The sequence below is a fragment of the Coregonus clupeaformis genome, chromosome 14 (assembly GCF_020615455.1).
Source record: "Coregonus clupeaformis isolate EN_2021a chromosome 14, ASM2061545v1, whole genome shotgun sequence".
Classification (NCBI taxonomy): domain Eukaryota; kingdom Metazoa; phylum Chordata; class Actinopteri; order Salmoniformes; family Salmonidae; genus Coregonus; species Coregonus clupeaformis.
In genome coordinates this window covers 33,215,434-33,359,612 of record NC_059205.1, presented here as the reverse complement: position 1 = coordinate 33,359,612, position 144,179 = coordinate 33,215,434, and the positions used below count along the sequence as shown (strand labels likewise).

The following is a 144,179-nucleotide window of genomic DNA, read 5'->3' as shown; positions in this document are numbered from 1 at the left end:
TCTGTGCATTCAGATTATTGTTTTTGTTCAACTCTCCTTTGTTCTCCAGAAAACATGCACTTTTTTTTCTTCTTTTTTTAAAGTTTAAATTCAAGGCCCATGTACAATGGTTCACAGTGCACTTTTTGCATAGACAATTATGCAACCACTTTAGTTCTTCAGCAATGTTCATGCAATGTTGCACATGTTTACATTAGAAATAAGTTGTAATTAATTCAAATTCTTAGTCTCATTTAATGTATTTAATGTTTCCTAAGTCGTAGACGACTATGTTTGTTACTACGCTGTACCACAGCGCCGATAAAGGACAATATCCATCCGGACCTTTGCCACCTAAGAAATTTGTGTCACTGGACCTTCTCAAATAGTAGTTGAGTACCCCTGGCCTATAGGCTGTAGCCTATGAAGTGCATGCTTGGAGAAGCACGGAGCAAAGTTATAATGCTAAGATAGCTGCAGGGATGGTGTAAATAAAACTAGGCGGCATTACATACTGCAATGGATATTCCAACCCTGAGCCCCGGTCTGCTCTGCTCATGCTGATCAAAAACGTGTTTGTGTGCTGCTTAACCAATGGCTGTGCTGTGTAGGGCTATGGTGGCAGTTCAGGAGGAGAGTCAAAGGTTTCTTCCGTAAATAATTTTTGATTAGGCCTAGTCCAAAAAATGCACTATCTTGCGCAGACTAGCCTATAGCCTATGTTCTGTGATGTTTGAGAAGGAGAGCGTGAAGATGAGAAGGAGGACCAGAGGTCAACTTTCATAGCTTGCTACTACTATAATTTATGTGTCTTGCACATTAAGTATTTATCAGAGTTATTGACCTCACAATAAGCAGATTTTAGTAACTTACATTGTGGTACTGAAACTTGAAGCAGCAGCTGCGTCACAATCAATTGGAAATCGACAGCTCATGGTGCTGAAATTAGGCAAATTTGAGTGGGTATAATTCTTTTCAACCGTCTTCATTTTAATTACTTTGACTTTATTAACAACTAGAGGCCGTTGTGTTGGAGCCTATTTATTCCTATTTAAGGAATAAGAGGTAGGCCTACCTGTTTGACAGAAAAAATTAGGCTATAGGCTGCTATATCCATAGATTTGTCAGTCACCATGCACTCTTTAAATAGCCTACCTCCGTGTCAGTGAAGGGCTGTTAAGTTAAAACCAACACTCGAATTGAGGGAGTATAAGAGGGTATGCCATAGGCCTACCTTTTACTAAAGAAAACGACAAAAAGCACAGGCCTACCCCTTGTTAGCTTAAGATTTTGTAGAAATTAAAACGGATCCAATCATATAAAGTGATCTATATCAGCGCTTTGGTCCACAATGCTTTATGCTAGAAACAAGCTATAAAATACAGTTGAAGTCGGAAGTTTACATACACCTTAGCCAAATACATTTAAACTCAGTTCTTCACAATTCCTGACATTTAATCCTAGTAAAAATTCCCTGTCTTAGGTCAGTTAGGATCACCACTTTATTTTAAGAACTTGAAATGTCAGAATAATACTAGAGAGAATGATTTATTTCAGCTTTTATTTCTTTCATCACATTCCCAGTGGGTCAGAAGTTTTTGGCCCATTCCTCCTGACACAGAGCTGGTGTAACTGAGTCAGGTTTGTAGGCCTCCTTGCTCGCATACGCCTTCTCAGTTCTGCCCACACATTTTCTATAGGTTTGAGGTCAGGGCTTTGTGATGGCCACTCCAAAACCTTGACTTTGTTGTCCTAAAGCCATTTTGCCACAACTTTGGAAGTATGCTTGGGGTCATTGTCCATTTGGAAGACCCTTGAGATGTTCCTTCAATATATCCACATAATTTTCCTTCCTCATGATGCCATCTATTTTGTGAAGTGCACCAGTCCCTCCTGCAGCAAAGCACCACAGCATGATGCTGCCACCCCCGTGCTTCAGGGTTGGGATGGTGTTCTTCGGCTTGCAAGTGTCCCCCTTTTTCCTCCAAACATAACGATGGTCATTATGGGCAAACAGTTCTATTTTTGTTTAATCAAACCAGAGGACATTTCTCCAAAAAGTACAATCTTTGTCCCCATGTGCAGTTGCAAACCATAGTCTGGCTTTTTTATGGCGGTTTTGGAGCAGTGGCTTCTTCCTTGCTGAGCGGCCTTTCAGGTTATGTCGATATAGGACTCGTTTTACTGTGGATATAGATACTTTTGTACCTGATTCCTACAGCATCTTCACAAGGTCCTTTGCTGTTGTTCTGGGATTGATTTGCACTTTTCGCACCAAAGTACATTCATCTCTAGGAGACAGAACGCGTCTCATTCCTGAGCGGTATGTTGGCTGCGTGGTCCAATGGTGTTTATACTTGTGTACTATTGTTTGTACAGATGAACGTGGTACCTTCAGGCATTTGGAAATTGCTCCCAAGGATGAACCAGACTTGTGGAGGTCTACAATTTCTTTTCTGATGTCTTGGCTGATTTCTTTTGATTTTCCCATGATGTCAAGCAAAGAGGCACTGAGTTTGAAGGTAGGCCTTGAAATACATCCACAGGTACACCTCCAGTTGACTCAAATGATGTAAATTAGCCTATCAGAAGCTTCTAAAGCCATGACATCATTTTCTGGAATTTTCCAAGCTGTTTAAAGGCACAGTCAGTTTAGTGTATGTAAACTTCTGACCCACTGGAATTGTGATACAGTGAATTATAAGTGAAATAATCTGTCTTTAAACGTTTGTTGGAAAAATTACTTGTGTCATGCACAAGGTAGATGTCCTAACTGACTTGCCAAAACGAGTTTGAATGACTCCAACCTAAGTGTATGTAAACTTCCGACTTCAACTGTACCTGGGAAAGACATTTTAGTTTTAAAATTAAATAAACAATAAATAAACCGCAATTCACGAATGCATTCAATTGTTTTTAGTCTACTGTAATAAAGGCTTTATATATTATATATTTTTAGTTAGAACAGACTCTCTGGTACACTTATTTATTTAGTGTTGTTTACTCTGTTCCAGATGGTCAGAAAAATATATACATATACATTCCTTTTTCTTGATCTCCAGTAGTTTCCACAACTAAGTCAAATGTCTTCCACAGCTCTGAATTCCCCTCTCCCTCCTGAGCAACCAGTAAACATTTGCCTGTTTCGAGTTTCTTTTTCACGAGTTTGTTATAACCAATTTATTGATGTGATTATGATATGCTATAGGTCAGGCCCTATTGGTCACATGCATGCAATGCTTACATGTTTCAGGTAAAGAGAGCAGTCATAAACAAGTAAGAAACTAAAATGGCTGAAATTATGTTGCAGCTTCAGCATGGATAGCGTAATAAACACTTGCTGTGCTGCTTTTTTGCTGCAGTAGGGAGGAGAGCGAGACAACGTGTGCCAGTCACACAGGCACTCGCTGTCATTTTTTTAACACAGTGTGACCATTGGGCTCTTTCTTGAGTAATTTGTGTGTCTTAATTATTTAATCAAACATTGTGCTTAAAGCATCAGACAAGCTTAGTGCATATGTAGTTTGTCTATACATGGAAAAATAAGTATAAACATTTTGACCAATCCATTGGTCTAAAGAACAGGATGACTCTTGGTCGACAGCCCTAATGGATACAGATATGTTTGAATGCCCAGTCATGTTCATATCATCTCAGACATTAATTACTGCAGTTTTAGACCATCCATATAACATACTATATGCCAGTGAATCTGAATCACATGTACTCAGAAATGTAATTCCTCTGCTGGAGGTGTAAAATATAAAAGGGGACATATTTGTATATGTTATGGTCTTGTGAATACTGATTGAATTCTGGCAAAGAGTATGTTATTTTATCTCAGCATGTCTACAGATTCTCCCTTGTCCCTGTTTTTCAAATAAAATAAAATAAAATTGTATTGGTCACATACACATATTTAGCAGATGTTATTGCGGGTGTAGCGAAATGCTTGTGTTCCTAGCTCCAACTGTGCAGTAGTATCTAACAATTCACAACAATACACAAATCTAAAAGTAAAAAAATGGAATTAAGAAATATACAAATATTAGGACGAGCAATATCGGAGTGGCATTGACTAAAATACAGTAGAATAGAATACAGTATATACATATGAGATGAGTAAAGCAGTGTGTAAACATTATTAAAGTGACATTATTAAAGTGACTAGTGTTCCATTATTAAAGTTGCCAGTGATTCCATGTCTATGTACAGTATATACAGTTGAAGTCGGAAGTTTACATACACTTAAGTTGGAGTCATTAAAACTCATTTTTCAACCACTCCACAAATTTCTTGTTAACAAACTATAGTTTTGGCAAGTTGGTAAGGACATCTACTTTGTGCATGACACAAGTAATTTTTTCAACAATTGTTTACAGACAGATTATTCCACTTATAATTCACTGTATCACAATTCCAGTGGGTCAGAAGATTACATACACTAAATTGACTGTGCCTTTAAACAGCTTGGAAAATTCCAGAAAATGATGTCATGGCTTTAGAAGTGTCAAGTGTCAATGTGCAGCGGTAGGACGGAGTCAGGCGCAGGACACAGAACTGAGTAAACAACGTACTTTACTCGAAAAATAAACAACACTAATTTCCACGCAGGGAAAACACACCAGCTCACATAAGTCTTAGACACAAAACAAAGAACAAACACGCACAAAAACATGTGGGAACCAGAGGGTTAAATTGGGAAATAATATAATGTAATGGGAACCAGGTGTTTATAATCAAGACAAAACAAATGGAAAAAGAAACGTAGATCGGTGGCAGCTAGAAAGCCAGTGACAACGACCACCGAACGCCGCCTGAACAAGTAGAGGCACCAACTTCGGCGGAAGTCGTGACAAGAAGCTTCTGATAGGCTAATTTACATCATTTGAGTCAATTGGAGGTGTACCTGTGGCTGTATTTCAAGACCTACCTTCAAACTCAGTGCCTCTTTGCTTGACATCATGGGAAAATCAAAAGAAATCAGCCAAGACTTCAGAAAAAAATGTGTAGACCTCCACAAGTCTGGTTCATCCTTGGAAGCAATTTCCAAACGCCTGAAGGTACCACGTTCATCTGTACAAACAATAGTACGCAAGTATAAACATCATGGGACCACGCAGCCGTCATAACTCTCAGGAAGGAGACGCATTCTGTCTCCTAGAGATGAACGTACTTTGGTGCGAAAAGTGCAAATCAATCCCAGAACAACAGCAAAGGACCTTGTGAACTGAGAGGCAGCTCAGCAAGGAAGAAGCCACTGCTCCAAAACCACCATAAAAAAGCCAGACTACGGTTTGCAACTGCACATGGAGACAAAGATTGTATTTTTTGTAGAAATGTCCTCTGGTCTGATGAAACAAAAATAGAACTGTTTGGCCATAATGACCATCATTATGTTTGGAGGAAAAAGGGGTCCGCTTGCAAGCCGAAGAACACCATCCCAACCGTGAAGTACGGGGGTGGCAGCATCATGCTGTGGGGGTGCTTTGCTGCAGGAGGGACTGGTGCACTTCACAAAATAGATGGAATCATGAGGAAGGGAAATTATGTGGATATTTTGAAGCAACATCTCAAGACATCAGTCAGGAAGGTAAAGCTTGGTCGCAGATGGGTCTTCCAAATGGACAATGACCCCAAGCATACTTCCAAAGTTGTGGAAAAATGGCTTAAGGACAACAAAGTCAAGGTATTGGAGTGGCCATCACAAAGCCCTGACCTCAATCCTATAGAAAGTTTGTGGGCAGAACTGAAAAAGCGTGTTCGAGCAAGGAGGCCTACAAACCTGACTCAGTTACACCAGCTCTGTCAGGAGGAATGGGCCAAAATTCACCCAACTTATTGTGGAAGGCTACCTGAAATGTTTGACCCAAATTAAACAATTTAAAGGCAATGCTACCAAATACTATTTGAGTGTATGTAAACTTCTGACCCACTGGGAATGTGATGAAATAAATAAAAGCTGAAATAAATCATTCTCTCTACAATTATTCAGACATTTCACATTCATAAAATAAAGTGGTGATCCTAACTGACCTAAGACATGGCATTTTTACTAGGATTAAATGTCAGGAATTGTGAAAAACTGAGTTTAAATGTGTTTGGCTAAGGTGTATGTAAACTTCCGACTTGAACTGTAAAGTAACATAAAATGGTTTACTAGAGATCTGATGAAGTAACAATAGAAAAAATAATAATAATATAAAATGTTACACCCACACGTAGACGTACGTAAGTGGTGTTAAAAGTATTCTGAGAAATGTTCAGAGTGGTCCCTTTATGGATCATTTGAGTTATGATAAGGTTAAAGCATTGTATGTGACTTGACTTACCCCTAACCAATAAAACTATAAATAGAACTAACTAAACTTAAGTCTACAATTTATTGTACTCCTGATGGTGTTTTCGTTGATATCCCAAATGATGCGATATTAAACCAATGAGTAAGCAGGCAAATTGAACCACTCCCCCAGGAGGAGTGGGGGTCTGACACTGCCTCCCAGTCTATTTTGTCTCAGGTGCCAGAAACCTTATGGAAAGAACATTCCAATGACAGTGGACTGATTTGACCGATGTATTTGATAAATTTTGCACATTACATATGAATCTTAAAATAATAGACATTTAATAAGTGTGAAGCAGAAAGTGAATATCCAACAGAAATGTGAAATAAATATATAGAGTAACATTGTTAGGGTAGACTAAAATGAAAACAATGTCTTCCAATATGTAGAAAGTTATAATGTTTGTTTTGTTTTAAACCTTGCAATAGGGGGAAAAGCAGAACGTTGTTGGAGTGTGATCCGTATGTATTAGCAGTAGTGATCGAGGTCTTCCTATTGGGAAGGGAATCCTAGTTGAAGGAAACAGATATGGAGACTATTGAAAGTAACAACGTGAATGGTAATTGGCTTTCAGATAGCACTCCAATAATTCAATATCTTAGTAATTTGAAGAAGTAAGACTGAGGGATTGAGCATTGGGACTGATATTAAATTAGAGGCCGCTCACTCTTCAAGGCCTGGTCCACTGCTCTGGTGTTTAAGTAATCTGTTGTTTGGGTTAGAGATAAGTTTCCTGTGGAACAATAGATAGCCGCCAGTACACACTGAGCTCAAACAGGCTGTAAGAGACATAGTGGGGAAATTTGGGACAGAGGTATGAATAATTGAATAAGACACGTTTTTGACAATTTATTACTCAATTCTATAGTTTGGGTACCACCAGGGATTTAAGTAAGAAGGTAATGTTATCTAAAACAATAATTTGTTTCCATTACCTGGAACTGTGTCCAGTGATTTAAGTAAGTAATGTTATCTAAAAAAAAACAATAATCTGTTTCCATTACGTATGAAGTAGATCCAAGTAAATGTTTTAGTACTGAATATTGAGCTGATAAGCCAGCACCAACCTTTTGAAGGTCCTAGCAGATTTGTTAAACAACAGGTTTTATATTTTGACTAAGTTTATGTCCCAGGGACAGTTTGTACAGAATTGTAGGTCAACGCAACAGGTCAAAATGACAATTATTACAAGAGAGGAGCTCTGGGATTGTTTACTTTAGAAGGTGCCTATTCAGCTTGACGGGACACGGTATCATCTGATGTGTCTGAAGTATAATTCTATATATGACTGATGGAACGTCCGCTACCAGGTTTATTTTTCATGTTTATCAATGATTCTGTATCTCTCCCTTTGAAATGCTTCCTAAGGCAAGTGCCTTAAGAGAGCAGTTAAAGGTACCTGGAGCCAGCTGTTAAGGGAGCTCCCAAATTAAGTAAGGCCTGGCCATTTTGTTTGTTTTTACCTTACAATTTTTACTATATACACGCCAGCACCCACACACAACACACCTGTTAATTAATATTTGTTAGTGGTTAATACTCTGATTTATTGTGTGGGGTCTTTTTATTTTGGTTTTAGGATGCTGTACACAAACAACCTGGCCAAGATAAAGCAAAGCAGTGTGATAAAAACAACAACAACACAGAGTTACACATGGGATAAAACAAAACATACAGTCAATAACACAATAGAAAATCTATATACAGTGTGTGCAAATGTAATAAGTTATGGAGGTAAGGCAATAAATAGGCCATAGTGCAAAATAATTACAATTTAGTATTAACACTGGAGTGATAGATGTGCAGAAGAAGATGTGCAAATAGAGATACTGGGGTGCAAATGAGCAAAATAAACAACAATATGGGGATGAGGTAGTTGGGTGGGCTAATTACAGATGGGCTGTGTACAGGTGCAGTGATCGATAAGCTGCTCTGACAACTGATGCTTAAAGTTAGTGAGGGAGATAAGTGTCTACAGCTTCAGAGATTTTTGCAATTTGTTCCAGTCATTAGCAGCAGAGAACTGGAAGGAATGGCAGCCAAAGGAGGTGTTGACTTTGGGGATGACCAGTGAGATATACTTGTGCAATCATTAGCGATGAATGTTGTACTTTTGTCCCAGATCACTCTTCTAATATGACTGATCTCACCGAATACATTGCCACTGTTGCTAAGAATAATTCCCCACAACCAGAGTGGACGCTTGCAACTTGGTTGGAATCCCTGTTTGGAAGTTGGGGATCCCAAATTGCCAAATGGGCTGCAGCGTGTGTTTTGTTCTTAGTTTGTCTAAATTGTGTTATTTAACATGCTGTGTATGTGTGTGTATTTTTGATAAATTCACTTCCGTTAATAGAAGTATAACCTTTATTATGTTGATAGTTTTACCATACTTAGGAGTATAGAATATTATGATATAGAAGCTAAAATCTAAATGCTTAGATTAACATGTAATGATTATTATCACACAAGTGATAAGAGGATGGAATGTGATGGACATTTTATGTTTGTGCTTTTCTAATAACCAATTTCTGTGTTCTGTTTGTGCTTTTCTATAAACCAATTTCTGTGTTCATGCAAGTGACTGATTGAACGAATCCTCACTATCAGTATCTGCAATTTGGCAGTATGCCCAGAACCTTGTTTAGAGAAAGGGATATCTCTGTTTCAAGGTCTCAGCTTAGAGAGAAGAAGCCTCGTGAGGTATTGGTCTGTCACATGCATGACCCAGTATTGGTCGTCACATGAATGAAGCAAACATTAATTATGAATGATGAATAAGCTAAATCATGCAAATATAACTTGTCAGTATATAAGGGAACTAACGGGACTGCCCCGTTAGAGCTCCTAATCTACACATGTACTTGATCCATTAAGTTTGTTGGAACCGCTCCAGCGTGCTGACAATAAACAATGATTAATTTAAGATTGACTTCGAGTGCCCCTGTGCAAGAATTTCTACAACAATAACAAAAGTTTCTCAATACTTTGTTATATACCCTTTGTTGGCAATGACACAGGTCAAACGTTTTCTGTAAGTCTTCACAAGGTTTTCACACACTGTTGCTGGTATTTTGGCCCATTCCTCCATGCAGATCTCCTCTAGAGCAGTGATGTTTTGGGGCTGTCGCTGGGCAACACGGACTTTCAACTCCCTCCAAAGATTTTCTATGGGGTTGAGATCTGGAGACTGGCTAGGCCACTCCAGGACCTTGAAATGCTTCTTACGAAGCCACTCCTTCGTTGCCCGGGCGGTGTGTTTGGGATCATTGTCATGCTGAAAGACCCAGCCACGTTTCATCTTCAATGCCCTTGCTGATGGAAGGAGGTTTTCACTCAAAATCTCACGATACATGGCCCCATTCATTCTTTCCTTTACACGGATCAGTCGTCCTGGTCCCTTTGCAGAAAAACAGCCCCATAGCATGATGTTTCCACCCCCATGCTTCACAGTAGGTATGGTGTTCTTTGGATGCAACTCAGCATTCTTTGTCCTCCAAACACGACGAGTTGAGTTTTTACCAAAAAGTTATATTTTGGTTTCATCTGACCATATGACATTCTCCCAATCCTCTTCTGGATCATCCAAATGCACTCTAGCAAACTTCAGACGGGCCTGGACATGTACTGGCTTAAGCAGGGGGACACGTCTGGCACTGCAGGATTTGAGTCCCTGGCGTCGTAGTGTGTTACTGATGGTAGGCTTTGTTACTTTGGTCCCAGCTCTCTGCAGGTCATTCACTAGGTCCCCCCGTGTTGTTCTGGGATTTTTGCTCACCGTTCTTGTGATCATTTTGACCCCATGGGATGAGATCTTGCGTGGAGCCCCAGATCGAGGGACATTATCAGTGGTCTTGTATGTCTTCCATTTCCTAATAATTGCTCCCACAGTTGATTTCTTCAAACCAAGCTGCTTACCTATTGCATATTCAGTCTTCCCAGCCTGGTGCAGGTCTACAATTTTGTTTCTGGTGTCCTTTGACAGCTCTTTGGTCTTGGCCATAGTGGAGTTTGGAGTGTGACTGTTTGAGGTTGTGGACAGGTGTCTTTTATACTGATAACAAGTTCAAACAGGTGCCATTAATACAGGTAACGAGTGGAGGACAGAGGAGTCTCTTAAAGAAGAAGTTACAGGTCTGTGAGAGCCAGAAATCTTGCTTGTTTGTAGGTGACCAAATACTTATTTTCCACCATAATTTGCAAATAAATTCATAAAAAATCCTACAATGTGATTTTCTGGATTTTTTTTTCTCAATTTGTCTGTCATAGTTGACGTGTACCTATGATGAAAATTACAGGCCTCTCTCATCTTTTTAAGTGGGAGAACTTGCACAATTGGTGGCTGACTAAATACTTTTTTTCCCCACTGTATGTCATATATCAGTTTACATCATATCATATGTTTAGATATATCTACCATTGATCTTGAGGTAAATGTGTATTTTTAAAGCTGTGTATTTTGTTGGTTTCATGGTCAACAGTAGTGTGTATTAATGATAGCGCTATGTGTCCTGATTAAGTCTCTAATGGCCAGTAATAGATCTCAAGCTGCGGCAGGTAATATCAAATAAATTATTGATCCCTTGGCCTTGCATGCGATTGATGTCTCAGTCACAGGGTTGCCTCCTTATTGACGTGTTTTTATTGAGGCCTTTAAAACACCTCGGTAGCCAAAATACAGTATGGGAAACGTCATGTAATTATATTTTTCCATTTCAAAACAGTGATGGTTCTGTATTGGATTGAGGCAGGAATGAATCCTGCATGATGTGTGAGCGTTCAACTTCATTTTACATCAAAGCATATTTTATACAGACTGTTGAGATTGTGGTGTAGGCCTATAGCTAGTAAACTGGTATCTTAATTTAGTTAGAGGACCACTTTGATTTCTCATCTAGGCTATTGCGTATAAATATAATTATATAAGAAATAAAACACACAATTGTTTTGAAATATTAGTACGTTAACTTTAGAACATTAAGCTTAACCGTATTGTAGATTTCATTGAACATATAAGTATTTTTTTCAAGCATATATTTGCATTTTATTCATTTAGCAGACACTCTTATCCAGAGCCACTAGGGTTAAGTGCCTTAGTCAAGGGACTCTGGAGCAGTGGAATCGCGTTCTCTGCAGTGATGAATCACGCTTGCCAGGAGAACGCTACCTGCCCCAATGCATAGTATCAACTGTAAAGTTTGGTGGAGGAGGAATAATGGTCTGGGACTTTTTTTCATCTTTCGGGCTAGACCCCTTAGTTCCAGTGAAGGGAAATCTTAACGTTACAGCATACAATTATATTCTAGACGATTCTATGCTTCCAACTTTGTGAAAACAGTTTGGGAAAGGCCCTTTCCTGTTTCAGCAATACAATGCCCCCGTGCATTTGTCAAGATCGGTGTTGAAGAACTTAACTGGCCTGCACAGAGCCCTGACCTCAACCCCATCGAACACCTTTGGGATGAAATGGAACGTCGACTGTGAGCCAGGACTAATCGCTGAACATCAGTGCCCGACGTCACTAATGCTCTTGTGGCTGAATGGAAGCAAGTCCCTGCAGAAATGTTCCAACATCTAGTGGAAAGCCTTCCCAGAAGTGTGGAGGCTGTTATAGCAGCAAAGGGGGACCAACTCCATATTAATGCCCATGATTTTTGAATGAGATGTTCGACAAGCAGGTGTCCATATACTTTTGGTAATGTAGTGTATCTCCTTTGTACGGAGGTCCAGAGAGGACATATGAATAAACAATAATATTCCATCATTATGACGAGATCATAAATTAATTATCTCATGATCACACCATAACAGAAGTTGTTTTGTCGAGATCATGAGATAAACTCTATGAATCGGAGTGGACGTTGATGGTAGTGTTATGTATGGTACGTCGTACTGTACGTTGTTATGGTTTATGACAGTGTGCTGCTTTATGGATAAATGGGTTGTCAGAATGAGTGGCACGTCATTAAACGAGAGAGTGATGTACAATGTGAAACTGTACAGATGTGCGTTCTTCTACAGCTAGGTTAGATATAACATTGGCGACGAAGATGGCTGAATTCAGCTTACCACCGCCAGCACCATTCCTCGCCGTGCCTGGTGAACCTCCAGTCCCGTGGAATAACTGGCTTGAAAGTTTTAACACTTATCTCGAAGCTATGGACTTTTCTACAATCTCCGACAAGCGGAGGACAGCACTGCTCCGTCACTGCCTCGGTACAGAGGGACAGAGGATTTTCAGAGCACTTGGATCAGCTCCTACATTCACCGCTGCAGTCAGCCTCCTACGGAACCACTTCGCCGGGAAAGAGCGAGTGCTCCTCCGACGCTACCGGCTACGGAAAAGACACCAACGGCCGGGTGAGTCCATTCAAAGCTACGTGGCTAATCTGAGGGATTTGGCTAGCTCTTGTAACTACGGGACACTTCAGGACGAGATCATCAGGGATCAGTTGATAGAGGGGACGTTATGTGAAAAGACAAGGGAGATACTGCTTTTGGAATCTGATCATTTACAACTTGATGGAGCTAATAAAATAGCACTCCAGGTTGAAGCGGCTTTGGAATGCTCTACTATGCTAACAGACAGCTCTGCAGCATACACTCGGCCCCCATCCATTCTCACACAGCAGCTTCAGCCCGAGCAGGCGCACTACAATGATCACGCGCTGCGCACGCCCTCCCACGTCGATAGCTGCATGGACACAGACACCGGCATGCCCGTGCAGGAGGCAAACAGACAAACAAACAGATGTAGCTGTGGCAACTGTGGGGCTAGCTCTCACAATTCAAGGGCTTCAAACTGCCAAGCCTGTGGGAAAATATGCAAGAACTGTTCAAAATACAATCACTTTGCAAAAGTGTGTCGTTCTGCCCCAGCTACTAGCTCCACCCAGAACAGGCCCTTATTTTCAACTCACTCTCAACATGAACACACTGAAATCTGAACCGTCTCCACCAACCATGTGTCATTCAAGACATGCACTGTGCAGCTGGGCAAGGTGTGTTTGCCTTTGCTACTGGATACTGGCGCTGCGATGTGGTTGCTCAACCTTGCCACTTACTACAAGTTTTTCAGTCACCTACCACTCCAACAGCCCTCCACTGCCCTGTGTGGGTATGCTAGATCCAATATAGACATTGCAGGCACCCTCCAGGTCCCAGTACATTACGGCGCCAAGCATCTGCCATCATTCACATCTCACGTTGCAAAGCGGGGTGCCAACATTCTGGGCCTCGACCTCTTCACAGGCTTGGGATTGACACTGAGATGACAGTGGGTCAGCAATCCACCAAGTTACCTGCACATGGCAACAGAACTGGCCAACTCTGTTTGATGGACTGGGCTGCCTCACAGCCTTTACTCACAGGCCCCTAGTGAACCCGGACATGATCCCAGGCATTCCCTTTGCACTGTGTGATGACGTCACAAAAGATCTCCAGTCACAGTTGGAGGCAGGCATCATTGAGCCAGTCAACGCTGCCCCCTGGATTTCAAACTTAGTCATTGCAACCAAAAAGTCAGGTGGAATCCGGACCTGTGTGGATCTCCATGCTGTGAACAAGGCCGTTGTCCCGGATAAGTACCCCTTGCCTACAGCTGAGGAGCTGACAGCACAATTTCATGGCTCCACGATCTTCACAAAGCTCGACCTGCGTCAGGGTTATCTTCAGGTACCCCTCCATGCAGCTAGCAGAGTCCTCACGGCCTTTGTCACACATGCTGGCGTGTTCAGATATACACACATGCCTTTTGGACTTAGCTCCGCCCCCTTTTGCCTCCAGAAGGGGATGAGCACCATCCTCGCTGGAATACCTGGGGTGGCGGTCTATCTGGACGACATCGTGGTCCACTGCCCATGACCTCCACATCCATGATTATCAACTTCACAGAGTATTCAGTGCTCTACTGCTGAACAACCTGACCCTGAACGGTGAAAAGTTTACCTTTGCAGCTCCAGCCGTCGAGTTTGTGGGGTTCCGCTTGTCGGCCAAAGGCATTGCCCCACTCATGACGAACATTGAAGCCGTCCACCGGATCCCGGAACCAACCTCAGCCTCTCAGGTGGCCTCATTCTTGGGCATGACAGCCTACTACCTCCGGTTTCTGCCCCACTACTCTCAGACCACAGTAACCCTTCGCCAGCTCCACAAGAAGGACGAGCCATGGGCCTGGACGGCAGCCTGCTCAGATGCGGTCCGCACACTGAAGAGCCAGCTCACCACAGCCCCAGTCTTGGCTCACTTTGACCCCGTCTGCCCCACCAGTGTCACATGTGACGCCTCAGCTGGAGCACTTGGAGCTGTCCTCTCACAGCTGCAGAATGGCGTGGAGAGGCCCATCACCTTCTCCTCAAGGGCCCTGAGCCCCAATGAACAACGGTACTCTGTGGGCGAACGAGAAGCAATGGCCTGTGTCTGGGCGTGCGAAAGGTGGCACCTCTACCTGTATGACCGGCTGTTCAAGCTCCGAACCGACCACCAGTCCCTCACGACGCTCCTGTCGGCATCAGGAACTGGCCACAAGCCACTTCGGCTGCACAGATGGGCCGACCGCCTTAGACAGTATGACTATCAGCTGAAGTTCACTCCGGGGAGGGATAACGTGGGGGCAGACCTCCTCTCACGCTCCTTTGACGCTCCTACTCCGACCGTCTTGCCAGACGACAACGAAACAGAGCTCGTACAAATGCTCTACGCTCCCCTTCAGACAGTCGTTTCACTGGAGGAGCTGAAGCAAGCATCGGAACAGGATCCCACACTGTCTACCCTGCGCACCTACATACACTCTGGATGGCCAGCACATGTGCCGGAAGAGCTGGCGACTTTCGCCAGGGTGAAGCACGAACCTTCTTGCTGGGAAGAAGTCTGTGTCTTTCGAGGGTTTTGCACTGTGGTCCCAAGTGGCCTGCGTGTAAGTGTTCTATCCATGGCTCACGAAGGTCACTTGGGCATAGTGAAGGTCAAACAGCGATGTCGAGACCTTGTGTGGTGGCCAAGCATCGACCACGACATTGAAGTCCTGGTCAGGGATTGTGCTGCATGCCTCCTCAGTGGGACAACAGGACAGTCCGCCCCACCCCCCCTGCAGCCTCTCGCATGGCCATCCCACCCCTGGGAGCACATCCAGCTGGACATCTGTGGCGAGATCCATGGACACGCTGTCCCTCACCATCAGCGCTTCCTGGTGGTGGCGTATGACCTCCACTCTAAGTGGCCAGAAGTGGTTCCTGTCGGAACTGTCACAGCAAAGGCCATCGTGGACATCCTAGACAGCCTGTTCACAAGGTGGGGCCTACCCCTCACCCTCACCACGGACAATGGGCCCCAGCTAACCTCTGCCGAGTTCTCCTCATATCTAAGCAAAAAGGGAATCAAACACATCCGCACAGCCTACTACAACCCACAAGCTAACGGAGGGGTGGAACGCTTCAACCAAACGCTGACGAACGGCATCAGAGCGCACCTGGTCCAGGGGTGCATGTTCCAAACTGATTTGAATCAAATGCTAATGCACTACAGAGCAAGCAAACACACAACAACACAGGTCTCCCCGGCATCTCTCATGCTAGGTCGTGAGATGGAACTGCCACTGGACAGACTCAGAACACAGAGAGTAGCAGAACCGGCAACTAGGCGCACCCAAGAAAAGCAGGCAGTGACCAGGCACCAAAGAGCAATGAAACAGCATTTCGACAAGGCACACAGGGTCAAGAAGTCTATCATCCAAGTGTCCGACTGGGTCCGAGCCCAACAGCCTCAGCGGTGCAACAAAATGGCCTCATTCTGGTCGGACCCCTTGCAGGTCAGTCGACAACTGGGGCCCGCCACCTTCATGATGAGCAATGGATCACGCTGGCACGCCAGCCGCCTCAGAAAAGTCCCTGCCCCTAAAGGAATACGAATGCCCACAAAACGGACATACAGGCCAGAGACGCCACCTGATGGACCACCTCCACCACTACCACCCGAGCCCCAGCCTCTGTGGGCTCCCCAAGGGCCAGAGCCACAAGCAGTGGTGGTTGAAGAAAGGCCTATGCAGGCACGAACTCGCCCTGCTCATCTGGGGGACTACTTAACCTCTTTTCATTCTTAGGCTCCGTTAGGTGTCTTAGTCAACCTCCAGGTTAATGGACTGAACTGGCTAGTTTGGAGAGTCGTTGTTTACCTCTTCTGTTTAAGGGTTATTGTTTATTTCTTACAGGTATCACTCTAGGTTTTTGCCCTACTGACAGTTTTATATATGGTACCAGTCCCTGGTTTTGGAAAGGGGGGGAAATGTTATGTATGAAACAACGTGCTGTATGTCGTACTGTACATTGTTATGGTTTACGACAGTGTGCTGCTTTACGGATGAATGGGTTGTCAGAATGAGTGGCACATGTCATTAAACGAGAGAGTAATTTACAATGTGAAACTGTGCAGATGTGCGTTCTTCTACAGCTAGGTTAGATATAACAGATAGATTGACAGTATGGCTGAGGCGCCAGAGCCCACGGTGGATCAGCGCATATATTTTTATTGATTGCTACACTAAGGGATGGTACATTTCATGCTAACATCATGCTTTCATTTGTGTTTGGAGCTCATCAGTTTATAAATTAGAATATTAGCAAGCTAAATGTCCCTTACCTTGAGCTAACAGCTCTTCAGGCATCTACAGTGAAGGAAAAAAGTATTTGATCCCCTGCTGATTTTGTACGTTTGCCCACTGACAAAGATATGGTCAGTCTATAATTTTAATGGTAGGTTTATTTGAACAGTGAGAGACAGAATAACAACAAAAAAATCCAGAAAAACGCATGTCAAAAATGTTATAAATTGATTTGCATTTTAATGAGGGAAATAAGTATTTGACCCCTCTGCAAAACATTAGTACTTGGTGGCAAACACAGAGGTCAGACGTTTCTTGTAGTTGGCCACCAGGTTTGCACACATCTCAGGAAGGATTTTGTCCCACTCCTCTTTGCAGATCTTCTCCAAGTCATTAAGGTTTCGAGCCTGACGTTTGGCAACTCGAACCTTCAGCTCCCTCCACAGATTTTCTATGGGATTAAGGTCTGGAGACTGGCTAGGCAACTCCAGGACCTTAATGTGCTACTTCTTGAGCCACTCCTTTGTTCCCTTGGCCGTGTTTTTTGTGTCATTGTCATGCTGGAATACCCATCCACGACCCATGTTCAATGCCCTGGTTGAGGGAAGGAGGTTCTCACACAAGATTTGACGGTACATGGCGCTGTCCATTGTCTCTTTGATGCGGTGAAGTTGTCCTGTCCCCTTAGCAGAAAAACACCCCCAAAGCACAATGTTTCCACCTCCATGTTTGACGGTGGGGATGGTGTTCTTGGGGTCATAGGCAGCATTCCTCCTCCTCCAAACACGGCGAGTTGAGTTAATGCCAAAGAGCTCGATTTTGGTCTCATCTGACCACAACACTTTCACCCAGTTCTCCTCTGAATCATTCAGATGTTCATTGACAAACTTCAGACGGGCCTATATATGTGCTTTCTTGAGCAGGGGGACCTTGTGGGTGCTGCAGGATTTCAGTCCTTCACGGCGTAGTGTGTTACCAATTATTTTCTTGGTGACTATGGTCCCAGCTGCCTTGAGATCATTGACAAGATCCTCCCGTGTAGTTCTGGGCTGATTCCTCACCGTTCTCATGATCATTGCAACTCCACAAGGTGAGATCTTGCATGGAGCCCCAGGCCGAGGGAGATTGACAGTTATTTTATGTTTCTTCCATTTGCGAATAATCGCACCAACTGTTGTCACCTTCTCACCAAGCTGCTTGGCGATGGTCTTGTAGCCCATTCCAGCCTTGTGTAGGTCTACAATCTTGTCCCTGACATCCTTGGAGAGCTCTTTGGTCTTGGCCATGGTGGAGAGTTTGGAATCTGATTGATTGATTGCTTCTGTGGACAGATGTCTTTTATACAGGTAACAAACTGAGATTAGGAGCACTCCCTTTAAGAGTGTGCTCCTAATCTCAGCTCGTTACATGTATAAAAGACACCTGGGAGCCAGAAATCTTTCTGATTGAGAGGGGGTTAAATACTTATTTCCCTCATTAAAATGCAAATCTATTTATAACATTTTTGACATGCGTTTTTCTGGATTTTATTGTTGTTATTCTGTCTCTCACTGTTCAAATAAACCTACCATTAAAATGATAGACTGATCATTTCTTTGTCAGTGGGCAAACATACAAAATCAGCAGGGGATCAAATACTTTTTTACCTCACTGTATGCCCTCGTGGGGGCATTTAAGCCCTGAACGATGCCACCCCGAAGACCACAGCCAATCGCATGCAAGCAACAACGCAGCTAAATTGGCTAGTCTTGTGAACAAGCGAGCAAACTAGATAGCTAGGTAGTCTTGTTAGCTAGCTAGCTAGCTTGTTATCTGTGCTGGTTGTTAGCTTGCATAACTGATATGTGTATACTGTATTTGTAAGCTCCATTCCTGTCAGGCTGATCAGATTACATTTCAGCCTCAGAGCTTGATCGATTCAATAGCAGCCTCAGAGGCTGATAAGTCAGAATTGTGCCTTGTAGGCTGTTTTATAGGTATAGCTCCTTTCAGGCAGATTAGAAGTCAGTGCATTATGAATATGATCAAGAGTGGGTGCGCTCTATTCCTGGCAGGCAGATCAGTTTCAATAGCAGCCTCAAAGGCTAGCCTTACATATGAAACAGCCTACAAGGCAGCATCCTGACTTATTAGCCTCTGAGGCTGAAATTGAATCTGATCAGCCTGTCAGGAATGGAGATCACCTACCTTAAATTTAAATATTATCCACAAAACATGAAGTGTCCCTTATAATTATACACATATCAGTTATGGAAGCTAACAACCAGCACAGATAACAAGCTAGCTAGCTAACAAGACTACCTAGCTACTAGTTAGCTCACAAGACTAGTCAAGTTAGTTGCATTGTTCCTTACATGCGATTGGCTGTGGTCTTGGGGGTGGCACGCAGCCTGAGAGACTGAGCTGCCTGTCGTTCAGGGCTTAAATGCCCCACAAAGACATTGCAATCAATGCAGCGGCAGCCACAGGGCTCCTTGAGGTGGTTATCGTGCATGGTTCATCTGAACAAATGAATGGATGATGAGTGGAACTTTTGATTAATCTCATGATCTTGACAAAATAACTTTTGTTATGTAGTGATCATGAGATAAGTCGTGATCTCGACATAAGGAGGGATTTTCTTTATTTATTAAGAAATAATGCAAATGAACCAAGGTGTCCAAGTTAGCGTGGCAACAAGCTCCGGTGCACCCCCCTACTGAAATTCCCCCTTAAATGTGTGACATTATTTATTCATATAACTTTCAACTTCAAAAGGAGATGGCTTGTAAAGTTCCAGCTGCAGAGAGTGTTGTCGACACTTGCAATGAGCCACACTGCATTTGAAGCTGCTCTGCACTTAGAATTGAGGGTAAAAGGTCAAACTAAGGGAAAAAGGCATTTGTAAAAACTATGGCCTAGAGAAAGATTAGTCCGCCAAGGGTGAAAACTAATTTAATATCATCCAGCCACCGTGGAAATCTGTTTTTACACATCATGATCACCGGGGAAACATCAGATCAGCATGAAATACGAGTTTTAGCGGTTTATTGAGTCAGGCCACTGTCTGTCCATCTTGGCACCGCCTCAGTCATTCCCTGTTCTATTATGTACACTGTATGATGACAATTCAGTTTATACTTTGGAGCTGAGTTTGACAATTCAACTAAAGCAGTTATCCTACAAGTATAACATATCTGTATTGAAAGAAAAGTATGAAACCCAACTTGTCATGAACACCCACAAATCAAAGTAGTCATCTAGTATTACACCCATAACCAGGTTTGTTATGCTGCTTCAATACGCACCGCAATGTCTATTTTCTATGATACTACACATTCATAGCATGACCATGGTTGAATGGAACTCGGCCAGTTCTTTGGACTGTGGTGGTGAGTTTTGTTCCTGTGTGGCTTTCAGCTTGTCACTCTACCACACAGCGATCCATATGAATGGCTGACTACAATAGATCCAGCAGACAGGAAAGCCGACCCAGTGGCCTCTTTTCTCTCCGTAGCTAGAGACAATAATACAAGAGTCCCATTGTATAATCAGCAGCACATTGATCCATGGACGTCTAGCCTGTAGCAAATGTATTAGCCTCCCAACACAGTCTCACACTTGACAGGACAAGACTATAATGAACACTTTGAAAAATACTTTTCTCATCGAGACAGAGAGAGATTTTTCTTCAGCCATTGTATGGATGTAGCCAGAAGGAAATAAAACTTTAATGATGCAATGTTGATGGAATGTCAACTGTTTCATTGCACATATAAATTCACACTTTAATGAAGCGATTTCCTGTTTTTCAATCATGTAGTGCACAACATAGTGTAGTAACAACATTCCAGTGACTGCATTGGAAAACAAACAAACAGTTGGCTCATAATGTTAATATTTTACACGATTGTTCATTCAATACTGTTACTGTTACTTGGCCATCTTGTCCTTTTTAGGCCACAAACAGGACAAAAGGCTATTTTCTATATTTTCGTGAAAAAATAAGAATTTTATGCAAGAGGGTCATAAAAAGACCTGATCCACTTTCTGCATGAAAGTCTCCATGCATGCATTTATGTGTGTATGTCTGTGTCTTATGATTACATGTTCTATTTGAAACATGTCGACCATTCATGCAAAAATACCCACAGCAGGGATGAGAAATACTCCTAGTCGGTCTTCGCAGAAAGTGACATTGAATTAATGTTGAAATAGCTACACACAAGCCGAAAATCACATGCTCAGGCTGATATGCATCTTATGAAAGAAATATCGTTCATTATTTTCATCTCAGTGCACCCCCTTCCGTGACCACAGTGACACGGTTGTGCGCTGAATAATAATAATACTGAGGATGGGACCTGATAAATGAGAGCTGATAAACCAACAACATAGCAGGCACAGAGAGAGAGGCAGAACAGCTCTGTTGGAACAGAAGAGAGGGCAGGCCATTCTGTTGCTGTTCTGTAGATATCTGTGTGGAAACAATCAAGGCTGTAGATTGTAGATCAAGGATGGCTGTTGTTTGTTTGATCACTGTTCTATAGTCTTTGACTCTAATGGAACAGGTCTCTTTCTCTCTTTCTCTCTTTGTGGATTATTATTATACTCCATGGGTTTAGCACTCACAGCCATTGGTCCTATGACTCATATTAGCGCTGTAACAAACCAATAGGACAATGTGGAAATGGATGAAACTTCATATGAATGAGTAGATACACACAAATTAAAGCATTTGTCTATCTTCTTATTTTGTACTCTATTATTCCATTGGGCTAGAATCCTCAGCTCTTTTCACACAGCTACCAGTCTTCTGATGACTCATATAGAATTAACAATGAAAAATCTAGGGCTATGGGATTGACACCTCATAAACGAATGGGTAGATACAGAGACAAATTAAAGAATATACATGTATCTAACCCTCCGCGTTAGCTCTAAACAGTGAGCTATAACACACTTGCTTATTCATTTTATGGCGTCGGCAGGGCGTGGGATGTGTAAGAAATTTGCTCTCCGCTTGTGGGGCCTGGATTTTATGTCAATAGTTCTGGAAGCATCCATCTTCTCGGGTCCACCTAAGGTCACAAGCTGCATCGTTTAGCAGCTGGTTTGCATCTGATTCCCCATGCTGAGGCCGGGACCCACAACACTGTGACTATGGCTGTGACACTTGTTCTGCCATCCAGACAGACATAGAGCCAAAGCTAGAGTCAGGGTCTCTCTCTCTCTCTCTCTCTCTCTCTCTCTCTCTCTCTCTCTCCCTCTCTCTCTCTTACAGCCGAGCTAGGAAGGTCAAGGGGGTTTGGAATGTTGTTTTATTGGCTTATACAATGTTGGGGAGATTAGTAATGCACCCATCCAATCCACCAATATTATGTTGTTGTTGTCAGCTTTAATATTGCAGATAGATTGTAACTTCCATCAATGTAATTGTCTGCATCACTTCCAGTCCCCCATATGTTTTTTTTTCTCGCAAATATATATATATATATATATATATATATATATATATATATATATATACACTACCATTCAAACGTTTGGGGTCAATTAGAAATGTCCTTGCTTTCCATGAAAACATACATTAAATGAGTTTTAATAGGAAATATAGCTAAATTAATAGGAAATGTAGTCATTGACAAGGTTTGAAATAATGATTTTTAATTGAAATAATAATTGTGTCCTTCAAACTTTGCTTTCGTCAAAGAATCCTCCATTTGCAGCAATTACAGCCTTGCAGACCTTTGGCATTCTAGTTGTCAATTTGTTGAGGTAATCTGAAGAGATTTCACCCCATGCTTCCTGAAGCACCTCCCACAAGTTGGATTGGCTTGATGGGCACTTCTTACGTACCATACGGTCAAGTTGCTCCCACAACAGCTCAATAGGGTTGAGATCCGGTGACTGTGCTGGCCACTCCATTATAGACAGAATACCAGCTGACTGCTTCTTCCCTAAATAGTTATTGCATAGTTTGGAGCTGTGCTTTGGGTCATTGTCCTGTTGTAGGAGGAAATTGGCTCCAATCAAGCGCCGTCCACAGGGTATGGCATGACGTTGCAAAATGGAGTGAAAGCCTTCCTTCGTCAAGATCCCTTTTACCCTGTACAAATCTCCCACTTTACCACCACCAAAGCACCCCCAGACCATCACATTGCCTCCACCATGCTGGACAGATGGCATCAAGCACTCCTCCAGCATCTTTTCATTTGGTCTGCGTCTCACAAATGTTCTTCTTTGTGATCCAAACACCTCAAACTTTGATTCGTCTGTCCATAACACCTTTTTCCAATATTCCTGTGTTCTTTTACCCATCTTAATCTTTTATTTTTATTGGCCAGTCTGAGATATGGATTTTTCTTTGCAACTCTGCCTAGAAGGTCAGCATCCCGGAGTCGCCTCTTCACTGTTGACGTTGAGACGGTGTTTTGCGGGTTTTGCGGGTACTATTTAATGAAGCTGCCGGTTGAGGACCTGTGAAGCGTCTGTTTCTCAAACTAGACAATCTAAGGTATTTGTCCGTTTGCTCAGTTGTGCAGCGGGGCCTCCCACTCCTCTTTCTATTCTGGTTAGACCCAGTTTGCGCTGTTCTGTGAAGGGAGTAGTACACAGGGTTGTACGAGATCTTCAGTTTCTTGGCAATTTCTCGCATGGAATAGCCTTAATTTCTCAGAACAAGAATAGACTGACGAGATTCAGAAGAAAGTTATTTGTTTCTGGCCATTTTGAGCCTGTAATCGAACCCACAATTGCTAATGCTCCAGATACTCAACTAGTCTCAAGAAGGCCAGTTTTATTGCTTCTTTAATCAGCACAACAGTTTCCAGCTGTGCTAACATAATTGCAAAAGGGTTTTCTAATGATCAATTAGCCTTTTAAAATGATAACTTGGATTAGCAAACACAACGTGCCATTGGAACACAGGACTGATGGTTGCTGATAATGGGCCTCTGCACGCCGTTTCCAGCTACAATAGCCATTTACAACATTAATAATGTCTACACTGTATTTCTGATCAATTTGATGTTATTTTAATGGACATTTTTTTTTTTTTTCTTTCGAAAACAAGGACATTTCTAAGTGACCCCAAATTTTTGAATGTTAGTGTACATACAAAATATATTTACCTTTATTACTTTCCAACCCCACCACCCCTTCCCTAATTGGAGTAAACTAGTGAACAACAACGCTTAGTCCTCTACTTCCAGCTTATACATACTATATACATTTTATGGACAATAATTAAATGTGTTTGTTTTTACTCCAGAACTTCCTCTACCCTCAACCCCTCCGATCATCTTCATGATGTCCATCTACATGCCATATCTTTCTAACTGTGCTCTTTCACAATTAACTTAACTTATAAACAAATCCCTTGACATGTAACAATGTACATGTAGATATTGTATCTAATACGCAAAGACAACATGGTGAATAGTGCTGGCAGATCTTCTCTGTCGTATTCATAAATGAAAAAGAGCTATTTATTTGCATGAAGCCAGGTTTTAGTCAGGATTTAACTACAGCTCGAAATATTAGCAAACAAACAACTATATATTTATGGTGTTGTGCGTCTTTGATTTGTCCTTTTCATGTCTGCACAACATTTCAGACGTTCAAGACATCACTGTCATCCAACTTAATGTTAATTGTTTATCTACATATGTATGTACATTTAACGATATTGCTATTTTTATCCATTTAATGTCAGCTAAGATGCGCAAATGAACATTTCCTTCATATACAGTTAATTTGCTCTGAGGTTTTTGGCATGTACATTAACAAAGAAGCAAATGCAGAACATACATTACCCAACTGCATTGCCAAAACATTACCCATAGCTGTTCCCTATTTCTGAAAATTAGATTTCCCTCAAACAAATCCCTACTACCTAACTCTTACATTATGTGTCACTAACCCCGTTTACAACTGGTGCTAACCTACATCCTTTGTCCTGATCTTGTCCACAATTTGATTGTGCCCACATTTTAAGACAGGTATATACGATTAAAAGAGTCATCGTTATCTGATTGTGATCCTCCTGACCCCCTCCGGAGGTAGTCAGGGACCCATTGTATCTGGATATCAATCAAGTGTAAACAGATTTGGATGGTTAAGCCATTTAAATAATCATTATACTGGTCTCTAAAATCATTGACAGGTAGGACCATTGACTTAAATGGCAACAATAATTGTCTTAAAATAAATGAATATTATTTTGAAAGAATATCTGTAAAAGAATCTGCGTACAGGGAGGCACCACGAAATCTGGTCACAATGCGGACACAGTGGACGGATAAGAGACTTTTAGTACCATGTGTAGATGCGACAAGTCTCAATCAGATAGTGATTGGATCATATTGATCAAATCTCAAAACCCACATGTTAGCACAAGGTGTAAACCAGGCTACTCACTCTAACTCAATATGATCACATACAAAATAACCAGAATAATATCCTATTTGTTGCATGGTCAATTGGATTTAGCTTGACTACAAGGCATGGCCCAGTTATAATGCTCCCATGGCTGTACCAGTATACTACAGTATGTTGGAGGGAGTGCCAATGGAAGCAGTGAAGGAGCAGCCTTCACATGTCTCTGGCTCTCTGGTTGAGATTGCACTGCATTCCTCTGGGGATCATTCGTGTTGTGAAATTGAAGTGCCGCATCGGAATATACATTATTATTTCCCTCCCTCCCTCCTGTGGGGGTTAAACAATGAACACGATCTGTACATCAAGACGATGGGCGGAAGAGGAGGTGTGCCTGTAGATGAGAGGAGCGATGGAGAAGACATCCTCAACGGTTTCCTGTACTGGTACATTTACAGCACAGCAGTTAAAAGGTGAAACTGTCTAAGAAGGGGGAAACTGTCTAAAGCACATTTGGGTGGGGGTTGTACCATGTACCTCTACTGTAACATATGGAACAGAAAATGACACTATGCACCTTCACTAATGGTATGAGAGGAGGAGCAAGCTGATTTAAAGCAGAAAGCTTATATCATATCAATAGACCAAGCCTCTTTCATTAGCCTACTAGCTCATCAAAGCGACTAGCTAGCCAAAGTGTGTCAGTCTGCTTTTGGCAACAGCCTCCATTGTTTGACAAAGCCCCGAGCATAAGAAAACTATTTTCATTAGCCCAGTGAGTCAGCATCAACCACATCCGTTCCTGCGGGGGCCAGACCATACTTAGCACAGCGGTGGGGAAAGGAGCTCTGAGCTGGCATACTTTAGAGGTTAAATCTGAATGTTAACACACACAAAAGGAACCACATGAAAACCCCAACCTGACATCTGAGATTGAAAACCTCAATGTTAAATGAAGTGACCTACTGTATGGTGAACCAAATCCGACTCAGCTCTAGCTATGAACTTTACCCCTACTTCCTAGGCAGTGGTGGAAAAAGTACCCAATTGTCATACTTGAGTAAAAGTAAAGATACCTTAGTAGAAAATGACTCCAGTAAAAGTGAAAGTCACCCAGTAAAATCCTGCTTGAGTAAAAGTCTAAAAGTATTTAGTTTTAAATACACTTAAGTATCAAAAGTAAATGTAATTGCTAAAATATACTTAAGTATCAAAAGTAAAAGTATAAGTCATTTCAAATTCCTTATATTAAGCAAACCAGACGGCACCATTTTCTTGTTTTTTATTTATTTACGGATAGTTAGGGGCACGTTCCAACACTCAGACGTCATTTACAAACGAAGCATGTGTTTAGTGAGTCCACCACATCAGAGGCAGTAGGGATGACCAGGGATGTTCTCGTGATAAGTGTGGGAATTAGACCATTTTCCTGTCCTGCTAAGCATTCAAAGTGCAACAAGTACTTTTGGGTCAGGAAAAATGTATGGAGTAAAAAGTACATAATTTTCTTTAGGAATGTAGTGAAGTAAAAGTAAAAGTTGTCAAAAATATTAATAATAAAGTACAGATACCCACAAAAACTACTTAAGTAGTACATTCAAGTATTTTTACTTAAGTACTTTACACCACTGTTCCTAGGGAATTGAAAATAACCCACTGGGCACACCACGTCATTTCAATGTGGACAATTGGGTAATATTCGGTTGAGACTTTGATCAATGAGATTACAACCTATATTCACCCACTCAAAAAGACAGCCAAATGTTAGTTGAATTCCCAATGTGTTATCGTCATGCTTTCAACCATCTAAAAGCACAACCAAATTCTAATGACAAAACATTATCCGATTTTTGGTTTAGTTGTCACCCAAATGTCCATTTAAAAGTACAGTAAAGTTCAAATGGGAATATAATGTCAGATATTTTATTTATTTATACAACAGATTAATGTGTTACTTATCACTGTCCTTAATCTAATAGCAGAACCAAATGACCTGGATTGCAATTGAGATTACATTAAAAGTACACAAGGATCTCCAGAGGGTGGTGCGGTCTGCCCAACGTATTACCGGGGGCAAACTACCCGCCCTCCAGGACACCTACAGCACCCGATGTCACAGGAAGGCCAAAAAGATCATCAAGGACATCAACCACCCGAGCCACTGCCTGTTCACCCCGCTATCATCCAGAAGGCGAGGTCAGTACAGGTGCATCAAAGCTGGGACCAAGAGACTGAAAAACAGCTTCTATCTCAAGGCCATCAGACTATTAAACAGCCATCACTAGCACATTAGAGGCTGCTGCCTATAGACATATACTAGAAATCACTGACCACTTTAAGAAATGGAACACTAGCCACTTTTATAATGTTTACATATCTTGCATTACTCATCTCATATGTATATACTGTATTCTATACTATTCTACTGTATTTAGTCCATGCCGCTCTGACATCGCTCGTCCATATATGTATATATTCTTAATTCATTCCTTACTTAGATTTGTGTGTATTGGGTATATGTTGTGAAATTGTTAGATATTACTTGTTAGATATTACTGCACTGTCGGAGCTAGAAGCACAAGCATTTCGCTACACCCGCAATAACATCTGCTAAACATGTGTATGTGACCAATACAATTTTATTTTATTTTATTTGCTTTGAAGTATATGGAGTACATGGAGTGGAGTGATCAATGCCGTTCGAGATTCTGCGCAGATCTCTACAGACCCGTGACGACCTATGCATGCTATCTTGAACATGCACACTTTATACGATTACATAATATACATTTACAGTAACCTCAAAATGTGGCCATGTTACTCTTTTTAAGGTTGAATCTGAGCAACTGCCTTAATCCCATTCTTTAACTTTTTTTTTACGTAAATCCAACAATTTGTTAACTTGTCGACAAGTTAATAGGCTATTTATTATATTTCAAAAGTGATACTCAATTGTGTTTAGTTGTCAACGCAACCAAATATCAACATTTGAAGGAGATTTATCTTCTGATTAGATAATTCCTTCCATCTGTGCCACTGTCTGACATTAATTCCAGTTTGTCTACAAATTCATAATTTATATGTTGGATTCAAGTCTCCATCTCAACCAAAAATCTAAGTAAGACTAAATCAAATCAAATCAAACTTTAAATCCACTTTAAGTCAACTTTGATTTGATTTAGTAAATTTTTTTTAAATTAGATGTTTGGTTGAGATGGAGACTTGATCCAAAATAGCAATTATTAATTTGAAAACAAACTGGAATTAAAGCCAGACTAAGTCAGTGGCACAGATGGAACTATCCAAGCAGGAGATACATCTCCTTCAAATATTGATATTTGGTTGGGTTGATAACCAAACACAATTCAATATCAGTAAATATCATTACATTTGATCAACCAGAGCTTGAAACCCTAGGCCTATGTATTGTCTAATTTTTGTTGATTTCTGGGTTGAATTTAAGCTAGCTGTTGATGACTTTGCAAATGCTATATAGTCCTAAATAGCATCATTGATGATATATGAAAGATAGATTATGGTCTACGCTAGTTGCATTGGCTCGCAAAACTACCTCTAACTTCCTTCATACTGGATACAGAGACATACAAATGGGTCCATGAGTTCATCTGACTATGGGGAAGTAGATAAAGGCCTGATTGCCAAAATCCCAAAGTATCCCTTTAAGTGGAGATCATTCTCACTATAGCGCATTGGTAACAGTCAGTGACAAATATCAAAGCTGGGCTTGGTTAAAACCCTGGATGGGAGACCAAAGGGTAGCTGTAGATAAATAAATTATCCAGTAGGAGGTGCTGCCCAGACAATTTTTTATTCTTCTGATAGTGGATATAATGTTGAAGATCTAACATTGTTTTAAAGGTACAAATTCAACATATTTTATACAAGGTTTGTCTATGTTGAAATTTGGTTATCATGATGACATAATCCTGTGGTTACAATTTTACCCTCAAAACAGCAGTTTACATTGATTACTTTTTTCAGTTGGTACCCAGTGGGAACTTACTTCAAGGGAATGTGGGTGTATTAGTACATTATTGGATATGTGATATATGCACTTTGCAGTTTAGAAATAACTAAATAATAAACTGAGTAGGATCCTGTAGATGGTGCTACTGGGGAGTTAGCTAGTGACATTAAGAAACCTGTGTCATATAGAGGAACAATAAAGTTTTAACAATTAATACAGTATATCTGATATAAGACTTGCAATAAGCAAACACAGAGCAGTTAGTTACCAGTTAAAAGACAGGGAATAATTACCTCTGCTGAAAAATAAAAGCCAACTAAGGTTCAAAAGACCACCAATTATGATATTATTTCATTGTATTCCATAGCAGGACTTCCAAACCAACTCCATGCCCTGAAGAATTCGGGCTGTTTTGGAGGCAAAGGGTGGTCCGACCCAGTACCAGATTGGTGTACCTAGGCTATTCTAGATATTGCATCTCTATATTTCAACCAGAAAACTCAAATTCACTCAAGTACACTCATGCATGGCTACTCGTATTTATTGTAAACAAACATTTACAACAAACTGAAATTAAATTAAACCTGAAATACATATTCCTCCTCTTGGTAAAAAAAGGTACAATCAAAATGTATTCATCAATAGCTACTTTCTTGTACAATAGGTTATGTAATTCATAATCCAATTAGAACTGAGAAACAATGCTGAGTTGGAGGAATAAACAAATAAATAAAGAGACAGTCGTTAGCTCCAAAATTGGCATTTTATTCGGATGGTTGGGGTCAGAGATGTATAATTTGTATTCCAGTACATACGATTATCCACAAAGCTTCAGACAAAAACCTTTTCCAGTCTTAAAGCTGATTCAGTAATTAGTGCCAATGGTGCAACAACATCCCACCCATCCCCTTTTTGGTACAAATTAAAACAGTTGTGCTGACAAGATTGCTATTTTTTATTTTTATTTTTTCAATTGTTTTTCTTCATTTTATACAAAAGACTTAACTTCTACACATTTAATGTCACACGGTTGTAATTTTTTTTGCTTTGTAAATACATTTTGGAAATAACATTTTTTCATACTTTTTGTTGTCGTGAAAAGATAAAAACATGCAAAAACTTTAAGTTGTAGTCCAAATTATACATTTACAAGTTCAGAACTTTTTGCACTTCTTCATAGACTACAGAAGAAGAAAAGAATACATGTACACACATTGTCTTTACCGTGAAGTAAAAGTTGAACGTACCAGATGATGACTAAGGCAAATGAAGTGTACATGGATTAGAACAAAATAAACAATTGTTGTTTTTGTAAAATACTACACCACTTCAGAAATAAAGGAAAAAAAAACATATTCCGCTACAAAAGTATTACTTATGACTCCCTTTATTTGCAACCAGCTGCATAAGTTAATTTTTTGTGTGAACAAAAAACTTAATTTCTAGCCTACTGTACAGTGCTGTTCTCAGTTGATTCTCCCCATTGAAGCTAATAAAGGATCCTTCATCATCTTTCATCTTTGTAATTCACTTAAATAATCATTGTTCAACAAACAGCAGTATCGTGTAATCAAAAAAAGCTTGTAGAAGCATACCATAGTTTAACATACTTTCTTATGTTTTGAAATCACTCCAAAAGTCAGTACCATTAAAGCCTTGAACATAAAACTAATCATTCAGATCCCAAAAATGTACAAAAAGGCACATTATATCCCAGTGCTTCTGTACTGTGAAATTCAAGTGTAATTGAGCACGCTCAATATCAACGATCCAAACAGTGACAGTTCACCAATGTTCCCTCCCCTTCTCCAAAACTGGACTGCACTTCAGCCTATGCCTAATCCTTCAACAAGCATATGTATGCGTAGACTACAACAATAAGCCTAGATTGGTTGTTTTGTGAAAATATTTCAGAATTATGTTTACATTTTTGGAACTTTTCTGTCATTGTTCCTGTCACCACTCTTTCAGGGGAATATCGGTAATCAGAAGCTGTCCACATCCATTGAGAGGAAAACAAAATATATTTTATATTTTCCTGGGTTCACCATTCTTTGTCATCTTGTTGTATAGGTCTTGCACATCCTGTGTCCTAGTCGTCGCTCCCTCCGTACATGTCTGCGAGTTTTCTGAAGCGAGGGCCCCAATCGTTGAGGTAATCGTAGTCCTGGTCCCCTCCGCTGCTGGAGGAGTTGAGAGAGCTTAGGGAGCCAGCTGTAGAGCCACTGCCTTCATAGTCGAACACCAGCAGGGAGTCGTAGGGCGGGGCTGTGGGGTCGTTGTCCGCTGCCTTAAGTCCCTGGATGGACGGGAGGAAATAAAAAAACACAGTTAGATGAGTGAGGAGATTAAGGCCAGCCAGTCCACCATGACCAAACCCTGTCTGACAACAGCTATAAGACACCATTCACATTCACAGACATGTTCTTATCCCCTACTTCCACCTAAACAGGCTAATATTAACAGGCTAGCATTTTCCTAATGTTTTCCTCCCTTCTACATGTTTAGAAAATCAGGTCCTTTTCATGGATTAAGAACGGCTCTAATTTCCCTCTGTGTGTCCGTCTGCAGTGAAGCGTTTTGGCTTTGATTCTCCCTGATGTTTCTGGCATGCAGGATTATCCAGGACTTTATCAAAAACTGAGATTAAGCATGACAGCCTGACCAAATGCCTCAGCTCACTGGAAGGCTGCCACTGATGACTTAGCCTGGCCCTCCCCCCTCCTCAACCCTCCATCACTCCCCTGTCCACAGGTGCTGCCTGAGGGGCTTGGAGGGCTGAGAGGAGGAGATCACTGTAGTGGCACTGACAATATGCCAGCTATCCCCACCACACTCTGGACCCTGGTACAGTACTACATGCACACTCCATTTCATGTGTTCAAGTATTGCTCCCCAAAACTAGGAAGGAAGTGCTGAGCAACATTGTCTTTGTGTGTGTGTGTGTATGTTCCAGTAGTGTGTGTTCCAGAGGGTGGGGTGCGATGGTGGTGGTTTCCATTTTGAAGATTGTACTTAGCATTACCAGAAGCTCTCGTAGCAGCGTGAGAGGTCCTTATGGATTGCTATTGATTTCCAAGCCCATTCCTTAACGGTACTCTAGAGACTTGATGGATTGCTAATCTAGCACAGGAAATGTGCTTTGGCCATGAAGAGCATTGGGCCCAGGCCCGATTCCAACCTCTTCTCACTGCCAGTGAGAACATCTAACAAATAATAACTGAATTAAAAGAAACAGAGCACAACACATAGAAACAAACGAGCCACTAGGCTCATTGGAAACATCAGAGATTTATTTCCATTTTGCTCTCTCTCTCTCTCTCTCTCTCTCTCTCTCTCTCTCTCTCTCTCTCTCTCTCTCTCTCTCTCTCTCTCTCTCTCTCTCTCTCTCTCTCTCTCTCTCTCTCTCTCTCTCTCTCTCTCTCTCTCTCTCTCTCTCTCTCTCTCTCTCTCTCTCTCTCTCTCTCTCTCTCTCTCTCTCTCTCTCTCTCTCTCTCTCTCTCTCTCTCTCTCTCTCTCTCTCTCTCTCTCTCTCTCTCTCTCTCTCTCTCTCTCTCTCTCTCTCTCTCTCTCTCTCTCTCTCTCTCTCTCTCTCTCTCTCTCTCTCTCTCTCTCTCTCAAAAGGATAGATTGAAACAAAGTGCCCAGATGCTTAGTGATTATTTTCCACTTCTTAGCCTTTGTTGAATGTTTGCTCAGGGCTGTGGCACTGATAATTTGGTGGGAAATATGACAGATGGATCGTTCATTACAATTACAGCCATCACTGCTCCGATGGATAGAGCGCCATGCGGCACAACCACCCACCCCACTGGTAGTGTGACAAGGTTAGCCAATCACAGAGCTTTGCCCTCCTAATTACATTAAAACTGAGTCATCCACTGTGTGAGAGAGACTATCGTCCATCTTAAGAAAATATTGTGCTGCCCTGTCCTCCCCTGACTTCACCCACTGATCCACTGCTCACAATACAGGTCTCTTATTGAATTGAATAACATCCTATTCAGAGATTTGCAGGGTAAGTTTCTCTGTTCATTTCCCCCTGATTAGATACAAACTGTAGTATTGTCACTGTGAATATGGGGGTTCAGAGTGTAACACAGTGTTGAAATGTTGACTTGAAATACTTTTCCCCCAATAACACTTTATTTGAACCTTCAATCTGTGTGAACTTTTTGTCCAGAGCCTGTGGCCAACAAAAGGTTATGTAAGGTGAGGCTTATTTCCCAAACATTACCTCCCTGAGTGGGAACAGACTAAAAGCTGAATAATAGACTATTGTTTGGCCACTCCGAGAGGCTAAATTCTTGGGCGGATTTGAGACCTATGCTTAAATTTTAACTCCCCATTTTTTTATTAACTGCCAAATGCTCTGTGGGCATGGGGTTGTGTGCGCACTCCAGACTTTGAGCCCAGACACATCACCCCAGCCCCACGCCCACCCCACTCCACCCTGAGCAACCAGGTCAGATTCCAACCCCAATGAAGAAGGCATAAACCAGCTGCCAGCAGGGGGCAGTGGATAGAATCTACGATGACCACCTGTGTGTGTGTGTGTGTGCGTGTGTGTGTGTGCGTGTGTGCATGTGTGAGCGTGCGTGCATGTGTATGTGATGGGAAACAGGCTGACATGTACTGCCTGTAATGTGGATGTCTAGGTCAGGATGCTCTGGCCCACAACATCCTGCTGTCCTTGTACAGAAATAATACATAAAACAGCAGACCTGTCTCTGCTCCAATAAGTGTTGCAGCTTTTTTACACACTGGGCAAAACACTCAAACTCACTCTATATAAATTGAACTGACAAGAGCATTAAGTGTATTCAGGAATTTTCTGAGAGAGCGAGGGAGGGGTAGTGGGAGAGATATAGCGCGAGTAGGGGAGTTCTAATCTAAAAACATGGGAATAGGCCAAAAACTGGGGGAGACAGAGAAAGAGAACTCAATTTTTAATACAGTGAATGTCTTGTCTGTTGGAGCTGGTGAAAAATACATGACCGTCCAGTTCATTTTACATCCCACCTTCAACGCTGGAGTCAATGGTGCCCTGAGGCAAGCGAGGCCATGAAGGAACAGAACAGGGCACCTCTATGGAAAGGCAATGTGCTGTTCTCTTTCTCATCCCACTAGATCTCTACAGAGAGACGTCTAAAACTATTACCCCAGCCGATTCTGCTGCACAGCTAAGAGAAACACAATTCTCTCCAAGTGAACTCTCTTTGAATACTCATAATATTATAATTACATGTGTGGATTTAGTTCACTTAAATTGGACACATTATAAATACCCCCCCCTTCTGTAAAATAAATTGAACACCCTCCCCCCTCATAGAATTAACTCTAAATAATGTTAACGACCACAGATAACAATAACTGTAGCGACCCTGTGTTTATAAACGTGGATATCGACTTTGCCACTTCAGCATGTTTTTGTGGCACAGTCGATGCCACGCAGGGCTACGGGCCAAAAGGTTGAGGGTTCGCCGACCATCACAGACGAGCTCACTCTCCCTGCCTGTTTCATTACACTACGATCAGAGCCGGCTGCAGACAATGATAATTATATAAAATATATGCAACAAATTTTCCAGCAACAGGTTTCTGTGCCAATGTACCACACAACCAATAAACAAAGCATACCAACATCGGGCACTTCAATATCATAGTTTGCATTTTCAACACCACAATAAATAGACTATGTCAATCTGGACAAACAGAACATACATCCCTCCTTACCGTGTACCCAGTACCGAAGGCTTGGCTTGACAATCTCCGAATGTCATTAAAATTTTGGTGTTTTGTAACAGATGTCTCTTTCCATTCATCACAGTTTGGATTGCACAGTTTGGATTGGTTGATTTTTTATTTTTGTCAGTAAAAAAAAATATGCATATATACACAAAGATTTTTAAAGTGACCGGGATTGCACAATAAAGTCGGGGACTTATTTCCATTGTGGTCCCTATTTTTTTTTACATAAATAAATCTACAATTACATAGATACAGACACATTACACACATGCTCAACCTCCAGATAAGTATGAGGGGGGAGTTTAAGTACAATTCTTACAAGCTTGTTTGGCTGGTAGCTTATTTTTTAGATGTTTGGGGCTGTTGGTGAACCATGATGTGCAGTCATAATCAAAGTGACACTGGACTAGCGCACTTGCCAGAGTCTTTAGGGTGTCTATAGCTAGGATTCCATCCAATTGCGACAGATTTTCATGCAAATATTCTAGAATCTTCATAAAAACAGTATGGCATTTCAGTTTCCTTTAGGATAATTTGGCGCTGGACAACATGACAGGGAAGATTTTAATTTACCGGACATTTGAGAAATTGAATGGACATCAATATGCATTCAGATCCGACCTGGTGCAGCCAGCCCTATCAATAAACAAGGGATGTTGGCCAAATGAGCCACATTTACGTGACCTTAAAAACAGCCTATAACAAATTACAAAAAAACAATTCCTTGTGTTTCGATGTGTAGCATATGCAAAACTATATAGCCAATTCTTTATTGGTTTTTAGGCTACTTTCCTAAAACAATAATTGTTCATTTTATGGTTCAGCTGTCAGAGATTTGAGCACTAAATGTATCAGGGCATTGCATGCATAGGCCTATAGGCTTAGGTGTCCACTGTATGATATTTATATATATATATATATTTTGTTAATTTTCTATCAGAATATTTTGTATAAAGATAAGCATTATATTGTTAGATTATAGGAGTAACTTTGGTAGGCCTGAAACAGTCTTCCTCACCTCAGGTTCAACTGCCGGAGTCAGTTGAAGCGCCAGGGCGCACTGCCTTCACAGCATAGGCCTGCAGCAGCTAACGCTTAATAATAGCCACACCATACCAAACCTTCACAAATGTTTCTAAACGTTTATTAGGATAATATCAAAAGTAAGTCAAGCCATTGTTTATAGAGAAAATATGAATAGAACAGTGAATGTAAACCTGTGCCCAATAAAAAACCACACAACCCTCCCCAAAGCAAAAAATTCAGTTTGACAACCCTCCCCTAAATGTTGATCTGTCCCTAAGGAAACACGGTACAGGCAGTTGTAAAAGCAAAAGGGAAAATTAATGAAATACATTTCCCATTAACCTTTCATGTCTGTATGCGTCTGTTCTGTTTCAATCAATACTTCCATGAGTACAGGGAGCGAGATTAGCTAAATATACCTGAGCTAAATTCAAATGTGAAGCTTGCATCATCTGTTCAACTGCTTTCCTTTATTTTGAAGCATTCACTTCATTAAATGAAATATTCTTACCTCTACCCCTTACCCCAACCATGACCTTTAGAGTGTTTATGAAATCATTCTCTAAATCTTCCTGTGGCATTATTCTAGATGCAGATGTTTAACCGTGAGAAGATTAGTGTGTTTGTTAATTGTTTATTTTTTTACCTCGTTGATGAAGTCTCCGATGTCCCCGGGGTGCGGGGCTGCTGACCTTATGGGGTACTTGGGCTCGGGGTGCAGCGGCCTCTCGTCCATACGCCGGATCCCCACAGGCTTGATGGTGTCCGGCTCTATTGTGTCGGGCTGCTGGAGCTGGCTCAGGTCGTAATCCTGGAGGGGAGGGGGAGAGGAGGGACAGATGGGTGTCAGCAAGGAGCCAGAGACAAGTGAAGATCCACACAGAGCTGGGGAGAGGAGCTTGGCATGGGCATAACCCCCCACCCAGAACCAGATCCATACACACATGGGCAGAACTCCTTACCTAGACCAATACACACATGGGAAGAACTCCCTACCTAGACCAATACACACATGGCCAGAACTCCCTACCTAGACCAATACACACATGGGCAGAACTCCTTACCTAGACCAATACACACATGGGAAGAACTCCCTACCTAGACCAATACACACATGGCCAGAACTCCCTACCTAGACCAATACACACATGGGCAGAACTCCCTACCTAGACCAATACACACATGGGCAGAACTCCCTACCTAGACCAATACACACATGGCCAGAACTCCCTACCTAGACCAATACACACATGGGCAGAACTCCCTACCTAGACCAATATACACATGACCAGAACTCCCTACCCAGACCAATACACACATGGGAAGAACTCCCTACCGAGACCAATACACACATGGGTAGAACTCCCTACCTAGACCAATACACACATGGGCAGAACTCCCTACCTAGACCAATACACACATGGCCAGAACTCCCTACCTAGACCAATACACACATGGGCAGAACTCCCTACCTAGACTGTTACACACACAGTCAAAAGTTTGGACACACCTACTCATTCCAGGGTTTTTCTTAATTTTTACTATTTTCTACATTGTAGAATAATAGTGAAGACATCAAAACTATGAAATAACACATATGGAATCATGTAGTAACCAAGTGTTAAACAAATCAAAATATATGTTTCAATTTAAGTCCATATTATAGCAAGAACAGCTCAAATAAGCAAAGAGAAACAACAGTCCATCATTACTTTAAGACATGAAGGTCAGTCAATACGGAACATTTCATGAACTTTTCAAGTTCCTTCACGTGCAGTCGCAAAAACCATCAAGCGCTATGATGAAACTGGCTCAAATGAGGACCGCCACAGGAAAGAAAGACCCATAGTTACCTCTGCTGCAGAGGATAAGTTCATTAGAGTTACCAGCCTCAAAAATTGCAGCCCAAATAAATGCTTTCACAGAGTTCAAGTAACAGACACATCTCAACATCAACTGTTCAGAGGAGACTGCGTGAATCAGGCCTTCATGGTCCAATTGCTGCAAAGAAACCGCTACTAAAGGACACCAAGAAGAAGAAGAGACTTGCTTGGGCCAAGAAACACAACCAATGGACATTAGACCGGTGGAAATCTGTCCTTTGGTCTGATGAGTCCAAATTTTAGATTTTTGGTTCCAATCACCGTGTCTTTGTGAGACGCAGAGTAGGTGAACGGATGATCTCCGCATGTATGGTTCCCACCGTGAAGCATGGAGGAGGAGGTGTGATGGTGTGGGGGTGCTTTGCTGGTGACACTGTCAGTGATTTATTTCGAATTCAAGGCACACTTAACCAGCATGGCTACCACAGCATTCTGCAGCGATACACCATCCCATCTGGTTTGCGCTTAGTGGGACTATCATTTGTTTTTCAACAGGACAATGACCCAACACACCTCCAGGCAGTGTAAGGGCTATTCGACCAAGAAGGAGAGTAACGGAGTGCTGCATCAGATGACCTGGCCTCCACAGTCACCTGACATCAACCAAATTGAGATGATTTGGGATGAGTTGGACCGCAGAGTGAAGAAAAAGCAGCCAACAAGCGCTCAGCATATGTGGGAACTCCTTCAAGAATGTTGGAAAAGCATTCCAGGTGAAGCTGGTTGAGAGAATGCCAAGAGTGTACAAAGCTGTTATCAAGGCAAAGGGTGGCTACATTGGAGAATCTGAAATATAATTTGTTTAACACTTTTTTGGTTACTACATGATTCCATATGTGTTATTTCATAGTTTTGATGTCTTCACTATTATTCTACAATGTAGAAAATAGTACAAATAAAGAAAAACCTTTGAATGGGTAGGTGTGTCCAAACCTTTGACTGGTACTGTATATCTGAGTGGGGTGGCAGCGTCTACATAACTGTGCATTGTTGTTACTGTTGCTACCCTGCATCATTAGAGCTAAAAATCCTATCAATGGGTGGACTTTAGACTGTTGGTCTAAGTATTACCACTTAGACAGTTAGCTGCATTTAACAATGTCCAGCTTCGGGGTCAAGGCTAAGGAACATAGCATCAGTCGACAACCCACTTGCAATAGAGCGGTGTTCTTCTGGAAGAGTGTGCAGGAAACTGTTCTGCTCTAATCAGGCCCCAGACACGGAATGGCGGATATGCATAAGCCATTACTAATCCTATTAACATTGCCAAGGCAACCTGACTGGCTCGCCGTTTGGTTTGTGCAGTGTCACAGGAGGAGAGAGAAGCAGGGGACAGAGCTGCAGAGAGAAGTTGACAGAGAGAGAAAGAAATGGAGAGAGAGGTGGCGAGAACAAGAACGAGAATGAGAGAGAAAGAGAGAGAGATGGAGAGCCATGGTGCGTTGTGATGTGGATGAGAAGACAGCAGTGAGGAGCTGGACTGATATGCTATCAGAGAGGATATGATGGAGAGAATGCCATGGGAGAATAGCTGTGTGCTTAATAAGCGTGAATGATGGAGTGTCCTTCTTTAGCAGATTTTCAGTAATCCATCCATCTCTAATATCCCCCTTCAATATTGTCCCTGCTCGCTTGCACACATAACTATGCACACACACACGTGCGCGCACACAAGCTTACACACACTCGCGGACACACAAATCCTAAGTGAGTATGCATGTCTAAAGATGGACAAATAAACACAAATACAGTAGATGACTTAAATACAAACATATAAATCGACACAAACACAAACACAGACACAACTACACATGTCGACACTCCAGTCCAGACACTCTTATAAACACGTATCTTACTTACTTACTTAGGCCTTTGTATTCCTTGTGGAACATAGGCCTACACATGTATCATGTTAATCTAGATTTAAACAAATGGATAATCTAAACAGACAGATTGACAGTGCACGTAAAACTAAAATTCCATGGGGAATCACCATGTCCCCTCTGGTTGACTGAAAGGGTCTGTCTGGAAGGGGACAATGGCAGTCATACATTCCAGAGCAGGATGCCATGTGTCCCCTCCAGCCTCCTCCTCCTCCCAGCCCACCTCCCTGTGACCCTTCTAGGACGTTCCACAGGGCCATCCCAGAGGTCAGAGCTTAGAGACAGAGAACTGCACCATATCATTACAGCCACATAGCCACAACTGGATAATGACGACATGCTATGCACTCAAGGGCACCATTCTTCACACATTACAGCCCCAAGCACCAACACACTGACATATCGTTTCCCCTGCCACGCCCGGACAACACATTGAATCACCAACATTGTGGCTGGACATTCCAAAGCAAAGGCCCCCACTTGATCCTACAATGGGTGGAGGTGGACAGTAAACAACAACAATATTGGATACACAAACTCCTCACGTAAGGGGAAGAATTTGTTAGGCCATATTTTCACTTCGAATATCTATTTAATATTCTGCTTGAAGCAAAGGTTTGACTGACGATGGCCCTGGTCTGCACCTATTGACTGACTCTGTGCCCTCCCTCCAAGAGGGAGACTTTAACAACAGGTTGTTGTTTTCCTCTCTTTTTGTCTTTTCACAACTGAATGAGGAATTAGGACACCTGCTGTGGTTGCATAAACAGGTTTGTTCTGTCAAGACAAAATAGTCTGGTGGTAATTGAATAAAAGTGTCTTTAAGCTATTATGTTTGTGTGGCCTCAAAAAATAAGCATTTCCATCTGTATTTGGAACAACTATATCATATACAGCTTTCCTCTGTGGTCCTTTGAAAAACTTGACAAAGACGTGCTTCAGTTTGAGATTGCATTTATGAGCAGGCAGGGCTAGAAAACACTCATTACAATGGCGTTTCTCTATCAAGTTACAAAACTTTAACTTCCACAGAAGTTTCTGGAATTGGATATTCTTTCCACACCACATTATTCTTCACTTCCCACACAGCCAGTGAGCAAGGGGCAGATCAGCTGTCTCCTCTTGGTAGAATGAGTGCCCCACGGACTAATAAAAACCCAGGCAATGGCAGTCAGAAACTACAATAATATACTCAGAGAGCGCCGAGCGGCCAATGGTCTGACACTTCAATTTCCTCCCCAGCGGGAGAGATAGGGAGAACAGAGGTGAGGCATTATATAGTCCACATCACTGGGACAGTCCGGTTAATTTTTTACCCAACACACACCACCGACTGACTGACTTCCAGATTCCATAGACAAGACCATTTCCTTCTGACATCCAGCCCTCCTCCTCCACTCAGAATTCAGATTTTCTTTAGATAAATCTGAATTCTGTTACCCCCCCCCTTCTACAGTCTTTGTGGAGTGTTATATCACAGTGTCTTCAGAAATCACTGTGCGTGCGTGTGTGTGTATGTCTCCCTCCTAACCAATCGCTGGCAGATGTGTAATGGTTTCCCAGTCATATCGTTACCTTTAGATGGAGCTTAATTATTACACAGTAGCAGATGTCTGTCTCCAAATTACATTATCCCTGCAATTACCAGCCTCAGAGGCCAATTTAGGACTGAACACTGCTACCACCTCACACTCATCTCCAGTCTACACTACCTATGCCAGTGTGTGGAGTCCCTCACAGAATGGGCCCATGGCATGAACACATTTGTAGAAGATATTAACAGACATTTACGAAATGATTCCATTGAATTAACTGAAGTTCATTATAATAAGTGCGGTTTTATGTGTATATATGAGGATGTCTTGTGTGTGTGTCTGTGTGTATGTGAGTGTGTGTTACTCCACCTGGTCCTCCTCTCCACCTCCCTCCTCGTCGTACTTCAGGATGTTGTCTCTGACGTCGTCCTCCGGGTCAATGAGCAGCTGCTTGGCCTGACGCTCCTTATCACGACGCTTCATCCATACCACAAACAACAACACCAGAACTACAGAAGGAGGGAGGGAGGGAAAGAGTGAGAGAGATCCCATATTACAAAACATAATAACTGACATATTTTGTATACACATGTAATCCAATCCATAATTTAGAGCTTGCCTCGAGCCTGATCTGGGTTATCTTTTGGGTAATCCTGAAATAATCTACTTGTATCTCTTGGGCATGATGTTTAGCTCCCTTCATAATTCCGGTGGCAGTGTTTGGGGATGGCAAGGGATGGCATTTTATCTTGTGTGTGTGTGGTGGGTGGGGTGGTGGGGACACTGGTGTCTGGTGTGTGTGTGTTTGTGTGAGTGTGAGAGTGTGTATGTGCGCGCGAGCATGCGAGAGGGCAGGGTTGCACTCACTGAGGAGGATGATGATGCAGAGCAGGATGGCGATGATGGCGCCCGTGCCCAGCCCTGCGGCGATGATGTGCTGCTGGTCGGTGCAGTCCCCGTTGTGGTCACACTGGCACACCTTGACCCGCAGGTAGGAGGTGTTGGACATGGGCAGGTTGCCAGAGTCAGTGATGATGATGGGGATCTCGTAGATGCCCCTTTCCAGGAAGCCGATCTTCAGGCTCAACTGGGCATAGTCACCTAGGAGAAGGAGGGAGACGGGGGAGAGGGAGGGAGGGAGGGAGGGAGGGAGGGAGGGAGGGAAAGAGACATAAAGGAAGGGAAAGTTCATTACTAATCCCTCCGGACTTAGTCCCGAAGTGTAACTACTGGGAAAAGAGATACACTACATGGCCAATAGTATGTGGACACAAACATCGAACATCTCGTTCCAAAATCATGGGCATTAATATGGAGTTAGTCCCCCCTTTGCTGCTATAACAGCCTCCACTCTTCTGGGAAGGCTTTCCAGTAGATGTTGGAACATTGCTGCGGGGACTTGCTTCCATTCAGCCACAAGCGCATTAGTGAGGTCGGGCACTGATGTTGGGCGATTAGGCCTGGCTCGCAGTCGGCGTTCCAATTCATCCCAAAGGTGTTTGATGGGGTTCAGGTCAGGGCTCTGTGCAGGCCAGTCAAGTTCTTCCACCCCGATCTCGACAAACCATTTCTGTATGGACCTCGCTTTGTGCACGGGCACATTGTCATGCTGAAACAGGAAAGGGCCTTCCCCAAACTGTTGCCACAAAGGTGGAAGCACAGAATCGTCTAGAATGTCATTGTATGTTGTAGAGTTAAGATTTCCCTTCACTGGAACTAAGGGGCCTAGCCAGAACCATGAAAAACAGCCCCAGACCAGATTATTCCTCCTCCAACAAACTTTACAGTTGGCACTATGCATTCGGGCAGGTAGCGTTCTCCTGGCATCCGCTAAACCCAGATTTGTCTGTTGGACTGCCAGATGGTTAAGCGTGATTCATCACTCCAGAGAACGCGTTTCCACAGTTCCAGAGTCCAATGGTATCGAGCTTTACACCACTCCAGCCAACGCTTGGCATTGTGCATGGTGATCTTAGGCTTGTGTGCGGCTGCTCGGCCATGGAAACCCATTTCATGAAGCTCAGGACGAACAGTTATTGTGCTGACGTTGCTTCCAGTGGCAGTTTGGAACTTGGTAGTGAGTGTTGCAACCGAGGACAGACCATTTTTACACGCTACACGCTGCAGCACTTGGCGGTCCTGTTCTGTGAGCTTGTGTGGCCTACCACTTCGTGGCTGAGCCGTTGTTGCTCCTAGACGTTTCAACTTCACAATAACAGGACTTACAGTTGACTGGGGCAGCTGAAAGTCACTGAGCTCTTCAGTACGGGCCATTCTACTGCCAATGTTTGTCTATGGCGATTGCATGGCTGTGTGCTCGATTTATACACCTGTCAGCATGGCGGAAATAGCCAAATCCACTAATTTGAAGTAGTGTCCACATGTTTTTGAACAGCATGAATTCCAATACCTGGAAATTGTGTCAGCATATATAATCCAAAATATGGTCAGGATTTAGATTTTGAGTTTATAAACCCACTGAAGACCTTTTTGATAATGCCGCTTAGGCTAAACCCCCCCAGCTCCTATAATCCATATGGCTGTTATCCTATTAAGTTAGTTATTCATTTACTGCGGTTTCCACTCACATCTAATCGCTATCAACGCACAACAAATGAGTAATTCCTCCATTATTTTGTTTGTATAATTAGCATAATCAATTAGCGAGCTGATTGATAAAGCAAAGGCCTGTTATTAATCTCTTTTATAATATAGTGTCTTAATATAGGCCTTGTGAGGCACGCACACAGAGCATTGTCTATTGTTATACGCTCGTAGAAAAAAAGGGATCCAAAATGGTTCTTCAGCTGTCCCCATAGCAGAACCCTTTTGGGTTCCATGTAGAACCCTCTGTGGAAAGAACCCTTTTAGGTTCCAGATAGCACCTTTTTTTCTAAGAGTGTAGGTCACTGCTCTTGGCCCTATGGAGAGCCAGAAACCTCATGGACATGATGCCCATACCGTACTGCCTCTAAACCAGTGCCAAGCACAAACAGTCCCAAACCATATAGTGTTATTATCACCATCCAAATAACCAGGACCACACAGTACTGGTGGTTCTCCATTCTCGCTGGCAGTTGTAAACCACTGGCAGTTGATTGATGAATGTCCACTCACCTGGTGACCCAGGTCTAAATCAGTCTCTGATTACATGGGAAGAATGAAAACCAGCAGTATTGCCGACCACATCCCTGATCTACAGTGTTTTGCTTGTTTAATTGTTTGTTATTGTTGTGTCTTACCACTGAGCCGTGTGAAGGTCCAGTTTCTCCTGACGTCTGAGGGCCTGTTGGCCAGCTCGAACGCGAAGGGTCCGGCGTTGGGGTTGAGGTCTCCGTCCAGCGCTGTGATGTTGATGCCGTTGGGCTCGGGTTTCTCGCACATCTCGGTCTCCTGGGGGTAGACGTGGGGCGCATTGTCGTTGATGTCCAGCAGGGAGATCTGCAGGGTGCCTGTACCGCTCGCTGGGGGGACGCCTGGATGGGACATCACACACAGACAGGGAAGGACACACACACACACACACACACATAAACATCTTAGAATACATAATAACGATAAGGGGAAATATACCATTGAAGTGATCTTAATGCATGATGTCTCGCTGCATGTTTGGTAATACATAACGTCCTTATCCTGAGCCTTGTGCTTGGTGCAAAAGTAAGGCAGAGAGGAGCAGCAGCAGCCAGTCTGCAGGGACAGGACCCCTCCAGACTGCATACTGATCTGAGGAGCGGAGCTCCTCTCTCTCCAGGGGCGAGGGTGGGGGATATAATGCAACGTTTGGGGAATGGAGGGAGGAGCAGAGGAGCTGTGCATGTGTGTGTATGTGTGTGAGTGTGTGATCTGAAGAGAGTGTATATTCCTGATGAAGAGGGAGGCCACAGGGTGAGAATACTAAAGCAGACAGACAGAGAAGAGCCCACTGTCGCTGCCTTAGCCCCGGAGACCCAGAGCCTCAGCCCCTCTATGTATTAATGGGGCTAAGAGGCTTTTTTGCCATTCAGGCCACGCTCAAATGAGCTACTCATCTAATCCTGACCTATTAATGCTGAGAAACCTCTTTATTGGGAGAGTTTCTAAGCCTATTGGCCTGTGCTGTGCTCCGTGGAACAGGCTAAACCTGAACAGAGGTAAATCCAGTCAGGGAAAGAGAGAGGAGAGAGGTGAACACGTCCACAGTGTGGTTGGTAGGTCTGGGCTCGCTCTGAAACATTAACTTCGGTTGCTACGTTGGTGTCAGGCACAATGTTAACCTTGAACAAGGCAGCTATGTGTGAGATTTTTGCCTGCTAAAAACAATATTCTCCTAGGCTACTTGGCTATACATCGGGAAGAAGATATTAGCGCCTGGTGGCTAGGCTAAGTACCATTGTCAGATGCCAAGAAGGTGGCGCTGTACATGTTGTCCTTCACGTAGGGCGACTCGCGGTCCAGGACAGCGATGGTTGTGATGCGCCCGGTGTTAGGGTCGATTCTTAGCCAGTTGGCTGGGTCTGAGAGCCTGGAGTATCTGAGAATAGAGAGGACGAAAGAAGATACAAGATGTTCATTCAAACCTTACGTGTTCGTTTATTATTATTATTATTATTATTATTATTTTATTTTATGCAGACTTATACATTCAAGGCTAAAGGTGGTGAACGTTCAACAAAAGAAAGATACGTATCTTACTGAGGATGGGAGTGTTTTTATTGGCATAAGGGCAGTCAGTGATTGAGGAAACTGCATGAAAAGCTTTGTATGAATACAGCTATTTAGTATCATTATTACCTAATGCTTTGCGGCATGAATCTATCAGGGTCCTGTGCTGTGAAGGTGGTCAGTGTAGATTCTGCTAACATCCCCTCCTCCAATTTGATGAGTTTGGGGTTGGGGTCGAAGTAGGGGCTCTCGTTGACATCGATGACCCTGATGGAGACCGTGGCGGTGGACTGGCGAGGGGAGTGGATACCCCGGGCGAGAGACACCTCATTCACCGCTACCACCGTCAACATGTATGTCCTGCTGATCTCATAGTCGATTGGCTGGAGGGAGGAAATGCAACAGTATGTAAGTATGTTCCATGGACTGTAAGGGAATGGATCGATAAAGTATTTATTCTGTTATTTTTTTATCAATAAAGTACTCTTCTTCTTCTAATGCAATGAGGAAAAGAGCCCAGAAGAAGTCAGCCAGGGGATACTGTAGTTAGTTGTACTACTACTGCAGAGAAATTATTATTCAATTACTTTACACACACGCGGTGGTATTTAATTAAACACATGGTATGCACCTCTGTTCTCTCTACTAAAGACGACACTCAGCTTACAAACATACAAGAGCATAATAAACTACTTTTTTGAAAGAGCTGAGTCTTAGCTATTAAAAATAAGTGGCTCCCCTGGGAGATACGGGAGTGGAGGGAAGGGGATTGGGGGGATGGATTAAGTCTGAGGGTGTGGCAGTCTGTCTCACCTTGACAACGGTTACCAGGCCCTCGTTAGTGGTGGGATCGGTTGGCACGGAGAACCTGCCGGTGGGGTCGCCCCCAGTGATCTTGTAGACGGCGTTCCACGCTGGCGTGTTGGGCTGGTCTTTGTCCGTCACCGTCAGGTTGGCCACGATGACATTCACCCGGTTCTCAGGCACCTCTCCAAAGAACTACATGAATAAAAGATGGAGGATGGGACAGAGAGCAGTTACACATAATGCTGCGCCAGCGGAAAACACAGGCTCCGTGCTCCAGCTCTACACATCCAACTCCTAATTTCAAGTAAATAAATGTCCACAGCAACTTATCATGTTATCATCGCCATCTTGGTCTGATAGCAAAACAATACCATTACATTACACAAGGGCCAATGTATCGCTCACAAATACATCAAGCACCTCTCTCTGCTCTGCTCTCTCTGCCTGCCTGATGTACTCAAAGTGTCAGTACTTACATGTGGGTTGTTCCATATGATTTCAATCACTTTTTGGATGCACCCCTTTTGATTTGAATGAACCTTTTTATACATATTTGCCCATAGTAGAAGTGGTCAGAAAGTAACTTTTTGGACCTGAATGCCGAAACATTTAGGCAATAGATGTGCTCAAAGTTGACCCGGTTTGCATACCCCACCCTATCATGAGACATCCAGTCCTTCATCACTGGAAAGTATGAATGGTTAAGTTTGATATCATTTAAAAAGCTTACAAACAGGGTTGTACAACTATTTTATAATTTCTTGAAAATAAATGTTTGAATAACAATTATGTAATTTTTTTGCCTTTAACGTCAATTATCTAAAAACGCGTAAACTGCTATTTAATTATTTATTTCGCATTTGTTGTAACTTAGACCCTATTTTACATAATCTGAGGTATTTGTGTTGTGCCCGTCATCGGTTGAGACACAACCTGCTCTGCCTGGTTCTTTACAGTGCTATGACTGGGCACAGAGTGAATCACACAGTGTGGTGTAATGCAGAGATGTGAAGCTATGTTCTTTCTTACCATCTCGGCAGTGAACTCTGGTGGGTTGTCGTTGATGTCGGTCACTTTGATGACGGCCGTGGCAGTGTTGGACAGGCCGTACATGGGGTTGCCCTCCATGTCTGTGGCCTGGATGATCAACGTGTACTGAGGCACTTTCTGCATGAAAAAAAATAAAGAAAACAGACATGTTGAAAAATATCCACACCTAAACCTTTTGTTGAGCCTTGTGTACAGTATAAATTGGATCTTACATAAACCAAAATAATGAACCTTGTAAATTTCTCTCCCATTATTTTTTTCCCAATTCTCCTCTTAACCCGCTAGCTTTCAAACCACAACGAGGAATCCTAGTTATTCTCACAATGATCAAGTCTACATCAATTCCCTGTAGAGAGAGAAAGGAACAATAGAAGTCAGCTTGCTGTGGGAGTGCAACACTTCCACTCTGTGTAGCATCATGGTGCACGATGGGTAATCCCACTGTAACAAATGACTCCCTTCACATTAAAAGCTACTCAGGCGACGGACCAGTTCCTAGGTAATGAGAATCGGGCAAATTACTTTCATGGTGGCAAATGCCGTACATATAACAGCAGCCATGAGGCAAACTTGATTGAGTGGGCCAGCTATCCATATTGCCTTCGCCAGAATTGCACCAATTGGCTTTGTTTTTTCCCTTCGACTTATATATTTATTCCGTAATTTTTCCCCTCCGTCTTCCTTCCAGTAAAAGCAAGGCCATCGCCATGCAATTAAATAGGAGTGTTACCATTAAGAGCAATGGGGAGAGAAACATTTAGCTGCTCAATGATGCATGTTGCGTCCATGTTAGAGTAAATAAGTACGAAGCGGGTGATGAGTCAATTTCTGGGCTTCGTTGGTAAAATGGTAATCGGGCATACTTAGCAAACTTCATTAGTTTTGAGACACACTAAAGATTATCAGCAGCAAAAACAACTCAAAACTTTGCGGTTCTGTTTGTCTGCAATCTACAGCTCATTTAGGTAAACAAAGGAAAATATATCTTGATGTATGCGAGTTAGCGGAACGCCGAGCAGTGAAGGAGGAGCACATATGAATGAATGTGATAATGGGACTGTAACTTTAATGCTACTGCAATGGGGTTTAATAGGTGAGCACACACACACAAACTGCTGTATTGCGTACCTCTCTGTCCAGGCCGGCTGCGACGGTAATAATGCCTCCTGTCTTGTTGTTAATGGTGAACATGTTGGATGTCGGGCTCTCGGGATTCTGGGATACGATCTTGTAGCGCAGCATCCCATTGGCTGTTTTGGGGTCGTCTTTGTCAACAGACGTTACTGTCATAACAAAGGTCCCTGAGAAATGACAAGAGAGACAGAAGATGCAAATAGGGAATTTAACAAGGACCTTTAAAAAGGTATAACCTTGTTTTATTTCAGTACTGCATTTAATTGATCTAATACAGTCATTACACTAATGTTACTTCCCTACTATGAGGATCCACTGACTAACATGGAGCATAGTCGAAACACAGCCTAAATAAAAGCTTTGGCTTCGTCTGAAATGTTGACAATGCACTTCCACAAGAGAATACTTACTATTGGCAGAGATCTTATCCATATCGAACCACTGCCAAATTAACAAAATGATTACCCCTGTGATTCATCAATGCCGTTTGATGTAGTAATAGTCTAGTGGCACAGTGGGCCAGAGGCTGGAAGGTTAGTCTGGGCTCCTACCTGGTTTGGAGCCTTCGGGAACGGTGCCGTTCCAGATCTGATGGATGAACTCTGGCCGGTTGTCGTTCATGTCAATCACATTGATCACAATGTCGATGGGGCTCTCTACCTGGTTACCGTTCAGATCCACAGCATGGGCTCTCAGCTGTAGAGAGACACCAGGGAGATATCAGCACTCAGCTGGTTGTGGTGGACACACATGCATACGCACGCACACATCCACGCATATACTTATTCATCCAGGCATACCATAACCAGAAAACAGAAAACATACCAAATTCATAGCAATGTAAGAACCATAAGCTAACACACTCCAATTTGCCAAAGCAGAACTTTGGCATTGTGATGGCTCTCTCCCTTACCTCTTTCCAGTTCTCTCAGATAAAAATAATGAGCCCAGAAATGTGACTTTCAATTCTGTTAATGTTTGTTTCTTCACAGCGCAGCGCTTCCACCGATGCCCACTCCATTATCCAATTTACTGCTTTTACTGTCTGCCCACAGTCTAATACAAGTCTCACCCTGAATCAAATCAATAGCATTGGTTGCTAGACATATCACAACTCCCAAACAATGACCACTGACGTTTAATTAAATAGTTATGAGTGGGTCATGATATCCCTGGAGGTTATCATTACTTGTAAAATAGCTGCTTCTTTAAACAAATTCAATCACACGTTGAATCTTTCAAATTCTCAGACGGATAAGTCAGAGTTCCGGAATGCCTCCCAAACCCCCCAACCCTCTCTAGTGTACACTATTGAGGAGTGTTTGGACTACCAAGGGACCTTGAACACATGCCATTCAGCCTCCTGGAATGTACAGAATGTATGTATAAGCCAAATAGGACGCATACTGTACATCTTGATAAAGAGGGCTTAATGCTTGGTACTCTGTTTAGAAACCTTTTACTGTGTCACGACTTCCTCCGAGGCTGCCTCCTTTCCTTGTTCGGGCAGGCTTCGGCGTTCGTCGTCACCGGCCTTCTAGCCACTGTCGCTCCTCATCTCATCATTCCATTTGTTTTGTCTTGTTTATTACACACACCTGGTTCATATCCCCTCATCAGTACCTGTATAAGTGTTCCCTCTGCACCCTTGTCTTTGTGTGTGATTGTTTATTGTGGAGGAGAGAGAAGCTCTGTGGAGCTCCGTGTATTTTGTATCGCCGGGAATATTCCCCGTGTGCCTTGTATTTTCCAGTGCGCCTGTTTTGCGCACTGGAGTGTTTTTACGCATTACTGCGTAACTCTGTGGTTCCGAATAAATCCTCTTATGCTGTGATTTACCCTCCTGCGCCTGACCAAAATCACCTCATCACATACTGTAAATGCTTGGAATGTCTGCTCTGTTGCTCCTATTCACTGCACAGGTTGCATGGTCAAGTTACTCTCTCTTTCATGGAGAAAAGTCAATACAGTCAAACACACATCACTTTAGGTCATGCTGGGCCAAGGAAGGCTTGAGATTAATAGGACCTGCACACACTATTACTCCACCATACATTTATTTGCCTAGAAAATAACAACGTTTCGATCCAAAGTGGATCTTGACTTGACAGTGTGCGTGGTCCTAGTCATCTCCTCTCTCTCACGTAGGCCCATGTGTGTGTGTGTGAGAGACTTACGTGGAAGTTGGATATGTGTTCTCTGTCCAGGGGTTTCATGACAGACAGCTCTCCGGAGATGGGGTGGATTATGAAGATGCCGGTGGGCGGCTGGTCAGCTCCGGGTCCGGTCACACTGTACCTCAGGGAGCGGTTCTTGTCATTGTCCGACCGGATCTGTTTCAGAACCCGGAAGTAGGTTGGTTAAATGATGATCAATACTCAATTGTAGGTATATATACTGTTCAGAATTCTACTTCAAATAATAATGTCATGGCGGGGTATATATTGGTGTGTGTGTGTGCCCTGGAGTCCCGTTGGTGAGTGGTACAGACAGATCTTCCTCCCTTGCGTGTGTGTGTATTAGTGATGGGGGAACAATCGATACAGTTACATATCGGGATATTATTTTTGACGACATATCGTATCGTATAATTTTGACAATATCACAATATTATGTTTGCGTTAATTGGTTGTATCTGCACCAAAACTCCAGTATTTTTCCGTCATAGCTTGTTCTCCATCTGCGGTTTTTTTCAACACTTTTATTTCCATGACTGATCAAAACTCGTTTCTCATGGCTCTCTCGTGTCCCTCTACAGTAGACATATGGTGAGCAATATGTTTGGACCATGGAATCGCATATAAAATCACAGTATTTAATCGCAATACATATCGAATTGTGAGAATCGCAATACATATCGTATCAGTATTGTGATAATATCGTATCGTGAGGTCCCTGGCAATTCCCAGCCCTAGTGTGACATTTATTTGTCAACAATCTACACAAAATACACTGTAATGTCAACGTTTTCTTTAATAAATAAAACATTCACAACAAAAATATAGTTGTTCAGCCTATTTGTTAAGGCAAGCCTAAATTAGTTCAGGAGTTAAATTTGTCTTAAGAAAATCACATAATAAGTTTAATGGACTCACTCTGTGTGAAATAGTAGGGGTTAACATACATTTTTTAACTACTAACTCTTCCTCTGTCCCCATGCATACATACATTTCGAGCACAGACTCAACAACAAAGACCAGGGAGCTTTTCGAAAGCCTCATAAAGAAAGGCAGTGATCGGTAGATGGGTAACAATAACAAATCAGACATTGAATATCTCTTTAAGCATGATCAAGTTAATAATTATGCTGTGGATTATATATTAAACCACCCAGACACATCAAAGATACAGTCATCTTTCTGAACTGAGCTGCAAGACAGGAATGAAACTGCTCAGGGATGTTACCATGAGGCCATTGGTGATATTAAAACAGTTCAATGTCTGTGATGGTAGAAAACTGAGGATGGATCAACAACATTGTAGTGACTCCACAATAACGACATAAATGACAGAATGAAAAGAAGAATACAACTATACAGCAAAAAAACAACAAAGGAATACACTTTTTGGCCTAAATGCAAAGCCTTATGTTTGGGGTAAATCCAACTGTCACGATCGTCTTCAAAAGGAGCAGACCAATACGCAGCGTGTTGAGCGAACATGATGACTTTATTATACTAAAGTGCAAAACAATAAACGATTCATGAAGTCCACAGTTACAATGACCGTAAAGGAACAAAAACCCACAACACTAAGGTGAACACTGACAGTTTAAATATGGCTCCCAATCAGAGATAACGAGCCGACAGCTGACACTCGTTACCACTGATTGGGAGTCACACGACCAAACAATGAAACACAACCAAATACAACACAACCAAATGAACACACCCTGGCTCAAAATACACAGTCCCGGAGCCAGAGCGTGACAGTACCCCCCTAAAGGCGCGGACTCCGACCGCGCCTACACCCCAAATAGGGAAGGGCTGGGTGGGTATTGCTCCTCGGAGGCGGCTCCGGCTCGGGCTTGACCACCACCCTACTACAATCCCCCGTAGTGCCCCCAGTCCGATCTGACCCAGCTAGCTGGATCAGGACTGCCGACGCGCACCCCTGGCTTGGCGCGTGAGGCAGGAATGGACCGGACCTGGCAGACGATACGCACCCTTTGCATGGTGCGTGGAGCCGGAACAGGCCTCACCAGGCTGAAGACTCGCATCCCTGGCTTGGTGCGAGTAGCAGGAATGGGCTGAATCCGACTGACGACTCGCACCCTTGGCTTGGTGCGAGTAGCAGGAATGGGCTGAATCCGGCTGACGACTCGCACCCTTGGCTTGGTGCGAGTAGCAGGAATGGGCTGAATCCGGCTGACGACTCGCACCCTTGGCTTGGTGCGAGTAGCAGGAATGGGCTGAATCCGGCTGACGACTCGCACCCTTGACTTGGATGCGAGTGGCAGGAATGGGCCGGACTGGGCTGGCGACGTGCACCACAGACCTGGTGCGGAGAGCAGGAACGGGCAGAGCCGGGCTGACGAGACGCACCACAGGCTTGATGCGGAGAGCAGGCACGGGCCGTGCCGGACTGACGACGCACACCACTGGCTTGGTGCGGGAAGCTTGGATGGGCCGGACTGTACTGGGGACACACACCACTGGTCCTACACCGGGATCTGGAACGGGCCGGACCGGACTGGCAACACACGCCAGTACCTCTCGCCGTGCCTCTACTTCCTCCATCCCCTCTTCGACCAGTGGCCCCCGTAACCCGGCGGCCTTCTCCGGCAACCCACTGGGCCGCTCTATCGCGGCCTCCCGCTGGTCCGACGTCGTGAGCCCCCTAAAAATTTTGGGGCGTCTCTCCTACCCGTGGACCAGGTCTCCATGTCCTCGCCAGCCTCTCGCCCTTCTGCCATAATGTCAAGCCCTTCTCTTCCTCACTCGGCTTGACCCAGTCCAGGAGGCGAAGGAGATCTGTGAGGGATCTCCCTGGCGATGGCTCCTGGACACGCTGCTTGGTCCCATCTTGGTGGGTTTTTCTGTCACGATCGTCTTCAAAAGGAGCAGACCAATACGCAGCGTGTTGAGCCGAACATGATGACTTTATTATACTAAAGTGCAAAACAATAAACGATTCATGAAGTCCACAGTTACAATGACCGTAAAGGAACAAAAACCCACAACACTAAGGTGAACACTGACAGTTTAAATATGGCTCCCAATCAGAGATAACGAGCCGACAGCTGACACTCGTTACCACTGATTGGGAGTCACACGACCAAACAATGAAACACAACCAAATACAACACAACCAAATGAACACACCCTGGCTCAAAATACACAGTCCCGGAGCCAGAGCGTGACACCAACACAACACATCACTGAGTAAGTGCCTCCTTATTTTCAAGCATGGTGGTGGCTGCATCATGGTATGGGTATGCTTGACATCGGCAAATACTTGGGAGTTTTTCAGGATAAAAATACATGGGATGGAGCTAAGAAAAGGCAAAATCCTAGAGGAAAACCTGCTTCAGTCTGCCATACACCAGAGTCTGGGAGAGGAATTCACCTTTCAGCAGGTCAATAACCAGGCCAAATGTACGCTGGAGTTGCTTACCAAGAAGGCAGTGAATGTTCCTGAGTGGCCAAGTTACAGTTTTGACTTAAAACTGCTTGAAAATCTATTGGAATACTTTAAAATTGCTATCTTGACAGAGCTTGAAGACTTTTGAAAATAATAATGGGTAAATATTGCACAATCCAGGTGTGCAAAGCTCTTATAGACTTACCTAAGAAGATTCACAGCTGTAATCGATGCCAAATGTGTTTCTAACATGTATTGACTCAAGAAGCTGAATACTATGCAACGACTATATTTTAGTTATTCAATTTCTATTCATCTTTAAAAAATGTTAGAATCTTTCTTCCACTTTGACATTACAGAATATTTTGTGTAGATTGTTGACAAAAAAATGACAAGTAAATACATTTTAATCCCACTTTGTAACACAATAAAATGTGAAGAAATCCAAGGGGTCTGAATACTTTTGCAAGGCTATGTGAGTGTGATATATTTGACCCTCTGTGTCTTCACTGTCCTGTCTATCTCTACCCATAAGCCTGGTTATCCATGGTGTGTTTGCATAGTGCCTGGTGCCTCACCCTTATGCCATCCATTAGACTCAGCAACATCCCCACCCCCTAATGCCCTTGGATTAAATATAATACATACAGACGTCATATACTGGACTTAGCACTCAGTCAGGAACCAGTAAGCTTACGTTGAGAAAGGATCTACTTCTTAACTGACATGAGAAAGATTGCCAGTCCTTCATCATTCACATCCACCCACCCACTGCTATGGAGAGAGGTTGTGTTTGTGTGTTTGTGTGTGTGTGTGTGTGTGTGTGTGTGTGTGTGTGTGTGTGTGTGTGTGTGTGTAGAAGGTAAATGGATGGGCTGGGAGTGTCCTTGAGCCCATGATAAAGGGAAGATAGTATCTCAACGGGGAAACAGGCCAATGGAGGGCTCTTTGTAATATTCACTGAGGTCTCTAACGCTACATCATACCAGGTTACATTCATATTTTTCATTGTGAAACAAACAAGAAATGAGACAAAAAAACAGAAAACATGAGCGTGCATAACTATTCACTCCCCAAAAGTCAATACTTTGTAGAGCCACCTTTTGCAGCAATTACAGCTGCAAATCTCTTGGGGTATGTCTCTATAAGCTTGGCACATCTAGCCACTGGGATTTTTGCCCATTCTTCAAGGCAAAACTGCTCCAGCTCCTTAAAGTTAGATGGGTTCCGTTGGTGTACCGCAATCTTTAAGTCATTCCACAGATTCTCAATTGGATTGAGGTCTGGGCTTTGACTAGGCCATTCCAAGATATTTAAATGTTTCCCCTTAAACCACTCAAGTGTTGCTTTAGCAGTATGCTTAGGGTCATTGTCCTGCTAGAAGGTGAACCTTCGTCCCAGTCTCAACTCTCTGGAAGACTGAAACAGGTTTCCCTCAAGAATTTCACTGTATTTAGCACCATCCATCATTTCTTCAATTCTGACCAGTTTCCCAGTCCCTGCCGATGAAAAACATCCCCACAGCATGATGCTGCCACCACCATGCTTCACTGTGGGGATTGTGTTCTCGGGGTGATGAGAGGTGTTGGGTTTGCGCCAGACATAGCGTTTTTCTTGATGGCCAAAAAGCTCAATTTTAGTCTCATCTGACCAGAGCATCTTCTTCCATATGTTTGGGGAGTCTCCCACATGGCTTTTGGCGAACACCAAATGTGTTTGCTTATTTTTTTCTTTAAGCAATGGCTTTTTTCTGGCCACTCTTCCGTAAAGCCCAGCTCTGTGGAGTGTACGGCTTAAAGTGGTCCTATGGACAGATACTCCAATCTCCGCTTTGGAGCTTTGCAGCTCCTTCAGGGTTATCTTTGGTCTCTTTGTTGCCTCTCTGATTAATGCCCTCCTTGCCTGGTCCATGAGTTTTGGTGGGCGGCCCTCTCTTGGCAGGTTTGTTGTGGTGCCATATTCGTTCCATTTTTTAATAATGGATGTAATGGTGCTCCGTGGGATGTTCAAAGTTTCAAATATTTTTTATAACCCAACCCTGATCTGTACTTCTCCACAACTTTGTCCCTGACATGCTTGGAGAGCTCCTTGGTCTTCATGGTGCCACTTGCTTGGTGGTGCCCCTTGCTTAGTGGTGTTGCAGACTCTGGGGCCTTTCAGAACAGGTGTATATATACTGAGATCATGTGACAGCTCATGTGACACTTAGATTGCCCACATGTGGACTTTATTTAAGTAATTATGTGACTTCTGAAGGTAATTGGTTGCACCAGATCTTATTTAGGGGCTTCATAGCAAAGGGGGTGAATACATTTGCACGCACCACTTTTCCGTTGTTTATTTTTTAGAATTTTTTGAAACAAGTAATTTTTTTCATTTCACTTCACCAATTAGGACAATTTTGTGTATGTCCATTACATTAAATCCAAATAAAAATCTATTTCAATTATAGGTTGTAATGCAACAAAATAAGAAAAACGCCAAGGGGGATGAATACTTTTGCAAGGCACTGTAGAACCATGAAGCTCAGATCAGAGCAAGACCATTTCCTTTGAGATTGTGGATATCTGGTGTGTGTGTGTGTGTGTGTGTGTGTGTGTGTGTGTGTGTGTGTGTGTGTGTGTGTGTGTGTGTGTGTGTGTGTGTGTGTGTGTGTGTGTGCAACATCTTACCCGGACCAGGTCCTGGGGGAACTCTCCTCTGGAGTTCTCGGGGACGTTGATTGGGGGGATGACCCAGTCTCTCTTCATGCGTTTGAGCTGGCCCACGGAGCTGCTGTCTGTCTGCCGCGATGGGAACCAGATCTCCTGGAGACCCTGGGAAAGAGTTGGGGGAGCTTGGATGTCCTGGGCCTGAAGGAGAGAAATAACGTCAGGTTACTAACTGGACACATCTAAAAAACAATGGAAACTTCAGATAGACATTGAAAACAACATAACCGGACACATCTAGAAACCAATGGCTTTAGGTAGACTGTTCATACAGTAGCCACAAGACAAATTGTCTTTAACTACCAATGATGTGACGGAAAGAATTCAAGAGAATCTAAATTCCTGCCTGACCTAAAACTGTTTTTGTAATATCATTAAATTATACCCGCTAGATGACCAAATGTAAGAGCTTTTGGGGGGCTTTTTGATGTGGTCACATTATATTTTAGGATCCATTTTGTCTTTGAGAATTCAGTGAAGGTTAACATTGCCTCCATATGTGTGATGATGTGTTTGGACAGCCTCTCTTCCAGGCTTTCAGTGAGAAACATGGCTGGGAATGAGAGTAGTGTTTGAGATGCTTTGTTGAGGATAGTACTGCAGCCCTTCAGTTAGCTTTAAATCACAGACCTCCTCTCATGTCCTGATAAAAGCATGAATCATCTCCTGATAAAAGCATGCTCACACACACACACACACACACACACACACACACACACACATACACACACACACACACACACACACACACACACACACACAGAAAGGCTTCTAAAATGGATGTGCCATCCTCCCTTGGCTGTAATGAATGTGATTTGAAACAAAGGAGGATGGTACCTGCAAGCCAGACTCTAAATACCCAGATGGCTCCAATTGCCTATGCTGTTCCACAGAGAGAGACTGTTGGGAGAGAGACTGAAGTAGCGCCAGAGAAGTCACAATAACCTTGAACGCTCCATGGTAAAATGAAAACAAGACGCCGGCAAACTTAGGTAGTCAAAGTCAGTGAATGACAGATGCAATTTCCCTGCTGCACAACAGTCATGCCTCAGAAAGTCCCTTATTTACTCTCTCTCCTCCGTCTGTAATTACTGATCGCCAATTCGTTACACAGTATCCCAAGTACTGAAACTAGCCGAAAGTTCTCTGTGCCAACAGCTAAATGAATGACTTTTTTGCCTTACAACACGAGCCCCATCCCACGCCACCTCGGCACGCATGCCGCCCCTCCCTGACGATCTGCGGAGCTGTCGGAGCATCTCTACTAATCATGTTTGAAATCCGATTATGCTGCTTTCACACATTTGAAATGCAGAGAGGCAAGCGGACAGATAGCGGGGAACATGCTTCAGAAATATCTATTACCCTATTAAACTGAAGGAGAAAGTGGGAGCTGTAATTATTTGTGACCTGGCGTCTGGAATGATGAATGGTGTGGAGGGTTTGCTTAGAAGCCTTAGCCCCAACACACATCTATCTATCTCTGGAGTGTACTGCAGGTCTCTCTGCACCCTGTCGGAGTTTACCCAACTCCAACTTCTGACTGTGTGTGTGTGTGTGTGTGTGTGTTGTTATAGACAAGTACAAAATCACCCTCTCTAAGGGTGGGTCTTGGTTTTCAGCCTGACTCTTTTGGTGATGTTGATGGTAGTGGCAGGGGAGGTCACTTTGATGTTAATGAGCCAATTGTTACTTCTTCATTGATTAACACTAGAACCACTAAAGCAGTCATTTTGACTGCTCATGAATTTATATATTTTATTACTCTGCCATTTTAAAGTCATGCCCCACTCTGTCCTTGACTTTTCCTAAATAAGTCTATATAACACACTGCCGTTGTTAGAATCATAATATCACAAACAGAATTGGAGTTATAACCATTTTTAGGAGGGCGTGTCATTATTTGAATGGTTTTCTCCTTTGACCAACAGTAGGGCCTGCGCCGCTCATTCTCCCAACATGGGACAGTGCAGAGGCCAGTTGATAATCACCCCGATAATTGCCTCGAAACTGAACCTAAACTATACCGAACCTAATTTCACACATATAACAACAGATGAAATATATGAAATAAAGTATGATGGGGGAGAAAGGGGGAGCATGGGTTAGTTGATGAGTGAGGGGAAGTGGATAACGCATAATTATGTAATCACCAATTGTGAATGAATAACAGGGCGGGCCATTCTATTGTATTGGTATATTATAATTATAATCAAAAAATGGTATGTACCCTATATCAGTCGACCAAATCCAAGCAGTCTTAGCAGTCTACTCTGGCCTACTTGTAGTACACAGTGAGAGCCTGCGTAATTTACAATGGCAAGAAGACCAAGACGAATGGATGTACATGCTGCTTTCGAGCTGCTAGAAGATCTGAAGGAAAACGACTCAGAGGGTGGGGAAGAAATACATGATGACATCTCTGATGATTATTCTTCTGATTCTGAGCCTCTACAGAATGGTACCCACTGAGCAGGTGCCCGCGCCACCACCAAATGAAACGGTAAGACGGGAGAAAGGAAGTGATGACACCGTTTGGGAAATGATCCACATCGGGCAGCAGGTGAGCGAGTGTCGGAGAATGTGGTGATGAGGCTTGTGGAACCTTACATTGGCAAGGGGAGAAATGTCACCATGGACAATTTCTTCACTTAACTGTCATTGGTGAACAAGACGCTTGCAAATAAAACAAGCCTAGTCGGCACCATGAACAAAGCGAGACGGGAGCTCCCTCCCTTTGTGCAAAATAAGATCCTACACAGCCGTTGTAATCCACAACGGTGCTGAAGAATGACAAGACAACACTTACACTATACCAACGCAAGGCAATAAAGAATGTTTCTGTCATGAGCACCATGCATCCGACGGTTGCCATCGACAGGGACACAAAGAGAAAAACTGATACTATTACGCACTACAACCAAAGGTATGTCAACATTACATAATAGACATCGCCATATATATATATATATATACGGTGCCTTCGGAAAGTATTCAAACACCTTGACTTTTTCATCACTTTGGTACGTTACAGCCTTATTCTAAAATGAATAAAATATATTTTTTTCATCATCAATCTAAACACAATACCCCATAATGACAAAGCGAAAACATTTTTTTAGAATATTTAGCAAATGTATTAAAAATAAAAAACAGAAATACCTTATTTACATAAGTATTCAGACAATTTGCTATGAGACTCAAAATTGCGCTCAGGTGCATCCTGTTTCCATTGATCATCCTTGAGATGTTTCTACAACTTGATTGGAGTCCACCTGTGGTAAATTCAATTCATTGGACATGATTTCGAAAGGCACACACCTGTCTATATAAGGTCTCACAGTTGATAGTGCATGTCAGAGCAAAAACCAAGCCATGTTGTCGAAGGAATTGTCCGTAGAGCTCCGAGACAGGATTGTGTCGAGGCACAGATCTGGGGAAGGGTACCAAACAATTTCTGCAGCATTGAAGGTCCCCAAGAACACAGTGGCCTCCATCATTCTTAAATGGAAGAAGTTTGGAACCACAATGACTCTTCCAAGAGCTGGCTGCCCAGCCAAACTGAGCATTCGGGGGAGAAGGGCCTTGGTCAGGGAGGTGACCAAGAACCTGATGGTCACTCTGACAGAGCTCCAGACTTCCTCTGTGGAGATTGGAGAACCTTCCAGAAGGACAACCATCTCTGCAGCACTCCACCAATCAGGCCTTTATGGTAGAGTGGCCAGACGGAAGCCACTCCTCAGTAAAAGGTACATGACAGCCCGCTTGGATTTTGCCAAAAGGCACCTAAAGGACTCTCAGACCATGAGAAACAAGATTCTTTGGTATGATGAAACCAAGATTGAGCTCTTTGGCCTGAATGCCAAGCGTCATGTCTGGAGGAAACCAGGCACCATCCCTACGGTGAAGCATGGTGGTGGCAGTATCATGCTGTGGGGATGTTTTTCAGCAGCAGGGACTGGGAGACTAGTCAGGAACGAGGGAAAGATGAATGGAGCAAAGTATAGAGAGATCCTTGATGAAAACCTGCTCCAGAGCGCTCAGGACCTCAGACTGGGGCGAAGGTTCACCTTCCAATAGGACAACGATCCTAAGCACACAGCCAAGACAACGCAGTAGTGGGTTCGGGACAAGTCTCTGAATGTGGCCCAGCCAAAGCCCGGACTTGAACCCGATCGAACATCTCTGGAGGGACCTGAAAATAGCTGTGCAGCAACGCTCCCCATCCAACCTGACAGAGCTTGAGTGTATCTGCAGAGAAGAATGGGGGAAACTCCCCAAATACAGGTGTGCCATACCCAAGAAGACTCTAGGCTGTAATCGCTGCCAAAGGTGCTTCAACAAAGTAGTAGTAAAGGGTCTGAATACTTATGTAAATGTGATATTTCAGTTTTATTTAAAAATAAATATATATATATATATATATATATATATATATATATATATATATATATATACAAAAACAGCTGTCATTATGGGGTATTGTGTGTAGATTGATGAGGGAAAAAAAACAATTTAATCCATTTGAGAATAAGGCTGTAACATAACAAAATGTGGAAAAAGTTAAGGGGTCTGAATACTTTCCGAATGCACTTATGCAATGCATTATGGTCTTCTGTAAAACACTTGTTTTTTTCCCCTAATGTTTTCTACTCTATTCTGTTCCGCAGGTTGGTGTGGATGTTTTGGATCAGATGGCACGGCTGTACGCTGTGAAAGGAGTCACCCGCCACTGGCCTGTTGCTGTGTTCTACAACATTCTTGACTTGGCTGCTATCAACGCACACGTGTTGTTCGAGCAGTGCATGGACAACACCATGCCCAGGAAAGACTTCATCATGAGTCTAGTATACGGGCTACATGAGCGACATATGAGGGCGAAGACAGTATGAGGGCCAAGACAGCAGCAAAGATTCCACGTGAGCCTTTGCGCGAGGCAGATTGCGCACAGCTCCTGGGGAGGAGACAGTGCCAGGTGGCCAGATGCACAAAGAACAGAACCCAAGACACCTGTGTCACCTGCAAGTGACGTGTTTGTGGGAAGTGTGTCAAGCAAGTGAAAGTGGCGAAGATTTGTGTGGACTGTTAGTACAAGGGATAACCGCTAAATAAAATCCAACTAATGCCATTACGTGAAAAACGCAGATCATTACATTTTAGTCATTTAGCAGACGCTCTTATCCAGAGCAACTTTCAGTTAGTGAGTGCATACATTTTTTCATATTGTTCCCCTGTGGGAATCGAACCCACAACCCTGGCATTGCAAGCGCCATGCTCTACCAACTGAGCTACGTGTAAGCACGAGCTGACAATAACTGACTATTTTTGACTGCAGTCATATCGACACTTATATTCATAATCTTTTCCAGATTTTCACTATTTATCAAGCACACTTGGCGCTTATAATGATGTTTAGGCTACTGTTTTCATCATTTGACCGCGTGTTTTGCTGACCATGCATCAGCCTTTGTGGTTGGGGTATTTCGTAAAGAAAATAAAATATATAAAAAGAAGCTGTTACCGTGTTCCAACACACAGGGGCACAACTTTCACTGGGGATGGGGGGGACATGTCCAACACACAGGGGCACATTCTGAAATTGCATTGTTGTCCCCCCCTGTTTTATCATTGGAATGTGATACAAAACGAGGCAACGGTGTGCTTTAGGACCATACGGACCCCTCTGAGCAGTCGGGTAGGCTGTTTGTAGTGTTTATCCGACTGGGGGAAAAAAACATATAATATATATATATATATATATATATATGTCCCCCCCACTTCTAAAACCAAAGTTGCACCCCTACCTACACATATGGTTTCTGTTTCATAGTTGTAACAAAGGCACTCCAGGAATGAAATGTATTGAACAGTTGAATTTTGGTGTGTTTTTTGTTGTTGTTATGTTTCTTTTACATACAGCCTACAGTAACATAAACTAATGAAAATGCTATTTTGTTATTTGAAATTATAAAAAAATAATATTCTAATGTTACACCTTCATGAACACAACCAAATAATGATTTTAGTGATTGCATATATTAAATGTATTTATTACACTGTTAGGATGTTGCAGTCAGAATTACAGCTAGTTAGCTTGAAGGGGGGTCCCTCAAGGCCCAGCGGTCCTAGTGTAAAAACATTCCCCCAGGGCCGATGCATTCGCAGCGCTCGCTAATATAGCATCTAATCGCTGATGTAATTAAGGATCACATGATGATGATTCATGACAGCCATTGCATTGGAGAGATAACCACATAACCAGATAACCACACATGGCCCAATAAACTGGTGAGATAGAATATAGAAGTCAATCAGAGATTTGATTACTACCATGTCATCAAGGCCAAAGCCACAACTGTCAATACAGTTCAGTCAATCACATTGACAAACACCACTGACATTGACATCAATTGTCAATCAGAGACTAGGCCCACCCTTCTAAAAAGCACATTTTTTAGTTAAAAGCTACTGTGGCCAAGCCCCTTGTTTATCTGCCCTGGACATGTGTGCATTTCTCTTTAAATGAGCAACACGGGTGACTAATTATGTCATTAGAATCACATACCTGCAGGAGTCACTATGGTAAATGAGCATCAGTGGCTAACGATGCTGTTTTCAAAACCATCGCTAAATCATCCCCTGTAAAATTTTAAACCTCCGCTGCTGCACTCACACTAACTAGACATAACTCTCAACAGTTTTAATCTGGAGGCTTATAAAAGAAGGCACTCGCCTTTTATGTGGTGGTTTCGGAGAGGTGCTTTTGAAATGGGCTACTTGTGTAGCTAATTTGTCCTGTATATGACTGGAGGAAGAGACAATGTATTTTCAGACGGTGTCTTTGTTGAACAAAGAGGCTCATTGTACTGTACTTAGAGGCATTCATTAACAATGAAAGTCCACAACGTAAGATCAGACAACGCTGACTTCAATAATTCAACCTAAAACAGCTCACTCACACCGGTGCAAATTGGGTTGAGAGAGAGAGAAAGAGAGAGAGGGCTGAAAGAGAGAGCAAGAGAGAGAGAGAGAGAGAGAGAGAGAGAGAGAGAGAGAGAGAGAGAGAGAGAGAGAGAGAGAGAGAGAGAGAGAGAGAGAGAGAGAGAGAGAGAGAGAGAGAGAGAGAGAGAGAGAGAGAGAGAAAGCCTCCCAAAGAGCTTAAATGTGAGTCTGTGCTGTCTTGCCAATTAACACCATTCCAGCTAACGAGAAAGAAAGACTGTCACAGATTATGGCAGTTCAATTGAACAGGAATACATAATTGAGTACTGAGTATGAGGTGAAAAATACAAACACAGCCGTTTGAGTCTCGTTTCTCCTCATCTCCCTGTTCTCTCTCTCTCCGTCACACACTTGATTACATCACCACATCACACGGCCACTCTCATCTACAGCCAATCACAATGTTGACTAATGAGCACATGGTCAAGCGTTAGCGATGTCTGTCAAGCCCAGCGGAACACTGACTGAATGGCGGCTCTTTAAAGCCTAGAGATAGATGATGTCTGTCCTTTGAATCACATTTACATAAGTATTCAGACACTCAGTACTTTGTTGAAGCACCTTTGGCAGCGATTACAGCCTCGAGTCTTCTTGGGTATGACGTTACAAGCTTGGACACCTGTATTTGGGGAGTTTTTCCCATTCTTCTCTGGAGATCCTCTCAAGCTTTGTCAGTTTGGATGGGGAGCGTCGCTGCACAGCGGACATTCCGGACATTCAGAGACTTGTCCCAAAGCCACTCCTGTGTTGTCTTGGCTGTGTGCGTGGGGTTGTTGTCCTGTTGGAAGGTGAACCTTCGCCCCAGTCTGAGGTCCTGAGCGCTCTGGAGCAGATTTCATCAAGGATCTGTCTGTACTTCGCTCCATTCATCTTTCCCTCGATCCTGACTAGTCTCCCAGTCCCTGCCGCTGAAAAACATCCCCACAGCATGACGCTGCCACCAACATGCTTCACCGTAGGGATGATGCCAGGTTTCCTCCAGACATGACGCTTGGCATTCAGGCCAAAGAGTTCAATCTTGGTTTCATCATACCAGAGAATCTTGTTTCTCATGGTCTGAGAGTCCTTTAGGTGCCTTTTGGCAAAATCCAAGCGGGCTGTCATGTACCTTTTACTGAGGAGTGGCTTCCGTCTGGCCACTCTACCATAAAGGCCTGATTGGTGGAGTGCTGCAGAGATGGTTGTCCTTCTGGAATGTTCTCCCATCTCCACAGAGGAACTCTGGAGCTCTGTCAGAGTGACCATCGGGTTCTTGGTCACCTCCCTGACCAAGGCCCTTCTCCCTTGATTGCTCAGTTTGGTCGGGCGGCCAGCTCTAGGAAGAGTCTTGGTGCTTCCAAACTTCTTCCATTTAAGAATGATAGAGGTCACTGTGTTCTTGGTGACCTTCAATGCTGCAGACATTTTTTTGGTACCCTTCCCCAGATCTGTGCTTCGACACAATCCTGTCTCGGAGCTCGATGGACAATTCCTTCGACCTCATGTCTTGGTTTTTGCCCTGGCATGCACTGTCAACTGTGGGGCCTTATAAAGACAGGTGTGTGCCTTTCCAAATCACATTCAATCAATTGAATTTACCACAGGTGGACTCCAATTAAGTTGTAGAAACATCTCAAGGATGATCAATGGAAACAGGATACACCTGAGCTCAATTTCGAGTCTCATAAAAAAGGGTCTGAATACTTATGTAAATAGGGTATTTCTGTTTTTTTATTTTTAATACATTTGCAAAAATTTATAAAAACCTGTTTTTGCTTTGTCATTATGGGGTATTGTGTGTAGATTGATGAGGACATTTTTTTATTGAATACATTTGAGAATAAGGCTGTAACGTAACAAAATGTGGAAAAAGGGAAGGGGTCTGTCCCCTCCCCTAATTGAAGTAAACTAATGGACAACAACACTTAGGCTTCAACTTCCAGCTTATACACACTATATACATTTTACGGACACTTACATTTTCCATTAGTTATCTTTAGTTTTTAGTTCCATCCTTCAGCTACACTCAACCCCTCCCAACTATCTCTTAAGACCATCCAGTTTTTATTTCTATTTGCCATATATTTTTCAATTGTGCTGTGATGTTTCTACAGATAGTAAATGAAGGATAAACATTATTATATTATTGATCGATTGACTATGACCTTTCAGATCACCCAGCAGTGCTATTTGCAGAGTTAACTCCAGGTAAATGCTGCAATTCTTCAGCTATTCCTGAACCTTCGACCAAAAACAAGCTACATATGGACTGTACCAAAACATTACGTTTTAATTAGCGAGCATCCATTCAGTCTCCCGGAACATCTGCTACAATTTAGGGAACAAATCATCTGTTTATGCTCCAGCGTGGCTAATGAGCGGAATTGGATGCAACGGCGGTATCCGAATTGAAACATTCCACATTCCCCAATGCTACCGGAAGTCACAAATAAACAATAAATATTAGAGAGAGAGGGGGTAGGAGGGAGGATGCATGTGGAGGTGTTGGACGTACCTGCTGAATCTGGCCTACAGGGGGCGTCAGTCTCACTTGGGTCTGCCATTGCTGCTGATTGGTCTCGTCCCTGGCTACGATCACTAGGGGCACTGCCCGGAGGGTGGACAAGGTCAAAGGCCTGAGGGCGTAGACGACCCCGTCAGCATCTATCCGGAAGTTGGACGGGTTACTGCACTCGAACCGCACCAGCCCACCTTGGCCGCAGTTCACAAACTTCACTGTAAGAGAGGGAGAGGGGAAACAGAACATGAGATTGAAGCTGAGGCAACCAGGGAGAGAGAGACAGAAAGACAGCGAATAGACACTCACACAGACAGACGGACATCCAGACTTCTCCCACACCACTCACAGACTGTGTGGTATAGTCCACAAAGGTTCTCCAATTCCTCCTAAAACTCATGCATAAGTTATGTCAAGCTGCGCCCTAAAGGTATTGTTCAAAACAGGTGTGGTAGAGAGAGGGAAGGAGAAAGAGAGAGAGAAAAGAGAAAAGTAAAGAAAGCAAAAGGGGAGATGTGCACCCCTGAAGGGCACTTGCTGAATGTGAGTCTGTTAGATGACTGAATGTAATGTAAATGTTGAGAGGCTTCACCGCAAATAGATTGTATGTTTTAATATTCCCAAAAAAGAAGAAGAAATAAGAAGAGGAAAAAGAAAGAAAGCTAAAATACCAAAACATTGCATTTTAAAACTGTTGTGCCAATTAGACTTTGGCTAAATGAACTGTTGTGTCTGGGTAAATAGAAGCATCAGCTTCAATAAATAAGAGAATAATTATTTAAATGGGTTCTAGACTTTTTCCTTATTGCTTTTAGCTCAAGTCGTTGCACGGTAGCTTTTTCCCCAATGACAAAAGCGGATGCTTCGCCGTGGTCGGCTAGCGATCCCAACTCTCAGGGAGTGAGAAGTGTGTGATGTTTATTTCATAAGTGAGTACACATACACACATACACGTACACACACACACACACACACACACACACAGCTGCAGTGACACACACATACATGGCTCCGGGGAGCTCTAGTACACAGTCCCAGAGCGCTTCAGTGGCAGTGGTCTGACATCGGTTCATGTTACAGGTGAGTGACAGTGCATCTCAAACACCCCACCTGCACACACACACACAGACTCACGTACACAAAAATCTATGCACACGCACACACACATACACATACACACACACTTCAATATTCCAGTACCTATTCAGTGCCTCCTGACAGCTCTGTTTTCTGTAGCGGTGATAGAGAACAGAACACAGCCTACAGATAATTCTGAAACTCCTTCAAGCTAAAGAGATAAGACGTAAAGATATCACTTCTATGGAGGCTGTGCCGATGCCATTTTGAATTATTAAACCAGATGTGGAATGACTTTACAAAAGCCTTGAAGAAGGGCATCTAATCTCCCATTCTTGTGTTACCTTGATGACAGAGAGAGCTATAGAGAGCTGTGACTTCAGAGGGTCTTTACGTTGGAGGCACAGCAGTGTGAGGTAACGCGTCACATGTGGAGGGAGGGAGGCTGAGCCCTGGCTCTGAACAGGAACTAAGGTTTAACCCCAGGCCCTATTGACTGGGTGCTGTGCAAGGATGTTGGTGTAAAAAGCTAGGTGCTACTATTTTTATTTTGCACACTCGCACAAACACACACACATACAGTACACACACACACTGAAATACAATTCACTACCTACTAATAACCTTTCTGTGACATAGAGAATTAACACTGTCTTGCTAGTTGAACTAAAGCCTTTTGTTTTCGCTTGCTTCCGGCTCTCAACATAATACACAAAATGTACCAGTTCCTTTCTATTCCAGAACATAAAGCACAATGGCTAAACCACCACAGCAGGAGATAGAGCAATTTTCCCAATGGCAAAGTATTGTGAAATTCTGAAAATTGGGCAAAGCATAAAGAGAGGGGAAAAAAACATTCGCTTAGTCAGACTGATGATTTTCACAGTGGACACAAAGGTATCCAGTGGAGTGTACCTTACCGAATTAACCACCATGTCCTCGCCAAAAGCGGACAGAAATACAGGCTTTTTTTTTTAAGGACATAATGTTCACATCTTTTTCAAAAACCTGAAAACAGAGGTGAGGAGAGAGAGACCTAGAGATAAGCCGAGAGAAGAGAAAAAAAAAAAAGAGGGTTACAATTAATAAATACTGTACAAGCACCTAGTCCTGTTGGGAGAAACATTTGAAAGGACCCTGGATGCAACCCATTACATTGTGCTAGACAGATAAAGCATCGCATCTGCCAACAAAGCCACAGCACGGTACACTGGTCTGCTGCTCCTGAGGAATTGCCATTCATCTAAATATTGATGAAAAGCACACATAGGTGTCTCAGAGAGTGGCTCAGCATTGTGGGGGGAAAAAGCAAAGAGTAAACACTCTATGTAATGAAGATATACAAGATACAACGGGAGGAGAATCTATACTGGAACCAAATGCACCACAGGCCTATATATTGACCATCTGCACACTGCACAGAGCTTTTGTTCAAGCATCCTCATCCAATTAGTTTTTTAAAATCTTTGAACCTGGAAAAGCAGACTTCAGAGCGCTAAGTGACCTTGGTTAGCTGAAGGTGTTTCCTTCCAGCCATCCGTCTGTAATTTCAAAGCCTTCAGGCAATCAACTCAACAGCAGTAGTCCGGCTGATGCTCAGACACATAGGCAGAATACAGAGAGAAGTGTCAGAATGGCTCAGCTCACAATGACAGCTTCTCGAAGGTCTGCTGAGTGGATGAGACTTGAGAGACATAACATACTGTATCATTAAAGGGAGAGGTGAGACAATCTAATTCACACGCTCTATTGCTAATGAGATATATTGATTGGCTCGCTGAAACGCTCTGTTTGTTGTGGTCTATAGGATCAAAGAGATGATAAGAACATGATTAGTGTTAATATTGCTTCATCTTAATGATCATTTATGGGGCTGGTCCTGGCTAGCTGCTGAGCTGAGCCTGGTCGGTCGCTCCCAATTTAATTACAAACAAGGCTGCAATGTTGCACCCTGTGTGTGTGAGGATGTACAGTGTGTGTGTGTCTGGGTGTGTGTAATACCATGGGTTAGCCCAGTGTTTCCCAAACTCGGTCCTGGGGACCCCAAAGGGTGCACGTTTTGGTTTTTGCCCTAAAGCTTGATGATTAGTTGATTATTTGAATAAGCTGTGTAGTGCTAGGGCAAAAACCAAAATGTTGGGACCCTTGGGGCCCCGAGGACCGAGTTTGGGAAACCCTGGGTTAGCCTGTATTTGACTGCAGTAGTTTCCCTGTGAGCCTTTGTGGCACTGAGGCCTGTTGTTGGGATGCTGAGCTCTAGTTCTCTAGCTCAGTCTGAGATTTGGCCATGTGAACACCTCTGGGAGGCCCTTCAGCAACCAGGCGCCATGGCAATCGCTGTGCAAATTCCCAGCAGGCAGCACAAATTCCAATAATAATGAATGGGGATGTCCAGCATGAGTCTATTCATTTATCAGCCCGAAGCTCCCATAGCCTATAGGAGACAGGAGCAGCATTTACTAACCCTGGATGTTCCAGTTTATCTATATCTAGATTTATCGGCTCCCCGAGGTATAACGAAACTTAAAGAGATCCTCGCTGACAACACCACCACCACCACGCCCTATTAGACATGTCGTCATGGCCACAGGGCCAGGGAGATAAAGGTCTTTGGTTTGGACAGAAACGCCGATGCAGCAGAGAGAGGGGTATATACTGCTGCTGCTGGGGGGGAAGAAAACAGGCCAGTCAGCAGAAAGGCCAGTCCAACTAATGCCCCACGCCGGGGCCCAAAATTACCTCCGACTCAACGAGCCCATTCACAGGCTTATAGAAACCCCCGCAGCTGACTAGCAACACAAAAAAAAAAACAGCTAACCTCCTCAAAGTGCCACTCTTTTGTCTGTCTCCATCACGTGGTGCTGCTAACAGACTGGCACAAATACAGAGAGGAGACAGAGAGAGGAGACAGAGAGAGAGAGAGAGAGAGAGAGAGAGAGAGAGAGAGAGAGAGAGAGAGAGAGAGAGAGAGAGAGAGAGAGAGAGAGAGAGAGAGCGAGAGAGCGAGAGAGAGATACATCATTTGCTTAATTTGCAGCGTCCCAGAGAACTGTCACACGGGACAGCCGTTTTTTTAAGACTTAAAATATCTAATTCTCATGCAGCCTACCTCACAGTGGGAACATATAACGAGGTCGTCTGTGGTAGCCTAACGTCGAGACAGTACATAAAATGTTCCATAGTTTATACCTTTTTATGCCTGTCTGCCAATCCAGTATAGTGGCACTAAGTTAGTAAAAAGCCGGTCCCTGTAATGTGCTGTAAATGTGGCAAGACTGAGCACCACGTCATTTAGTTTGTCCTCCAGCTGGTGATGTCACTGACAGGCATAAAATACTCAGCATAGGTGTTTCATCAGTCGCCTGGCAGAAATGCAGACCCCGGCGAATGCTCCAAAGGCAATCCAAGCGGCAAATGCCAGGACGCCACTGATAAAAATGCATTTTCACGAACACAGATCACCAAATCTAGTTCATGCTCTAACTCTGGGCCTAGCTGGCTGCATTGGAGATGAGACAATGCAATATATCACATAGGCTCCAAATGAGCTGTGCTCAGTGGAACATCCATGCAAGAGGACGTTGTTTACAAGATGGTGGCTAAGCTGAAACTCAGCCAGGTCACACGCCGGTGCCTCAATTAAAGTGCTAAGAAAGCCACTCTATAGAAAAATGAAATGGTGTCTAAATGAATAAATGGCAATTTGAGATCTAGTTTGAGATCACAAAACATCTATTTTCTGAAATGAAATTAGGACTTTCTGCTATTGCACCCTTCACAATATTATGTCCTATAATTGTCAAATTATTATATAAAAAGTGAAAGGAACACCATACTGATGCTTTTAAAGTATCATAGCTTGATACTACCCATACATATGCATGCCTGTGTACTTCATTCCCCTGTAGGTGGTGTTTAAGCTTTTACTCTGAGTAAATGTTCTAAACCCTCAAGGTTAATAAGGCATTTTAGCTGGTTAGCCTATAGCTTCTTTTGTCAAACCTTTTTTTCCATCTTAAGAATCTAAAACCCATTCATTCTGCAGAGATTAGGCTCTAGCAGCAATGTCCTTGCGCTGAGTATAAGGGAACTATTGAGGGAAAGTAAACAGTTTACAGTTGATGTCTGGATGTTGGAATGACAAGGCTGGGCTTTGCCAGACCGGGCCTTGCTTGAAGGGGTTTTACTAATGCAAAGCACTTCAAACACCACAGAGAGCCATGTGTTTAAGGCTCTGCCTAAAATATGTACAGGATTTGCATGAAAGAAACATGGAGAAATGTCGACTTGCCCCACTAATTTCTGCAAAATAAACTTGTGAAGAAGGAAAAGGCTATCAAAGTCACACGGGCTACGCTATAGGCAGCAGCCTTACTTATGTTGACCAACTCCCACGACAATTATGTGTTATTGCAGAAGACGTTGCCCCCTCCTGAAACTGAGGCTTCAATTAAAGGATGAAAACACACTACCAAATTGCATTGATACCACCTTTCTTTACCATGCACGCCCACACTGGCACAAACACACACAGAGACACAACCAGCACAAGCAGCATCATCATAACAGCTAGCAGCAATATCCTATGCAGGTCCCTTTCAATCTCAGATAGACTGACCTATGGGTTCTCTGGATATGCTAAACGGACCCCTTGCCCTGAGGGAATAAAACAGTCTTGTTCCATAAATGAGATTCTCTCCTGTTCTCCTTTCTCTTTACACTTAGCATTTCTCTCACGTCAGCACATGACCATTTGCTCTCCCGGGGGCCAGCGGGCTTGTCTGACAGTCATTGTATTGGGAGGACAATAACAAGGTAAGCAGATCGACTCCCCGCCAGTGCCCAACAGTCACCTCCATTTCCTTCACAGAGAGGGAGATGCAGCTAGCTTCTCTGGATCTGGCCCATTAAGGTACAAAGGCCCTGTGTTGTTTGGTCGAACCTGGAAAATTAGCCTTAGCTATCTCCATTGGGTTATCATCATCAAATAAGGGCCTTTCATTCTCATTTCATTCTCATTGACTTGGGGTGTTTTTCTGTACGGTATCAGAAGGATGTTAGCTGTTGTGTGCTAATTGCTGTGTTCTATCGCTAGAATGTAGAAATTAGCCTTAGTCATCTCCTTTCTCGTTTATCATCATATGAGGACCTCTTATTATGAAGGCTGAAGAGCTTTTGAAGAGCTTTTAGTAACTGAATGAAATGCTGCCTCTTAGCTGCTGTTAGAGGAAGAATGTTCTGAAAGGTCTAAACGGGTTAGTGTGAAAAGAGATACCACATATTCAGATGTTCAATAGTCTTTGTTGGGTAAATGAGATGATTCTAGTGTGTTTTTGGTGTCACAGGAGCCTAGCCTAGCGTCTAGCTGGATTACTGTGTCATTGGAGCCAAGAGCTGATAACGGCTAAGCTACATCCTTCTTTACTTATCAGCAACATAGCTACTGGGATTTGGGTTCTGCGAGCAGAGCGATCAGGACAGCCACTTGATATAGCGTCTCAGGCTTTAGGAGGGTATTAAACTGATTAACAGGGTGTCAAATAGCTCTCTACAGCTCTTTATGAAGACTTTAGCATAGCTAGCTACAAGCTAACTCCATGCTAATACATACAGGTGAATAGAGAGTATCAGATCAACATGATAATATGATATTCATTTGAACTGCTAGGGAGCTAACACTTCTTAACACTGTCTTTCACTCTGCTTAGTTGTGTCCTGAGTTTCTTCTGACCACGTGAAACGGTCATATCATGTGTTGAAGGAAAAATACCCACTTCTTTGAAGGAGATCACCAGCAGCAGCACATAACCTCGAGCATATTTCACACCTTCTTCACTTTCTCTGAGATCAAAGGGAGATAATGAAAACCTATTTCTTTGAAGAATTAACATTTTGGTTTTAACTGTAAACCTTGATGGGGCTAACGGAGGGGTCAGTGTGTGTGTCCATATAAAACCGTTGTAACCTCTCCTCCTCCCGTTGGGATCTGACTGTAGTTGGCTGGGCTGGCAATGCCCAGACTCCTCCGGACAACGTTAAACCAACGTTTTTTGAAATAAAACAGTTGAACTTTGTGTCTATAACAGACGTCCTTTAACCTCACCCTCCCCCTCTCATAAAGGTCATTCAATTTTAATTGTGCTCTTCCCTTGGTCAATTTTAAACTGCTGAATTTTTAATTTTTTTCCCCCCACTTTTATTTAACCAGGTAAGCCAGTTGAGAACAAGTTCTCATTTACAACTGCGACCTGGCCAAGATAAAGCAAAACAGTGCGATAAAAACAACAACAACACAGAGTTACATATGGAATAAACAAAACGTACAGTCAATAACACAATAGAAAATCTATATACAGTGTGTGCAAAAGTAGTAAGTTATGGAGGTAAGGCAATAAATAGGCCATAGTGCAAAATAATTACAATTTAGTATTAACACTGGAGTGATATATGTGCAGAAGATGGTGTGCAAATAGAGATACTGGGGTGCAAATGAGCAAAATAAATAACAATGTAAATAACAATATGGGGATGAGGTAGTTGGGGGGACTAATTACAGATGGGCTGTGTACAGGTGCAGTGATCGGTAAGCTGCTCTGACAACTGATGCTTAAAGTTAGTGAGGGAGATAAGTGTCTCCAGCTTCAGAGATCTTTGCAGTTCGTTCCAGTCATTTGCAGCAGAGAACTGGAAGGAATGGCGGCCAAAGGAGGTGTTGGCTTTGGGGATGACCAGTGAGATATACCTGCTGGAACGCATACTATGGGTGGGTGTTGCTATGGTGACCAATGATCTAAGATAAGGCGGGGATTTGCCTAGAAGTGATTTATAGATGACCTGGAGCCAGTGGGTTTGGCAACGAATATGTAGTGAGGGCTAGCCAACGAGAGAATACAGGTCACAATGGTGGGTAGTATATGGGACTTTGGTGACAAAACGGATGGCACTGTGATAGACTACATCCAATTTGCTGAGTAGAGTGTTGGAAGCTATTTTGTAAATGACATCGCCTAAGTCAAGGATCGGTAGGATAGTCAGTTTTACGAGGGCATGTTTAGCAGCATGAGTGAAGGAGGCTTTGTTGCGAAATAGGGAGCCAATTCTAGATTTAACTTTGGATTGGAGATGCTTAATGTGAGTCTGGGAGGAGAGTTTATGGTCTAACCAGACACCTAGGTATTTGTAGTTGTCCACATATTCTAAGTCAGACCTGCCGAGAGTAGTGATTCTAGTCGGGTGGGCGGGTGCAAGCAGCGTTCGATTGAAGAGCATGCATTTAGTTTTAGTAGCGTTTAAGAGCAGTTGGAGGCCACGGAAGGAGTGTTGTATGGCATTGAAGCTCGTTTGGAGGTTTGTTAACACAGTGTCCAGTGAAGGGCCAGATGTAAACAAAATGGTGTCGTCTGCGTAGAGGTGGATCTGAGAGTCACCAGCAGCAAGAGCGACATCATTGATATACACAGAGAATAGAGTCGGCCCGAGAATTGAACCCTGTGGCACCCCCATAGAGACTGCCAGAGGTCCAGACAACAGGCCCTACAATTTGACACATTGAACTCTATCTGAGAAGTAGTTGGTGAACCAGGCGAGGCAGTCATTTGAGAAACCAAGGCTATTTAGTCTGCCAATAAGAATGCGGTGATTGACAGAGTCAAAAGCCTTGGCCAGGTCGATGAAGACGGCTGCACAGTACTGTCCTTTATCGATCGCGGTTATTATATCGTTTAGGACCTTGAGCGTGGCTGAGGTGCACCCACGACAAGCTCGGAAACCAGATTGCATAGCGTAGAAGGTACGGTGGGATTCGAAATGGTCAGTGATCTGTTTGTTAACTTGGCTTTCAAATTTTCGAAAGAAAGGGTCCAGATTGTCTAGCCCAGCTGATTTGTAGGGGTCCAGATTTAGCAGCTCTTTCAGGACATCAGCTATCTAAATTTGTGGGAGGGCAAAGTTGCAGCAGAGGGTGCAGAGCTGGTGGCCGGGGTAGGGGTAGCCAGGTGGAAAGCATGGCCAGCCGTAGCAAAATACTTATTGAAATTCTTGATTATCGTAGATTTATCAGTGGTGACAGTGTTTCCTAGCCTCAGTGCAGTGGGTAGCTGGGAGGAGGCGCTATTTTTCTCCATGGACTTTACAGTATCCCAAATCTTTTTGGAGTTAGGGCTACAGGATGCACATTTCTGTTTGAAAAAGCTAGCCTTTGCTTTCCTAACTGATTGTGTATATTGGTTCCTGACTTCCCTGAACAGTTGCATATCGCGGGGGCTGTTCGATGCTAATGCAGTACGCCACAGGATGTTTTTGTGCTGGTCAAGGGCAGTCAAGTCTGGGGTGAACCAGGGGCTATATCTGTTCTTAGTTCTGCATTTTTTGAATGGGGCATGCTTATTTATTCAAAAGCACTTTTGAAGAACATCCAGGCATCCTCTACTGACAGAATGAGGTCAATGTCGCTGAAGTGTTTTAGGGAGCGTTTGACAGTGACCCATTACGGACGCAGGCAATGAGGCAGTGATCTCTGAGATCCTGGTTGAAGACAGCGGAGGTGTATTTAGAGGGTAAATTAGTCAGGATGATATCTATGAGGGTGCCCATGTTTACGGATTTAGGGTTGTACCTGGTAGGTTCCTTGATAATTTGTGTGAGATTGAGGGCATCTAGTTTAGATTGTAGGACGGCCGGGGTGTTAAGCATATCCCAGTTAGATCACCAAACAGTACAAACTCTGAGGATAGATGGGGGGCAAGCAATTCACATATGGTGTCCAGGGCACAACTGGAGGCTGAGGGGGGTCTGTAGCAAGCGGCAACAGTGAGAGACTTATTTCTGGAAAGGTGGATTTTTAGAAGTAGAAGCTCAAACTGTTTGGGCACAGACCTGGATAGTATGATAGAGCTCTGCAGGCTCTGGTACATCTCTACAGTAGGTTGCAACTCCGCCCCCTTTGGCAGTTCTATCTAGACGGAAAATGTTGTAGTTCGGGATGGAAATTTCTGCATTTTTGGTGGCCTTCCTAAGCCAATATTCAGACACTGCTAGAACATCAGGGTTAGCAGAGTGTGCTAACGCAGTGAATAACTCGAACTTGGGAAGGAGGCTTCTGATGTTAACATGCAAGAAACCAAGGCTTTTACGGTTACAGAAGTCAACAAATGATAGCACCTGGGGGGTAGGAGTGATACTGGGGGCTACAGGGCTTGGGTTAACATCTACATCACCAGAGGAACAGAGGAGGAATGGAATAAGGATACGGCTAAAGGCTTTAAGAACTGGTCTTTTAGTGCGTTGGGTACAGAGAATAAAAGGGGCAGATTTCCGGGCGTTGTAGAATAGATTCAGGGCATTATGTAAAGACAAGGATATGGAAGGATATGAGTACAGTGGAGGTACACCTAAGCTGTCACGCCCTGGCTCTGGGGACTCTTATATGTTGAGCCAGGGTGTGGAGTTTCTATGTGTTATTTTCTATGTTGTGTTCTAGTTCGTGTTTTCTATGTTGGCCAGGGTGGTTCCCAATCAGAGGCAGCTGATTCTCGTTGTCTCTGATTGGGACCCGTACTTAGGCAGCCTTTTGGCACTAGTTTATTGTGGGATCTTGTTCCGGAAGGTTTGTGTATTTAACCTAGGACTTCACGTATCGTTTATTGTTTTGGGTCGTTGTGTGTACACTAATAAAAGTATGTACGCCTATCACGCTGCGCCTTGGTCCGCTTCATCATCCTGTAACGATCGTGACAGAAGCATTGGGTAACTATGAAAGAGATAGCATCACTGGAGGTACCGATTGAGCCGGTCTCCACGTGTATGTGGGGTGGGACAAAGGAGCTCTCTGAGGCTGGTTGAGCGGGACTGGGGTTTCTACAGTGAAATTGTATAATAAGAACTAACCCAAATAGCAATAGGCTAGGCATATTGACATGGGAGAGAGCCATAACGCAATCACAGGTGTTATTCGAGAGGGCTAAGACAACAACTGGTAATGGCGACAAAAGTTTGGGCTGAGGCTAAACAGATAAACAGGATGGGGTACCGTGTAAAGGAACAGTCCAGCAGGCATTAGCTGTGTAGCTGAGTGATCATAAGGTCCAGTGAACAGCAATAAGTAAGTCCGGGAGCAGTTCGTAGGCTGCTAAAGCACAGGCAAGCAGGAGGCACGCTGTTGATTGCGCGTGCTAGCGGGCCGGGGCTAGCAGATGGATCTTCGTGGTCGTCACAACGGGAAGCCTGCTGAAACCACATCAGACGATTATGTCTGATTGCTACATTGCTCACTATGTCCAATCTCTACCGTCCACCTTCCATGAGGGAGGGAGGGAGGAAGGGAGGGCAGTGAAAAGCTATTTATGTGAGGTTAGATGCCAGAGGGGCAGATCCTAAGATGCCTTTTCAAAATCTGATTGAGAATAATAAGCCACTTTCCATGTCGACATTCATTGCACCTTACTGTAGCATTGTGTATAACAGAGGCCATTTCCCACTGACCACACAGTGGGGGAAAACACATTTGGCCAATGTTACACAGCTTTCTGCATCCATTTCAAATGGGCTACAGTACTGTTGAAGTGCCATTACAGTACTTCTGATAATTTGACACAGGCCAGCCCTGGAATAGAAGGGTGGGAACAATGCAAGAAATACTGTGCCATTTTATACAATATAAATACTATTTTGCCAAAAATAATTAATGTGATATGAACTTGTTTAGATTAACTGTCAACATAATATGATGATATTATTTCACTCAGAAAACATTTCAAAACAAAAAGACACACTCACACAAACAAAAATAGAGCCAACACACTGCACCAGTGACATCACATTTTCAAAAACACGTAAGGAAATGAAATGCTTTTACTCTTAACACTGTACCGAAATAACTGAAATCACCTATTGAAAACCACTCTGGTACAGTAGAAGGGCCAGTACTGACTCCACTCAGTTCGAGTAACATGGTAAAAGCAGGTCAAACATGTCATATACCTGTATAAGACCTTACTTTAATGTACCAGTACTCTAACTTCATCATGCACTCAGAACATGGGGCTCTCACATTTCCATTCGGATGAAAATCAGAGAATAAAGAAAACATTGAAAGAAGAAGGGCAGCCATCAACCTTGCCATCATCAGCCAATCATTTTGAACCCTGGCGAGGAAGGCAGGGTCAAGGGCTAGAGATGGAGCTAGTCAGAAAGAGGGAACATATTTCTGTTGGCTACATGGCTGGGTCACGAGGGGGCTGACCATTAAAGTGCCTGAGTGCAACCTGTAATAGGGCATTAGCGGGGGCTTTTGATCTGAAACCGAGGGCTTCAAAGCCATTCATTTTACCCTCTTGATCATTTCTGTCAGAATGCCTTTGTTATAAAAAAAACTCTGTGTCAGAGAGAAAAACCCAATGATAGAGTGAGTTGGTAGGTCTCCACTGTGGGCATGTTCATGGAGGCTCTTAAGATGTTTTAATTATCACTCCCCCGCAACAGAAAGGGGGCTGTCACCGGGTTGTTACTCACAGCAGGACCAGGCTGGCTGGCTAGCCTCAGTCTCACTGTACAGTCAGCTAAAATGAGACACAAAAAAATCAAATAAAGCTTTCTGTGTAGTGGTTTGGTGTGTGTGTGTACTGTACTCTACTGTCTTACCCAGGAATGATATAGGTCATTGTCCCAGGGGTTGGGGACAAAAACAGAACATTTGACACCAGCAGCGATGGCTGTCTCTCTCACGCCTCCCACCCTAAGTCAGAACTGTTGACAGTGTTAAAATAGTTGCCTGCTTTCTGGTCTCCTCTTTCCCCATCTTCTACCATGGTAAACACTATACATCAAAATACACCCAGCCAATGGCAAGACGACAACGCTGGCAGTGCCAGCCGGGGCCGCCAACCCACTGGCTTTGACACCTAATTAGACTTTAAAGAGCCCTTTAATAGGTTTATAAAGGGATTCCAAAATCATTGTGAATCAAAAACATCCTCCATCAAACAAACAATCTATTGTGTGGTTCTAATCAGTGGCAGTATATTCAAATCAAAGGCTTAATTAAATTGTTTTGATTCACTATCGACAGAGTGGCATGTGGCTGAGACCGACACTGATCAATAGATTGAACACACTCAAAGGTTCAGATCTTCTGAATGAGGGGTAACATTGTCATAAATTAACCTCTTGATAGACATGTAGAAAGACAATGGTATTGCTGCTGTCAGAAAGTACAGCTAATGCTGCCGTGGCAGAAGTATAAAATAGCTTTAGGGTTCGGCTGAGGCATCTGCAAGCTCAACCAGACACGATTTGCATCACCACCCAATTCAATTACCTCTCAGCACAGCATCTTGTTGGGAGATATTCTGTTTCTGTTGGGGTGTGGAAACGGACAGACTGGCATTCAGCAGCATTTCAGAATTTCCATTCAGTGAGTGTATAAATGTAAAACAATGTGCCTTTTCCCTCGTTCAAGCCAAAAACCCATCCCCAAGTTTCAGGCACTACGCCTCTCAGCTGCTTGACATGGGTGAGCTACTGAGCTTCACTTGACAATGAAATCAGTAAGGATGGTAAAGGGGGCAATTAACTGTTTGTCATGTCATTTATGTTTGAAGGCCTTTAGAGTGTTGAATTAAATCAAACTGGACTTGCCATAATTTCTGTGGTGGTTTGGAGTGGGATTTACACCACTTATAAAACAGAGTGGTGAATATAAAACAGACCAAACTACTTCAGAGGTTTAGCAAAGCTAACAAGAGAGAACCGCTCTTGACTAGAAAAATGCTAAATCATTTGAATAGTCATCATAAAGTGATTGAGAGCTTGTGATGACCAAATAATTAATACCTCTATTGAATTAGATGACTAAGTTCTAAATCAATGGCAGAAAAAGCTAGCACAAAGCAGCGCCATGATAATGCAGGATAAAGAACCCGAATCATAGAGAGCAATAGAACTTTGATTAGTTAGGGACAAAGGCCTTCCGATTCGGAATTAAAGAGTAAGAAGACAAAGGAGATTTCCCAGGAGCTCTGTGAGAGAGCCAGAGAGTAAGAGAGAGAGAGAGAGAGAGAGAGCGAGAGGGAGCCATTTGTACGTTATCAATTCGGATAAAATTAAGATGCCTGTACATTTTGGCGTGATTAAATTCGGACAAATTGTCCAACCTCCTGCGCCTGTGCTCGACATACAGTTCATTAAACAACGCTCTCTCGGAGCCGCCAGCCAGCCAGCTCCATCCACCACAAATAATAAGCGTTACGCATGACAGAGGGACCACACGTTAGGTGGCCCCGTAATCACACACATGACACGTCCGCGCATATCTACACACCACAGGCCTAACACAGCCAGATGAATCCGTGGGCCTGTGAATTGCTCTGTCTACAAGTGATAATTCTTATTATAAGTGTCTTATAATCCTGTAATGGTATCTCATTACATTCAAAAACACATTTCAGTCCCCCAGTCCGACCTCGATGTTGAGTAACGACACAGACAGACTGCCACTCCCTGTTAGCCTACACAGTAGCACGCACACACATTGTATGAGGATCAAGGCGCTCTGACAAAATACAATGAATATTCCCAATTACATGCACTAGTTCCCACTATCTGTTCAGCTAGTCATTTGCAGACAAGTGTTCAGACGTCAAGGCAGTCTGTTACTCTGAATGTCCCTTGGATATAACCCCAAATAACACTTGGATTTAACAAACAGACTTACAGATGTAGGATTTTAATTTGAGAGTTTGCTACAACAGGAAAATAATGATACATTTTTCCTAAGGGAAAATCCAATCTGAAATTTCAAAGTGGAAATTACAAACTTCAGAAGCCTTTTTAAACCTCAAATACACTACACGTTTTACATTTCCTCCACTGCAGACAAGTTCTCATGCTTGTCTGATCAAATTAAGATCCCACAGGCAATATAACAAAACCAATCAATACTATGTTGGGTGCTGTTCTATGTCATAAATGAGATTCCACCAAAACCTAACTTGTCCATAGTAAGGGAAAATAAAAATAACATGCTTAATGTCTTTAGAGTGGTGCATTTACTGCCTGACGACATACTGAATTTAATTCCGCTGCTCTACTTATCGCTACATACAGTCAGTCTGAGACTGTCATCGTAGAAGTTGTTTCTGCTGACGTCATAGTGAGGGGCGTTGTACAAAGTCATCAGCGAATGGATGGTTTCTAACCAATCAGAGTATAAAACCCAATTACTATTTCCAAAACGCTGCTTTACCCATTGGTTTCTGGGACCAATCAGAACGGTTTGAATGTGTTCACATTCAAGAAGTCGCTGGGGAGGAGATCAAATCCAGACTCATCGTGCAGAAGAAACGTAAGTGGCCGTGGTGTTTGGCCAGAGCGATGTGGATTTATAGCCAGGCAAGTGCATTTAGGCTACTTTTAACAATGTGCTCAAGAAAGAAAACAGAGAAAAATACAACAATGAACAGGACATTAGAACAGTCTCAATTATGTCACGACGCATAAAGAACAGTTGTGTGCTGCACAGTGAAATGAAATTACGTTGAACAAACATTGAATAGACGTTGAATTGACCAGAATAAGATAACTAATAGTCTTCATAGTGTGCTCCTCTCTCTCTCTCTCTCGAAGAGAAAATGATTGATTTACTAAGGCTAAGGAAAACACACTCAGATAAGCGCACACTTGGTGGAACGTAAATTAAGTTGTCTAGCATTACTGTTAACGACAATTGTATAAGCCTAATCAGTATACCACAGATGGACATCCAAGTTGTTCTCCCACATAAACCCACGTCTTCTGAGGGGCCTGCCAGAAAAATGAAAACCTGCTTAGTTAAAGAGGGGGGAAAAGTCCTCAAAACAATGACACTAGCGAAAGAGAGAAAGAGGCAGAGGGTTCTTCAAAGAAAAACGCAGGAGGATTAGTGCAGCTGCCAATACAGAGGGTAGGCTGGGTGTGCATTCACCAGCCATCACACATTTGAATCAATAGGTGTCAAATGCCGCTTGAAACACAATTAGTGTGCCGCTAAAGAAAAATAAGGAAAAATACACACAGGGAAGATTAAAGGATGTGCACAATGTTCCTCTCAAAAGCTTTAAAATTCAACACCTATACAGGCTTTTCAGACACATGACAGCTTGTTATGCGCCTGCTCAAGTTGAAGAAAGCAGAGGAGAGCAGAGCAGGGAGGAAAGCAAAGCATGCATCTGTATGAATATACAAACACCTTCTCAATGTGTCTGTCGACTCAACTGAGCCCTTTGTGCTGCTGTGTGGGTTTCCTAAAGATATCAAGCTACAACAACTAGGATACATAACACACCATAACAGACATGGCATCTCATCTCACTACTAACCTACCTCGACCTGCTAGATTCTAGATTCCACTCCCCCATCCCCCTTCATCCACCACACAAACTTAGTGGCTCAAAAGAGATCAACCAACTGAGTGTAATGAAATTGAGAGGGGGGAGGCGGGGAAGTAGGGGATGTGAGACTGGAGGGGATGGAGTATGGGGGGTAGCGGGATCATCCATCTGTGCAAGCAATAATGTCTGTATCTGCAGGCTGGTTGAATCACACTTTGAAATGGATGGCACAGACTTCTGTAATAGCACTGATGGTCGGACGCCTCACTGTTAAAGTAAATAAACAAAGAAATCCTGCATATACAGTATACAGGAATCTATTTGAGATATCCTGTACACAGTGTTATGTGCAGACGGTGATGTACAGTATGTATGGAAAGCTATAATAGTATTCCCTGTTAGCCTAGCGGTTAAGAGCGTTGGGCCAGTAACTGAAAGGTTGCTGATTCTAATCCCTGAGACTACTAGGTGAAACATCTGTTGATGTGCCCTTGAGCAAGGCACTTAACCCTAATTGCACCTGTAAGTCACTCTGGATAAGAGCATCTGCTAAATGACAAAAATGTAAATTACAAGAGGATGGAAAAAACACTGCAGGTCAGTGGAAATTAAACATGAGGTTATCTCATGTACAGACCGGAGGAGGTGGTTATCGATCTTTGTTGTTGCCATCTCTCTCTCCCATAAAACCTCTGAAGCGCACATGTAGCATCAATTTGCGAGAGACGACGGCATCACATCTTTCCATTAAGGCCTGTTTCTCACTTTCATATGCATTACTTCCTTTTTCCTTGGCAGCAGAAACATCTCCAACCTACAAATTGACGTACCGTAATGTTGCAGAGTGAGTCTCGGCTTAACCTAACACAGCACCAGACACTGGTCATTTAGGATGCACAAACAATCATTTAGATCCTTTCTAAAGGGCTCTTATCAAACCAAATGTGAAGTAGGTGATATGTTACCCCTTTTCAAAGATACTTGTTTGAAAATAAAATGTGTCATACAAGAATGTCATACATATTTGTATATGCCACAGATGTGTGTATGTATAAGATTGCCCTGATTGTATTGGAGAGCACATTATAGCTTTAATAACAAGGATGGATATGATAAAACCATGCTTTTACATATTGCTATGATGGTGTGAGTATAGATGCATTGCTACATTTGGGTATACATGTATGGCTACAGCGGCATGTGACTAGCCTGCAGGTATTGGCTGCAGTATGTAAATCGGTTCAGATGGCTCAGTCATGTTGTAGGGGGATATGTATATCAGTATGTATGGCTGTATGGCTGCATTAGACTTATATGGTGACACTGGTTGGAGAATATGTATATCTCCATATATTTGGGAATGGCTGTATGGTTGGTTTTCTGATTGGCTCAGTCATAGACCTAATAGTGACACCGGCAGTAGAATATGCATATCTATCCATATGTATTGGTATGTTTGTATAGCTGTATGTCTGTCGGGCTCTGTTCCACATGGAGAGAGAGTCCTTTTAGCCCGGTTTAATCAGCTGAACTGAGCGGGTTCAGCACAGGATATATAGGCCTACAGCTGTGCTTTATTACAGACACAATGAAGACCAGATTAGGGGATCTGGGAGGGGGAGAACGGTGGAGAACGGGGGGAGGGGGGAAGACTCAAAACACATCTGTCCTCGGTTTGTCTCGGGCTCCAACACCAAACCGCAAGCATGACCGTGTACAAATCTGTCTCCACTTGGAGAGACACGGCAAGCAGGCAAGTCTGTGAAAACGTTTTCAGACCTTGGATTGGTTTTTACACTGACTGGGGCTCCTGGGAACAGTCTGTTGCCTGGCTGTTGATAGCAAGTTAGAGCTAGCCCCGGGAGAAAGGAGTCACGATGACATCCGCACGCTGCGTGGAGCCATGTGGTGCTGCAAACAAGTCATCATGTTCTAACTAATCAAAACGGTGATGTATGTATATGCACGGCTATGCACAAGCACTAAATATTCACGATAAGCCCTAGAGAGAATACCACTGATGCCTCTCTGATTATGACCTTAATGGAAAACAGGTTATTTATAATGACGAAAAAACTGCTGTCTCAATGTTGTGTTTTCTGTACTGACTGGGTCTTTTGTTGTGAATAAAGTCGCAATGGCATACCGTAGATCTGACGTTTGTTGATAACAACATCTGAAAATATTCTGGATACATTCAGTAACATGATAAGACTATTCCTGGAAAATGTGGGGTAGGTGCAACATAAGACAACAACATTTTGAGTGCGAGGACAAACTGGTGTTTCCAAATGGCCACACACCTCTCCAAAGTGTGCACAGTTCCTAAGCAATTTTAATGCACTTTTATGACACAAAAAAAGAGTTTTCAACTATAAGTAACTTTTTTGAGCTCTCCTAGCTGTGCTGTTGAAGAACTAGAGCGAGCACACTTGTAGTTGTCTAGTTTGGAACACAACCCTGCATCCCCGCCATCACACAATTACTACTTTTCTTTACGCAATCCAAAAACGGTCCATTATAAAACGCAATCTGGGTCAGCTGGGCATGATTTGAAAGCTTGTTCTTTTGCCAACATGATTAGATAAGTTATAAAATATGATCTTACAGTGTTATTAGGCTTTTACAAGAACATTCTGGGAAACAGATCGTAATTTCGGTGTGCATAGTCATGAGTGGATTCAGGTGTGTGTGCCACGGCAAACGTTCTTCACAACAATAAACAAACATAGGCTCATTCTGTTCAGAACAACCCAGGGTATGACGACATGCCATCCTATAACTGTACATCAAACATAGTGATCATAAACGTTAATACTGTATATGACATGAGTTTTATGATTTCGAGATATGAAGTGCACATTTGGACTCACAGGTGTTTGGCTTCCTTGTATGACATCAAAGCAGTATTTATTATAATCCTCAACATCTCATCTTTCAAAATACATACAGTCATCTTAATTGACAGCATTTCCATCACTCAGACAACAAAAAATGTGCAAAAGTTGCCCAATTACCGGGAGGGATGGGGGCAACTACTTGTTGTGTGCGATGCTCAAGTTCAGAACAGCTGTCAGTCAAAACCCATACAGCGATGTGAAGCACAGAGCCAAAGCTCTGACGTCATGTATAGTATGTTACTGTACAGCCACTACGTTCCAATTTAGGCGCTTATTAGTATGAGTGTAAAGGGCTACGTATAATTTAACACGATAATTGTTCGGTAATTAGACAATGCTTTTAGAGCAGGCATGGCGATGCATTTTACCCAGCTGTTAAGTGGGTTGTAGAGCTTCAGGAGTGCAAGCAAGCACAAAGCCTCCACCTGAGTCACTCTGAAGACTAAAGACCCTGAGAGAGTGAGAGAGAGAGTGAGAGAGAGAGAGGCTAGCCTCATCATCCTTCCATCCTGCCTTACCAGTCCCTACCTCTATGGCAAACAGACAGACTGGGGTTTACAGCGTGTCATGGGCACCGTGGAAAAGAGCTTGATCAGGAAGACATCCCACTGCCATTAGAGCTCCTCTGTCTATGTTTACCGAGTGGCCCTTTCTTCGCACTTTGAACAACACACGATGAGTGATTAAACAACAAACCACATGGTCTGTCGTAGACTAATCCACTGGCCAGTTCCTTATGTTGTAGTCCTTTGTCCTGTTGAGATTTCTTTCCACAGGAGGTGGAGGCAGGTCCAGACAGAAAGATGCTACTGCGAGACATGATGCAGAATACATTATATGACTAATCTCATTTGCCACAATGTTGATAGTGATATTTGTTTATATAATTTAAGGAAGAGTGATACTAGATAGGCTTTTAGTGTTGTTGTATTGTGGGAAGACACTTGAATGAAATACGCTTGCACTAGCAAGTATATCCTAGCCTTGGATGTGATACTTTAAATCCTGGTTGCTACTGAGTATGCTGTTCTCATTTTTGGGGTAAGACTCAAGGCGGGGAAATCAAAACTTGGCAACGGCTGGCCCTCTAGCTATAACATAGACTGACTGGGTACAATACTGCTGCCACTTTGCCTCCAGGTTGGAAAAAGTTGGAGGATTAAACTGTGGCAGGTGGCATCCCATTTTCTTCAACAGTCCCCTCTCAGGCCTCCAGGTACAAGAAGAGCAATTCTGGAGACTGGGATTGAACCTATTCTTCTGAACATGTTCAAAATGATGGCGCCAGAGGGGATGGCTGCCGTTTTATGGACTCTTAACCAACTGTGGTATTTTGTGTGTTTTTTCGCATTGTTTGTAACTTATTTTATACATAACTTTGCTGCTACCGTCTCTTATGACCGAAAATAGCTTCTGGACATCAGAACAGCGATTTCTCACCTTGAACTGGACAAATAATTTTTATTTAATGAGTCGGACGAGAGGGATTTGCTCCAGACACCCGACAGGGCCCTCATCCCTGTCATTCGCAGTAGAAAGAAAAGGAGATATCGCGGAAGGAGATCAGGGTGCTTGGTAAGGAGCCGGCGACGAGTGGCTAATCTGCCTTTGCCATCGATACTATTGGCCAACATACAATTGCTTGATAATAAAGTGGATGAACTACAGGCACGTATATCCTACCAACGGGACATTAAATATTGTAATATCTTATGTTTCACCGAGTCGTGGCTGAACGAACACATGAATAACATACAGCTGGTGGGTTATACACCGTATCGGCAGGATAGAACAGCAGCTTCTGGTAAGACAAGGGGTGGCGGTCTATGTATATTTGTAAACAACAGCTGGTAAGCTGTAGACCACACTATCTACCAAGAGAGTTTTCATCTATATTCTTCATAGATGTCTATTTACCACCACAAACTGATGCTGGCACTAAGACCGCACTCAATGAACTGTATACGGCCATAAGCAAACAGGAAAAAACTCATCCAGAGGCGGCGCTCCTAGTGGCCGGGGACTTTAATGCAGGGAAACTTAAATCCGTTTTACCTCATTTCTACCAGCATGTTAAATGTGCAACCAGAGAAAAAAAAAACTCTAGACTACCTTTACTCCACACACAGAGACGCGTACAAAGCTCTCCCTCGCCCTCCATTTGGCAAATCGGACCATAATTCTATCCTCCTGATTCCTGCTTACATGCAAATACTAAAGCAGGACGCACCAGTGACTCGCTCAATAAAAAAGTGGTCAGATGAAGCAGATGCTAAGCTACAGGACTGTTTTGCTACCACAGACTGGGATATGTTCCGGGATTCTTCCGATGGCATTGAGGAGAACACCACATCAGTCACTGGCTTCATCAATAAGTGCATCAATGACGTCGTCCCCTCAGTGACTGTACGTACATACCCCAACCAGAAGCCATGGATTACAGGCAACAGCCACACTGAGCTAAAGGGTAGAGCTGCCGCTTTCATGGAGCGGGACTCTAACCCGGAAGCTTATAGGAAATCCCGCTATGCCCTCCGACTAACCATCAAACAGGCAAAGCTTCAATACAGGACTAAGATCGAATCGTACTACACCGGCTCCAACGCTTGTCAGATGTGGCAGGGCTTTTACAGACTACAAAGGGAAGCTCAGCCGCGAGCTGCCCAGTGACACGAGCCTACCAGACAAGCTAAATTACTTCGAGGCAAGTAACACTGAAACATGCATGAGAGCATCAGCTGTTCCGGACGACTGTGTGATCACGCTCTCCGTAGCTGATGTGAGTAAGACCTTTGAACAGGTCAACATTCACAAGGCCGCAGGAACAGATGGATTACCAGGACATGTACTCCGAGCATGCGCTGACCAACTGGCAAGTTTCTTCACTGACATTTTCAACCTCTCCCTGTCTGAGTCTGTAATACCAACATGTTTCAAGCAGACCACCATAGTCCCTGTGCCCAAGAACACTAAGGTAACCTGCCTAAATGTCTGTGGCCATGAAGTGCTTTGAAAGTCATGGCTCACATCAACACCATTATCCCAGAAACCCTAGACCCACTCCAATTCGCATACCACCCCAACAGATCCACAGATGATTCAATCTCTATTGCGCTCCACACTGCCCTTTCCTACCTGGACAAGAGGAACACCTATTTGAGAATGCTATTCATTGACTACAGCTCAGCGTTCAACACCATAGTGCCTTCAAAGCTCATCACTAAGCTAAGGACCCTGGGACTAAACACCTCCCTCTGCAACTGGATCCTGGACTTCCTGACGGGCTGCCCGGTAGTGCGTATGGCCCAGTACATCACTGGGGCCAAGCTTCCTGCTATCCATGACCTCTATACCAGGCGGTGTCAGAGGAAGGCCCTAAAAATTGTCAAAGACTCCAGCCACCCTAGTCATAGACTGTTCTCTCTGCTACCACACGGCAAGGTCCAAGAGGCTTCTAAACAGCTTCTACCCCCAAGCCATAAGAGTCCTGAACATCTAGTCAAATAGCTACCCAGACTATTTGCATTACCCCCCCTTTACGCTGTTGCTACTCTCTGTTTATTATCTATGCATAGTCACTTTAATAACTCTACCTACATGTACATTTACCCCAATTACCTCGACTAACCGGTGCCCCCGCACATTAACTCGGTACCAGTACCCCCTGTATATAGCCTCGCTATTGTTATTTTTACTGCTGCTCTTTAATTATTTGTTAGTTTTATTTCGTATTATTTTATATTATATTATTGTGTATGATTTTTTGGGGTATTCTTTCTTAAAACTGCATTGTTGGTTAAGGGCTTGTAAGTAAGCGTTTCACTGTAAGGTCTACACCTGTTTTATTTGGCGCATGTGACAAATACAATTTGATTTGATTTGATTTGATGTGAATAGCAGCCGACCAGGAGCCTAGACTGTGGCTAGTCCTGTTAGCCAGATTACTGATCAGGGCCTCTTCAGAGGCAGGCTCAGGGCTCCAGGGCAGGTCTGTCTTATAGTTATCCACAGGCCTCTGACTCTGTTCAGGGGAACTACTTGAGCTTGTGCATTTCACTAGTCTTTATTGGATGATAGAACTCTTGCTGTGCATGCTAAAAGTCATCTTATTTTCGTGTGTGTTTTCTGTTTTTGTTCTCATTTCTATTCCTCAACATAATGCATGATGTTATGTAAGGGAAATTATTCCCTCTGTTTTCTCTGTTCTCTAGGAGCAGCTCGCTCGGACAGATACTGAAAAATGCATAGCCCTCCATGGTTGTTAATGGGGTAGTAAAACTAACTTTAATATCCCAGTGTGTTAGAATCTTCAGTGGTAAGGCCTGGAAGCCCTGGGAGGCAGTAATTCACCATCCACACACAGCTAGTCACGGCCACACCACACTGTATTTCTCACATTATACAGCTATTGAGAAGGTGTTGGGCTTCTCCTAAACAGACCTAGCTCCAATAAACAAGCCATACAGCAGACACTTTTACAGTTTTACCAATTCTATGATGTCAGCATTGTGCCTCTAGAAAACCCTCTAAACGTTGTAACACTGTCTGCCTCGCTATCTCAAATCGTTCCGCGGGAAAATATGACATTGATCATTTGTGAAAGTCGACCTGGCACCAGCAGGCAATGGCATCGAGTCTTCATCACTACCAACACTGTGGCTTCAGTATTTGAACAGAGCATTTGCGTGGCACATACACGTGATGGCAGGTCAGACTAGAAAACAATCCAAGCCTGGTCTGTTGATGTTATGCTGCTGCCCTCTAAACCCTCAAAACAGATGGTTGGAATCATGTTGTTTCCAAAGCCATGCAGTTTTTGGGAGATGAGAAATGGGCCTCAACATATGAGAAAAAAAAAAACGCTAAACCATTAAATGAATTGAATAACATATCTGATGGGCTCTGAAAATATTGAATTATTGACCTAGTTATTGACTTGTGTGGCCTCTGTTGAAAAAACAGATGGAGACGGAGGTTGGAAAAAAATCGAACATGTACAGCGATTGCAGCAGCAAGCCACTGAATAATCCATCAGCTGTATTATTTTATATTTATTTCCCCTTCAGTTGCCTTCCAGCAGATGTCAGAGTGATTTGTGGAAATGAGGCCCATGACAACTGCAACAGCACTGTGTTTTTAAAATCACACTACAGTACGAATCCACGCTGAGCAATTGAAATAAATAGGAACGCTATGATTTTTCACCTCACTTCAAAAGATTGTTCTGCGCGAAAGAAAGTGGTCAAGCTATAACACTTGCACAGAACATTTGACAATTGCTTGTCATTTGTCAGAAATATAGTGCCATTGTCCTGCCAAACACGTGTGTAATGTGATACAATTCCAGGAACTAAAAACTGGAATACACAGACACCAATCGTCAACAACAACAACAAAAACATTTAAGTCTAACTTTTTTTAAGTCACATTGGGCTTTCTCTCTGTATACCTCCATTTAAACTCCCTTATTGACCTGTTCAGAGCCAACCACATGAAAGCAAAATGAAAGAGGGAAGAGAGAAAAACACAAAAGAAAACAGTGAATACAGAAAGTCCACCTGTGCTTCTCTTATAACTTCCATTAGTGATGTGTCAAAAAGCACCAGCAGGACTTACAATGGAGGCTGGTGGAAGGAGCTATAGGAGGACAGGCTCATTGTAATAGCTGGAATGGAATCAATGGAACAGAGTCAATATTGTTGTTTCTATATGTTTAATGTCTTTAATACCGTTCCATTTATTCCCTTCCATGAAAGTCTGTGTGACCATTGCACTCAGAACAGGTGCGTCGACCAGCTACACAATTTTTGAATGTATTCCATTCCAGCCATTAAAATGAGCCCGTCCTCCTATAGCTCCTTCATTTACATCATTTACATTTACGTCCAGACTCCTCTGCAGGACTAGCACCCAAATATTTATTACATACCAAGGGAGGGGCAAAACATGTTTTTTAGGCTCTGGTTAGAGATGGCAAGGGATAACCTAGTAAATTAATGTTAACTTGGAGCCTCCAGGCTCCCCTCCCAAACTCTGTCATTGTCCCCACTACATAAAGGATGGGGGACTTGTAACAGAATTTGGGCCAACGTGGTTCCGAAGTATTAGGTTTCTCAGAAGAGACTACTAAAACCACTAGAACCGGTAATGGTCACTGCGAGCAAGAAAGAGAGACTCTGGGAAAGGGCGATGTCCGTGAACCTCGAAACCACGTTGGCCCAAATTCTGTTACAAGTTCCCCATCCTTTATGTAGTGGGGACAATGACAGAGTTTGGGAGGGGAGCCTGGAGGCCCGGTGAGGGATCTCTAGTTACCCTCTCTACTCTACCAAAACCAGGCAGCACGGTGGGGTTGGTGGGCTAGTTCAGTTACATGACAACCAGTTTAGCCTGGTGGTGTCTTTCTCCATGAAACAACATGCTGTTTAGATGCCTCAGGGCTCGGAAATGTTAATGCGTAACACACACTAACACAAGCAAACACAGATGGAGCAGATCTCACACACAAACACACACTCACACACACATAAAAAAAAAAAAAATATCATCCCTCTCCTTTGTGCTCTCATTTACATAATGTGGGAGTGAGAGGGCAAATGTCATCCCCATCACAAACCAATCCCTTTGAGACGACTCACAATGGGCAGTAGCTGAAGGCCTTCAGCATAGCCGGCAGGGGAGAGTAGCTCCTACCGCGCTGTGTTCCCTCCCTCCCCACCCACCACTGCGATATCACTGTGTTCCCCTTTCGAAAAGTATCTGCGAGCCAGCACTGTAACCTGAAGCAGTCTTTTGGATATCGGTTTTCAAGTAAAAGAGAGCAGTGTTTCCCCTAGGATTTTTTTCAGCAGCGGTGGCAAAATTAGCGTGTGAGGGGGGGGGGTAGGGTAGTGGGTGTGGCCAAGGGCGCTGTCTCCGACCGAAATTATAGAGGCCCTCCTCTTGGGCCAGAGACAAACTTAGCTGTTCTAAAGCTAATTTCCTGCAATTGTACACATTTTGCCATGGTTTATGCCTTGTTCTTATGTTATCTGAGTAACTCAAAAATCAATGGGGGCCCCATGCCATGACATTTTGGGAATTTTAGATTCTCCCTGACTGTCTAGTTTTTATTTTGATGATTGTTAGTTCTCAAAGATTATCTTATACTCCATTATACTTTCTACATACTTTTGATCTAGTTTAGTCATTTAAGTTTACACTGAAAACGTTTTACCAGCCCACATTTATATATCATATTTTTGGGAATGGCAGCAACGATTTAGCAGCGGCAGCCCGCCACTGCTAAATGAATAAAGGGTAAACAATGGAGAGGGATGGAGAGAAAGAGAGGGAGGCATAGAGGGAACGAGAGTGCAGAGACACACAAACTGCCTCTTAAAAAACTAAAGAGAGGAAGAAAGGGGTAAAAAGAGCAAAAGCTTTGCACTGTTCATAGCTGTAAAGTAACATCCCGGTGAAATGCAAAGGGAAAACCATGGGGCCGTATTCAGATGTCTCTTTAAAAGAGACTCATCTGCCAGATACAGAGCCCTCCACTGTGATATCTACTGCCTGGCCAAGGAGCAGTTCCACCGCAAAGCGCCAAAAACCCTCCAAAACAGACCCTCCAAAACAGCCGCAGCCAAAGAAGAGCCATAAGATTCTACTAAAGTACTGGAAACAATGGAGTTTAAAGAGAGAGAGAGAGAGCGTGTGTGTGTGTGTGTGTGTGTGTGTGTGTGTGTGTGTGTGTGTGTGTGTGTGTGTGTGTGTGTGTGTGTGTGTGTGTGTGTGTGTGTGTGTGTGTGTGTGTGTGTGTGTGTGTGTGCCGTAACCAAAAGCAACAGAGTGGAGAGTAGATTGGACACCTTATCCAAACACCATTTTAATTATAAATGTATCTGGATGTTTGGTTTATGCAAAGTTCACTTAACACCAGTAGGAGGAGAACAACATTAAACCAATCATTAAATCAGATTTGTTCTTTCTTGAAATCTTGAAATCAGTTGTTGTTTTTTCCAGTTTGGTACTTAGGTCTCAAAGAAGAGGACCATTGTGCCGGAAGCCCTAATGATTAAGTATGTAGGCTTCTGTCATTCAACGGAATGGAATATTAGCAACAGAGGATATCTTAAAGCGTCTGCAGCTGGGATGCTGGTGGATATTGTATTGCATTCTGGGTGGGCGCCAAGGCGGGGTGTGTGTGTGTGTACAGTATGTGCATGTGTGTGTGGGGGGGAGGAAATGGCAGCTGCGGCGATGCCGGGATACCAGGAGGAACCTGGACAACTAACATTTGCATTTCTGCCTCACTTGAATCCACATTAGGAGGTCATCACCATTCCCCCGGCCCACAGCCCAACACAACAGTTGTGTGTGGAGTTAAGGACTAGATAAACAAGAGATAGAGTGAGGGGTGCTTGTGGCTGCTGCCACGTCTTGGCTATGTGACACCTAAATCAATATATTTTTTAAAGGAAATTTTGTCTTGGACTAGGTTAGTTGAATATAAAAACCAAGGCCATATTTGGTTTCATTGAATGGGGAAGGAAAGAATGAGGGCAAAGCATACAAAGTGGTAATGTGAGAAACCCCAATGGCGCCATAAATCAATCACAATGGTATGACCAACAGGGCCATATGATATTACACCAAATACTGGAATCCTTAATGTTTGTCCTTGCATATGTTCCATTCAATCATCCAGGGGGAGACATAGGTGGAGAAACTGTTTGAAGCAGACCAGTGGGAGCAGTCCAGTTCAGTTTCAGATCAATGTTGCTGTACATATGGCATACACTGTAACCGGAGGGGGCCGGCGCCCACGTGTTAGATTTAAACAGGCTAGAACAGCTGGTGCTGAGAGCTATGACCAAATCACAGTGGAGAATCTTGGGGATATCAGACAGTTTTTACGACTGTGGGCAAACTGTTGGAGCTTGGAGCTCCTCCTGGTCAGATCATTAAAGGGGTCTTTATGGGGTCCGCCAGTCCAGCCCCCCTTAATGAGGGACAGTGTCCAGCCCACGTCCCCCTCTTTACTGCCACAGCCTCCCCCCTCACTGACGGCCCAGTGTTGAACCCAGCCACATCGACGACCAACGACATCTGGCCCCTCCATCTCCAGCCTCCTCCACCGTATATATACCAGGCCTAATGGCCAATTACAAACTCAAGGGCCAGGGAACAGGAACATGGTCCCGATTTATAGTTCCACTGTATCCACTGCCTCCCGCCCCAGAATCCTCTGCTCCGTCGATCACTCCCACATTAGGTTATAGGAGACAGGAGGCCCATCAGACCTAATCAGGCTTATCCTTTCCAGAGGATGGCCATTAAACTAGCCTCCCTCCTACCATGCCATGGCAGACATCAACTCCCAGTCCAGTGAATTAAAGAAATTAATGGCTTCCTCACTATTACATTTAAACTAGCAACAACAAAAAATGAGGTGGGGGGGGCATGAAACCTCATTATAGGAGCAAATACTTTATTCCATGCATTAGATAGACAGAGCCAGAGCCAACTGAATTCTAAAACATTTATGAAGTTAGCATGGCATGGAATGTGTGTACGCTTGATGTATTTTGCTTCAGCCTTTCAAAGTCTGGTTCATATTCTGCCGGGAACTCCCCCTGCAGTCTAGAACTCTAGTAGAAGGGGATGGGAGGAGAAAGAGGAGAGTGAAACAGGTGGCAGAAAGCAATGCCAACCCATAGCTTTTGCACATTTTGAGCCCCTCTTCATTTGAGTTTTTCTCTTCTTTTCCTTTGACTTGTTCTTTTCTCTGGCTGGGGTTCACTTCCTTTATTAGCTCCCCTCCCCCTTTCATTACAAACACAGTGTTACCTGTGTCAAATCCATTGGAGACGGCCTGGGGAAGTCAACATGGAGCCAATAGATTGTCTCCCTCCCTGAGTCACTAGCTCTACTACTCTAGGCTAGACAAACAGAGGGAGAGGGTGAGCAACAACCTGCTTCAAAACAGGAACAGAGAGCCTCAAATCTGTATGATAAACTACATTTAGTTGAATATGTGATATATTTTGTGTAAGGCCTAAGCTTTTCAGAATTGCTTTGCAAATCAGTATAGCGAAGGTTATTCAACATACAGTAGACATGGCTCTTTGTCACATAAAGGTCTATTATACATTGCTTACACCAGTAAAGATAGTGTGCATCACACATGTGAATGTGGTTTCACACATATGGTTTTTCCACATGTCAGAGGTGACATGTTTATATCCTAGAACATTGTTATTTCCTCAAATAAACTGTGGTTGAGGATGTTAAAAGGCCTAGAGCCTCCATGTCTAAAAGAAAAGCTAGACACGTAGAGATAGAATGAAACTCTTTTGGAGTAGTCTTGGTAAGCTCAGAGCCACTGAAAAGAGGATTTTGTATAGACACGTTAATCTGTGTACTGTATTGAAGTGCTTAACAGACAGCGCAGACCAAATTCCTATGCAAGGCAGGCAGGGAAGAACAAAACAATAGCATCTGACACATTTTAATCCTCTGCTTAAAGTACCACAAAAAAACAGGGAAATATATTCAGCCTTGCAGACACTGTAAAACAATTATGCTCACGACGACCATGTGTGCTTGCAGTTGCAAAGAAGAGATAGAGGGAGTAAAAAAAAAGCTTTTTATGAATCCTTTTGTCACGTCTTGTTTTAGGCTGAGTCATTCGAATAGATTAATACCTCGAATAACACCTCGGATCAACCTTTAACCTTCTCTTCCTGACTGGGCCACAGGTGTGAAGTGACAAGGTGCGACTAGATGAAAGACACACCAGTGAAGTGCCAAATGCTCATTTCCACCCATCCTGATAGATAGGCCATCGTTTATCTGGCCTAGCCCTGGAAGGTATGTTTAGCCTATCTTAACGTCTAGCCTCTCCAACGACTGAGGCCCTGCACCAAAAAAATACATAACAAATGTAGGACCTGTTGCAGGAAAACTTTACTGCAATGCAGGACATTTAGAACTTTTAGTGTATTTGAGGTTTAAAAAGGCTTATGAAGTTTGTAATTTCCACTTTGAAATTTCAGACTTGATTTTCCTTGGAGAAAAATGTATCAATACCAACCCCTACAAAAATGTTAATTCATTTTAATCCACATAATAATTCACATTTCCTGTTGCTGCAGGATTATTTTTTCCTGCTGTAGCAACCTGACTCAAATTAAGATCCTATATCTGTACAACACTGTCCAACCAGTCAGTAAGAAACCGTTATTTACTGGCTGGCAGTGGCAAAAAACAAGCCAATCACTTACTTCTTAACTGTGAGGTAGGCCCACAAGTTGTTGAGCTGCAGAAAAATAGATCAGAGCAGACAGATAATACTAAACATGGAATCACAGGCGAGGCCATGAATCCGGGTCTGCGTGCCACTATTTCACCCTGGCTGTCTCCGCTTCGACAACGGCCTTAACCATAGAAGTGACAGTGAATACTAACAGTGCGAGCCTGAGTGTCTCCGAAGCCGCTCCAAACTACCCCGGTACACACAGTGCACTGCAACAGAATCATAAATGAGCGACTTTGACAGAAAACACATAGGCTTTAGGGGGGGGAATCAGGTTGAAGGATGAGAGATAGTCAAGGCAATGAATTTAGAGGTTGGGGGGGATTTGGGATATGACAGGGGTGGTTATTTGCTGGCAGAGACCCTCTAGCCCACTCCCACAACAAAGAGCCTTTCATATTTCCTATGAACAGTGACAAAGAGTTCCATTAATCCCCAAGGGGAAGGCTCATCTTGGCCTTCTCCTTTCCTCCGCACATAAATGACTTTCCTCATACCCTTCCTCGTATTAACGCTCAGTGTTTTCACCACAAGAAAGTAGGAGGAGACCAAAGGAGCAGGCCACAGCACATCTTTAAATTATTAAGCCGCTCTTAAAACAGTTATGTCAGTGCTAATTCTTAACACATGCTCTCACTTTGTAGAGCTTTGCTTACAACCAGAAGAAAGCAAAGCGACTGTGGAAGTCTCTCTCTCTTGATGGCCATCTCTGTTCAGAAAGAGTCAGTAGAGGAGTGCAGTAGAAGAGACATTGGCGTGGTCCAAAGCTCAGTCCAGCTGTCGCATTTTGCAAGCAGATGAAACACTCTGACGGGTAAAGCAGAGCGCATGCCTATCCCAACTTATCCCCCACAGAACAGTGCTTACCAGCTACCCGGCTGAGGCCGAACAGACACACATGCTCAGACGCCTCAGTAGTCAGGGGGACAAGGCACGACAAGAGACTATGGAGCCACAGCCACTCACACAGCATAGCAGGCTCAGGAAGTAGTCATAATCACAGAGAGAGAGAGAGAGAGAGAGAGAGAGAGAGAGAGAGAGAGAGAGAGAGAGAGAAGATGGCGAGAGAGAGATACTTAATTTGCTTAATTTACAGCATTCCAGAGAAGGGGGGAGGACTTACTCCCACATAAGTGTGCGTCTTTCTGTCTGGCCCACCTCATTTCAAACAGGCACAAATCGATGGTGGTGCAATCACATTTTCCAGGCGTCCTGCACTGTGCCGGCGACAGCAGAATAATAAATAAACGCCAGGGATAATCACAGGCCCCAGATTGGAGGGGATTGGGCAAGGAGAGGAGAGGCCAGACACTGCCTCAGCTGTGGCCAAGTGGCATGGAATTCTGTTCCAGCTGTCAACAGCAGCCAGGCAGCACCTAATACTCCACACACCACCCCCTTAACGGCTGCACTAGCCCGGCTCTGAAGGGACAACGGATGGGCCTGGTGTGAGGAAAAGGGGGGAGCTGCCGCCGCAAAAGAATAACGACAGACTCTTATTGTTGTCTTGGCTATGAAAGCAGAAGGCAACATTGTTTGGCCGTGACGTTATGTTGATACCTGTGGTGTGACAGGTGGGCTTGTGGATAGCATGGCTGGTCACGATGGTGAGGTGTTCTTGTAGCGTAAGCATGCCACACAGGTTATTCTCCCAGGCAGCTCTACTTTAGTACCAGCCAGTGCTGCTGCTGTCATTGGTCGGTATGATTCAAGCCCATGAATCATAGGTAGTGTGCACACACAGGTGCAGGCATGACAAAGTGCCAGCCAGGCAGCCCTGCCTGCTTGCATGTCTGTATGCATTCAAATCCATGGTACATTGTTTTATCAAAATCAAACACATTCTGCTGTTTGGTGTCTTCATCCTTCATTTGAAACCACACAATCAATCCACAGTTTAAAATCCCCACTCTACTCTACATACTTTTAGTATGTCCTTGAATATAAACACGTAATAAACGTCAATATCTGTACTATTCAACACACGTAAGGCAAATCGGTTATCCAATAACTCCCTAATATGGTGTCTCATACACAACAGTTGTCAATGCCAACGTCATATTAATCAAATCTCTATTCACAAAAGACTCATTCAGCGACCATATAAAAGAGCCCTAACAATGGCCATTAGTGGTCGGGGGAGATCAACAGCAGAATAGAATAGGGCTGCTAAATGCACTGCTGATTCACCCAACACAATGGCCTTGTTTGTGTCACTGTGACCTTAGCACTCCTAGACAACACATTATCTGTGGGACGCAGTAGAGAGCAGACAAGACCTTCACATTCAAATGGCCTCCCATTCAACAGTTGTCTTGTTTTTTCTGCTCATCCAACAAGGTCCACTTTATTGGGGACTAGACAGGGGTGCACCCTTTCTCCCTAACCATTCCTCATTCCGGCCCTAAAAACAAACAATCAAATGAATCTTGGCAGTCGTTTGGTTTATGTTCCTGGCACCTCATCCACAACATACATGAACGTGAAGAGCCAGGGGGGACTTATCTTTGTTTAATCTTATCCCATCAACTGGCACCCACTTCCCCACACCTCCTGCCAGGAGAGAGGATTGCATGATATGGAGGCCCTGAATGCTCAAAATAAACTGAGTCCCCCTGCATACCTCCACTATCCACTGGAAACCAAAATATTATCTAGATTGGCTGTGTTTCGTCTGTAAATACCATGTATGAAATGGATCCCCTCTACAACACACGTATTGAAGTGAGCACACACACACACAAACACTGAAACGATCCTCATGAATCCATCCTTCTACCTCATACTTTGGCTATCTATCTATAAACTTGATGAATTCAACAGGCTAATCCAAATGAATGACACAGAGGGCTAAAACAGCATCAGCAATTCTCTGTCCTCTCTATTCTATTACTTTTCCAAACCAGACTAGAGCTATGGTCCTGGGTTCATTTGTACATATATGAATCACTAAACAAAGGACCAACAGCCAGAGATAAGCTTCTCCAGCGTTATTAAAAATGTGCTTTCAGATGGATCCCACTAGGGACACTTTGCATTAACAAACACACAGACATGGCGCTGGCTGCACCCATTTTATTTTATTTCTAATGGGGAGTGATAGCGGTCCTGTGTTAATATGTACATCCAGTATTCACTAAACAAAGCTTGGTGGGTCCTCATAGATAACCCACTCGGCAAAAAAAGGTTGAATCACACGTCATTTCAACAAAATAATTAAATCTGAATACGTTGAATCAATGTGGAAAACTGATTGAATTTGCAAAAAGTAATCAACGTAAAGGAATTTTGTATTTTTTTAGCTCAACTTTTAACCTAAATCCAATAACACTGTGAAATGTTTTGTTGATTTCACATTGAAGTTGACAACTCAACCAAATATAAATCAAAACTAGATGTTGAAATGATTCCAAAGTCAATAAAAATGGGTTTTAGTTTAACCCAATGAGGGATGGGTGGCGTGTGATTACAAACACAGAAGTGGTTCGATACAGACAGCTGGAAAAAAAGACAAATAAAGAATCATAGAGAAGAGAATGCAATAAGAACCCAATAACAGTGCAGCATGCCTCCCTCACCTCCCACTAATACATTCATCCTTAATAACATGTGGTCAGTCTCCTCAACCCACATCTCTCTCGCCGACATCTCCCTGACCCCCATCCTTCCAGCCAACATTCTTTACATAGTTCATTAAACTTTGCCTCTCTTGCCCTCCACTCAGTTTTATTGTTTTCCAGCTATAAACATACCAAATCAATCACACACAGTAGAAAGACCCAGCAGGGAGAAAGATAAAAGTTTGCGATTGAAAATAAAACATTGCAGCAACTCAACAATTAAATACCTTTTGCATAAAATCCTTGAAACACCAGCTTTTCAAATCCCCCCGCAAATCCTTCATCACATACAGTAATAATGACCTCCGTTCAAGATTAAGATCCAGCACGTTAATCCTACAATCAGCTCACTCATTTAACCCTCGTCTTGCACTATGCATTATGATTGAGTCGAGGCATTATGATCCTGTGTGACCTTCACACTAGGCCGATACACTGCTGGCGCCATCATTTTCTATTCTAGCAGAAGGGAATTGGTCAAATAGTGTAAAACAAAGACTTTTAAACGTCCACTGAAAGGGAAAATTGGAGGATAAAGTTGCCCCCTAGGTCTTTGATTCCAATCCCTGGTCCTTAATAAGGCCAATGTATTAACCTCCAACGCCCAAGTCCCTCTAACACTAGTGACAGGCATGAAAGGTCAATAACCTTGGCTCATAGCTCTCATATGGTTAGAAATGTCATAGATTCATGGCTGATGCTATTATTTCAAACTCTTAAAGTTAGCCGAGGGAAGCTTAGCTTTGGGAAAAGGTCACAGTGCTTAGAACACTTAGTGGGGAGAGTGAAGGAGTGACACAGGGTCTATAGAAGGCTGAGTGTGTTCCTTTCTAGTGGGGTACAGTGGGAGATGGGAGGTGGACGGTTTACCGAAAAGCAATGCTCCTGGAATGTAATGCTAGTAAGTGAGTTAACACAGACAATGTCTGGCGCACTGTAAAATTAATTTACAAGGCCTATCTAACCTGATAGACCTACTTATAGCTTGAATAACAAATAATACATGCTGATTGATGAGTTGCGGGAAGCAAACACACCACATTTCCTTGTTGTCATTGCTAAGCTAGCTGGTTGAGTGGTCTCCACACAAACTGCTCAAGCGTTGTGTGCATAGTAAAAGAGAATTAAGTCTCAAATCTATTTATTGAGCCTTTCTCTCTGACATTGGGTCATTTAATGTACAGGGCTCAAGTCATACACTGCACTGCAGACCAGGCCCAACATACAGTATATAGGCTACATGGTGCATGGAGCAACCATCCCAGGCCTATCAGCTCCCAGTAGTGTACATCCACGCCCCTGACTACATCCCCTCCCTCCAGCCCATATCTTGCTGAGCCCACAGTATTACAGCAAATAATGTGGCGGTGCACTGCACGCTTTATAAAGCCTCAGTAAATATCGACACAGGATGAAATAATCTAAACACAGGCTAATGGCGGTGGGGCGGAGGGGTGCATGTAGCTCTGTGATGCAGCAGCCCGTATACGCCTGCCTCAGATGGTAACTAGAATTTGCCGCAGGTCAATCATAACGTCTGCAGCTCGACGGTGGGCGGCGTCAACGCAGCCCGGTAACGGTATATCACTTTGAGTGGGACAGTAATACAGACAGACGCATCCGCTCATCTGATGAGGTAAACAGTTTTGGTGGGAGAAGGCAGGTGAAGGGAAGCGAAGAGGAACTGTCGCCTCAGTGTTCCCAATCACCAGATGCCCAAGATTAAACTGATATAAATCAACGTAATTCATTTTTTTTTCCAAAGACCATGTTACCAAATATCAATACCCGTCCCTTCGGAGGTGACCTGGCTTGATATGATAAGTGAGTAGTGGATAGCATTACTCATTTCCTGCCTCATCCTCTGCTTCTCTCTCTCTCCCTCCCTCTCTCTTTCCCGCTCTCTCTCTCCCTCCCTCCACCGCACTTCAGCCAGACACAGAGGCCTCTTCAGTTGAAACAGAGAGACCTCTGGGAAATATAAAAAACACCAACCTCCACAAAACAACACCGGGCCAGGCCTTTCGTCAAAAACATTAGCAGCACAACTTTAACAGCGCTTTATGTGCCCAGCTAAAGACTAACAACCATGAGGTTGTCAAGGTCACCATAAGGAACAAAACCTGGGGTTGGTTTTGACGCGGTATAATGCTAAGCAGAACGTTTCAGTAGGATCAATGCTTTACTCAATTAAAGCACATCAATCATCCTATGGAGGATAGGGGGGCTCATCCATCACACTGTTGCTTAGTGCTTATGTGTAGAAGAGTGGGATTGGGAGGGAGTGGTAGAGTAGTAGAAAGAGGGATGGATAGATGGAGAGGGATGAGTGGGAGAAGAGAGGAGAATGTGTCAGGGAGGGATGTCACAGGATAGGACCTGGCAAATTATCAGAGAGTAATGTCCAAAGAAGCGCTGGTGCGTTGAAATAGAAGCCCTGTCCGGAACACAATAGTTGGTGAGGCCTGAGACAGGCGGTGGGGAGGGAGAGTGGAGGGTGGGAGGCTGCCTGCTGCCTCGGTCTCATCCCAGGCAGGATATTGGCCTTTGTGGAACATGGTTACAGTATCTGGGTCAATTTATATCTCCCTGCCTCAAATTTCCCCTTTTGTTGTTAGTGAAATAATGGTATGTCAGTTCCTATGGCCTTAAATCCTGAGCTGAGCTTTACATTTGACAAGAAAAAAAGAAAAAAACGCTTTAAATACACACTCAGGCATTTCAGGGTTGCATCCTCTCAGTTCAGTCAAGTTGTCTCATAAATATATGAATTCAAGTATTCATTTCCCTCTATGACCCTAAAGACAAGAGATGGTTCTGGGCACTTCTCATTGGCATTTGTATTGCCTACGAGCTCCTCTTGTTCGCAGATAAGTGATAGTAAGCATTTCACTGTTAGTCTACATCTGTTGTTTACGAAGCATGTGACAAATACATTTGATTTGATATAGGTAGTGTCAGAGGTTCTAGTGCCAACAAAACGGTAGTTCATGATTTAAATGTATTCTATAGCAAACAAAAGATCACTGAAGGAGAGAGAAAAAAGAGAAAAGCCGTGAGTTCCTGTGGTATGAGGAATATTTGATATTTTCCTCCTTTATGCTTAGTGATGCGACGAACCATCAAACAGGCAAATAGTCAAAACAGGACTAAGATCGAATCGTATTACACCAGCTCTGACGCTCGTCGGATGTGGCAGGACTTGCAAACTATTACAGACTACAAATGGAAGTACAGCCGCGAGCTGCCCAGTGACACAAGCCTACCAGACGAGCTAAATTACTTCTATGCTCGCTTCGAGGCAAGTAACACTGAAACATGCATGAGAGCATCAGCTGTTCCGGACAACTGTGTGATCACGCTCTCCGTAGCCGATGTGAGTAAGACCTTTAAAGAGGTCAACATTCACAAGGCCGCAGGGCCAGACAGATTACCAGGACGTGTACTCCAAGCATGCGCTGACCAACTGGCAAGTGTCTTCACTGACATTTTCAACCTCTCCCTGTCTGAGTCTGTAATACCAACATGTTTCAAGCAGACCACCATAGTCCCTGTGCCCAAGAACACTAAGGTAACCTGCCTAAATGACTACCGACCCGTCGCACTAACGTCTGTAGCCATGAAGTGCTTTGAAAGGCTGGCTCACATCAACACCATTATCCCAGAAAACCTAGACCCACTTCAATTTGCATACCGCCCCAACAGATCCACAGATGATGCAATCTCTATTGCGCTCCACACTTCCCTTTCACACCTGGACAAAAGGAACACCTATGTGAGAATGCTATTCATTGACTACAGCTCAGCGTTCAAGTGCCCTCAAAGCTCATCACTAAGCTAAGGACCCTGGGACTAAACACTTCCCTCTGCAACTGGATCCTGGACTTCCTGACAGGCCTCCCCCAGGTGGTAAGGGTAGGTAACAACACATCCGCCACACTGATCCTCAACACGGGGGCCCCTCAGGGGTGCATGCTCAGTCCACTCCTGTACTCCCTGTTCACTCATGACTGCATGGCCAGGCACGACTCCAACACCATCTTTTTTTATTTTATTTTTTTTTATTTCACCTTTATTTAACCAGGTAAACCAGTTGAGAACAAGTTCTCATTTACAACTGCGACCTGGCCAAGATAAAGCAAAGCAGTGCGATAAAAACAACAACACAGAGTTACATATGGGGTAAAACAAAACAAAAATAAATAAAAAATACAACAGAAATACAATTAATATACAGTGTGCAAATTTAGCAAGTTATGGAGGTAAGGCAATAAAATAGGCTATAGTGCAAAATAATTACAATTTAGTATTAACACTGGAATGATGTGCAAGAGATGATGTGCAAATAGAGATACTGGGGTACAGATGAGCAAAATAAATAACAATATAGGGATGAGGTAGTTGGGCGGGCTAATTTCAGATGGGCTGTGTACAGGTGCAGTGATCGGTAAGGTGCTCTGACAACTGATGCTTAAAGTTAGTGAGGGAGATAAGTGTCTCCAGCTTCAGAGATTTTTGCAATTTGTTCCAGTCATTGGCAGCAGAGAACTGGAAGGAATTGCGGCCAAAGGAGGTGTTGGCTTTGGGGATGACCAGTGAGATATACCCGCTGGAGCCGCAGACTACGGGTGGGTGTTGCTATGGTGACCAATGAGCTAAGATAAGGCGGGGATTTGCCTAGCAGTGATTTATAGATGGCCTGGAGCCAGTGGGTTTGGCGACGAATATGTAGTGAGGACCAGCCAACAAGAGCGTACAGGTCACAGTGGTGGGTATTATATGGGGCTTTGGAGACAAAACGGATGGCACTGTGATAGACAACATCCAATTTGCTGAGTAGAGTGTTGGAGGCTATTTTGTAAATGACATCGCCGAAGTCAAGGATCGGTAGGATAGTCAGTTTTACGAGGGCATGTTTGGCAGCATGAGTGAAGGAGGCTTTGTTGCGAAATAGGAAACCGATTCTAGATTTAACTTTGGATTGGAGATTCTTAATGTGAGTCTGGAAGGAGAGTTTACAGTCTAACCAGACACCTAGATATTTGTAGTTGTCCACGTACTCTAGGTCAGACCCGTCTAGAGTAGTGATTCTAGTCGGGTGGGCGGGTGCAAGCAGCGTTCGGTTGAAGAGCATGCATTTTGTTTTACTAGTGTTTAAGAGCAGTTGGAGGCTACTGAAGGAGTGTTGTATGGAATTGAAGCTCGTTTTGAGGTTTGTTAACACAGTGTCCAATGAAGGGCCAGATGTATACAAAATGGTGTCGTCTGCGTAGAGGTGGATCTGAGAGTCACCAGCAGCAAGAGCGACGTCATTGATATACACAGAGAAAAGAGTTGGCCCAAGAATTGAACCCTGTGGCACCCCCATAGAGACTGCCATAGGTCCAGACAACAGGCCCTCCGATTTGACACATTGAACTCTATCTGAGAAGTAGTTGGTGAACCAGGCGAGGCAGTCATTTGAGAAACCAAGGCTATTTAGTCTGCCAATAAGAATGCGGTGGTTGACAGAGTCGAAAGCCTTGGCCAGGTCAATGAAAACGGCTGCACAGTACTGTCTATTATCGATCGCGGTTATAATATCATTTAGGACCTTGAGCGTGGCTGAAGTGCACCCATGACCAGCTCGAAACCGGATTGCATAGCGGAGAAGGTACGGTGGGATTCGAAATGGTTGGTGATCTGTTTGTTGACTTGGCTTTCAAAAACTTTTGAAAGGCAGGGCAGGATGGATATGGGTCTGTAACAGTTTGGATCTAGAGTGTCACCCCCTTTGAAGAGGGGGATGACCGCGGCAGCTTTCCAATCTCTGGGGATCTCAGACGTTACGAAAGAGAGGTTGAACAGGCTAGTAATAGGGGGTTGCGACAATTTGGCGGCTAGTTTTAGAAAGAAAGGGTCCAGATTGTCTAGTCCAGATGATTTGTAGGGGTCCAGATTTTGCAGCTCTTTTAGAACATCAGCTGTCTGGATTTGTGTGAAGGAGAAGCGGGGGGGGCATGGGCAAGTTGCAGCGGAGGGTGCAGAGCTGGTGGCCGGGGTAGTGGTAGCCAGGTGGAAAGCATGGCCAGCCGTAGCAAAATGCTTGTTGAAATTCTCGATTATTGTAGATTTATCGGTGGTGATAGTGTTTCCTAGCCTCAGTGCAGTGGGCAGCTGGGAGGAAGTGGCACAACAGTGGTAGGCCTGATCACCAACAATGATGAGACAGCCTATAGGGAGGAGGTCAGAGACCTGGCCATGTGGTGCCAGGACAACAACCTCTCCCTCAACGTGATCAAGACAAAGGAGATGATTGTGGACTACAGGAAAAAGAAGAGGACCGAGCACGCCCCCATTCTCATCGACGGGGCTGTAGTGGAGCAGGTTGAGAGCTTCAAGTTCCTTGGTGTCCACATCACCAACAACTACCATGGTCCAAGCACACCAAGACAGTCGTGAAGAGGGTACGACAAAACCTATTCCCCCTAAGGAGACTGAAAAGATTTGGCATGGGTACTCAGATTCTCAAAAGTTTCTACAGCTGCACCATCGAGAGCATCCTGACTGGTTGCATCACTGCCTGGTATGGCAACTGCTCAGCCTCCGACCGCAAGGCACTACAGAGGGTAGTGCATACGGCCCAGTACATCACTGGGGTCAAGCTTCCTGCCATCCAGGACCTCTGTACCAGGCCGTGTCAGAGGAAGGCCCTAAAAATGGTCAAAGACTCCAGCCACCCTAGTCATAGACTGTTCTCTCTGCTACTGCACGGCAAGAGGTACCGGAGTGCCAAGTCTAGGTCCAAGAGGCTTCTAAACAGCTTCTACCCCCAAACCATAAGACTCCTGAACATCTAATCAAATGGCTACCCAGACTATTTGCATTGCTTTGATTTGATGCCTGAATGGTGGGATTCTGTGAAAAACGTGAGGGCTAGCCTCCGCCCACTCAGCTATTTAGCAGCATAATGAGAGAAACAATCACACAACACAGGGCGAGGGAATGAACGAATGGGAGGAGGGCACAATAAAAACGTTTCTTTGAATACTGCTCAATCGACTGCTGGGCCAACACTGTGAACAGGGCTCTCTTTGTGAAGCTAGAATCTAGCAGGAGATATATGGAGTTGTTCGATGTGCTGCTGCCCAAACTAAAGAGGCCTGCCTCCTGAAGAAAGAAAAAGAAAAACTAGTGAAAACCACAAGCCCCTTAGTAAAATAAACAGTTCACTCCACTGTGTTGACCTGTTGTCTGCCAAGTGCAAGCTGAAATGTTTTTTCCCCCGCCCGGTTCTGGAGTTTTACTAGTTAAAAATAACACTAGCCTACATATATGGAAGCATATTATGTGGAAAGCGAGGTCAATACAGCTAATTATACCCAACCTCATTACATAGAAGGGTCATGTTCTGCACATTCTGGATGTCTTTAATGTAAAATAAAACTCACACATCTGAATTAGTGGTCGTCCAGGTTCAGAAAACACTGTGGACAGGAACCATTCCCATTCACCTCAGTCTCACCTCACCTCATGACAGAGTGCTTACAGGAAAGGATTGTTTTAGAAAAATAAATTAATCTTTGCCTTCTGACAGTCTTTTAGATTGAAGAACACACATCAATTTCAGAAACCTAAGCCAGAGTAGTTCAAGGCTGGAGGGGCCCAGGTGTGATTCAGAAGCAAATAACCAATAAAAGCACATGACCTTCATATGACTGAGGATGGACCGTGCACCAATTCTTTGAAACCTTTGTTTCCATATCCAATCCCCATGGAAACGCAGTCAACTCAATTATTATTTAAAAAATGTGGTTAGAAACGACACTTAAAGAACTCCATCTAGGCTTATGATGTTAACCCTTACAGAAAGCATATTGGATGCTGCTGAATGTAAGTTAAGATATTTGAATGATAGGTGGGTCATGTGACTGACGACAAGTCAAGGCCCTTAGCAACAGCTGTGGTTTCCGGAACTCTCCTCTGACTGGTGGAGAGGGAGAGGAGCCCCACCGGCTCTCAGGGCCGTCTGGGTTGAACAGGCTAATTATATGCCAAGGACAAAAACCCACACATATACACTCACTGTGACACACACACACACACAGGCACAATGGAGAGGCACCTTAACTGCTGCCCTATGTCAGTGTTACACACTCTAACAGGGGGCAGAATGTTACACACTCTAACAGAGGGCAGGGCTAGCCACTGATATGAGCGATATGAGCAAGAGCGCTGAGAAGTGAGCCAGGCTTAAGAGTTAACCCCAATGTCAACCGTCCACCAACCACTCCCCACACAAAAATCCCTTTATCTGCATTCAGGCTTTTCACAAGTCCCTGTCTGCTACCAAAATGTGCGGAGACGCTGAGCAGACTACCTGTTCGATAAGGATGCACTGGAGAGAAAAAAGGTCAGCCATAAATAAAATATGTCCTCTCCAGTCACACCGTCGAGCATCACAGCCCTAAAAGTCACCGCCAGCCTCCCCACCCCTGAGCAAATTAGCTGCAGACGGGTGCACTTGCTTTAATACGTTAACGACATTACTATTTCATGGTTATGATACGGCCTTTGGAGTGCCATGGAGCCGGGATCACGTGTAAGGATCAGTATATAGTGTCCTCAGCCCCCACCTCTTACTGCTGGACTAACACAACACTAACACAACTTCCATGTTATATCGTAGGCAAAATTGCATCAGAGGTCAGAGGTATTGAAGCCATATACCACTGAGATCCAATCAGCCGACGTGATATGTGGCAGTTATCTAGGCCATGGTGGCATGGCACAGGGAAAACCAACACCGACAGGCAGGCAATGAAAATGTATAGGGTCTCATAACAATAAAGAAAAAAGCTGATTCCTCCTAAACCCAGCAGGCAGGCAGCAATGTTTTAGCTGGGAATTGGAGCACAGCCTTCATTACAACATATTGATCATGCCAAACAAAGACCCTGGATCTATTGATCCGCTTGGTGGGAAAAAAAGAGAAAGAGGGGGAATGAGAAAGAGAGCAATGGACTGGTGCTGCAAACAGGATCACCCTGGAAGAAAGAAGAAGTGCTCCCTCAACTTAAAACAAGGGAAGCGAGGGATTGGGATTTAGAACCCCCATCAAATGAGATGGGGAGAGAGGTGCGGTCGTGGGGTTGCACTTGATGTCCGACTATAAAAAACAAGCGAAAAGAGGAACTTGTGTGACACTCAGCGATCATCGTAATGAAAAAAATTAAGTAAGGGCTCGGCTGGGCTGTTGGATACCTCCTGCTGTTTCCCTCTTCCTCTCCTCTTCCCATCTGACTGAAGAATGGAAGGATGATGGCTCTTCTGTACTTATGGATCTCATCTCACCAGGGGATTAGAATATTAAAGAAGCCTTGTTTGTCTATTGAATAATTCAGGATTGGCACAGACATCAGTGCTTCAAACAGTGGTCTACTACACCATCTGAACTGTAACAAGGCGGCCAGTGGAGGCTTCATTGCACTACACTATTGCACACATTGTATTATATATGGCAATGATGTGCTGTGCGATGACACTGACTCCGGCTAACCCTCAGATACACATTATTCACAAAAGGAATGTGGTTTCTGATCCCATCCGCTGATCTTGCGTATCTTTGTTATAATGTTTTATAAGAGAATCATGTTCCCTCAGTGTTCCGCAGCAGCCTCTCATAACTAATACAGGTGCCTTTGATTAGGCTGCGATGGTTATGCTAATTCATGACCATTTATCATGTATCGGTTGTAGGACGGTGGAAACATCTGTAGATATCCACCCAACCGACTGGTGCTCCGTCTGAACAATCCGCCTCTCCTTTTCCCGGTGATAGATGTTCATTTAGACAGGTCAGGACAATGTGCACTGAGAGGTGTCGTGCACATGGGGCCGCCCCAGTGAGGGTCATGACCTCCATTCGCTGGTCTCTCCATTCAGTGTGAGATTGTTAGAATACCATGCCACCACCCCCCTCCACACACGCTCCTGGAGCCGTAAAAGAGGTTGAGTTTACAGGACGGGATCGACCAGGGTCACGTCTGACCAAACACACAGCCTCTCAAACACTTCTGAGAGCTGCCCCAGATGTACCCTATACCAGGGGCCATCAGAAACCTTGACAGAGTGCAGAGAACCAGAACAACAACACCACGCATACGCACTCTCCACACCTAAAACACGCGAAAAGTCACAAAATAAGGTGTATTATTTATTTTTCTGAATGTTTTCTTTCTGACAAAAGGGACTGGTTCTTTGTTAGTTTAAGATGTTTGTCTTAATCAAACAGACCAGAGAAAGGTAATTATACTAAAAGACAAAGTAATGAAAAGTGTTGTGATTTCTTATGCCAATGAGGTCTTTCAATCCAGTTTACATTTCATTAGACAGAAAGAAAGAGAGCTGAGGTTGTTGACCCAAAGTGAATATCTCTCTCTCTCTCTCTCACACACAGCTAATGTTGGCACTGCTTGTTCAAACCACATCGTGAAATCGGTCAACTGTGTCTCCCCAGGCCGGCTCGGGGTTTGAACCCCCAGTCAGTGGAGCCAGATACAGACTGCTCAGTGGACACGGTCAACGTACTAGCGTTGAAAAGCACTTGAACTGAGGTTGAAGTAGTAGACTATAAACACAGTCACCTTTCATCGGCCCAGCCCGTTTAATTGAACAAAAAAAACATCTGAAACTAAACGGCTTGGGGGGTGGAAGTAAAAATGTATAAATTTGAAAGTAGGGTAACATAGGTGGTGGGGGGTTGGGGAGGCAGGGTGGCTGCATGCGAAAGGAGTGTGTTTTAAGTTCAATTAGGCTTTTGGGCTTTTTCATTAACCCAGTTTTAGAGAGGAAAGCCTCTGCTGAATAATGCTGCTGTGACTGACTCACTTTACATCCCTGCTTAAAAAGCCTCCTCATCTGAAAAGCAGGAGAATACACTGAATGTACAAAACATTAGGAACACCTGCTCTTTCCATGACATAGACTGACCAGCTGAATCCAGGTGAAAGCTATGATCCCTTGAATTGGAATAATTGTGCTATTATGTGTGTTTTTTTGTTTTATTTGTAATATATTCTGTACATAATGTTTCTGCCACCATCTCCTTTGACGTAGGTCAGGGTGCCTTGTAAGGATCCGACGGCGAGCGAGTACTCTGCCTCTACCATCAGTCCTATTAGCCAACGTACAATCGTTTGAAAACAAAATAGACGACCTATGATCACGGATATCCTACAAACAGGACATTAAAAACTGTAATATCTTATGTTTCACCGAGTCGTGGCTGAACGACGACATGGATAGCTGGCGGGATATACGCTACATCAGCAGGATAGAACAGCTGACTCCGTTAAGACAAGGGGTGGCGGTATGTGTATATTTGTAAACAACAGCTGGTGCACAAAATCTAATACTAAGGAAGTCTCAAAGTTTTGCTCACCTGAGGTAGAGTATCTCATGATAAGCTGTAGACTACACTTTTTACCAAGAGAGTTTTCATCTATATTTTTCGTAGCTGTCTATTTACCACCACAAACCGATGCTGGCACTAAGAATGCAATCGATGAACTGTATAAGGCCATAAGCAAACGCTCATCCAGAGGCAGCGCTCCTAGTGGCCGGGGACTTTAATGCAGGGAAACTTAAATCCGTTCCAACTAATTTCTACCAGCATGTTAAATGTGCAACCAGAGGAAAGAAAACTCTAGACCACCTTTACTCCACACACAGAGACGCATACAAAGCTCTCCCTCACCCACTATTTGGCTAATCTGACCATAATTCTACCGTCCTGATTCCTGCTTATAAGCAAAAACTAAAGCAGGAAGCACCAATGACTTGGTTAATAAGGAAGTGGTCAGATGACGCAGATGCTAAGCTACAGGACTGTTTTAATAGCACAGACTGGAATATGTTCTGGGATTCTTCCAATGGCATTGAGAGTACACCACATCAGTCACTGGCTTCATCAATAAGTGCATCGATAATGTTGTCCCCACAGTAACCGTACATACCCCAACCAGAAGCCATGGATTACAGGCAACTTCCGCACTGAGCTAAAGGGTAGAGCTGCCGTTTTCAAGGAGCAGGACTCTAACCCGGACGCTTATAAGAAATCCCGCTATGCCCTCCGACGAACCATCAAACAGGCAAAGAGTCAATACAGGGCAAAGATTGAATCGTACTACACCGGCTCCGACGCTCGTCGGATGTAGCAGGGCTTGCAAACTATTACAGACTACAAAGGGAAGCATTTTTTTACATTTTACATTTTTAGTCATTTAGCAGACGCTCTTATCCAGAGCGACTTACAGTTAGTGAGTGCATACATTATTATTTTTTTCATACTGGCCCCCGTGGGGAATCGAACCCACAACCCTGGCGTTGCAAACGCCACGCTCTACCAACTGAGCTACATCCCTGCCGGCCATTCCCTCCCCTACCCTGGACGACGCTGGGCCAATTGTGCGCCGCCCCATGGGTCTCCCGGTCACGGCCGGCTATGACAGAGCCTGGATTCGAACCAGGATCTCTAGTGGCACAGCTAGCACTGCGATGCAGTGCCTTAGACCACTGCGCCACTCGGGAGACGATCTAAATCACTTCTATGCTCGCTTCGAGGCAATCAACACTGAAACATGCATGAGAGCATCAGCTGTTCCGGATGACTATGTGATCACACTCTCCGTAGCCGATGTGAGTAAGACCTTTAAACAGGTCAACATTCACAAGGCCGCAGGGCCAGACAGATTACCAGGACGTGTACTCCAAGCATGCGCTGACCAACTGGCAAGTGTCTTCACTGACATTTTCAACCTCTCCCTGTCTGAGTCTGTAATACCAACATGTTTCAAGCAGACCACCATAGTCCCTGTGCCCAAGAACACTAAGAAAACCTTCCTAAATGACTACCGACCCGTAGCACTCACGTCTGTAGCCATGAAGTGCTTTGAAAGGCTGGTCATGGCTCACATCAACACCATTATCCCGGAAACCCTACACCCACTCCAATTTGCATACCGCGCCAACAGATCCACAGATGATGCAATCTCTATTGCACTCCACACTGCCCTTTCCCACATGGATAAGAAGAACACCTATGTGAGAATGCTATTAATTTACTACAGCTCAGCGTTCAACACCATAGTGCCCTCAAAGCTCATCACTAAGCTGAGGACCCTGGGACTAAACACCTCCCTCTGCAATTGGATCCTGGACTTCCTGACGGGCCGCCCCCAGGTGGTAAGGGTAGGTAACAATACATCTGCCACGCTAATCCTCAACACGGGGGCCCCTCAGGGGTGTGTGCTCAGTCCCCTCATGTACTCCCTGTTCACCCATGACTGCATGGCCAGGCACAACTCCAACACCATCATTAAGTTTTCTGATTACACAACAGTTGTAGTCCTGATCACCGACAACGATGAGACAGCCTATAGGGAGGAGGTCAGAGACCTGGCCGTGTGGTGCCAGGATAACAACATTTCCCTTAACGTGATCAAGACAACGGAGATGATTGTGGACTACAGGGGGAAAAAAAGGACTGAGCATGCCCCTATTCTCATCTGCGGGGTTGTAGTGGAACAGGTTGAGAGCTTCAAGTTCCTTGGTGTCCACATCACCAACAAACTATCATGGTCCAAACACACCAAGAGGGCACTACAAAGCCTATTCCCCCTCAGGAGACTGAAAAGATGTGGCATGGGTCCTCAGATCCTCAAAGAGTTCTACAGCTGCACCATCGAGAGCATCCTGACTGGTTGCTCGGCCTCCGATCGCAAGGCACTACAGAGGGTAGTGCGTATGGCCCAGTACATCACTGGAGCCAAGCTTCCTGCCATCCAGAACCTCTATACCAGGCGTTGTCAGAGGAAGGCCCTAAAAATCGTCAAAGACTCCAGCCACCCTAGTCATGGACTGTTCTCTCTGCTACCGCACGGCAGGCGGTACCAGAGCGCCAAGTCTAGGTCCAAAAGGCTTCTTAACAGCTTCTACCCCCAAGCCAAAAAGACTCCTGAACAGCTAATCATGGCTACCCGGACTATTTGCATTGTCTCCCCACCCCACCCCCTCTTTTACACTGCTGCTACTCTCTGTTTATTATCTATGCATAGTCACTTTAACTCTACCCACATGTACATATTAACTTGATTACCTCGACTAACCTGTGCCCCCGCACATTGACTCTGTACCGGTACCCCTTGTATATAGCCTCCCTACTGTTATTTTATTTTAGTGCTGCTAAATAATTTTTCATTTTTATTCTAAACTTATCTATTTCTTTACTTAACACTTATTTTTCTTAAAACTGCATTGTTGGTTAAGGGCTTGTAAGTAAGCATTTCACTGTAAGGTCTACACATGTTGTAATCTGCGCATGTGGCAAATAAAATGTGATTTGATTTGATTTATTGACACATGTTTAATCCATCAATCATTGTAGATGAAAGGGAGGAGACAGGTTAAAGAAGGATTTTTAAGCCTTAAGACAATTGACTACATGTCAGCTTTCTATAGCCAGTATTCCATTAACCAGCAGCTCAAAGACCCAGGCCATACTACCATCGCCAGCCATACTGCCCATTTTACCTGCTGATTTCATCAGATGAGTAATTTCCATCAAACAGGAAACGAACATGACATGAATGTTAAAACGTCCTTTCTATAGGAACACTCACTGGTGGTAGCTTAGCTGTGGTGGTGACTAGTGATGAGTATAGAGAGGGGAGTAGATATACAGGCCATGTTTGGTCTTTTCTCTCCACTCAGGGACTCAGTATCAGCCAGTCCTAAACAAATAGTCCCCTGCTTTAGACAAGGTCACGAGAGGCCCCGACAGTGGGAAACCTCCTAAGCCTGATGCAGCTTTACATTCACAAACAAAAAGCAAAAATCCTTGCTTTCCACATTATCGGATAGAGAGGAGAGAGGAGAGAGGAGACCTCATATAAATAATTGTCCTCCCTCTCTTTCCCCTCCGCTGCTCTGCTAACCAACGCTGTCCAGATACACCTGAACGATTCTATTGAAAACTGATGGAGCGTTCGCTAAGGCCAACCAATAGCTAATCTCTGATCTGCATCACCTAACAAAACATTACGTCTTCACATTTCAACAATGACCTGTGTATTGTGGAGGAATTGCCATTATAGAGAATACCCAAGCAGAACTGAATGTGTTTTGGGCCGAGAAACTTTTAACTTTGTTATTTATTCCATGAAATTTGCGTGTGAATGCTGCTGTTCTCTATGATCTTCTCAGGGTGTGTATTCTGGTAATCAATTACTGAAATGAATCACCTTCAGAGACAGTGAGGTGGGCTGAAACGTCTTACACCCTACCCCTTCTCCTACTGTCTCCACTCTCCACGGGGTCAACTGCAGCAAGAACAAAGTGATCGTATTACTGTTACCTAATACTGTATACTGATAGGGTTACAGTCATATTCACAACTGTCCTCTTGCCAAACTTGGAGGAAGGAAACTGCCCCAGCTCTACAGAGAGAGCCTAGTATAACTACGCTCACTAATAGCTTTTCTAAATGAGGATAGGTCCATGCATATTACAATGAGGCAGCTAGATTATTTCTGACATAACAAGGAAGGATTTTCTATTACAATGAGCATTAACACTGAGGTATGGTTGAGGAGAATGACTGCTACAAGATTCACTGTCTCCATTCATTATTTAGGGCCTAAGGGTGCAATTAAAAATGTAATGAAATGCACAGGAGGCAGGCATTCTCACAGAAAGACAAAAATAGAAAGGTGTCATGCATTAGGCTCCACACTACACCTCATGTGGCTAGGAGCTTCTTGAAAAGCCCGTTTCCCTACTTCCTGGTAAAAACAATATTCACAAGCAGCATGGTGAAAGTGGAGTTAGAAAACATGAGGGGGGGCTTAACACTCCCTCCACACCATGGGAGCTTTGTCTTTCAAAACATGCCACAGGAGACTTTCATTAGCGACTGGCGCATTCATTAGCATCATCCCACACCACTGAGCTACTGAGCCCCATGCAGCTCCAGCTCCAGGCCAGCACATTACAATGACACAGAAGTGCAGCGTCTCTCTCCCTGTCAGGGAAGCTCTCTCTCCATAGAGGTTGGAGGGCTGGGGGAGGGGTAAAGGAGGGCTAAGAAAGAGGAGAGAAGAGAAGAGGAGGTGAGGGAGGGTAAAGAGAGAGGAGAGGAGAGAGGAAGGTGGGGAGGGGTGAAGGGGGGCAGACAAATGGGAACCTGATTACCCCTGGTCACGGCCCATCCACAAGCCAACTGAGAGGCAAAATTATCACCTGGAGGATCAAACTGGAGGTTGGGCTGTGGAGCAGGTTTAGGAAGGCCCAGTAAAAGCTATTTCTTTCTTTTCCATCCACCCCTCTTTTACTCTCTCTCTCTATTTCCCTCTTCCCCTTCTCTCTCCTTTTCCCTCTCTCTTTTTTTATCTCTCTCATTCCTTCTCGCCCTCCCCCTCCATCTCTCTTCTGACTCACATTCTCGGCTGACTGTGACTTCTAGGCACACACTGTGAAATCCAACGCCACTGGAGCTGTTTTCTGGTTCAGATGACCTCAAGGCCCCAAGCCCTTGGATGGCACATTGGTGGTATATTCCTGTTTTATTATCGTCTGTCTCAGCCCTGTTCAGAGGTGCTATTGGTGGCTGTCACTATAGTAATTGTGTGATGTTTGTTTGTGTGGCAGCATTTTCACTTTGGGACTGATTCCTCACAAATACAGTGGGGGAAAAAGTATTTAGTCAGCCACCAATTGTGCAAGTTCTCCCACTTAAAAAGATGAGAGAGGCCTGTAAATTTCATCATAGGTCCACGTCAACTATCACAGACAAAATGAGAAAAATCCAGAAAATCACATTGTAGGATTTTTAATGAATTTATTTGCAAATTATGGTGGAAAATAAGTATTTGGTCAATAACAAAAGTTTCTCAATACTTTGTTATATACCCTTTCTGGCAATGACACAGGTCAAACGTTTTCTGTAAGTCTTCACATGGTTTTCCACACACTGTTGCTGGTATTTTGGCCCATTCCTCCATGCAGATCTCCTCTAGAGCAGTGATGTTTTGGGGCTGCCGCTGGGCAACACGGACTTTCAACTCCCTCCAAAGATTTTCTATGGGGTTGAGATCTGGAGACTGGCTAGGCCACTCCAGGACCTTGAAATGCTTCTTACGAAGCCACTCTTTCGTTGCCAGGGCGGTGTGTTTGGGATCATTGTCATGCTGAAAGACCCAGCCACGTTTCATCTTCAATGCCCTTGCTGATGGAAGGAGGTTTTCACTAAAAATCTCACGATACATGGCCCCATTCATTCTTTCCTTTACAGGGATCAGTCGTCCTGGTCCCTTTGCAGAAAAACAGCCCCAAAGCATGATGTTTCCACCCCCATGCTTCACAGTACGTATGGTGTTCTTTGGATGCAACTCAGCATTCTTTGTCCTCCAAACACGACGAGTTTAGTTTTTACCAAAAAGTTATATTTTGGTTTCATCTGACCATATGACATTCTCCCAATCCTCTTCTGGATCATCCAAATGCACTCTAGCAAACTTCAGACGGGCCTCGACATGTACTGGCTTAAGCAGGGGGACACATCTGGCACTGCAGGATTTGAGTCCCTGGCGGCGTAGTGTGTTACTGATGGTAGGCTTTGTTACTTTGGACCCAGCTCTCTGCAGGTCATTCTCTAGGTCCCCCCGTGTGGTTCTGGGATTTTTGCTCACCGTTCTTGTGATCATTTTGACCCCACGGGGTGAGATCTTGCGTGGAGCCCCAGATCGAGGGAGATTATCAGTGGTCTTGTATGTCTTCCATTTCCTAATAATTGCTCCCACAGTTGATTTCTTCAAACCAAGCTGCTTACCTATTGCAGATTCAGTCTTCCCAGCCTGGTGCAGGTCTACAATTTTGTTTCTGGTGTCCTTTGACAGCTCTTTGGTCTTGGCCATAGTGGAGTTTGGAGTGTGACTGTTTGAGGTTGTGGACAGGTGTCTTTTATACTGATAACAAGTTCAAACAGGTGCCATTAATACAGGTAACGAGTGGAGGACAGAGGAGCCTCTTAAAGAAGAAGTTACAGGTCTGTGAGAGCCAGAAATCTTGCTTGTTTGTAGGTGACCAAATACTTATTTTCCACCATAATTTGCAAATAAATTCATTACAAATCCTACAATGTGATTTTCTGGAATTTTTTTCCTCAATGTGTCTGTCATAGTTGACGTGTACCTATGACGGAAATTACAGGCCTCTCTCACCTTTTTAAGTGGGAGAACTTGCACAATTGGTGGCTGACTAAATACTTTTTTCCCCCACTGTAAGACATATTTTCTATTATACATTGTAATTACAGTTTCCATTCATGTTGCGGTTGGGTCCATTATAATGCTAAAAATGTAATATTACATATATTTTCCTTGTTTTTATGATTTATATGTTTTAGAAGCAGATTTAAATGAAACAGATAAATGACTAGTTAGATCCAGCAAGCTATGCTTTTCAATGTTGGATTTCCAACAGAGCAGTTGATGTACAAACACAACACTGATACTAAAGCTGTGTTAAATGGAAATGACAACCATTGAGAAAACAGCATGGCCACTGACCACTTCTTTCCTTTATGTTTCTGCCATGTACTTGCACGCTTTATGCATTTCCTTGAAGCTATGTTTAAGGAAAACATGGCAGAAATAATGACAACATCATTATTTACTTGCATAATCATTATTGCCTACATCAGCAAATAGCACACAACATATAAAAGATTTGACCATTTGATTCGCATGCCACTTGGGTTACCATACATTACCAGTCAAACGTTTGGACACACCTACTCATTCAAAGGATTTTCATTATTTTGACAATTTTCTACATTGTAGAATAATGGTGAAGACATCAAAACTATGAAATAACACATATGGAATGATGTAGTAACCAAAAAACTAGCCCCCCTTTGCCTTGATGACAGCTTTGCACACTCTTGGCATTCTCTCAACCAGCTTCATGAGGTAGTCACCTGGAATGCATTTCAATTAACAGGTGTGCCTTGTAAAAAGTTAAGTTAATTTGTGGAATTTATTTCCTTCTTAATGCGTTTGAGCCAATCAGTCGTGTTGTGACAACGTAGGAGTGGTATACGGAAGACAACCCTATTTGGTAAAAGACCAAGTCCATATTATGGCAAGAACAGCTCAAATAAGCAAATAGAAATTACAGTCCATCATTACTTTAAGAGAACTTGCAGTCGCAAAAACCATCAAGCGCTATGATGAAACTGGCTCTCATGAGGAACGCCACAGGAAAGGAAGACCCAGAGTTACCTCTGCTACAGAGGATGAGTTAATTACAGTTAACTGCACCTCAGATTGCAGCCCAAATAAATGCTTCACAGAGTTCAAGTAACAGACACATCTCAACATCAACTGTTCAGAGGAGACTGCGTGAATCAGGTCTTCATGGTCGAATTGCTGCAAAGAAACCATTACTAAAGGACACCAATAAGAAGAAGAGACGTGCTTGGGCCAAGAAAAACGAGCAATGGACATTAGACCAGTGGAAATCTGTCATTTAGTCTGATGAGTCCAAATTTGAGATTTTTGGTCCAACCGCCTTGTAGGTGAACGGATGATCTCCGCATGTGTGGTTCCCACCGTGTAGCATGGAGGAGGAGGTGTGATGGTGTGGGGGTGCTTTGCTGGTGACACTTAACCAGCATGGCTACCACAGCATTCTGCAGTGATATGCCATCCCATCTGCTTTGCGCTTAGTGGGACAATCATTTGTTTTTCAACAGGAAATGACCCAACACAACTCCAGGCTGTGTCAGGGCTATTTGACCAAGAAGAAGAGTGATGGAGTGCTGCATCAGATGACCTGGCCTCCACAATCACCCGACATCAACCGAATTGAGATGGTTTGGGATGGGTTGGACCGCAGATTGAAGGAAAAGCAGCCATATGTGGGAACTCCTTTAAGACCGTTGGAAAAGCATTCCAGGTGAAGCTGGTTGACAGAATGCCAAGAGTGTGCAAAGCTGTCATCAAGGCAAAGGATGGCTACTTTGAAGAATCTTAAATATAAAATACATTTAGATTTATTTAACATTTTTTTGGTTACTACATGATTCCATATGTGTTATTTCATAGTTTTGATGTCTTCACTATTATTATACAATGTAGAAATAGTAAAAATAAAGAAAAAGCCTGGAATGAGTTGGTGTGTCCAAACTGACTGGTACTGTATGTGTAAAAAAATTGAATAAAATACAGAAACATAGAAACAACACATAAATATGTGCTGAGGCACAAGCACCATGTCCATTCAATAACTGCTTTGCAAAGTGCATCCAATGTGATCACTTTTAGAATTACAACTGCCATGTTTCCATTTCAAAACGAAGAGAGAAGTTTGGTATTTCATTTCCTATTCAGAATGAAGAAAAATTGCAGTGGGTGTCCGTCTTTCAAACTTTCCATGACTTATGCAAGTGTATGCATTTTTCATAAAGGGTACTGTATAAAGTAATCTAATTTCCAAATGGTTCAACATTTTTCTAATTCTTTCAATTCAGAGCTCAAAAAATATTTCTAAAGGCAAATAAAGTTGCAGAGACATCACAGGAACACTTGCCCCAGTGTTTATGCATTGGAATTTCAGCAAAACTGTGCTAAGATTTTTTTTTTAAGAATTGTGCTCTGTTCTTCAAAAAAAGGCCTGTGTAAGCAAATGATTAGAAACAAGGCTAAATTGATTCAGATTGAGATTTCATTGGCTTACAAGCCAAACAACATGGGGTTTTGGGCCCACATAACAGCAATGCTAATTGTTGAAGTACAGTTGAAGTCGGAAGTTTACATACACTTAGGTTGGAGTCATTAAAACTAGTTTTTCAACCACTCTACAAATGTATTGTTAACAAACTATAGTTTTGGCAAGTCTGTTAAGTATCTACTTTCTGCATGACACAAGTAATTTTTCCAACAATTATTTACAGACAGATTATTTCACTTATAATTCACTGTATCACATTTCCAGTGGGTCAGAAGTTTACATACACTAAGTTGACTGTGCCTTTAAACAGCTTGGAAAATTCAAAAAAATGATGTCATGGCTTTAGAAGCTTCTGATAGGCTAATTGACATAATTTGAGTCAATTGGAGATGTACCTGTGGATGTATTTCAAGGCCTACCTTCAAATACAGTGCCTCTTTGCTTGACATCATGGGAAAATCAAAAGAAATCAGCCAAGACCACAGAAAAAGAATTGTAGACCTCCACAAGTCTGGTTCATCCTTGGGAGCAATTTCCAAACGCCTGAAGGTACCACGTTCATCTGTACAAACAATAGTACGCAAGTATAAACACAATGGGACCACGCAGCCGTCATACCGCTCAGGAAGGAGACACGTTCTGTCTCCTAGAGATTAACGTACTTTGGTGCGAAAAGTGCAAATCAGTCCCAGAACAACAGCAAAGGACCTTGTGAAGATGCTGGAGGAAACAGGTACAAAAGTATCTATATCCACAGTAAAACGAGAACTATATCGACATACCCTGAAAGGCCGCTCAGCAAGGAAGAAGCCACTGCTCCAAAACCGCCATTAATAAGCCAGACTACGGTTTGCAACTGCACATGGGGACAAAGATCCTACTTTTTGGAAAAATGTCCTCTGGTCTGATGAAACAAAAATAGAACTGTTTGGCAATAATGACCATCGTTATGTTTGGAGGAAAAAGGGGGTGCTTGCTAGCCGAAGAACACCATCCCAACCGTGAAGCACGGGGGTGGCAGCATCATGCTGTGGGGGTGCTTTGCTGCAGGAGGGACTGGTGCACTTCACAAAATAGATGGCATCATGAGGAAGGAAAATTATGTGGATATATTGAAGCAACATCTCAAGATATCAGTCAGGAAGCAAAAGCTTGGTCACAAATGGGTCTTCCAAATGGACAATGACCCCAAGCATACTTCCAAAGTTGTGGCAAAATGGCTTAAGGACAACAAAGTCAATGTATTGGAGTGGCCATCACAAAGCCCTGACCTCAATCCTATAGAATATTTGTGGGCAGAACTGATAAAGCATGTGCGAGCAAGGAGGCCTACAAACCTGACTCAGTTACACCAGCTCTGTCAGGAGGAATGGGCCAAAATTCACCCAACTTATTGTGGGAAGCTTGTGAAAGGCTACCCGAAACGTTTGACCCAAGTTAAACAATTTAAAGGCAATGCTACCAAATACTAATTGAGTGTATGTAAACTTCTGACCCACTGGGAATGTGATGAAATAAATAAAAGCTGAAATAAATCATTCTCTCTACTATTATTCTGACATTTCACATTCTTAAAATAAAGTGGTGACCCTAACTGACCTAAGACAGGGAATTTTTACTAGGATTAAATGTCAGGAATTGTGAAAAACGGAGTTTAAATGTATTTGGCTAAGGTGTATGCAAACTTCCGACTTCAACTGTATGTTTGATGCTTGTTGTCACCCCCCACCGCACTCAACATCTTACATGTGTTGAGCGAAACAACAGTATAGACATGGGCAGGAGCACACACACACCCACACACACAGAAACACTGAAGAATGGCGCCGGAGGGGATGGCTGCCATTTTACAAGCTATTTTGTTTTTGTTTTTCTCTCGCATTGTTTGTAACTTATTTTGTACATAATGTTGCTGCTACCGTCTCTTATGACCGAAAAGAGCTTCTGGGTAAAAGAACAGCGATTACTCACCTCGAACTGGACGAAGATTTTTATTTAATTAGTCCTACCAACGGGACATTAAAAACTGTAGTATCTTATGTTTCACAGAGTCGGGGCTGAATGACGACATGGATAATATACAGTTGGCTGGGTTTTCCGTGTATCGGCAGGAGAGAACAGCTACGTCTGTTAAGACGAGGGGTGGTGGTGTGTGTCTATTTGTCAATAACAGCTGGTGCGTGATGTCTAATATTAAAGATGTCTCGAGGTATTGAGTACCTCATGATAAACTGTAGACCACACTATCTACCAAGAGAGTTTTCATCTATATTTTTCATAGCTGTCTATTTACCACCACAAACCAGTGCTGGCACTAAGACCGTACTCAACGAGCTGTATAAGGTCATAAGCAAACAAGAAAATGCTGATTCAGAAGTGGCGCTCCTAGTGGCCAGGGACTTTAATGCAGGCAAACTTAAATCCGTTCTTCCTAATTTCTACCTGCATGTCACATGCGCATCCAGAGAAAATAAAACTCCAGACCACCTTTACTCCACACACAGAGACGCATACAAAGTTCTCCCTCGTCCTCCATTTGGCAAATCTGACCATAATTCTGTCCTCCTGAGTCCTGCTTACGAGTAAAAACTAAAGCAGGAAGTACCAGTGACTCACTCAATACGGAAGTAGTCAGATGACGCGGATGCTATGCTACAGGACTGTTTTGCTAACACAGACTGGAATATGTTCCGGGATTTATCCAATGGCATTGAGGAGTATACCACCTCAGTCACCAGCTTCATCAATAAGTGCATCGATGACATCGTCCCAACAGTGACCGTACATACATATCTCAAACATAAGCCATTGTTACAGGCAACATCCGCACCGAGCTAAAGGCAAGAGCTGCCGCTTTCAAGGAGCGGGACACTAATCCGGACGCTTACAAGAAATCCCGCTATGCCCTTAGACTAACCATCAAACAGGCAAAGCGTCAATGAGGGACTAAGATTGAATACTACACCGGCTCTGACGCTCGTCGTCGGGCCGAACACGCCCCCATTCACATCGACGGGGCTGTAGTGGAGCGGGTTGAGAGTTTCAAGTTTCTTGGTGTCCATATCACCAACAAACTATCATGGTCCAAACACACCAAGACAGTCGTGAAGAGTGCACAACAACACCTTTTCCCCCTCAGGAGACTGAAAGGATTTGGCATGGGTCCCCAGATCCTCAAAAAGTTATACTGCTGCACCATCGAGAGCATCCTGACCGGTTGCATCACCCCCTTGTATGGCAACTGCTCGGCATCCGACAGTAAGGCACTACAGAGGGTAGTGTGTACGGACCAGTACATCACTGGGGCCAAGCTTCCTGCCATCCAGGACCTATATACTAGGCGGTGTCAGAGGAAGGCCCAAAAAATTGTCAAAGACCCCAGTAACCCAAGTCATAGACTGTTCTCTGCTACTGCACGGCAAGTGGTACCGGAGTGCCAAGTCTAGGTCCAAAAGGCTCCTTAACAGCTTCTACCCCCAAGCCATAAGACCGCTGAAAAATTAATCAAATTGCCACCCGGACTATTTACATTGAGCTCCTCCCTCCCCTTTTGTTTTTACACTTCTGCTACTAACTGATTATTATCTATGCATAGTCACTTCACCCCTATGTACAAATTACCTCGACTAACCTGTACCCCCGCACATTGACTCGGTACCGGTACCACCTGTATATAGCATCGGTATTGTTATTTTATTGTTTTATATTTATTTTTTTACTTTAGTTTATTTAGTAAATATTTTCTTAAGTCTATTTCTTGAACTGCATTGTTGGTTAAGGCCATGTAAGTAAGCATTTCACGGTAAGGTCTACACCTGTTGTATTCGGCGCATGTGACAAATACAATTTGATTTGAAGTGTGAACAAACATACTACAAACAGCCAGCGAAGAGCAACATTGAAAGAATTTATCCAATCCAGCACTTACCATTGAAAAGGGGCTGTCCCTTCTCTGCACTCTCTGGCACCGCCGCGACATACACATCTTCAGAGAAGCCGGGCCAGCACAGAGGAGGGGTGCCCCTGCCCTCCGTTGCGATCTGCGGGGATAGGACCGGAGGGTGGGAGGGGGAGAGAATGAGTCAAAGTTACCCCCCTCCAAAATGCACTTCTCTGTCTACCCCCCGAAAAGTCTTGGTCACATTCTGAACCCTCCACCACAGTACAAAAGCATCTGTTGTTTTTATAGCGGGGACTGCAATTAGGATAATGAGGCCAAAAGGGTTAAGCATTAGCCAAGGAGCATGGCTAGGCAAGAACAGGCCCCATTTGTCTCTGTGAGGAGAGAGAGGGAGGCCCAGGCTCAGGCAGCGGTTATGTCTGACCCCTTATCATACTCTGCTCTGTTTAACAAGACACTTTAAAATTCAGGAACAGTGAAACTAGGCTACAACTCCTAACACACTGTTTCTACTAAACTGTAGGGGTGAAAGTCGCTGTGTGTGAATTCCTGTGTCTACTCAAACATAACACTACATCATCATCATCATCGCTCCCTTTTTCTCCTCCCCCTGTCTCTCGCTCTCTCCACCCTGCCCCGCTCTATCTCTGATTTAATAAAAACAGTAATGTTGTTTCAGATACATTATATTTCTGCCATTGTTAGAATAATAAATGATCACCTGACAAATTATTTATCTCCATCTTCTTTCCAAAAAGAAACAAATATTAATGGACACAAATTCAATTGAACACAAATTCGGTTTTAGATAGATATAGAGTTTGACACTTATCTCATCAAGTGTGAGTAGGCCTAGTCTATAACAAAATAACACATAATGTATTAATAGCCTACCACATAATGGGCAACACATTTATAAAAAATTAAAATTAAAACATCCCCAAAAAATAATAAGTAGGCCTAAGCTATTCAGAGTTGAGTTGAAATAGATTCACTGATTGTGTACAAGCATGTGCAAATCCGATCAGACATATCGGGTGGGCATCAGCACGACCCCAATTTCCCAAATACACTTAATCCTATTTCTTTAGAAAGACCGGACCTCAAAAGAATGTGAAAGGAGAAGAGTTCCGCAGAAAAAAAAGCATTGTGGGTATCCGTGCCACTTGCCATTAATCAGCGGAATTTGACTGGAGGATTACGGGGGAAGTGTAGTGCTGCCTTTCTGACACTCATTTGGTAGAGCATGGGGCTTGCAACGCCAGGGTTGTGGGTTCGTTTCCCACGGGGGCCAGTATGAAAAAATGTATGCACTCACTAACTGTAAGTCGCTCTGGATAAGAGCGTCTGCTAAATTACTAAAATGTAAAAATGTACATTATCAGGCATAGCACACAACGATGCATATAACAGCATAGTTCACACACTAGTTCTTCGACTCAAAGTATGATATCTCGTTTTGGGGGGGAAATAAATAGGCCTATATTTGATTAGACGGTCTCTCATATCAGAGCTTAATAATTTAAATATTTTGTCCATTTAAATAAAAAGTTCATTAATTATTATGTTATAAGTCAAGTAAGTAAGTTAGGACTAAATTACTAATTAAAACAAATAATTGCGAAGAAAACAGAATATGCAGAATTAGCTATAAAATATGATAAGTAGCCTACAAAACTAGACTAGGCTACACTGATACTTTAAATTCTGCCTGGGCACAATAAGCAGCTGATGTAAAGGCGATTTTTGGAACGGAAATCAAACATTAACTCAGCATTGTCCCTGGCAGAGTTTGTGGATTCCACTAACCTGGTCTAGATACGATAAGTGCACCGGTGTGTGTAGCTGTTGTTTGCACTGATAGCCTATTTACAAGACGGAATGGGCCATTGCCCCGAGGCTCATTCCGTGTGGGTTAGGAATAATTAATGGTAGGTTTTTGTAACCCCGCGGTCCGGGGGAATTATTCAAGTAGCTGGCCTGCTTCAATAGACTGCAACTTTGTAACCATATCATGTCCGCTCGTGAAAAGGTTACACATGTATTCAACAAATATGCACGTATAGGCCATTATCATCTCAGCAAGTTCAACAAAAAAGACTTCAAGAAGAAACATTGTATTGCTTGAGCCCCGTATGGACTGAATCAACGTATACCCTAATAGATAATACTATGTTTAATAGATTATGTGGTTTAGATTTATTTTAATGAAGTTACTCGTGATACACTGTAGCCAACACAAAAATATATTTTGAACAAGTGTAGCTTTTTCCATCCTTCAAATAGAGCCTAGCGGTTTCGGCTACAATAAAGCAGGGTTGATCTTCACGAAACATCAATCTACTACATATTGTCATTAGTTGTTGACGCATCACATATGCAAGTTCCCAATACTGGATGCATTATATCTAGCATCCATGCAAAACATGCCCATGTAGCCTTTTTCCATCGTGGAGAGGCAAGCTATAATGGACAAGCGGGCACGTTACCCGACATATCACAGAAGAAGCATCGTCACAGAAAACAAGCACTAGTCCTAGAACTGCCCTGTTCAACTCAACAAAACCGTTCCGAAGACACATTACCTGCAAAGCAGCCAAGAGCGTGAGCAGAAGCAGTCCCCTGCCCTCGTATAAGTACATGGGTATGCCGGTTGTAATGTATTTCCCCTTGCAATCCGTGATAAATATCCGTAGGCTATGTCTGCTGCAATTTGGATGTAGTGATGAAATCAAACGTTCCCTTCTTACAACAAAGGCGGCAGCGGCAGCATCAGCATGTAGCCTAGCAGCCTCCCCTATCCACTCTGCGCTCCGATCTGAGATCACCTCTTGGTACTGAGGCTGCTGCTCCCTCCCATGCATGCAGTCCCTCCAACAGAACAGAAAAGACGCTGTCGCTGTGCCAGGACAGGATCTCTCATTGTCTCACCCTACTGGTCATTTCGCCAATTTCACTAAACACATTTTGGCTCCTTGAGACTCACTCCTTCCACTCGAAACTCCTTCTCCTTTCTACATGGAACTCTATTCCACATCAAGTAACTGATGCAAGCAGTAAAATTAGATTTAAAAAAACAGATAAATTACACCTTATGGAACAGCGGGGACTGTGAAGCAACACAAACATAGGCACAGACACATGCATACACCCGATAACATACACACTATACACAAGTACACATTGATTTTGTACTGTAGATATGTGGTAGAGGTGGAGTAGGGACCTGAGGGCACACAGTGTGTTGTGAAATCTGTGAATGTATTGTAATGTTTTAAAAATTGTATAAACTGCCTTGGCAGCAGCTAATGAAAATTCATAATAAATACAAATACAAATACTACTAAACAACTATTAATTTAGAACCACAGAGAATTGCAAAAAAAACAGGAGCTGCTTCCACTATGCCAGCACCATTTCAACTTCAACATTTCAACATCATCTAATCACCTATGCTTAGTCTAATACAATGACAACTAAAAGATACCAAAAACTATTTAGTCCAATCAACGTAAGCTAAATATGTGGCTGTCCATGGCACTGATTTCTGTGTGTGTGTGGTGTGCGTGCGTGTGTGCAAGTAGAAAAAACATGTTGACTCACCGTACTTGTAGAGAAACCCCAATGCCATCCTCCTCTCTTTCATGTTGCCGAAACGGTCTATGACTCTGTCATACTGTACACGCTTTTAGTTTTTGTTCTCCTAAGCTACCTGGCTAAAATACTTGCTCACTAGCCTAACTTCCTTTCATGGGCAACGGTACGCCAGGCCAGCTAGTTAACATTAGCATACTACATCTAGCTACATGTTGAACTTCAAACCTCTCAGGCCAGGGCCACAATGTATGAATTTATGGTTGGATCAGAATCGCCGTTACAATCATTGGCCAGCACAGAGAATTAAGTAAAACCAGAAGTCCAAATCCCTATCTCCATCCATGGCTAATTTAGGACAGGGGCGATTTTAGCTACCTAGCTAGCCACCGGAAGAGAACAACACAACGAAATGCAAAATGTCACGTTTTTTTCTGTCAATAATGACGTTTGGCTTGTGATGTGTTTGGTCTGAAGCAAAATCCAAACTGGCTTCCCTTCATATTTTTTTTTGATGCGCCAGGACCATTCACAGCTGAGATCACTCAGTTTAGCTCAACGCTGATTGGCTATTATTTTACACTTTTTATATCCAGGAAGGCCAACTGCTCGCTGGCTTCCCTTGCATTCAATTCTATGGGTGGCAACAATGTCATACTCTTCTGACCAGACAGCATCAGATAGATACGCTACACATACTGAGACAGAGGGGAGCTGTTTCGTTTCCTCGGATGCTTTCTCTGGTGAAATACATTCAGCCTCTTGCGAATTGAGGGAAATGTTTGAAACACAAAGAGACTAAAGATACATTATTTTGTATGTTTTTTCTTTGTTTCTTGGTACATTTTTGGGGGAAGCTTGGCTTCCCTTGGCATCTATGAATACACGCCACTGGTAATACCTACATGTTTCAAGCAGACCACCATGACAATCGCCCAATAGCACTCACATCTGTAGCCATGAATGCTTTGAAAGGCTGGTCATGGCTCACATCAACACCATCATTCCAGACACCCTGGACCCTCTCCACTTCACATACTGCCCCAACAGATCCACAGATGACGCAATCTCTACTGCACTCGACACTGCCTTTTCCCACTTGGACAAAAGGAACACCTACGTCAGAATGCTGTTCATTGACTACACCTCAGCATTGAACACCATAGTGCCCTCCAAGCTCATCAGGAAGCTAAAGACCCTGGGACTGAACACCTCCCTGTGCAACTGGGTCCTGGACTTCCTGACGGCCTACCCCAAGTGGTGAAAGTAAGCAACAACACCTCCTCCATGCTGATTCTCAACACGGGGGCCCCACAGCGGTGCATTCTCAGACCCCTCCTGTAGTCCCTGTTCACCCATGACTGAGTGGCCATGCACGTCTCCAACTCAATCATCAAGTTTGCTGACGACCCATCAGTGGTTGGCCTCATTACCAACAATGACGAGACAGCCTATAGGGAGGAGGTGAGATCCCTGGCGGAGTGGTGCCAGGAAAATAACCTCTCCTTCAAAGTCAACAAAACAAAGGAGCTGTTCATGGACTTCAGGAGAGAGCAGAGAGAGCACGCCCCCATCCACATCGATGGGGCCACAGTAGAGAGGATCAAAGCTTCAAGTTCCTCTGCGTGCACATCACATACAACCTGAAATGGTCCCTTCACACAGACAGTGTGGTGAAGAAGGCGCAACAGCGCCTCTTCAACCTCAGGAGGCTGAAGAAGTTCAGCTTGGCCCCTAAAACCCTCACAAACATCTACAGATGTAACATTGAGAGCATCCTGTCGGGCTGTATCATCGCCTGGTATGGAAATTGCACCGTCCGCAAATGCAGGGCTCTCCAGAGGGTGGAGCGGTCATCCACATCATCGGGGGCACACTGCCTGCCCTTCAGTACATCTACAGCACCCGGTGTCACTGGATCATCAAGGACCTCAGCCACCCGAACCACGGCCTGCTCACCCCGCTACCATCTAGAAGGAGGAGACAGTACAGATGCATCAAAGCTGGGACCAAGAGACTGATAAACAGATTCTATCTCCAGGCCATCAGACTGTTAAACAGTCACCGCTAGCCGATCTCTGCCCAGTACCCTGCCCTGAACCTTAGTCACTGTTACTAGCTGGCTACCTTCTGGTACTCTACCCTGCACCTTAGAGGGGGGGTCACCCAACTTTGAACTGGTTTCATCCAAATATCATACAATTTGATGAAAAACATGATTTTCACTGTTCGGGACCTTCAAAGGTATTTTATCTCCAGTCTGCAACCCTACTCTCTCCGCCTGAAAATATTATGAGAAGCTAGGCTGGGAGATTTAAAGACTTGCCCTTAATCTTGCATTATTTGTATATTATGCATGAATGATGATATTGAGCTTTATCCAAATGAATGACACACCCACATGAAATAATACTACAGTTTACTATTGAATACTGTTACAGGAGGGGGTCGCAGTTCCGGAGTGACCCACTAGGTGTCATCCTCCGACAACCTTAGGCACCTCCTCACTCACAGTCGGGACTAATCATCTTCCTATTGGTGTCACCTGTGTCTATCTGATTCACCTGTGTACTTAAGCCCTCACTTCCCTGTGTTCCCTTGCTCAGTTTTCTCTGCCAGTTTCACTATGCCAAGCAGTACTAATCAGTATCTGATCGCGGGACGTATGGACAGGTACCTGAGAAGTGTTGTCCCTGTTTATTTATTACTTCAGTCATAGTTAGTATTTCATATTTTTGGCTGTCAGCCTGTTTTTTGGAGTCTTATCTGCTCAGCCTTTCTTTTTCGTGTAAAGTCCGTTATTTTGTATCCTGGCTTCGGGACCATCAGTAGAGTTCCTTGTTTCACCATCTCTGCCTACTGCCTAACCTGCACCGCACCTGGGTCACACCTCACAACAACCCTTACAGAATACTAATATAATATACAGTACCAGTCAAAAGTTTGGACACACCTACTCATTCAAGGGTTTTCTTAATTTTTACTATTTTCTACATTGTAGAATAATAGTGAAGACATCAAAACTATGAAATAACACATATGGAATCATGTAGTAACCAAATTTTTTTTTAACAAATCCAAAATGTATTATATATTTGAGATTCTTCAAAGTAGCCACCCTTCACTTTGATGACAGCTTTGCACACACTTGGCATTCTCTCAACCAACTTCATGAGGTAGTCACCTGGAATGCATTTCAATTAACAGGTGTGGCTTGTTAAAAGTTAATTTAATGCGTTTGAGCCAATCAGTTGTGTTGTGACAAGGTAGGATTAGTATACAGAAGATAACCCTATTTGGTAAAAGACCAAGTCCATATTATGGCAAGAACAGCTCAAATAAGCAAAGAGAAAGGACAGTCCATCATTACTTTAAGACATGAAGGTCAGTCAATCTGGAAAATGTCAAGAACTTTGAAAACCATGAAGCATTATGATGAAACAGGCTCTCATGAGGACCGCCACAGGAAAGGAAGACCCAGAGTTACCTCTGCTGCAGAGGATAAGTTCATTAGAGTTACCAGCCTCAGAAATTGCAGCCCAAATAAATGCTTTACAGACTTCAAGTAACAGACACATCTCAACATCAACTGTTCAGAGGAGACTGCGTGAATCAGGCCTTCATGGTTGAATCGCTGCAAAGAAACCACTACTAAAGGACACCAATAATAAGAAGAGACTTGCTTGGGCCATGAAACATGAGCAATGGACAGTGGACATCTGTCCTTTGGTCTGATGAGTTCAAATTTGAGATTTTTGGTTCAAACTGCCATGTCTTTGTTAGACGCAGAGTAAGTGAATGGATGTGTGGTTCCCACCATGAAGCATTGAGGAGGAGGTGTGATAGTGTGGGGGTACTTTTCTGGTGACCCTATCAGTGATTTATTTAGAATTCAAGGCACACTTAACCAGCATGGCTACCACAGCATTCTGCAGCGATACGCCATCCCATCTGGTTTGCGCTTAGTGGGACTATCATTTGTTTTTTAACAGGACAATGACCCAAAAACACACCTCCAGGCTGTGTAAGGGCTATTTGACCAAGGAGAGGTATGGAGTGCTGCATCAGATGACCTGGCCTCCACAATCACCCGACATCAACTCAATTGAGATGGTTTGGGATGAGTTGGACCGCAGAGTGAAGCAAAAGCTGCCAACAAGTGCTCAGCTCATCTGGGAACTCCTTCAAGACTGTTGGAAAAGCATTCCAAGTGAAGCTGGTTGAGAGAATGCCAAGAGTGTGCAAAGTTGTCATCAAGGCAAGGGGTGGCTACTTTGAAGAATCTCAAATATAAAATATATTTTGATTTGTTTAACACTTTTTTGGTTACTAAATGATTCCATATGTGTTATTTAATAGTTTTGATGTCTTCACTATTATTCTACAATGTAGAAAATAGCAAAAATAAAGAAAAACCCTTGAATGAGTAGGCGTGTCCAAACTTTTGACTGGTACTGTATGTTATATACAGTTGAAGTCGGAAGTTTACATACACCTTTGCCAAATACATTTAAAACTCAGTTTTTCAAAATTCCTGATATTTAATCCTAGTAAACATTCCCTGTCTTAGGTCAGCTAGGATCACCACTTTATTTTAAAAATGTTAAATGTCAGAATAATAGTAGAGAGAATGATTTATTTCAGCTTTTATTTCTTTCATCACATTCCCGGTGGGTCAGAAGTTTACATACACTCAATTAGTATTTGGTAGCATTGCCTTTAAGTTGTTTAACTTCGGTCAAACATTTCGGGTAGCCTTCCACAAGCTTCCCACAATAAGTTGGGTGAATTTCGGCCCATCCTCCTGACAGAGCTGGTGTAACTGAGCCAGGTTTGAAGGCCTCCTTGCTCGCACATGCTTTTTCAGTTCTGCCCACACATTTTCTATAGGATTGAAGTCAGGGCTTTGTGATGGCCACTCCAATACCTTGACTTTGTTGCCCTTAAGCCATTTTGCCACAACTTTGGAAGTATGCTTGGGGTCATTGTCCATTTGGAAGACCCATTTCCGACCAAGCTTTAGCTTCTTGACTGATGTCTTGAGATGTTGCTTCAATATATCCACATAATTTTCCTTCCTCATGATGCTATCTATTTTGTGAAGTGCACCAGTCCTTCCTGCAGCAAAACACCCCCACAGCATGAAGCTGCCACCCCCGTGCTTCACGGTTGGGATAGTGTTCTTCGGCTTGCAAATCACCCCCTTTTCCCTCCAAACATAACGATGGTCATTATGGCTAAAGAGTTCTATTTTTGTTTCATCAGACCAGAGGACACTTCTCCAAAAAGTACGATCTTTGTCCCCATGTGCAGTTGCAAACCGTATTCTGGCTTTTTTATGGCGGTTTTGAAGCAGTGGCTTCTTCCTTGCTGAGTGGCCTTTCAGGTTATGTCGATATAGGACTCATTTTACTGTGGATATACATACTTTTGTACCTGTTTCCTCCAGCATCTTCACAAGGTCCTTTGCTGTTGTTCTGGGATTGATTTGCACTTTTCGCACCAAAGTACGTTCATCTCTAGGAGACAGAACGTGTCTCCTTCCTGAGCGGTATGACGGCTGCGTGGTCCCATTGTGTTTATGCATGCGTACTATTGTTTGTACAGATGAACGTGGTACCTTCAGGCGTTTGGAAATTGCTCCCAAGGATGAACCATACAATTATTTTTCTGAGGTTTTGGCTGATTTCTTTTGATTTTCCCATGATGTCAAGCAAAGAGGCACTGAGTTTGAAGATAGGCCTTGAAGTACATCCACAGGTACACCACCAATTGACTCGAATGATGTCAATTAGCCTATCAGAAGCTTCTAAAGCCATAACATAATTTTCTAGAATTTTCCAAGCTGTTTAAAGGCACAGTCAACTTAGTGTATGTAAACTTCTGACCCACTGGAATTGTGATACAGTGAATTATAAGTGAAATAATCTGCCTGTAAACAATTGTTGGAAAAATTACTTGTGTCATGCACAAAGTAGATGTCCTAACCGACTTGACAAAACTATAGTTTGTTAACAAGAAATTTGTGGAGTGGTTGAAAAACGAGTTTTAATGACTCCAACCTAAGTGTATGTAAACTTCCGACTTCAACTGTATGTTCCTTTATTATTTTCCCCTAACCCTAACACCCCTCCCATAATTGGAGTAAACTAGTGGACCACAACACTTAGGCTTCTACTTCCAGCTTACACATACTATTTACATTTTGACACAGTATATTTTACAATAGTTGTCTTTGTTTGTTTTAGTCCCATCCTTCAGCTTTCCTCAACCACTACCATCTATTGTTGAAGACCATCCAGTTTTGATTTATATTTGCCATATATTTTTCAACTGTGCTGTTTCACAAAAGTTCTGAATCTATATACATTTTACGGACACAGTATATTTTACATTAGTTATCTTATTATTTTTATTTACATGGAATTAAACAATTGCAACATACATATTTTAATTCAATTCGATGTACTACACAGTATTGGAGAAACTTAAATATAAGGTTGATTTGAAATTTCAACTAAAGGATTTTCCAAAGGAAACAAATGGAACAGTGCAATGTCTCACATTGTTTACTGTGTAACTGCCTAATTTGGGTTAGAGATTAAGTAGAATGACCTGTTGATAATTTGCCTTGCATTTTGTACAAATTGCTACAGTTTATATAATCTAATCAAGAGTGGGATCAAAATGTTCCCACTCTTTGATTAACGCTGTCGCAGTTATCTTCTGTCAGGGGGGAGACGAGGAGGAGAGGGGTGAGGGGAGGTGAGGGGGGAGGAAAGGAGGAATGCAATTATGACTCAGAGCATTCAATCAAGCTATATCACATTTCAGATTTCATAAAGCCACTTTGTGCCCATGAGAACTGTGTATGCAGCATATTTCTCCTGTGGGCTACCTTTTATGAAAATACATTTATTAATAATAAATAATATAAAACTGCATGAAGCCTAAAGTGGAATATCATTATCAATATGCTGTTCTGATTCAGAATCGGAATTTACTCTCACAATATCATACATGCACAGACTTGGATGTGTGGAGTAGGTAGGGCCAGAAGAGGAGGTGAGTTGTAGCCTTTAGATGGAGGCTAGAGAAGGAGTGAATCTATTGTTCTCAGACCTGCGTTATGTAGAGGTGTCTGGGTAAAGAGAAATAGCACTGCTTTCAGGCCAGCTGTAAGGTTGCTGTATGAGGCATGTGGCCCATGCTGCTGACACCGCTGTTGACTCCTATAAGTGCAGGTGTCTGGGGGCTGGTGGCTTGGGGCCGGGGGAGGCTGGTGGGGGCTGGTGGCCTGGGAGGGAACCCTTGATCCTCCAGGATCACGGTGGCCTTGATCGCTCCGAGGGAGAGAAAATGGCAGAAATCAGCAGCACCATTATAACGCTTACACACCTCTGCATTTTTTCATGCTGACTATATGTTTGTTGATACAGAGACTAGGAACTCTACGTAGTTCTGAGTAGTATGTAGTTTGCCCATGTGTGCTTATTCTATGATGTTTCTGTCGGTGTAGGTTGACATTTAGTTGAATACAAATTATAATGTGTCAGGAATGGTTGCCTCCTTAGGTAATTAACAAACCTCGTCCCCAGGCTAATTGCTACCGCATAGTGGACGAGACTAGTTGTTTTGTATGGTGTTTATTCTATACAAGAGCAAGGTAATGTTGATTATAAAGTCTTAACTTCAGCATCACTCCGTAGCATGCATACTGCTCCATTCAATGTATAGTAAGTAATGCCTAACTTGGCTCATTAGTACTATATAGTATCACACTCAGATACACATAACAGCAGTGCCATCTATTGGCTTTGCGACATCTCGGAACACTAGTAAAAACAGACAACCGCTTTGAATGGATAGCTATCATAACACCCCTTTCCTGCAGTCAAATGACCAAATCACTCTCTAGTGGCCTCATGGGTGGAATGTTATTAATATTTTTCATAATTTCATAATGAATTAACATTATTTCTAAAAACCTGTAGAAAATCTGGTGTTTCTATGTCAAACTGTTTTGTTATATTTCAGTCTTCTGTGATGTATATAAAGTGTAATATTGAGAAACTCAAAATTGAATACATTTCAAGTCTATATCTGACACGGTACAGGTGTTTTTTTAAGCTCATAACCGTATACTTTTGTTTCAAAGTAGATTTGTTTAAGACTACCAAGAAACACTCGGTGTGACCCTGATTTAGCCCACTGCAGTAAAAGGTTAAAGTGCTTTTGTATTAATGGCATTCTGATAGCCCATCTCTTCAACAGAATGTTAGTCCCTTTGATAAAAAGCACACATTTTTTTACCCCTCTCCACCTTTGGCTAATTAGCTTATTAGCCAATGGCATTCCCTGACGTGTCAAAGGTCGCACTGCAACAAATGAGTCAGCTGAGAGAAACGTTGAAGTATTCAAAGCAGCTACCAATTCCAATCAAGCATCATTGTTATGCATTCAATAGAGCCCTCTGAGGACCACAGTAACACCGTGATTATTTGTTTCTACTGCCAAATCGGCTCTTTCAATCTTTTATGCCATTTGAACAATAGGGCCAAATAGTGTTGTGTTGTGTATCTTGTCTGTTCTGTCTTAGTTGGGCGATTTTTGTGGTTTTCTAATGTTTTCACCACTATCACTGCACCCCATCTCTGTCCTAAAGCATACATCACCCCCAGTAGTGGTCGGTAGGGAGGACAAATTGTATTTTTATGAGCATGGCATTATTTCTATTACAGCATATTAGATGTCATTAGTTGTCATTCATATTCCATTCAAACAGCTCAATCTAACATTTATAGGTTTAGGCTGCTATATAACACTCACATTTGTCCTATACCCATCATGAAGTTGCTACAACCTACACTACAAATGAAAATTTACAGTTTAAGTCGGAAGTTTACATACACTTAGGTTGGAGTCATTAAAACTCGTTTTTCAACCACTCCACAAATGTCTTGTAAACAAACTATAGTTTTGGCAAGTCGGTTAGGACATCTACTTTGTGCATGACACAAGTAATTTTTCCAACAATTGTTTACAAGCAGATTATTACACTTATAATTCACTGTATCACAATTCCAGAGGGTCAGACGTTTACATACACTAAGTTGACTGTGCCTTTAAACAGCTTGGAAAATTCCAAAAAAGGATGTCATGGCTTTAGAAGCTTCTGATAGGCTAATTGACATCATTTGAGTCAATTGGAGGTGTACCTGTGGATGTATTTCAAGGCCTACCTTCAAACTCAGTGCCTCCTTGCTTGACATCATGGGAAAATGAAAAGAAATCAACCTCAGAAGAAAAAATTGTAGACCTCCACAAGCAATTTCCAAACGCCTGAAGGTACCACGTTCATCTGTACAAACAATAGTACGTACAAGTATAAACATCATGGGACCACGCAGCCGCCATACCGCTCAGGAAGGAGACACGTTGTCTCCTAGAGATGAACGTACTTTGGTGCGAAAAGTGCAAATCAATCCCAGAACAACAGCAAAGGACCTTGTGAAGATGCTGGAGGAAACAGGTACAAAAGTATCTATATCCACAGTAAAACGAGTCCTATATTGACATAACCTGAAAGGCCGCTCAGCAAGGAAGAAGCCACTGCTCCAAAATCGCCATAAAAAAGCCAGACTACGGTTTGCAACTGCACATCGGGACAAAGATCGTACTTTTTGGAGAAATGTCCTCCCGTCTGATGAAAAAAATATATAACTGTTTGGCCATAATGACCATTGTTATGTTTGGGGGGAAAAGGGGGTTGCTTGCAAGCCGAAGAACACCATCTTTTGTAGATATATTGAAGCAAGGACATTTTTGTAGATATATTGAAGCAACATCTCAAGACATCAGTCAGGAAGTTAAAGCTTGGTCGCAAATGGGTCTTCCAAATGGACAATGATCCCAAGCATACTTCCAAAGTTGTGGCAAAATGGCTTAAGAACAACAAAGTCAAGGTATTGGAGTGGCCATCACAAAGCCCTGACCTCAATCCTATAGAAAATGTGTGGGCTTGAACTGAAAAAGCATGTGCGAACAAGGAGGCCTACAAACCTGACTCATTTATGCCAGCTCTGTCAGGAGAAATGGGCCAAAATTCACCCAACTTATTGTGGGAAGCTTGTGGAAGGCTACCCGAAATGTTTGACCCAAGTTAAACAATGTAAACACAATGCTACCAAATACTAATTGAGTGTATGTAAACTTCTGACCCACTGGGAATGTGATGAAAGAAAGAAAAGCTGAAATAAATCATTCTCTCTACTATTATTCTGACATTTCACATTCTTAAAATAAAGTGGTGATCCTAACCGACCTAAGACAGGGAATATTTGGCTAAGGTGTATGTAAACTTCCGACTTCAACTGTATAATATAGGTGCACAGGTCGAGAGACAAATTGGTGTAATCAAGGTGACAGACAGTGACACATTCAATACTGCCTTGCATACTCTTGGCTGCATCTAACTGATCTGGGGTGTAATCATTAGTCCAAACAGTTGCAAATCATTTTTTGCAACTAAAACAATAGTTTATATTGGACAAATTCAGGTAGGTCCTTCCCCGTTTCGTTCCATTTGCTTCAGCTTAAGAAACGTTTTGCAGTAGAATCGGCGGAATGAAAACACCCCTGATCACCTGCATACACAGGTCAATTTCATAGCGGCCACATACAGCATCATCACTTTTCTCATTGTATAATACTTTCCCGCGTCTACAGGCTCTCCTCCTCTCACTTTTTCCCTTCACTTCTTGACTTCAGTGCACAACACATCAGCTGTCTGTGACCAGGTGCAAAAACCTCCTCAAGCCTTCATACCATAACCGCTAACTGCCACACAGCCTACATTGTTGTCACCATATTAACATTATAGTCAACAAACTAGAACTAACGCGTTAGTAAACCCACAATCCAATCCAGGTGTACAATCATGCAGAACAGCGTACAGCAAGCAGTTTAGCAGTTACACCGGCGAGCCTGGTGGCAATAAATTAATAAAACCGAAAGCTTACCTTGACTTGGAAGAGTCTCAGTGTTGGATAGCCTAAGCCAGCTAGCTAACATAAATAGCACTCCTCTCTGTTTCAGTCAGGTTGTTGAGTAGGCAAAATTAGCTGCATTAGCTAGCTAAATAAGTGAAAGGTAAAGAAAAAAAATACAACAAAATATAGCTAGCTCTCTCTCTCTCTCTGCTGCTTTTCCTTAATTGTTTGAAGAAATTAATTTGTTCAAAACTGTTCAACTATTGTCTTTCTTTCTCTTTGAGTCAACTACTCACCACATTTTATGCACTGCAGTGCTAGCTAGCTGTAGCTTATGCTTTCAGTACTAGATTCATTCTCTGATCCTTTGATTGGATAGACACCATGTCGGTTCATACTGTAAGAGATCTGATAGGTTGGAGGACGTCCTCCGGCTACACCATGGTGCTACTCTACAGAGTGCTGTTGAGACTACTGTAGACCTTCATTGCAAAACAGTGTGTTTTAATCAGTTATTTGGTGACATGAATATATTTAGTATAATTTTATCTAAGAAGGATAACTTTTTTAATGTTTCACTATTTCTATTTTCTGAAATTCACTGAGTAGGATGGTCCTCTCTTTCCTCCTCTGATGAACCTCCACTGGTCACCCCCGTACATATGTTTCAGTCGCCAACATATTTTAATGATTACACCTTGTTATAATGGATTTGTGGCCTGGCTCGTTTTGATGGTCTAAAATGCCGTCTGAGATAAACAGATAATTGGATTTAAAATCACAACAGTATTTTAGGGCCATATTGTTCTCCGCTGTACATCATATCTAATTTCGGCACCAACTGCTCATCGTAATTCCTTGTGAAAAGAAGTGTCAGTACATCATAGCAGAACAGTGCCATCGCCTTGTCCTCAAACAATGTCAAGATGTTGCTCTGGTGTGTGTGTGTGTGTCGTGTGTGTGTGTGTGTGTGTGTGTGTGTGTGTGTGTGTGTGTGTGTGTGTGTGTGTGTGCATGTGTGTCTTCTACAGACCAGCCAGGCCTAGGCTGAGTGAGTGAGCGTCTGGCTTAATTGAGCGATTGTAGTTTTAGCTGGGGCCAAATCTTGCTGCTATGTGCTGGTGTGGCACTGGGGTGTAATAGCGATTGAATGGCTGATTAGGGAGGACCACTCAGGAGAGACCCAGTGAGAGGGTCGAGCAGTGTCTGTCCGTAAGAGATGAGATAAAAGCCATGGCTATTGATTTAAATGGTGGCGCGTGTGGCATGAGAAGTGTTCGTTGACTTGTTTGTTTGCTCATTCATACATTCATTCCATCACCATCATTTCTTCAGGTCAATCCAGCCAAGCGTTGACTGTTGAATGTTTTCATTTTCACTTTACCGGAAGCTTGGTGTTCATACATTGATGTGTTTGTTTCTTTGCTCTTTCATTAATTCATTGATTCATCCATTCATCTGTTCATCCTTTCATCCATTCATTCAATGACACTTTGATGTTTGAAACTAGGATTTACCTTTAAGGGCTGCTGAACTAATTCTATCAGTGGGAGACATTTCAGTGTGAACAATCTATCCGGGAGGAATTAAATTGGTACTTTTCTGTCCACACGGATAGAATATACTGACACTGTGCTCAACACTACAGTAGAGGACATGAGCAATGAAAAGCGTTTTAACAAGTTTCTATTTCTCTCTCCTTCAACACAAAATGAAAAAATGATTAATGGCCTTTGTATTTCGCTGTGAGTTCTCAGAGTGAGACAAGAACGTATTTTTACAGAGCATGATATCCCAGCACACAGCAGGTCAAATAGAAGAGCCAAGTAAATTCAATGAAACCATCTTAATGGTATTGGAGCATTAATTTTTCTTCTTTCATATACTAATCATTTTGGCATGATGCCTATGAAGGGGATTCTGACTGAATTATACTGTATTTGTACATACACGCGTGCATGCACAACATACACACACACACACACACACACACACACACACACACACACACACACACACACACACACACACACACACACACACACACACACACACACACACACACACACACACACTCAGAGAGAGGGGTTCAGAAGAAACAAATAACAGACCCCCTAGTGAGGAATGATGTGTGATCAATACCCAACTCCAATCAGTCTCCATCTCAACACCATTCCAGCATCCCTATCCTTCTTCTTTCCCCTCCACTCTAAATGGGCATTCATGATTAAAGACAGTCCAAACAGAAAAGTCCTTGAGGATCTAAGTTAAATATCCACCTCCTCTCCCAAACTATTTGCATACAATTGGAATGCCATCCCTCTCAAAGTGATGCATGGTCTGCTAGTCCCTGCTGATACTCACTGCAACAGGACATAAACAACGTTGACCAAGCCGTCATCATAACTTAAAGGGGTGAAATATTCCATTTGCCATTCAAATATGCATGATGCTTATGGACCTCTCTCGCTCTCTGGCTGGAACCTGAGCAGTTCTGTTACCTATCTCAAATCTTGTGGATTGAAATCCATTCCCCCTTATTGCTATTGATCTGTCAGGAGACAGGAGACAGGCTGTCATCCCTTGCAAGTCTGGACTCTCTGATTTAGGATGGGACCATAAGCCTGTCTGAGCAACAGAAGCCCCGTGATGGATTTATACCATAGTCAGGGTGCTGGGAGGATCCAAGATGTCCACCCAGCTGCATCTGTCTCACTGGGCTTCCTCTGAGCCAGAGCTTACTGTTTTGGACTGGAGACACTTTGGGACTGATGAGACACGGTCTGGAGTTTAATCACATAAGTAATGGGATTAGAAATGAGAAATTAAACTAAAAAAGGGCTTTGTTTTCCCCCATTTCTCCTGTTTTCAAAGGACATAGCTTGAGACATTAGCATTTATCAGTATGGCTAATGAAAATCAATAAAGCTCTCACATTCCCAATAAACTAAACAATTGTTGAGATGAACGGATAGATAGTTCTTGTGAAATTCCATAAGGTATTGATAGATTGTATGTAAACCATGGTTATTGATTAGAATGGTTCCATTACATCACGCCATTCAGTTGATTTGATCATACTATATTGCCATTTTTAATGATGGAGTTAGGTAACAGCCAATCTACCTATATCCAGTCTATTTTGGCACTTCCTTGCTATGTCAGGATTTTTGCTTTTTACTTTTTAAGATTCTTTGAAATTGCAATTTGCAGCATAACGACGTCAAACTATTTTGAACGTTTAAGATGCTTAAGATGCTGTTTTTCTTTCATTAATTCAGAACACATCCATATTTTCCACTTGAATTATGGGTATACTGAGAACAGAGCTGCATTATCTGCATATCATACTTTGTGTGTATAGTGAATTGCTGCTCTTTGTAGTGCTCTTGTTTGAAGTGTACCCGGGAATAGGAATTACCAACCACCTTTACACAGAAGCACCTATATTGGCTTGTCTTCACTCTCTCCAATTAGTATAATATAGACTCTCATCACTCACAATAAGATTGAACATTTCAAACGCAACAGATTAACATAAACTACAGTAGTGTTATGAATTTATCTTCGGATAATTATCACATTTAGTTCGTAACGATCATGGTGTGTGCGTGTGTTTTTGTGTTGGTGTGTTGGTGTTTGTGTGTGCATGTGTGTCTATTTGCACAGTTTCAGATATAACTCTGGCATAAAGAAGAAAGGCATATGCTTCTAACATGGCAGATGTTAGTGGCAGGTTGCTTGGAGCTAGGTTTTCCTAATTTGGCCAGCTCACGAGGTGATCATTAAACATATTGCATCATATTGCTTTACTCTTTGACTCAGTGTGGACACAGCATCACGTTTACTATCCGGGCAATTCCACTGTAACAGAGTGATGTTGAGACTGAGATTTTT

The 144,179-nt window shown here is 43.2% G+C and overlaps 1 protein-coding gene across 1 annotated transcript; it reads right to left on the bottom strand.

Moving 5' to 3' along the window:
• Window positions 1-30,007: 30,007 nt before the first annotated feature.
• On the bottom strand, window positions 30,008-128,544 carry LOC121580997 (cadherin-2). The gene is made up of 16 exons (XM_041896274.2): window positions 128,283-128,544; window positions 125,725-125,836; window positions 66,767-66,987; window positions 57,232-57,411; window positions 51,154-51,309; window positions 49,528-49,672; window positions 48,971-49,143; window positions 47,822-47,959; window positions 46,799-46,984; window positions 46,115-46,368; window positions 45,712-45,854; window positions 44,584-44,817; window positions 42,209-42,442; window positions 41,711-41,850; window positions 36,687-36,851; window positions 30,008-31,562 (listed from the first exon to the last, which is right to left on the bottom strand). Exons 1-16 carry the CDS (start codon window positions 128,337-128,339, stop codon window positions 31,356-31,358), a joined length of 2,745 nt encoding a protein of 914 aa, XP_041752208.2. The 5' UTR covers window positions 128,340-128,544; the 3' UTR covers window positions 30,008-31,355.
• Between the last annotated feature and the right edge of the window lie 15,635 nt (window positions 128,545-144,179).

Excerpts from the sequence above, each read along its gene's own strand:
- LOC121580997 (XM_041896274.2), bottom strand. The coding sequence starts at position 128,339 with ATGTACTTATACGAGGGCAGGGGACTGCTTCTGCTCACGCTCTTGGCT. Across the intron at positions 47,960-48,970 it reads CAGCCGGCCTGGACAGAGAG|AAAGTGCCTCAGTACACGTT; the intron begins GTACGCAATACA and ends TTTTTCATGCAG. Across the intron at positions 44,818-45,711 it reads CTTCTTGGCATCTGACAATG|GCGTCCCCCCAGCGAGCGGT; the intron begins GTACTTAGCCTA and ends TGTCCCATCCAG.